At 39.8% G+C, this 144,179-nt stretch overlaps 2 protein-coding genes across 7 annotated transcripts; both read right to left on the bottom strand.

Moving 5' to 3' along the window:
• Positions 1 to 37,433: 37,433 nt before the first annotated feature.
• On the bottom strand, positions 37,434 to 47,234 carry PLEKHO1 (pleckstrin homology domain containing O1). Its single transcript, XM_081225549.1, has 6 exons — positions 46,811 to 47,234; positions 45,980 to 46,126; positions 41,288 to 41,428; positions 40,457 to 40,561; positions 39,972 to 40,073; positions 37,434 to 38,249 (listed from the first exon to the last, which is right to left on the bottom strand). Exons 1-6 carry the CDS (start codon positions 46,838 to 46,840, stop codon positions 37,545 to 37,547), a joined length of 1,230 nt encoding a protein of 409 aa, XP_081081675.1. The 5' UTR covers positions 46,841 to 47,234; the 3' UTR covers positions 37,434 to 37,544.
• On the bottom strand, positions 45,986 to 121,593 carry VPS45 (vacuolar protein sorting 45 homolog). 6 transcript variants are annotated; one of them, XM_081225540.1, is made up of 16 exons: positions 120,792 to 121,593; positions 120,018 to 120,152; positions 111,536 to 111,596; positions 107,593 to 107,672; positions 106,208 to 106,276; positions 105,950 to 106,087; positions 105,398 to 105,508; positions 102,982 to 103,116; positions 102,414 to 102,527; positions 101,834 to 102,001; positions 93,010 to 93,168; positions 92,696 to 92,803; positions 91,768 to 91,889; positions 78,636 to 78,767; positions 47,300 to 47,421; positions 45,986 to 46,126 (listed from the first exon to the last, which is right to left on the bottom strand). In XM_081225540.1, exons 1-16 carry the CDS (start codon positions 120,882 to 120,884, stop codon positions 46,089 to 46,091), a joined length of 1,785 nt encoding a protein of 594 aa, XP_081081666.1. In that variant the 5' UTR covers positions 120,885 to 121,593; the 3' UTR covers positions 45,986 to 46,088. The 6 variants fall into 6 exon arrangements, with proteins under 6 accessions (XP_081081666.1, XP_081081668.1, XP_081081671.1 ...); XM_081225542.1 differs by lacking the exons at positions 45,986 to 46,126; positions 47,300 to 47,421 and adding an exon at positions 52,874 to 53,514; XM_081225545.1 differs by lacking the exons at positions 45,986 to 46,126; positions 47,300 to 47,421 and adding an exon at positions 52,874 to 53,536.
• Positions 121,594 to 144,179: the final 22,586 nt, after the last annotated feature.

Here is a 144,179-nt window from a genome sequence, read left to right on the forward strand (position 1 = left end):
ACCTTACGTTTGGTAGTGTATACACGTCCATGCCTCTCTTTCGCCTTGTCACAGCCCACCCTTCCCCCTCCCCATATCCTCAAGTCCATTCTCAAGTAGGTCTGCGTCTTCATTCCCGTTTTGCCCCTAGGTTCTTCATGACATTTTTTTTTTAAATTCCGTATATATGTGTTAGCATATGGTATTTGTCTTTCTCTTTCTGACTAACTTCACTCTGTATGACAGACTCTAGGTCTATCCACCTCATTACAAATAGCTCAGTTTCGTTTCTTTTTATGGCTGAGTAATATTCCATTGTATATATGTGCCACATCTTCTTGATCCATTCATCCGATGATGGACACTTAGGTTGTTTCCAGCTCCGGGCTATTGTGAATAGAGCTGCAATGAACATTTTGGTACATGTCTCTTTTGGAATTATGGTTTTCTCAGGGTATATGCCCAGTAGTGGGATTGCTGGGTCATATGGTAGTTCTATTTGTAGTTTTTTAAGGAACCTCCATACCGTTCTCCATAGTGGCTGTACCAATTCACATTCCCACCAGCAGTGCAAGAGTGTTCCCTTTTCTCCACACCCTCTCCAGCATTTATTGTTTCTAGATTTCTCTTTTTTTTTTTTTTTAATTAGTTTCTGCTTTATAACAAAGTGAATCAGTCATACATATACATCTGTTCCCACATCCCTTCCCTCATGCATCTCCCTCCCTCCCACCCTTCCCATCCCACCCCTCCAGGCGGTCACAAAGCACCGAGCTGATCTCCCTGTGCTCTGCGGCTGCTTCCCACTATCTATCTACCTTACGTTTGGTAGTGTATATATGTCCATGCCTCTCTTTCGCTTTGTCACAGCTTACCCTTCCCCCTCCCCATATCCTCAAGTCCATTCTCAAGTAGGTCTGTGTCTTTATTCTCGTTTTGCCCCTAGGTTCTTCATGACATTTTTTTTTTAAATTCCGTATATATGTGTTAGCATACGGTATTTGTCTTTCTCTTTCTGACTAACTTCACTCTGTATGACAGACTCTAGGTCTATCCACCTCATTACAAATAGCTCAGTTTCGTTTCTTTTTATGGCTGAGTAATATTCCATTGTATATATGTGCCACATCTTCTTTATCCATTCATCCGATGATGGACACTTAGGTTGTTTCCAGCTCCGGGCTATTGTGAATAGAGCTGCAATGAACATTTTGGTACATGTCTCTTTTGGAATTATGGTTTTCTCAGGGTATATGCCCAGTAGTGGGATTGCTGGGTCATATGGTAGTTCTATTTGTAGTTTTTTAAGGAACCTCCATACCGTTCTCCATAGTGGCTGTACCAATTCACATTCCCACCAGCAGTGCAAGAGTGTTCCCTTTTCTCCACACCCTCTCCAGCATTTATTGTTTCTAGATTCCTTGATGATGGCCATTCTGACTGGTGTGAGATGATATCTCATTGTAGTTTTGATTTGCATTTCTCTAATGATTAATGATGTTGAGCATTCTTTCATGTGTTTGTTGGCAGTCTGTATATCTTCTTTGGAGAAATGCCTATTTAAGTCTTCTGCCCATTTTTGGATTGGGTTGTCTGTTTTTTTGCTATTGAGCTGCATGAGCTGTTTATAAATTTTGGAGATTAATCCTTTGTCAGTTGCTTCATTTGCAAATATTTTCTCCCATTCTGAGGGTTGTCTTTTGGTCTTCTTTATGGTTTCCTTTGCTGTGCAAAAGCTTTGAAGTTTCATTAGGTCCCATTTGTTTATCTTTGTTTTTATTTCCATTTCTCTAGGAGGTGGGTCCAAAAGGATCTTGCTGTGATTTATGTCATAGAGTGTTCTACCTATGTTTTCCTCTAAGAGTTTGATAGTTTCTGGCCTTACATTTAAGTCTTTAATCCATTTTGAGCTTATTTTTGTGTATGGTGCTAGGGAATGATCTAATCTCAAACTTTTACATGTCCCTGTCCAGTTTTCCCAGCACCACTTATTGAAGAGGCTGTCCTTTCTCCACTGTACATTCCTGCCTCCTTTATCAAAGATAAGTTGGCCATATGTGCGTGGGTTTATCTCTGGGCTTTCTATCCTGATCCACTGATCTATCTTTCTGTTTTTATGCCAGTACCAGACTGTCTTAATTACTGTAGCTTTGTAGTATAGTCTGAAGTCAGGGAGCCTGATTCCTCCAGCTCCGTTTTTCGTTCTCAAGATTGCTTTAGCTATTCGGGGCCTTTTGTTTTTCCAAACAAATTTTGAAATTTTTTGTTCTAGTTCTGTGAAAAATGCCATTGGTAGTTTGATAGGGATTGCATTGAATCTGTAGATTGCTTTCGGTAGTAGAGTCATTTTCACAATATTGATTCTTCCAATCCAGGAGCATGGTATATCTCTCCATCTATTTGTATCATCTTTAATTTCTTTCATCAGTGTCTTATAGTTTTCTGCATACAGGTCTTTTGTCTCCTTAGGTAGGTTTATTCCTAGATATTTTATTCTTTTTGTTGCGATGGTAAATGGGAGTGTTTTCTTGATTTCATTTTCAGATTTTTCATCATTAGTGTATAGGAATGCCAGAGATTTCTGTACATTAATTTTATATCCTGCTACTTTACCAAATTCATTGATTAGCTCTAGTAGTTTTTCGGTAGCATCTTTAGGATTCTCTATGTATAGTATCATGTCATCTGCAAACAGTGACAGCTTTACTTCTTCTTTTCCAATTTGGATTCCTTTTATTTCCTTTTCTTCTCTGATTGCTGTGGCTAAAACTTCCAAAACTATGTTGAATAAGAGTGGTGAGAGTGGGCAGCCTTGTCTTGTTCCTGATCTTAGTGGAAATGGTTTCAGTTTTTCACCATTGAGGACAATGTTGGCTGTGGGTTTGTCATATATGGCCTTTATTATGTTGAGGAAAGATCCCTCTATACCTACTTTCTGCAGGGTTTTTATCATAAATGGGTGTTGAATTTTGTCGAAAGCTTTCTCTGCATCTATTGAGATGATCATATGGTTTTTCTCCTTCAACTTGTTAATATGGTGTATTACATTGATTGATTTGCGTATATTGAAGAATCCTTGCATTCCTGGGATAAACCCCACTTGATCATGGTGTATGATCCTTTTAATGTGCTCTTGGATTCTGTTTGCTAGTATTTTGTTGAGGATTTTTGCATCTATGTTCATCAGTGATATTGGCCTGTAGTTTTCTTTCTTTGTGACATCCTTGCCTGGTTTTGGTATCAAGGTGATGTCGGCCTCGTAGAATGAGTTTGGGAGTGTTCCTCCCTCTGCTATATTTTGGAAGAGTTTGAGAAGGATAGGTGTTAGCTCTTCTCTAAATGTTTGGTAGAATTCACCTGTGAAGCCATCTGGTCCTGGGCTTTTGTTTGATGGAAGATTTTTAATCACAGTTTCAATTTCAGTGCTTGTGATTGGTCTATTCATATTTTCTATTTCTTCCTGAGTCAGTCTTGGCAGGTTGTGCATTTCTAAGAATGTGTCCATTTCTTCCAGGTTGTCCATTTTATTGGAATAGAGTTGCTTATAGTAATCTCTCATAATCTTTTGTATTTCTGCAGTGTCAGTTGTTACTTCTCCTTTTTCATTTCTAATTCTATTGATTTGAGTCTTCTCCCTTTTTTTCTTGATGAGTCTGGCTAATGGTTTGTCAATTTTGTTTATCTTCTCAAAGAACCAGCTTTTAGTTTGGTTGATCTTTGCTATCGTTTCCTTCATTTCTTTTTCATTTATTTCTGATCTGATCTTTATGATTTCTTTCCTTCTGCTAGCTTTGGGGTATTTTTGTTCTTCTTTCTCTAATTGCTTTAGGTGCAGGGTCAGGTTGTTTACTCGAAATGCTTCCTGTTTCTTAAGGTGGGATTGTATTGCTATAAACTTCCCCCTTAGAACTGCTTTTGCTGCATCCCATAGGTTTTGGGTCGTCGTGTCTCCATTGTCATTTGTTTCTAGGTATTTTTTAATTTCCTCTTTGATTTCTTCAGTGATCACTTCGTTATTGAGTAGTGTATTGTTTAGCCTCCATGTGTTTGTATTTTTTACACATCTTTTCCTGTAATTGATGTCTAGTCTCATAGCATTGTGGTCGGAGAAGATACTTGATACAATTTCAATTTTCTTAAAATTACCGAGGCTTGATTTGTGACCCAAGATATGATCTATCCTGGAGAATGTTCCATGAGCACTTGAGAAAAATGTGTATTCTGTTGTTTTTGGATGGAATGTCCTATAAATATCAACTAAGTCCATCTCGTTTAATGTATCATTTAAAGCTTGTGTTTCCTTATTTATTTTCATTTTGGATGATCTGTCCATTGGTGAAAGTGGGGTGTTAAAGTCCCCTACTATGAGTGTGTTACTGTCGATTTCCCCTTTTATGGCTGTTAGTATTTGCCTTATGTATTGAGGTGCTCCTATGTTGGGTGCATAAATATTTACAATTGTTATATCTTCTTCTTGGATCGATCCCTTTATCGTTATGTAGTGTCCTTCCTTGTCTCTTCTAATAGTCTTTATTTTAAAGTCTATTTTGTCTGATATAAGAATTGCTACTCCAGCTTTCTTTTGATTTCCATTTGCATGGAATATCTTTTTCCATCCCTTTACTTTCAATCTGTATGTGTCTCTAGGTCTGAAGTGGGTCTCTTGTAGACAGCATATATATGGGTCTTGTTTTTGTATCCATTCAGCCACTCTGTGTCTTTTGGTGGGAGCATTTAGTCCATTTACATTTAAGGTAATTATTGATATGTATGTTCCTATTCCCATTTCCTTAATTGCTTTGGGTTCGTTATTGTAGGTATATTCCTTCTGTTGTGTTTCTTGCCTAGAGAAGTTCCTTTAGCATTTGTTGTAAAGCTGGTTTGGTGGTGCTGAACTCTCTCAGCTTTTGCTTGTCTGTAAAGGTTTTAATTTCTCCATCAAATCTGAATGAGATCCTTGCTGGGTAGAGTAATCTAGGTTGCAGGTTTCTCTCCTTCATCACTTTAATTATGTCCTGCCACTCCCTTCTGGCTTGTAGGGTTTCTGCTGAGAGATCAGCTGTTAACCTTATGGGGATTCCCTTGTGTGTTATTTGTTGTTTTTGCCTTGCTGCTTTTAATATGATTTCTTTGTGTTTAATTTTTGACAGTTTGATTAATATGTGTCTTGGTGTATTTCTCCTTGGATTTATTCTGTATGGGACTCTCTGTGCCTCCTGGACTTGATTAACTATTTCCTTTCCCAAATTAGGGAAGTTTTCAACTATAATCTCTTCAAATATTTTCTCAGTCCCTTTCTTTTTCTCTTCTTCTTCTGGAACCCCTATAATTCGAATGTTGGTGCGTTTAATGTTGTCCCAGAGGTCTCTGAGACTGTCCTCTGTTCTTTTCATTCTTTTTTCTTTATTTTGCTCTGCATCAGTTATTTCCACTATTTTATCTTCCACCTCACTTATCCGTTCTTCTGCCTCAGTTATTCTGCTATTGATCCCATCTAGAGTATTTTTCATTTCATTTATTGTGTTTTTAATCGATGCTTGATTCATCTTTAGTTCTTCTAGGTCCTTGTTAACTGTTTCTTGCATGTTGTCTATTCTATTTCCAAGATTATGGATCATGGAAATAGAATCTTGGATCAGCTTTACTATCATTATTCTGAATTCTTTTTCAGGTAGACTGCCTATTACCTCTTCATTTGTTAGGTCTGGTAGGTGTTTATCTTGCTCCTTCACCTGCTGTGTGTTTTTCTGCCTTCTCATTTTGCTTATGTTACTGTGTTTGGGGTCTCCTTTTTGCCGGCTGCAGATTCGTAGTTCCCGTTGTTTTTGGTGTCTGACCCCAGTGGCTAAGGTTGTTTCAGTAGGTTGGGTAGGCTTCCTGGTGGGGGGGACTAATTCCTGTGCTCTGGTGGTTGAGGCTCGATCTTGTCTTTCTGGTGGACAGGTCCACGTCTGGTGGTGTGTTTTGGGGTGCCTATGGCCTTATTATGTTTTTAGGTAGCCTCTCTGCTAATGAGTGGGGTTGTGTTCCTGCCTTGCTAGTTGCTTGGCATAGGGTGACCTGCACTGTAGCTTGCTGGTCGTTGACTGAAGCTGGGTGCTGGTGTTGGGATGGAGATCTCTGGGAGATTTTCGCTGCTTGATATTATGTGGAGCTGGGAGGTCTGTTGTGGACCCGTGTCCTGAAGTTGGCTCTCCCACTTCAGAGGCACAGCACTGGCTCCTGGCTGCAGCACCAAGAGCCTTTCATCCACCCGGCTCAGAGTAACAGGGAGAAAAAGTAGAAAGAAAGAATTAGTAGAAGAAAGAAAGAGAGAGGGAAAGAAAGGAAGAAGGGAAGAAAGGAAGGAAGGAAGGAAGGAAGAAAGAAAGGAGGGAGGGAGGGAGGGAGGAAGGATGGAAAGAAAGGAGGGAGGGAGGGAGAAAGGAAAGGAAGAAAGACAGGAGGGAGGGAGGAAGGAAAGAAAAAGAAAGTGGAAAGAAGAAGGGTGGGAGGGAGGAAAGAAAAAGAAAGAAGGAAAGGAGGAGCGGAGGGAGGGAGGGAGGAAGGGAGAGTAGGAAAAAAAGAAAGAGCAGGTAAAGTAAAATAGAATAAAGTATGAAATATAGTAGCGTTATTAAAATTAGAAAGTAATTATTGAAAAAAAAAAAAAAACCGGACCGATAGAACCCTGAGACATATGGTGGAAGCAAAGCTATACAGAGAGAATCTTACACAGAAGATTACACATACACATTCACAAAAAGAGAGCAGGGGGAAAAATCAAAAATCTTGCTCTCCAAGTCCACCTCCTCAATTTGGGATAATTCGTTGTAAAAAGAGGAAAAGGGCGAGAAGTCTGAAATCTTGCTCTCTAAGTCCACCTCCTTAATTTGGAATAATTCGTTGTAAAAAGAGGAAAAGGGGGGAAAGTCTTAAATCTTGTCCTCAAAGTCCACTTCCTCAATTTGGGATGATTCGCTGTCCATTCATGCACTCCACAGACGCAGGGCACATCAAATGGACCGTGGAGCTTTAATCCGCTGCCTCCGAGGCTGCACAGAATTTCCCTGCCTCTGCTCTCACAGCTCCCGGGTCTCAGCCTTGGACCTGGCCCCGCCTCTGCGCGTAGGTCGCCGGAGGGCGTCCGTTCTTCGCTCAGACAGGACGGGTTTAAAGGAGCCGCTGATTCGGGGGCTCTGGCTCACTCAGGCAGAGGGGAGGGAGGGGCGCGCAGTGTGGGGCGGGCCTGCGGCGGCAGAGGCCGGCGTGACGTTGCAGCAGCCCGTGGCGCTCCGTGCGCTTTCCCGGGAAAGCCGTCCCCGGGTCTCGGGGACCCCAGCAGTGGCGGGGTGCACAGGCCCCCCGGAAGGCGGGGCGGACAGTGACCCGCGCTCGCACACAGGCCCCGCGGCGGCGGCGGCGGCGGCGGCGGCGGCGGCGGCCCACGCCCGTCTCCGAGGTCCGTGCCTTACCCGCGGCTCGTGCCTGTCACCGGCGCTTCCCCAAGCAGCCCTCTTAATGCCCTCTCCTCGCGCACCAGGAAACAAAAGGGAAAAAAGTCTCTTGCCTCTTCAGCAGCTCCAGACCCTTTCCCCGGACTCCCTCCGGGCTAGCCGTGGTGCACTAACTCCTTCAGGCTCTCTTCCTGCCGCCAGCCCCAGTCCTCTCCCTGCGCTCCGACTGAAAGCCGATACCCGAGCCTCAGCTCCCAGCCCCGCCCGCCACGGCGGCCGAGCAGACAAGCCTCTCGGGCTGGTGTGTGCCTGAGGGCACCGGTCCTCTGTGCCAGAATCTCTCCGCTTTGCCCTCCGCACCCCTGTTGCTGTGCTCTCCTCCGCTACTCCGAAGCTTTCCCCCTCCGCCACCTGCAGTCTCCGCCCGCGAAGGGGCTTGTAGTGTGTAGAAACCTTCCCCCCTTCACGGCTCCCTCCCACTGGTGCAGGTCCCGTCCCTATCCTATTGTCTCTGTTTATTCTTTTTTTCTTTTGCCCTACCCAGGTATGTGGGGAGCTTCTTGCCTTTTGGGGGGTCTGAGGTCTTCTGTCAGCGTTCAGTAGGTGTTCTGTAGGAGTTGTTCCACGTGTAGATGAATTTCTGATGTATCTGTGGGGAGGAAGGTGATCTCCGCGTCTTACTCTTCCGCCATCTTCCTCCGGGGTCCTGAAGCATGTCCTTGCCTCCTATCACACTGGAATCCCATCAAGCCTTCAGGCTTCCTACCAGCTTACAGGATGGAATCTGCTGGCGTCTCCCCGCTTTTCCCCTCCATTAATGGCAGGGTCCCAATGTGTACTTGCGACCCATGCTTTTCTCAAACCAGCGCTTCTCCCGTTTAGCCCAAAGGACACTTTGATGCCCAAAGTGATGCCAGGTGAAAATAAAGAAAATGTTCTGTAATGAATTAATTTACTCTGTAGACACTATTTTAAAAGTTTAAATCACCAGATGATATTGAAACCTGACAGGAGGAGATGAAGCAAGAGAATTTCTGAAGCTTACTTTCTTAAACAACAAGTGCTAAGCTAAAATAATTTCTTCCACTTCAAATAAGGAATACACCTTCTGGCCAATTTAGGAAACAGCGTCTGGATTAAAAATTCTTGTTTTTCATAAGTACTTTGGAAAAGATGAGAAAATAATCTGTATACAGAGTTTTCTTCATAAAGTTTCAAGAGTCAAAATCATAAGCAGTAATGAACATTGTTTGGAATTGTATCTTTGCCAAATTTGTCAGTGGGTTGGCAAAGGTAGGAAAGTTGTTTTCTTCTGGGAGTATATGCCATTGTTTAGTTATTTGAAGGTATTGTAACCCTTAAAGATTGTAATTATAATTCCTTAAAGAATGTCTGAATAATACTTCTCCATGAAAAGGAAGAGTTTATGGATGCTTGCCATCAAAAGGATTATTGGGAAACTATATCAGAATGAGGCACCACAGGTGCTGTGTAATGAGCCTTCACAGTGACAGCTTTCACTGTTAAAATACTAGTGAAATGAGATGAGAATAAAATTTCAGCCAGTTCTCTCTACCTACATGAAAGGGATAGGCCTATTTTTCATAATATATCAAGCTCAGTTCTCTCCTACAATGACTAAACTTGTTTATAACAACTGCTACAAAGGTTAGCTTTCTGCTAAAGGGTCACATCAAAGTAGCATTTTTAACTTTGCCATTTTTGTCTTTTGAAGTCAGATTCTATTTTATGAATCAAATTTCAACTTGTTTAACAGCCAGTATAGTTGGGCTACTGGACTTTTTTTGTCTCTTGAGATTTGATAGGTAGCTGTTGCCACATATTTAAATGCATGTTTCAAATTTGTCTTGCAGTGCTAGAGTAGATTCTCCTCATTGTATGTGTACTAGTGTCCAGGTTTTAGTCTTGAGATTCATGTTATTAAAGGTAAATAGCAAGTATGTTTAATAAAATGTGATAGTTATTAGCAACCAGAGAAAGAGAGCACCTGTACCTTTAAAAATTATAGACATGGTAATAATATGAGAGGTAATTACTCAAATGCTGAAATTCTGAATTAACAGGATATTAAAAGTACTAAAAGAGTAATGAAATGTTCCTGTATTAGTTTCTTAGTGCTGCTGCAACAAATTACCACAAACTTAGTCACTTTAAATAATACAAATTACTTTTTGTATACTTCTGGAGGTCAGAAGCCTGAAATGGGTATTATGGGAATAAAATCAAGGTGTCGGCAGAGCTGTGTTCCTTCTAGAGGCTTTAGTGGGGAATTCATTCCTTGCCTTTTCCAGCTTCTAGACATGGCCCACATTCCTCAGCACGTAGCCTCTTCATCTTCAAAGCCAGCTATTGCATCACTGAGACCTCCACTTCCATCATTATATCTCCTCTGACTTTCCTGTCTCCCTCTTTCACTTACAAGGACCTTGTGATTGCATTTGGCTCGGCCATAGGATATGCTTCCCATCTCAAAATTGTTCATGTAATCATACCAGCAAAATCCCTTTTGCCATGTAAGGTAGCATATTCACAGGTTCTGGGGATTAGGACATGGACTTCGGAGGAGAGGTGGGGCGATTATTCTGCCCACAGTGCACAGGCTTCTAATTGTGGTGGCTTCTCTTGTTGCAGAGCACCGGCTCTAGGTATGCACGCTTCAGTAGTTGTGGCACGCAGGCTCAGTAGTTTGGTGCACGGGCTTAGTTGCTCCACGGCATGTGGGATCTTCCCGGACCAGGGCTCGAACCCATGTTCCCTGCATTGGCAGGCAGATTCTTAACCACTGTGCCAGCAGGGAAATCCCTTCCTTTAGCTTTTTATTTTGATCCATGTCATGTAACTTTTCTATGTTATTGTTTTTAACTTTTCTATGTACATTGTATTTAAGCAATATACATTCTAAATCATTTGGTTGTCCTTTAAAAGATCAGAGCCTAAAACCTTTTTGTCCCTGGCTTTATTATATGACTAGAAGACTTTCTAACTGAATTTAATTAGAGAGGATAGAATGAAACCAATATGAACATTCAGCAAAGCAACAGCCTCTAAGAAGAGGTCAGGAGTGATCACAGCTAAAATAGATATCCATTCCAAGGTTCTGCTAATAAGAGCTTGACAATTGTAGAGCTTTAATACTTTCAATTTCACTAAGCAATAAATAAAATATCAGATCTGAATGTGTTAATAAAAATGATATGTTTTTAATTATATAAGTGAATTAAAATTGTTTATTGATTCTTATTTCTTGTTTATTTCTCCAGTAAAACCAATTGGGCCAGTGAGAAATTTGATGAGAGGAGGAAGTTTCATTCAATGTCAGTCCAAACTATTTTTTATTTTTAAAATATCTAGTCCTCAGTCATTTGTAGGCTTTAAAATTCATAGAATCAGGACGTACACACATAAAGCACTTACATGAGGAAAAAGTCATTCATAGCAGATCTGAATAAACCCTCCTAATTAAACTTAGCTAAGTCCAGATTTGAAACGTTCTCTGGTATTTTATAAGAATTTTCATATTATGTTTATGATCAATACAGATTCTCTGTTGCCTGACCCTCTAAATTTTGCTAGAACACAGTACAGACACTCATACCTCCCCCCACCCTTTCCCGATCATGTTTCCTATCTTCAGCTAGAAGTGCAAGCTTTATTTTCTAAGCACTTTGAAAGGAAGTGAATAGATCTAAGAAGTGAAGCTGCAACGTAACAGAGTAAAGAGTTTCCCACCAGCCAAGATTTTGGGGGTGGGGAGAAGAGCTGAAAATCTTAATTCTCTATTTTTTTTTTTTTTTTCATGCAGAGATGAAAGTTTCTTTTATTTCACTCAAATGTATGAATCTAGAGAGACTTTTTTTGCTTATAATTTTCAGGACTAATATGAATGTTTTGGACAGCCTTTAGCAGTTCTCAACCAGGGACGATTTTGCTCCCCAAGGGACATTTAGCAATGCCTGGAGACATTTTTGTTTGCCACAATTGAGGTAGCGGTGCTACTGCATCTGGTGGGTAGAGAGGCTGAGGATGCTGTTCAACATCCAACATTGCACAGGGCTGCCCCCACAGCAAAGACTTATTGGCCTCAAATGTCAATAGTGTGAAGTTGAAAAATTTTTGGTCAAGAGGACGCTATCTAATTTTTGACAGACTTTGATATGTCAGTATTTAAAAATTTTATTCTAAAAATGTAAGCACTAGAGGGCAGTACCTGCCCAACAGTTGTGACTGATATTACTTTACTTTGGGGGTCTTTGAAGTTAAAAAGGAGCTCGTGATTTAGGTTACTTGAAGATAAGTGACTTTAGGAGACCCTTAAAGAACTACTTAAGTAATTCTAGACCAAAAGGCAGTTTTAATGACTACTCTTTCTGAAATCAGTAAAAGCAGAGCAAGCGTTTTTCTCTTCTTCTTTCTATAAATGATGCCCTGTGAACTTTTGCCAGAGAAAGGGGAAAATTCACGCTAGGTTTTTCACACACAGAAACACTAACATCATTGCCACCTACACTTCTGTTTGCTCTGTCAAAGCAGGTGATGGAAAGTCGCTATTCCTAGGGCATGTGGATCATTGTAATGCTGTGGAGGATGTGTCTGGAACAGGGGGACTAAGAGCAGAAAGGCAGAGCTGATTGAACCCATTAAATGAGGTAGAGAGAATCTGACTCAGCTCTTTGAGTGTCCAAAGCAGATAAATAATAACCAGTTTGTTTGAAGGTATTTACATTAGTTAACTATGCAAGAATGCAATACCATTTTCTGTTTTTTTCCTAAGGATCAGACCACTTTTTCAGAATGAAACAATATTTTCTCTTTTCAGTGTGAGACATCCAGGCTGAAGCCTAAGATTTTGGGTATTTTAATAGAAATTGAACCTCCCTCCCCTATACAGGACAAACCATTTGCTAAACTCACATTAAACCTATACATTCCTTTTTATTTATTATTAAACATTCAAGGTATACAACACAGTATAAAGAATGGACATTTATGAACCAGTCCAATTGAAACCCTCTGTGCACCCTTCTCCAACTGCATCCTTCTCTTCCTGTCTCTCACCCTGCCATCATGCTCAGGTGCCCAGGTAAATGACTTTGATGTTAAACAATCCCATCTATTTCTTCATAGTTTTATTATATATGCTAAATATGCACAGTAATATATAGTTTTTGCATATTTAAAAACTTTCTATAAATGGCATGTAACTAAACTGTAATTTGTGTTTCCCTTTCAACATTATGTTCATAAGATTTATCCATGTTGATACAAGTATCTCCAGTTATACCAATATTATTTGTCATCCTCCTATTATAGTTATTTAGGTTATTTCCAATTATTTGCTAATCCAAATAATGATGTTATGTATGTTCTCATATGTAGCTGTTTTTGTGCATGTGTGAGAGTTCTCTAAGGCAGGAGTCAGCAAACTATGACCTGGTCCATAGGGCTTTCCACCGGTGCTTGTATGACCCAGAAGCCAAGAATGGTTTTTACATTATTGAGTGGCTTTTAAAAGTTTAAAAAGAAACACTGATATTTTATGACACATGAAAATTACATGAAAATTCAAGTTTCAGTGTCCATAAATAAAATTTTATTGGAACAGCCATGCTCATTTGTTTATATATTGTCTATGGCTGTTTTCAGGCCCAGTGAGTAGTTGCAACAGAGATTGGATGGCCTGCAAAGACTGAAATATTTACTATCTGACCCATTATAGAAAAAGTTTGCTGCTTTCTGCTCTAGTGTATACACATAGGATGGAATTGCTAGGTGGCACGTATTTATATTTTGCTCTCTTATCAATTAAATCTAAGTTTAAATCCTATAATCTGTTGCATCAGATTGTATATTTTCTCAAACTCTGAAACAGATATGAAAAGAATTCTCTGAATCTTACGCTTTCATTTGGTTTAAGTAATGAGCTTAAACACATCTTTGTTGTAGCTTCTTTCCCCTTAGCTCTGGGTAGGTACTAATTGGTGCAGTGTTACAGAATACTAATTAGGTTTATCATTCTTTTGAAAGGGTGCTGGGAATGGGCAAAAGACTAGGAAAATTTTTATAATTTTTTTTTTTGTTTTTTTTTGTTTGTTTGTTTTTTGCGGTACGCGGGCTTCTCACTGCCGTGGCCTCTCCCGTTGCAGAGCACAGGCTCCGGACGCGCAGGCTCAGAGGCCATGGCTCACGGGCCCAGCCGCTCCGCGGCATGTGGGATCTTCCCAGACCAGGGCTCGAACCCGTGTCCCCTGCATCAGCAGGCGGACTCTCAACCACTGCGCCACCAGGGAAGCCAAATTTTTATAATTTTTGAGCTTACTTTTTTTTTTTTAAAGAAGATCTTGGGGGTAGGAGTTTATTAATTAATTTGTTTATTTTTGCTGTGTTGGGTCTTCGTTACTGTGTGAGGGCTTTCTCTAGTTGCGGCAAGCAGGGGCCACTCTTCATCTCTGTGCTCAGGCCTCTCACTATTGTGGCCTCTCTTGTTGCGGAGCACAGGCTCCAGACGCACAGGCTCAGTAGTTATGGCTCATGGGCCTAGTTGCTCCGCGGCATGTGGGATCCTCCCAGACCAGGGCTCGAACCTGTGTCACCTGCATTAGCAGGCAGATTCTCAACCACTGCGGTGCGTGGGCTCCTCACTGCAGTGGCTTCTCCTGCTGCTGAGCACAGGCTTTAGGCAAGTGGGCCTCAGTAGTTGTGGCTTGTGGGCTCAGTAGTTGTGGTGCACGGGCCTAGTTTCTCCGTGGCATGTGGGACCTTCCCGGACCATGGCTTGAACCCGTGTCCCCTGCATTGACAGGCTGATTCTTAACCACTGCGCCACCAGGGAAGTACCTTAAGGCCTCTTTTAAATATCCAAGAATATGTGATCTTAAAAATACCCAAGTAGTTCAGATTGACTTTATTGGTCATTGGCTTTACTGCCCTCTACTAGAATGTAAACCCCATGAAGACAGCAATTTTTGTCTATTTTTGTTTATACTTGTAAAAATGCCTAGCACATAGTAGATGTTCAAGGAATACTTAGTAGTTGAATGAATGGATATATAGAACATAATCCATCTGAATTAAAGCTTGAAATTCATTGAACTACCTGGATATTTATAAAAATCCCTTAATATTAAGCAACACTATATTTGGAATTATACAAGATATTTCCTGTTTTCATCTAGGTATTTTAAACAGTAAGGGCATAGTTTGTGACTTTGCTCTCCTTGGTGAATAATAATGATGATGAAAATAGCTAACACTAGTCTGTAAGTGCTAGGCACAGTTCTAAGTGCATTACATGTGTACAGTCATTTAATCCATATGTTGATAAGAGCTCTAGGAGCTAGGTACTATCATTATCATCATCTCCATTTTTACCAATGAGGAAACTAAACACAGAGAGTTTAAATAACTGCCTAGGGTTATAAAGCTAGTAAGTGGTAAAACAGAGATTTGAAGCCAAACAAATTTTGGAAGAATATATATATATATATTTTTTGCCAAGTCACATGGCTTGAGGATCTTAGTTCCCCCACCATGGATTGAACCCGTGCCCTCCGCAGTGAAAGCGTGGAGTCCTAACCACTGGACCGCCAGGGAATTCCCTGGAAGACTGTTTAAATCCAGGAGGAGGGGTCTTTGAAGTCCTGTAGTCCCTCAGGGCAAGCTGTATAATAGGAATATAACGTGAGCCAATTTTTTAAAAATTAATTAATTAATTTAGTTTTGGCTACGTTGGGTCTTCATTGCTGTGTGCGGGCTTTCTCTAGTTGAGGAGAGCGGGTGCTACTCTTCATTGTGGTGTGAGGACTTCTCATTGCAGTGGCTTCTCTTGTTGCGGGGCACGGTCTCTAGGCGCACAGGCTTCAGTAGTTGTAGTACACGGGCTCAGTAGTTGTGGCTCGCAGGCTCTAGAGCACAGGCTCAGTAGTTGTGGTGCACAGGCTTAGTTGCCCTGCGGTATGTGGGATCTTCTTGGACCAGGGCTTGAACCCGTGTCCCCTGCATTGGCAGACGTATTCTTAACCACTGCTCCACCAGGGAAGCCCCTGAGTCACGTTATTTACTTTAAAATTTTCTAGTAGCCACGTTTAAAAAGTTTTTAAAAAATTGGTGAAATTAATTTTAATAATATATCTTATTTAACCTAATTAACAAAATATTATCATTTAAATATATAATCAATATAAAGACGGTTAAGATATGTTACATTATTTTTTCATACCAAGTCTATAAAATGTGATATGTGTTTTACACTTACAGCATATCTGAGTTTGCAGGAGGCACATTTCAAGTGCTCGATAGCCACATGTAGCTAATAGCTACTTTAAGTGAACAGTGTAGCTCTAAGTTATAAAAGAGGGAATGTAAACCTTGAAAGCACATAAGTTGTCCACAGTCATGCAATTAGTTGGGTGACTCACAGGTAAAGGTAAAAATTTTATGATTTTGGAGGTTGTGGGAGCAGTGCCAGGGATGATGGCCAACGAGAGTTTCTAAAACTCTAAGAAATGGACTGGGACCAGGGCAGACCTGTAGAAATACAGGGATAATGTGAAGTCCTGTAGAACCACTAAGTAGGTCTCAAATGGATTGATTTTAATGGCCAAGAGGTTATTTGTTCACATTCTGAAATGAGGTTCATTTAGTCATCTGGCATTTATTTGTCTGCCTAATATGGCGCGAGTAGTATTAATATACTGCATTTTTAGTAATTACCTGTCAATTATAGTAACTGGTCTCAATTATATTTGATCATTTTGCTAGCTGAACTCTACTTACTAGCTCTTTACCAATTAGAAAAACAAACAGTCATCATCACGAAGTTCTGATTATATGCAGAAGAGCTGGGGAGTGGGGTGGTAGGTTCACTACGTAAAAACCATATGATCTTGGCTCTCATTAAGCTTGAAATCAAGTGGGAAAGCAATATTAGTATAGAGATTTTGTTAAATTTTAAACTATAGTCCTAAAGTGCTAAACTCCCAAAGTACTAAATTCATGGTTCCAGAAATGCAGAAGGAGAGAGAGTTCATCATGGATTCTGAGTTTAAATGAAATAACTAGTTATTTCAAAAACAACTTCATATTCATCCTAGCAGTCACACTGGCATTATTTACACATCATAGAGACAGTATGTTTTAAAGTTAAGCTTAATCTGTTTTGTTCCATTATGAAAAGTACCCTTTGAAAATTTTGAAAATATTAAAAAAAGAAAAACATTAATCCATAAAGACAACTATTTCTGTATATTTCCTTCCAAGTCTTTTAAAAACATTAAAAATACTTGTGATCATGAAATAGAATTGCTTATTTTGGCTTTTTCCTTAAAATTATATCACAAGCATTAAAAATGTTCATATATATCATTTAAAATACCTACTTGACAATAGTGAGATGTGTCATCATTTGTTCAGCCATGCCCATTTGATGCTTCAGTGACCATCTTTGTAAACAAACTCTTTTTTGTATTTAGGTTTTTTTTCTTAGGTCCAATTCCTGGAAGTTGAGCTGCCGAGCTAAAGAGTATACTTTTTTTTTTTTTTTTGGCGGTACGCAGGCCTCCCACCGCTGCGGCCTCTCCCGCCGCGGAGCACAGGCCCCGGACGCGCAGGCCCAGCGGCCATGGCCCACGGGCCCAGCTGCTCCGCGGCATGTGGGATCCTCCCAGACCGGGGTACGAACCCGGGTCCCCTGCATCGGCAGGCGGACTCTCAACCACTGAGCCACCAGGGAAGCCCAAGAGTATACTGCTTTTGAGGTTCCTGATATATTTTGACACATTGCTTACTGGAAGTATTGTCCCCATCAGTGTGAGGCTCATTTCACGGCAGTCAGCAGCACTGAAGTAGTCTCATTTGTTTTTCATTTGCTAAGTTGGGAGACAAAAAATGTTATTTTATTGTTTTAATATCAATTATTTGATGACTACTATTAAGTACGTACAAGTCCTCATATTTATGGTTATTTCTTATTTATTTATATTATTATATACTTTGTAATTTTCTCAGGTTTTATCAGTTTGTTTGAGTTCTTGAGGTGTTAAGACATTGCTAGTTTTTTTTTTTAATGGATAGTGTTGATAGTTCTTTTAAAATAATATTCCTTTAAACACCAGTTTTCAACATGTAGGGTCTTTGGGTTTTAAAAAATATATTATTTGGGGAAGACATTTAGTTTCCATTCTTTTTAGGCACTCTTTGAACTGCTTTCTTATGCTGTCAATGGATGTGGGCTCAAGTGGTGTAAACTACTTATACTAAGCAATTACTTTAAGAAAAATAAAATTACAAAGATACATTTTCTGTAAAACATACATTGGGTATACCGAAGTGTGGTAAAAAAATGTTTTTGGGAAAAAAAATGCTTTGGGAAATATTTACTACTTTGAATTATCTGCACTATTTTCCTATGGTAGTGCCAATAGAGTAGATTGTATGTGAAAAGATTTTTTGAGTTTATTTATTTATTTATTTTTTAAAGTTTATCTTTTGAGATAAAATTCACATGTGAAAAGATTTTTACCTTCAAATTTTGGAAGGCTATACTGTTTGATTTAGAAAGGAGGCATGGACTGTATACCTCTTCTTATGTACCCCAAAACCTGAAGTATGCCTTATTGTTAATTCCTAGTGCTCAGGACTGACTTTTGTTTTGTTTTGTTTTAAATTAGTGCTTGTTTCTATGGGCTGCAAACTTTTCCCAATAGCTGAAGCAGAGACTTCTGGGCACTGTTTTATTTCTTCTTTCTTCACAGTTTTAAAAGAGCCCCTTGCCTCCTCTGTTTGTCATTACGTGTACTGAAGTACAGAATAGAAAATGCAAAACAAGACAGCTGTACAGGAGGTTTTTCTTTTTAAAGAAGTTGATAGACAAATGGCACAGGGTTCACTGTTCTCGCCAGCTGAGAGTTTAGCTTCCAGAAACCGCTACTTTAGGGGAACAAGTGAAGTAGTGTGGAAGGCCTGAAAGGCTTCATTGACACAGCAGCCGGGAGACTCTTGTACTACTTTGTCTGGTATGCAGTGCCCTTCGGAAACCAGCTCTTCAGAACTCTACACCCCCGACATCCCCCAAAGCTTAAAATATTAGGCTTTTTTATTTTTGGTGGGTTTTTTTTTTTGCCACTATACTTGGTTTTCTAAGTGAAATTACTGAAAAGGAGTTTGTTTTTGTTTATCTTTTGCCTTTGAGTGTCAGTCAATGATTCACACAATCTCTTGGCTTGCTTAGTGGTAACACTGGGGGTCTGGGCAGTAGGGCCAAAGAGTTGTCCCTAACAAATTAGTGGCCGCCTAGCATTAGTATTTGCTTTCTGAACTAGAATCTAAGTGCTGCAGCAAAAAGGAGTCCTTGGGTGGGGGAAATAAGACAAATTTGAAGCTGATGATTCTCAGCTGTCTTGAAGGTTGATCTGGAGAGATTTAAGTTTATGCTAAGGAATAACTTTCCAGTAGAACAAGGTATTAAAAGTTGTTAGATTTGTATCAGTGAAGTTGTAGACTCACTTGTAGACTCTGAGAGAGTGCTTCAAGGAAGACACAATCATCTGTGGCATGTTGGTTTGGTATAGAAGGGCTGAGGCCAGGCAACCGTTTCATCAATGGTGTTCATTCAAGTATTAATAGAGTTCCTGTTTATGTGTCTAGCCCTGAGAAAGGATGTGGCCTGTGCTCCCAAACTTTGAGGCGCTCAGAGTCATTGACCCATAGACCGTGGAAGATCCTTAGAGATAAGTGGTTCAGCCTTATTCTGCAGGGAGCATTGAGGCCCAGAAAGTTGACTTGCTCAAGATTACATGGAGTTAGTGGCAGATTTTTGTCTGGAAGCTAGATCATTTTACTCCCAGTTTGGTATTTTTCCATTCGACTATTGTTGAAAGTGCCTATTGTTGTCAGAGAACAATTCAAGACAAGATATGCTGAAGTGTAAATTGAATAATCAATTGCCATTGCACATGGGAAGAGTTCATTGTTACCTGGTGTTATCTGGAAGTGTGACAGATTTTGAAGAATGGGTATGGTGTGGACATTGCAAAAGAACCAGAAAAATCTGGTCTCTGTTCTGTGTTGTTGGGGGATATTTACATCCTTCAGTTCAAGTATGAGCCTTTAAATGTTCTCTCTGTTGGAGCACGTGCACACAGGAAGTTCCCTTATTAAACATCAAAATGGAAGCTGGGTGAGGGTTGGGAGGTGGGAGGTTGGAGGTGGGAGGGGAAGTGGAGTCCAAGTGATTCACAGATTTCTAAGTAAACTTGACCATCACACATTGGAGGATGAACTTTGAATTCATTGCTAGAACTTTGAGTCTATGACGAGAGGGGCCCTTGTGGAGGTCTTGTGGAGGTCTCGGTGTAAAGAACTTGAGCCACCCCTGTGGAACTTCTGCCGGCTGCTAGGAATTAGTTCTTGGCCTTACTATTTGATCTGTTCTCACTCTATGCCTATGCCTATAGGTTTCCTTTCCCATTTAAGAGCATTGCTAAGAGCAAAAGTAACAATATTAACCATCTGCTGCTTGAACAAGAGGAGATTTATTACTTTTAATCGAAAGGATACTTGTTCCAACAGGAGAAGTGTATGCTTCAGAGAGGAAAGGCTGTGGCAGCACATATATTTTCGTCACTGCTCTGCAGTCAAGTTGTGTGTGTGGGGGGGGTGCTCCCCAAAGTGCAAGCAGCAGATACAAGAGTTTAAGGCCAGAGAGAGCACTGCTGGTTCAGGGAACAGAAAGTTTAGTGCACATGCACTATGGCTGGAGTATAGAGCAGGGGGCGGGGCCCTGAGGCATCTAGCAAAGGGAGTGGGGAGAGGGAGATTGAGGCTGAAGAATCCAGATCTGGAGGGCCTTGTAAAACGTGTTAAAGAAAGTAGACTTTAACTCAAGGGCAATGGGGATATGACTGTGAGATTTATAGTTTAGATCAGTCTGATTGCTGTATTGGGTTGGATTATAGGAGAGGGAGAATGAGAAACAGTAGAATCAGTGAGACTAATTAGAAGAATGTTGCATTAGTTGAAGAGAGAAGGGTTGATGGCCTGAACCTGCAGGAACAGAACTGTGAAAAGCAATTTTGGCCCTCAAGGCAAACAGCTAAAAATTGACCTTCAAACAATTCTGTAACTCAGGATATGTCTTGTAAGTGGGTGTGACTGTGATGTGCCTTCCAATAGCTTTCAATTTAACTAAATATTGTGGATAACCAGGTGCTATTCTTTTTTTTTTTGGCAGTACGCGGGCCTCTCACTGTCGTGGCCTCTCCCGTTGCGGAGCACAGGCTCCGGACGCGCAGGCTCAGCGGCCATGGCTCACGGGCCCAGCCGCTCCGCGGCATGTGGGATCCTCCTGGACCGGGGCACAAACCCGTGTCCCCTGCATTGGCAGGCGGACTCTCAACCACTGTGCCACCAGGGAAGCCCCAGGTGCTATTCTTTTAAAATAATTGTGTAAAAAAAAAAAAAACCCAAACAAAAAAACTTCCCTCTCTGCATTTTTGTCTCCAAGGGAAAAGCACCGTCAATCCCTAGCAGTTAGTCTGGGGCGGAGGCAGGGGGAGGGAGGGAGGTGATCAGATTTAGGAGATAGTTGAGAAGTAGGCTGGACAAGGAAATCTTTTGAGGGAAAAATTTTTGAGTTCATTTTTAAAGTTGTTTTTTAATTGAAAGAGTAATACATGCCACGGCAAAATTCAAACCGTACTAAAGCTGCACAATGAAAAGTATGTCTCCTTAACCAGAGTCAACCACTGTTACTAGTTCTTGTGTATTCTTCTAGAAGTTTTCTGTACCACTGTAAGCTTAAATTTTTAGTATTTTCATTAAAAATATTTCTTTTTGTTAAAACATTTAATATTTTTCTTTTTATAAAAATGGGAGCATACCATACACCCTGCTCTTCCCTTTACTAATTCACTTAACATTATATTGTGGCAGTCTTGCCACATCTGCTTCATTCTTTTTAATGACTGTTTAATAGTCCATTGAATGGGGACTCCCCTGGTTGCTCAGTGGTTAAGAATCCACCTGCCAGTGCAGGGGACATGGGTTTGGGCCCTGGTCCGGGAAGATCTCACATGCCGTGGAGCAACTAAGCCCGTGCGCCACAACTACTGAGCCTGCGCTCTAGATCCCACAAGCCACAACTACTGAGCCTGTGTGCCACAACTACTGAGCCCACGTGCCACAACTACTGAAGCCTGTGAGCCTAGAGCCCGTGCTCCGCAACAAGAGAAGCTACCGCAAAGAGAAGCTCACGCGCCACAACAAAGAGTAGCCCCCACTCGCCGCAACTAGAGAAAGCCCGCGCGCAGCAACGAAGACCCAACGCAGCCAAAAATAAATAAAAAGTAAAATAAATTTATTAAAAAAAGAATGATGCATTAAAAAAAATAGTCCACTGAACGAATGTGTTATCATAATTTATTTAAATTGGTCTCCAAACTGATGGACATTGGGGCTATTTCCAATTTTTGGTATTTGACTTAGATTTTTACATAAGAGAAGAGACATGAATTAATAAAGAAAGAATTTTAGGTCATGAAAAAAGGTTTTTATATAAACAGGGACCCCTGGCATTTTTGTGACTGAGGAACTGCTCTTGACTTGCCTAAGCCTTAGGGTGAATGTAGTTATGAGGGTGGAGGTGGGGGAGTAGTGAGTATTTATGCAGACCTTTGAGTCCATGTGACTTAAGAACTGGGCATGTCTAACAGGGATGGATTGAAGCTGGCATAGACACTTCTTCACCAATTAAAGATCTTTCAGGGGAGGAGGCTGCCACAGCTGTGAACACTGACCATATTGCCTCCAGTAGAAATGCCCTCTTGTCCACCCATGGCTGTCAGTCACTGTATTGTATCCTAAATTTACCTGCTGTCACAGTTGTTTATCTGGGTCCCCTAGCCATCGTGAGAAACAGGAAGTATTTGTAAAAGACAGAGAGTAGGTCTGATAGCTTGGGAGGAATGAGAAATGGGCCATTCTGTAAGGCTACCGCCCACTTGTTCTTCCCTTTGGTTTAAGCACACTTTGTCCTCTCCCACTGATGTTGGAAGAGTTAGTTTCAGATGCAACCATTTACCAGTTGCATGATCTTGGGACAGTATCAATATCTCCAAACTTCAGTTCTCCCATCAGCAAAATGGGTATAATAATTCCTGGTTGGCACAGTGTTGGTAAGAGTTAATAAGCCAATGGATGTGAAAGGGCCTGTATTTCATTTTACTTTCTTCCAAGACCTTGCCAGAATGGAGTTTGTAAAGCAGTATGTAATCCAACCCAAGACAGTGAAGCATATTCTATTCTTTCCTGGGATGTGCCTCCCAGTGTAAGCCTCCCATACCCTCGGCTTTTATGCTTTATTGAAGCTATCCCTGAAAGTTCATCACCTTTAGGAAAATATTACCAGATTTCTTTGCATTTCTATAGCACTTTATGGCTGGCAAAGAGACCTTAGCAACAATGATCTAATTTGAGCCTCCCATCAAACCATCCGGGGTAAATAGGGCATGTTTTATTCCCATGTAAAAGATGGCATAACTGAGGCTCAGAGAAATTGATATAAAGAAACTGAGACTCACAGAAGACACATTGGTAATCAATAGAGAGCAGGAAGAGGTCCCTCTAGACTACTACAGGACTGATGAGGTGAGAGGTAGCTTCCCTGCTCTCAGTCTGCTTAGGCTTGGAATTCTTGAGTCTGTTTCCCCAATCATATTTTACATCCTAGTAAAATACATGTCACTGTAAATATTTGTTTATTTATTTGGCTGCGCCGGATCTTAGTTGCGGCATGTGGGATCTGGTTCCCCCACAAGAGATCGAACCCAGACCCCCTGCATTGGGAGTGCGAAGCCTTAACCACTGGACCACCAGGGAAGTCCCCATGTCACTTTATTTATTTATTTATTTATTAAAAAATTTTTTTGTGATGTGGACCATTGTTAAAGTCTTTATTGAATTTGTTACAGTACTGCTTCTGTTTTATGTTTTGGTTTTTTGGCCACAAGGCATATGGGATCTCAGCTCCCCAGCCAGGGATCGAACCAGCACCCCCTACATTGGAAGGTGAAGTATTAACCACTGGGCCACCAGGGAAGTCTCCCCATGTCACTTTAAAAATAATTTCTAACTGGAAAAAACATGTTGTATTAGTAAGATATTTCACAGTTTGCAAAATACCTTAAAATCCACGTATGCATTTGATTCTTACAATAACCCTATGAAGTAAGTAGAGTAAATGTGAGTAATTCCATTTTGCAGATGCGGAAATAGATTTAGGAATTGAGACCTGCCCAAGGTCAAACAATCAATAAGGAGAAGAGCCAGAATGGGAACCTGGCCTTCTGGCCAGCAATTTCAATGCCTTTTTTTAAAAAAATAAATTTATTTATTTAATTTATTTTTATTCTTGGCTGCATTGGGTCTTCGTTGCTGCATGTGGGCTTTCTCTAGCTGCGGCGAGCAGGGGCTACTCTTTTTTTTTTTTAAATTAGTTTCTGCTTTATAACAAAGTGAATCAGTCATACATATATATCTGTTCCCACATCCCTTCCCTCCTGCGTCTCCCTCCCTCCCACCCTCCCCATCCCACCCCTCCAGGCGGTCACAAAGCACCGAGCCGATCTCCCTGTGCTATGCGGCTGCTTCCCACTATCTATCTACCTTACGTTTGGTACTGTATATATGTCCATGCCTCTCTTTCGCTTTGTCACAGCTTACCCTAGGGGCTACTCTTTATTGTGGTGTGTGGGCTTCTCATTGCGGTGGCTTCTCTTGTCGTGGAGCACGGGCTCTAGGCACGCGAGCTCAGTAGTTTTGGCTCGTGGGCTCTAGAGCGCAGACTCAGTAGTTGTGGCGCACGGGCTTAGTTGCTCCGCGGCATGTGGGGTCTTCTCGGACCAGGGCTCGAACCCGTGTCTCCTGCATTGGCAGGCAGATTCTTAGCCACCGCACCACCAGGGAAGTCCCTTAAAAAATATTTATTGAGTACCTTTGTGAACTGCTCACCATCTAGTTGGGAGAATGGAAAATAAACAAATGGTTACAATCAAAGACAAAACATACTTTGCAGTTTGGAGACTTGATAAGTGGTTTTTAATGACAGCATGATGACACCTTTTTCTCAAAAGTTAATGATCACTATTGACTTTGTAAAGAGTGGGAGAAAGAAGCCACACATACACATACCCATAACGAGCCCCCACTCCCTGACATCAGTGAAAATCATCTGAATTTTACATTCCAATAAGTAACTGGCATTTTCTTGGCATGTTAATCTGTAGGGAATTACAGGCTGCAGGGTAGTAGTATATCATCAGAGAATGTCAACTAGATTACAGTATTATGTTACTTTGATGTCACTGCCCAGCATTGTTTTAGTCTTTTCCTTACTAACAGCTACATTTGCTAGATCTTAGTTCAGCAACATCATGTATAATGAAGAATTAACTTTACCCAAAGAGAGGCCTGTCCTTTGCCCTCAGCTACTGGGAGGTAATATCTAGGCCCCTAAAATGTCCTACCTGATAGGAGTGTCTTTGTCTGCCTGGGGGGTTTGGCCACTGACCAGTCTAACAATGTGATTTATGAAATATGCTGTATCAGTTCTGACCTCCAGAGGAACAGGAGACTACAGGTCAGAGGTGTGGGCAGTGTGTGACTGAGCCTCAATAAAAACTCTGGACACCAGAGACTTGGGTAAGCATCTCTGCTTGGCAACACTCTTGAATGTCGGCACACGGTGTAACCGGGAGGAGGTAATGCTATCCAGGACTCCATGAGAGATGACCCAAAGCTTCATGTTTGGGTCTCGCCCACATTTCACCCCATCTGTCTCTTCTTTCAGCTCATCCTGATTTGTATCCTTTTGTACTAATACTTTAATAGTAAGTACAATGCTTTCCTGAGTTCTGTGAGTAGTTCTAGCAAACTCTCAAACTTGATGGAGTAGTGGGACTCCTGCTCTTGTGACTGGTATCTGAAGTGAGGGCAGCCTTGTGGGGGACTGGGCCCAGAACCTGTGAAGTTTGGCCTAAACCTGGTACTTGGTGCTGGACATCACTGCGTTTTCCCAAAACCTGATTTTAGATTTAGATTTTGGCACTTTCTAGCTTGGTTACTTCTCTCAGCTTCAAGTTTTTTTTTTTTATCCTTAATTTGGTGTCATCTCTGCCCTACTTTCCTCACAGGGTTAATTCTTAAGATCAAAATAAGTAATGTATGTAAAAGCTATTAATAGCAAACAAGAATATGCTATTTAAAAACTGTAATGGGGGGATTCCCTGGTGGCGCAGTGGTTGAGAGTCCGCCTGCCGATGCAGGGGACACGGGTTCATGCCCCGGTCTGGGAGGATCCCACGTGCCGCGGAGCGGCTGGGCCTGTAAGCCGTGGCCGCTGAGCCTGCACGTCCAGAGCCTGTGCTCCGCAACAGGAGAGGCCACAACAGTGAGAGGCCCACGTACCGCAAAAACAAACAAACAAACAAAAAAACTGTAATGGGTCATCAAAATATATTAATATTATTACAATGGAACTAAATGGTTGCGATGAATTTGGCAGATGTGTGCATGGGTTAGGCACCATTTTATTCAGTCATTCGTTACGCAGACAATTTTTGCATTTATATTGTGTGCAGAGTGCTAGGGAGATAACAGTGAACAAGTCAAGGCCCTGCCCCTATGGGGCTTATATTCTACTCAGGGAGAGAGATAATAACACAGTAAATGAGGCAAATAATGAGACTGTGCTAATTGTTGTGAAAGAAGAAAATAGAGGGACATGATAGGGAGCAGTTCCATTGGAAGGGGTGCTTCTTGAGACAGAGTGGCCAGTAAAGAGCTCTCAGAGGAGCTGACATTTGAAAAAAGATTTTAAGGAAGAGAACTAGTGTTGTTTTAGGCAGAAGGACTAGGAAGGGCAAAGGTCTTGAGGTAGGCAAGAGGTTGGTGTGTTTGAAGAACAGAAACGAAGTCTGTGTGGCTGCTTCTGGGCAACATAAAGTGGGAGATGTGCATGGGTCAGATGATGAAGGGGAAGAAGTTTGGATTTTTATTTTGAGAGTGACGAGAAGCTTGGATGGCTTTATGTGTGTGTGCGTGTGTGTGTGTGTGTGTGTGTGTGTATGTGTGTAAAAATTTTTTATTTATTTGGCTGTGCCGGGTCTTAGTTGCAATACGTGGGATCTTCATTGCCGCATGCAGGATCTAGCTCCCTGACTAGGGATTGAACCCACACCCCCTGCGTTGGCAGCTCAGAGTCTTAACCACTGGATCACCAGGGAAGTCCCTTGGATGGTTTTAAGTAGGCAAGTAACATGAAGTGCTCTAAGAATTCCAGCTGCTGACTGGGGAAGAGGAGAAGCAGGGGGAGCTCTCCAGGGTCCTAAGGGACTTTGAAAAGGGAGGTCTGTGGGACAACCACTGGCTGTTGCTGTGGTTGGTCTTGGGGCTACAGCTGGTAACTTATTGTCTTCCTGCTCCGTTATCTACTCTAAATTCCACTCTCCTTCTCTTCTGGAGATGAGTCCACTGTCACCTCTGCTGGTCTTGATGGCTTACTGGGTGGTGTAACCCACACCCTTATTCTTGAGGAGGTCTGAGCCCTGATACCCTCACCCTTCACAGGCTGGGCTGTGCTTGTCATTCATGTCACAGTTAGGCCACAGAGTGCCAAAAGGTGCCCAAGTGGATACCTGAGTTCCACACATATTCCTGTCCCACATAGTAGCAGTTCTACCTCCTTCTGCTGATGAGGCTCAATATCCCTGAGGCCCCACTCAAAGCTGCAGCCTTGGGGAGTGACATGCATGATATAACTTATATATGTATGTATTATGTATATGTATTTTATTTTATTTTATTTTTTAATATATATATATATTTTTGCAGTACGCGGGCCTCTCACTGTCGTGGCCTCTCCCATTGCGGAGCACAGGCTCCGGACGCGCAGGCTCAGCGGCCACGGCTCACGGGCCCAGCCACTCCGCGGCATGTGGGATCTTCCCGGACCGGGGCACAAACCCGTGTCCCCTGCATCGGCAGGCGGACTCTCAACCACTGCGCCACCAGGGAAGCCCTGGGGTATTGTTTTTTATTTACCATCTTGTCTGGGGAGCAGAGGAGTGGGGAGAGGTGCACAGTTCTGGAGGTTTCCATTTGTTCTTCTCCACTGTGAAAGCTCTTATCACATAAACCAATAACCCAATGTGGCGGCTTTGCCAACTGCCAAATATAGCAATCCCAGCTACACGTTCAGGGACTGGGGCAACGACCACTAGGTGGGGCCATGGACCAGTGGACCCCCTTTAAGCTGACTTCAGCCAGGATTCCATTTTGACCTGGCCCATGTCCCATCACTCTAATGGGGGTCCACAATGACATTTTAGGTCTCTGAGTATCAGTATCATTTCAGAGCCTGTGTCCTGCCGGATGTTCCCCCCCAACCTCCTAGTTTACAGTCACCCAAGTAAAATGGCTGTGAGTCCCTTTGCAAGAAGGACTGTTAGAATTATTACAGTGTATACTTGCTGTGACATTGCAGGCTCCTTTCTCCTGGGGACTTGGACACTTTTTCATTCAATAGATTTCAAGTCTGAAAGCAGTTTCAGGTCTTTGAACTGGACAACGGATTATGACTTTTTTATAAAGTGTTTTTTAAAAAATATATTTAGCTGTGGTAAAAAACATAAAATTTATCATCTTAACCATTTTTAACTGTACAGTTGAGTAGTGTTAAGCATATTCACAATGTCGTGCAACCCAGCTCCAGAAATTTTTCATTTTGAAATATTGAAACTGCATCCATTAAAAAACAACCCAGGAGACTTCCCTGGTGGTCCAGTGGTTAAGAATCCGCCTTCCAATGCAGGGGACACAGGTTCGATCCCTGGTTGGGGAACTAAGATCCCACATGCCGGGCCTGCGTGCCGCAACTACTGAGCCCATGCACTCTGGAGCCCTCGTGCCATAACTAGAGAGAAGCCCTCACGCTGCACCGAAGAGCCCGCGCATCACAAGGAAAGATTCCTTCCTAACAAAAGATTCCGTATGCCACAACGAAGATCCCGCATGCCGCAACTAAGACCCGACAAAGCCAAATAAATAAATAATTGTTAAAAAAAAACAAAAACAAAACAACCCATTTCCCCCTCCCTGCAGCCCCTGGAAACCACCATTCTACTTCCTATTTATATGATTTTGACTATTTTAGATACATCATATAAGTGGGAGCATACAGTATTTGTCTTTTTGTGACTGGCTTTCTTAGCAGTCCTCAAGGTTCATCCATGGTGCAGTATAGGACAGGATTTCCTTCCTTTTTTAAGGTTGAATAATATTCCATTGTATGTATATACCACATTTTGTTTACCCATTCATCCTTTGGTGAACACTTGAGTTACTTCCATCTCTGGCCCACTGTTAATAATGCTGCTGTGAACATGGATGTGCAAATATCTCTTTAAGATCCTGCTTTCATCTTTTGGATATATACCAGGAGTGGGATTGCTGGCTCATATGGTAATTCTATTTTTATTTTTTTGAGAAACTACCATATTGTTTTCTATAGTGGCTGCACCATTTTACACTCCCACAAACAGTGCACAAGGGTTCCAATTTCTCCACATCAGGGATCATGATTTTTTTTTATTGGGGCAACAGTGTTCAGCTCCCTGTTCATCTAGTCTTGCATTCTTTTAATATATTAAACAATTGCCCATCTATTTTGTCCCTAGGGATATCGTGTTCTATTAACCAACTCAAATCTCTGTGGGTTAAGCCCCCTTGGTTGGCCCTTCAATCTTGCTGTTCATTAAGATAATTGTGACCCCCTGGCTCCTACTGTTGCCACTTGGCCTCAACTGATGGAGATGGGGAGGGGGGTTTGATTATCTCCATTGCTATCAATGATCCCAGCTCTGTGATTGCCTCTCCTGCTTCGCAGAGACGAGCCACCACTGAACTTAGTGATGCTGGTGCCCCTCTAATGGCTGTGGTGAATGGTTTGTCTTCTGGACCTTCCATGAAATATAATCCTTTGGTGGGTCTTCAGGCCTCAAATAATAGATCCATTCCACTATGTCCACTCCCTAAGCTTTTTTTTTGCGGTACGCGGGCCTCTCACTGTTGTGGCCTCTCCCATTGTGGAGCACAGGCTCCGGACGCGCAGGCTCAGCAGCCATGGCTCACGGGCCCAGCCGCTCCGCGGCATGTGGGACCTTCCCGGACCGGGGCACGAACCCGTGTGCCCTGCATCGGCAGGCGGACTCTCAACCACTGCGCCACCAGGGAAGCCCCTCCCTAAGCTTTTAAAGCCTTTCCTCCACTGTCTGATGTGGCAATTCCGGCATTCCAACTTTGCTCAGTGTGGGACATCACTTTTTCCAGGCTTCTAGGAGCACTCTAAGAACACATTGGAACCACCTCTGGTGTCCTTGCTGGAATGTAAACCCTATATCCCAAGAGAGTGCCCCTAAATTAATAAACTCTTTCTTATCCAGTTTTATATTCTGGTACCCTTGATCAAGCACACTCAAAATCTAATCTATGGCATCCTCTCCTGCTCCTGCTGTTACATGCTGGGTGTTGGTTCCTTTTCTTCCTTCTGAGGTCCAACATGTTCTCAGATGAATTGTGCTGTGACTTAGCACCAGTTATCATCCTGGCAGCCAGAAAAGGAGATGGGGTCAGATCCTGACCTCTGCCACCTTCTAGGGAGGGGCCTTTACTGGGGACAGGTGGTGCTAGCTATTAATGGGGAGGGGTGGATCACTTTTGTATGCGAAACCAAAATCTTCAGGGACATCTACCATCCGAGGATACCAGATATCCCCACTCCATGTGTCAGGGTTCCAGTACAGGTTTTCTCAACTAGGGCCCTGGTGCTGGCACAACAGATCTACCCTGTCCGAAGGTTCTAGTTTCCTGCCTCAGGTGAAAGTTTGTCTTTGAAGTTCTGCATCTCTACTAGTTTCTGAGTTGGGTCTTCATTCTTTACTGCTCTCTTAACCGCAGGAGAGAAGAACCTCTTGAGAGAAGAACCTCTTTGTAAGCTACCAAAGAAGCCTCAGGCTTTCACACTTAATTTCAATTGGTTGGTAATTGCTTTTCCTTGTCTCCCCGTAAGATGCCAAAGCAGTTTAGTAACAGTCAGCCAATTTTCATGTCCTTGTATGAATCATTTCCCTATACTTTTCAAATACCTGAATCATTTCACTGGCCAGGAGGGTCTCCTCCATCAGATCATCCTCCTGAATTACCACTGGTGAAAGTTTTTCTGGCTGGAGACTGTTACTGTCTATTATTTTTCCAATAAATTTTGCTTGCAAACTGAATGGTTCCTTCTTTGGTTCCTTTCTCTTGCAGTACCTTATCATTTACAGCTAAGAAAAGCTTACTGGTACTTTCAACATTCTGTCTGGAAATCTCCTTAGCTACCGCCAATAAGCTCATTAGGTACATTTTCTATCTTCCAAAGTACCATAGGTGACAGTTTCATAAATTATTCCACCACTGTTTAACACAAGGTAACCCTTTCTCCAGCGTCCAATGGTAATTTTCTCCCCAATCATCCAGCCTCTACTAATAGTCTCTTGGCTGCCCTTCTAGCCTTTGTTTACTGCCTGGTCCCAATGCCAATGTCCTGTGTTTTGGGTTTTAAGTATGGCAGTTTCCCACTTCAGTGTTTCAGTTTCTACTGCTGAATAACAAACCACCCTCAAACTTAGTGGCTTAAGACAACAATAATTTATTAATTTCTTACAATTCTGTGGGCTGACTGGATGGTTGGTCTTTGGTCTTGAATGTTGTGCTGCATTTAGCTTGTGTTTGCCCAGAGGCTCGGATGTTTGGGATGGTTTCGCACGGTTTCAATGCCTCTTTCTCCACATGGTCTCATATCCCAGAGATGCTCGACCAGGTTTCTTACTTGCAGCTAAATCTTAAGAGGGCCAGAAAGGACACTGTGAGACCTCTTAGGGCCTAAATTCTGGAACTTACACAATTGCACGTTCTACTGGTCAAAGCAAGTCACAAGGCAAACCCAGATTCAGAGAGCACTTGGAGAAATAGCAGTGCCTCTTGAGTGGGAAGAGAAGTAAACTCACAATGCAAGAGCATGGATGGAGGTTGATTCATTGAGGGCCATTATTTAAGGATCTACCACACTTAAATTTAAGGTGCCTGTTAAAATGGAATACTATTCAGCCATAAAAAAGAATAAAATTTTGCCATTTGCAGCAACATGGATGGACTTGGAGGGCATTATGCTAAGTGAAATAAGTCAGACAGAGAAAGACAAATACTGTATGATATCACTTATATGTGGAATCTAAAAAAATATAGGGAATATAACAAAAAAAGCAGCAGACTCACAGATATAGAGAACAAAGTAGTGGTTACCAGTGGAGGGGGGGATATAGGAGTGGGCGAGTGGGAGGTACAAACTATTGGGTGTGAGATAGGCTCAAGGATGTATTGTACAACATGGGAAATATAGCCAATATTTTGTTATAACTGTGAATGGAGTGTAACCTTTAAAATTGTATTAAAAGAAGTTAATAGATCCTAAGAGTTCTCATCACAAGAAAAAAAAAAGATGGCTGTTAGACACCCAAGTAAGGATGCCAAATAGGTACTTAGCTGTAAGTGCCTTGATCCCAGAGCCGGGGGGTTAGGCCAGGGAAGGAAATTGGGAATCATCAACATACAGACATGATGCTATGTGAATCATCCTGCCCTGCAGGTTGCTGCGGCAGTGGACTGTGGAGGAGTCAGGGTGCTAGCAGGGTGCAGCGCTCTGAACGAGGCTGGGTAAAGGCTGGGGGAAGAAGAACATTCTGCTCTTGCAGTGGCTCCAAGTCCACTTCCCCACTCGGGTGTAGAGGATTCCACTAGCCCTCTCCTCCTTCCACCTCCCACCTTGATAGAGCCACAGGCGTTAGGGATGAGGTTAGGACAACTGGTCTGCACGCAGAGGATATAGGACAGGCAACCATCCCACTGCCTTGTTTTTATTTATTTATTTTTTTTGCGGTACGCGGGCCTCGCACTGCTGCGGCCTCTCCCGTTGCAGAGCACAGGCTCCGGACGCGCAGGCCCAGCGGCCATGGCTCACGGGCCCAGCTGCTCCGCGGCAAGTGGGATCCTCCCAGACCGGGGCACGAACCCGCGTCCTCTGCGTCGGCAGGCGGACTCTCAACCACTGCGCCACCAGGGAAGCCCCCCCCCCCCCCCCCACGCTGCCTTCTTTTGCCACCTAAAGAAAGGAACCCAGTAAAACGGGGAACGAGCCACATCGCTCTGCTCAATCTTCCTTTTGTTGAGCTGCATTTGCTCCCAGGTAGCACAAATTTGCAAAAAAACCTGCATTCCCATTGTTACCACTTGTGGCCATTTCCTCTCATTCTTCATCTAGAAGACAGTTCAGGCATCATCCCCAAATGTCCGACAACACTTTGTTAACCCAAAACTGATTACCCTTATTTTAGATTTTTCTGTGTTTCTTAGGAGGAAGGGGCTGTTTGCTGTCATGGTTTTACTATATGGAAGAGAAAAGCAAGAATGAGGTTGAGTCTAGTATTTTTGAAAGAAAGAGGTGATTTCAGAGCTATTCCAAACCAGCAGGAAAGACAGGGGAGATAAATCCAACTTGTCCAAAGGAGAAAGCAAAGAGGAGGAGGGAATAAGTCGGAGGCTGTGATGCAGATCAAGAGTTCTATGTTACCTGCTCTTCTCTAAGTTACTCTTCTCCGTATTGTCGTTACGAAAATGAAAACTGCCTATGTCCCTCCTTTTCTGTAGCTGCATCAGCCAGCCTCTCCCTCCTGATAACTTAGGAAGAGCAGGGAACCTGTATTCTCCAATTCTCCCCAACCTTAACGCAGTTCTCTCCATACTTGTTAACTCTCCAAGATCTTATTTTTAAGCTGGTTTTGCTAATTTTTGCATTCTCCTCAAGCCTGCTTTCAAGCCCAGGCTGGGGTTGGGGCCGGAGCCGGGGTGAGGCAAGTACAAGAGTTTCTGGCTCCATCTCTCATTTCCTGAGCTGAGCTGGGCTGTACTAATTGACCTCGAGGGTCTCAGCTGTGCTAAGTTGTGTGTTTGTTAGATCTCGTTAGGATTGTAATTAGTGCAGAGAATCTAGGTCAGAGGCAACTGGTTGGATTGATGGTCTCAGGGGGCATGAATAAAGGCTGGGAATAGCAAACAGGTTCCTCGTTCTTGGGTGGGGTGAGAAAGGGGCAGGGAATGGTGGGACTTGTGTCAAACACACAGGCAAATAGACACAGGGTCACGTGCAGAGAGGCGCTCAAAAACTGTTAGCGTGTGTGTTAGGCTGTGTGTGTGTGTGTGTGTGTGTGTGTGTGTGTGGTGTGTTCGCTCCCACATTTACTCGGGTTTCTTTTCAACCTCTCCATATATGGTGTGGCTCTAGAGCAGCCTGGGGATTGGCTGCTGTTGTTGGGAGACTCAGAGGTAGGAAGAAAGCAGAAAAAAGAACGAACCCAGCAAGGGGAGGGAGTGTCAAGGGGAGGGGCTGTAGTTGAGCTTTGAGGGTTGCAGAATGGGGCTGGGTCCCCTTGCCTGTAAGGTTTAGAAAGGGGAGAGATTCTTCGGGACTGCTTTTTGTGTGTAATGAGGTAGACCTTACTGTTGGCAGAGGGTCTGGGAGAGGGCAGGGAAGGAGGCAAAGCTATTTCCTTAGGGTCGGCACGGCATGGTTTGTGAAGGCTGGAGCAGGAGTTAGAAAAACTTGTTTTTTTTTCCTTTTCTTTTCACCCTAAACAACCTACAGCTATGCTGTGGAAATAGCATGCAAATTAATTCATCAGCTTTCCAGGTCAACACCTCAGATATTCTTCCTAATGGAGGCCAGTCAGGACTGTACCACACTCCGTTCCCCAAACCTCTACAAGTTAATGGGGGAAGAACAGGAAAAGTTGAGGAAAATGTCATTGAAATAGGAAATGGCATTTAGTCCTTTACCTGTCTCTACCCCTCACTCCATTTCAACTCTGTGTGTACTGGATTTCCTCATCTCCCTTGCCTGGGGCCTCCCAAAAGATTCTCTCTTTTCCAGTTCATTTGTGTAAGAAAAGAATATAGCAAAGATGTTGGAAGACAGGAAAGGAGGAAGAAAAATACACATCCTGAAAAACGTCTATCGGCAACTGTGTAGTAAAGCAGGTTGCCCCACACCGCTACTCAATCCACCCATTTGCCCCAGAACACGTGACTGGGAGGAAGTAAGGGAAATATTTCAGGTAAAGAAACTGGAGTGATGCAGTGAGGGAGGAGGGATCTGGGAGGAGGGAAAAGCTAGAGTTCCAGCATCGTTATCCTCCAGCCACAGTGCCTGTGCTCATGCTTCCTTAACAGAGATCACGCTAGCAGCCCACCACCAGCGTACGCTCTAAGCTGTTTTTCTAGTGGGGAGCCTGGCTTTGTGCTAAGCTCTGAAATTCTCGAAGACAGAAGATCAAGCTTTCCCCCTTCTTTCTATCTCTGGCCTTTAGCCCAGTACCTGGTATTCTCTCTCCTTGAAGAAAGGCTTATGGGCACAGTCCGTGGACTGGATCAGCTTGTGTACCAGAACACAGTGACAGTAACCCCATCCCCTAAGCCTCATTCAAACTGTACTCCTACCACCTGAGCTACTGTTAATAGCCCACTGAGTCAAACTAATAATAGCAGCAGCTGCCACAGTAGCTACTTACCAGCTGGCAGGCATTTTCCATACATTGTCTTTACACTTCCACTTTGCAGATGAGAAAACTGACACTTGGAAAGCTTGTACCTTGCCCAGGGTCTCATAACTAAAAAGTCAGAATTTGAACCCAGATCTGTCTGGTTCCAGAGCTGGCCTCATTTTACCACCCTGTGGCCTGGTTTTGGTGCCTTAAGACTGCAGGAGCCCAGTGCCCAACTCTTAGTCTCCCAGGGTCCCTGATCTTTCTTTTCTGCTTCCCCTCACCTTTCTCCTCTCCGGTGTCTCCCTCCATCCTCTAGCTCCCCTGTGAGCCACAGATAATTGGCATGTTGGGATATACATTGTCATTCTTGCTTTTGTCTTTTTCTTCATTGTGTGGGAGCGACAAGGAAGAGAAAGAGAGAAAAGGGAAAATGCTGGTGAAATAAATTAATACAAAAATGCAGACTTACATATAGAAAGTAAGTATCATTTTAACCTAGACTTTCAATATTTGTGACAACGGGTAGCTCTGCTGACCATGCTTAGAGTTTAGGGGGGCGAAACTTGTTTGGAGGTCAGGAAGTCTGGAGACCCAGGCTCCCTCCCCTCCTACCCCAGGAGACTCTGGGAATGACATGTAGGTGGCACTCTGGTGTACTCTCCTCACTCAAGGATACATGTGATTTAGTTAACTACAGGATAAATCTAGGGAAAATCTTCATGACTGTGAGTGGTGGGGACCGAAAGAGCATGAGAATCTCTTCCCTACAGATGTTCAACTTGGACAGATTTCCCCCATCTTGCTTACGGGGGTTATGGAGTAACGTCAGAGCAGAAGAGTGGCAATTGAGGGTCTGTGTTTTGCCCAAAGGATTTTCCTTGTTTCCCTCCTACCCCACCTTCCTGAATGTCACACGAGGGCAGCTTCGTGGCCAGGATGTACACACAGTTTATCCCCATTTTCTCCTCTTCTCCCCTCTCACTCTTAGGTGAACTCTAGGTTTTGGGTCTTGGAGGTGAGAGGGGATCTAGGGAACAGGATCAAGAAGCAAGGGGTCTACAATTGACCCTTGAACAACATAAGTTTGAACTGCGCAGATCCACTTACATGCAGATATTTTTCAATAAACACTACAGTACTACACAGTCTGCGGTTGGTTGAGCCCTCAGATGCAGAGGAACCATGGATATGGAGGGCTGTTAATTTACAGGTGGATTAACCCTCCCACTTTTCAAGGGTCAAGTGTACTTCAAAGTGTTTTTTTTAACCCTTCATTACTCGATTCATGGGGCTGTCCCCTTCTTTCCAAAAATCATTCATCTGTCGCCTTCTTCTCTGGACACTATCACTGTTATCAAACCTGATGTTAGAAACTTCAGAGGGAAGAAGCAATCACAGTGAGTTGTGTAGTCTCCACCACAGACAAGAATGTCGGGGAGTCTGGCAGCTCCAGAGGTGGTCAGTAGGGTGGTGGTGTGAGCATAAACATGTTTTTCTAAAGCTGGGGCTTGATTAGTGTTGGAAGCAAGGTTCGAGGAAGGAGAGGGAGAGGCTACAGGAAACCCTAGCTTGGCCGAAAGAGGAACCTGGGCATATATTTGGTTTTCCCCTTCATCCTACCCAGCTTGCATCACAAATCAGTTTCCTTTTTAGTTTGGTTCTTCCGTGGGGTTGACTGTCCCCGGTTCCCCTGTGCTAGGCGCCCCTAACCAAATGACCAAATCCATCCCATCCGTCCAGGGCTGTATCTCTGAATCAGTGTTGGGAAGGGTGTGAGATGAAGGAAAGAAACACCTCATACAAGAAAGCCAGGCAGCTTGATCTCAATCAGAGGCTGCTAGGCGTGAGAAGCCAGTGCCTGGCGGTGGGGCTGGGGGTGTTTTAATTGCACAAACCCTCCTCGGGGCTGGGATAAATTTCACTTCTGTGTGCGTGGACAGGTGGCACTGGCTCCCACATCTCTCGAGCTAGGGCTGAGTGGCTGAAATTTCACCCTCAGATTGAAAACTTGGAATGGGACACAAGAGACGCCCCACACCTCCCCCTCTAAACCTAGGAGCCCAGATACATCCTTGGGAGCAGCAGTATATTCCTCACCACACCTCAAGAGGGGTGGTGCGTGTAACATGGTCAGGCTGTGCCTTCGTTACCCTCTCTCTCTTCATCCAGGTGAAAGCTTCTTAATACTGCTGTAGGGGTCACCTCCTCCCCAGATCTGAGGCAATTTAGGTCTCAGAGAGACAGATGGGGGGAAAGGAGTTTGGGAAATAAGGGCTGTAGGAGGGTCGGGCAGCAGCAAGAGCAACGAATTTGATTGTGTTTTTGTTTTCTTTTTTGACTGAGGTAAATAAAAAAGCTGTATCCTGCAACACTTGAAGATAAGAGTCTGTCCACCCCCACATGTTCCAGACTCTGTCACCTTCCTCTACATCAGGCTCTTCCGGTACTGGCTATGCTGGCTGGGCTGTCTGAGGTGGGAGTCGGGGGTCTGCAGGTCCATCTGTCTGTACAGGTCCCTCAGCTCCCTGACTTCCTGCAGCACCCTCTTCGCCTGGCTCCAATTTGATGACGCCTCTCCCAGCAGCCGCTCCGTCTCCAGCAGCAGCTGTTCTGACTCAGAATCGGGAGGAGACCGAGGGGGGTCCTTGGCCTTTCGCTTCCCGTCTCCCAGTCCCTGAACCTCTGCCAGCAGCTCCTGAGTCTTCTCCAGTTTCCTTGCTACCAGGTCCTGGATCCGGGACAGCTGCCCCGGGTGGGGTGGGATGGGGGTCGGGGGGTCCTGGGCCCGCAGTTGGAGGGTGCGGGCTGCGGCAGTGTCCCGCTGAGACAGGATCTCCTCCAGGGAGGCACAGCGGCCTTTTTCTGCGGGGCTCAACTTCTTGGGTGCCTGGGGGGTGTAGGTGGCTCCTCTGTCTGGCTTTTCCCAAAGTCGGGGAAGGCCGCTTGCCCGGTCCGAGGAGGGCTGGATGCGGTCTGAGTCTGCTCTCCGCCGGCTGCCTGCCAGCTGGGCCACAGACTTGTCCAGGTCGACTCGAAAGCTCTCAGCACAGGAGGTTGGTTCCTCAGGGGAAGGGTCTTCCTCCTGGATCAGGTCCAAGGTCAGCATGCCATCCGAGGTAGAGGTTGAAGCCTGGAGAGGGAGAAGGAGGGAGTGAAGGGGGTAGATTGTCGTCAGTGAGCATTTCAGGACTGACTGCCTGAAAGAGAAGCAAGCTGTGGTCATCTCCCTCCTCAACGTGCCTTCCCTGAATGAGAAGCCCCCACTCCTGACACAGCCCTCTGACTTTGTTTGCTATTTCTTATTCCTTTGATAGTGACTTAAACTTCTTTCTTTTATTTTTCTGTGATTTAAAGTAATTTCTCCTGGGGGACTTCCCTGGTGGTCCAGTGTGTAAGACTCCACACTCCCAATGTAGGGGGTCTGGGTTTGATCCCTGGTCAGGGAACTAGATCCTGCATGCATGCCATAACTAAGAGACAGCATGCCACAACTAAGAGGCAGCATGCCGCAACTAAAGACCCTGCGTGCCACAACTAAGACCCAGCACAGCCAAAGTAAGTTAGCAAATAAATATTAAAAAAAATTACCAATTTATTAAAAAAATAATTTCTCCTGCTTGTTTCCCATATTTTCTACTTTACTACGAGCTTCCTGAAGAGTGTCTTTTTCCTCTGTATTGTGGACTCTAAGCATCAGTTGGGTTTGACACATACAGGATGCCTGGTATGGCAGGGTAACTGTCCTTTTCCATCTGTATCCTCTGAGCCACACACCTCAACCCCCTCTGCTATTTGGACCTCAGAACCTCTTGCCTTAAAATAAAACTTGTTCTATTTCCAGAATACTGTAATTTAAAAAAAAGTGGTAAGGGTATTCAGCACCTTATATGTATTGATACATATGTTATTTCAATCATTCCTCACAGCAACCGTTCAAGTGGGCATGATTACTGCCCCACTTTACAGTTGGAGGTGGGCAGCTTCAGAGTATACTGCAAAGCTAGGTTCCAACCCAGTTCTGTCTGATTCCAAAGCCCATGTTCTTTCTTTTTCTAAAAAATTAATTTATTTTATTTTATTTATTTTATTTTTGGCTGTGTTGGGTCTTTGTTGCTGTGTGCGGGCTTTCTCTAGTTGCAGTGAGCGGGGCCTACTCTTCGTTGTGGTGCACGGGTTTCTACTGTGGTGGCTTCTCTTGTTGGAAGCATGGGCTCTAGGTGCACAGGCTTCAGTAGTTGTGGCATGCGGCTCAGTAGTTGTGGCTCACGGGCTCTAGAGCGCAGGCTCAGTAGTTGTGGCGCATGGGCTTAGCTGCTCCGCGGCATGTGGGATCTTCCCGGACCAGGGCTCAGACCCGTGTCCCCTGCATTGGCTGGCGGATTCTTAACCACTGCGCCACCAGGGAGGCCCCCATGCTCTTTCTACTATACCTGACTGCCTCTTTCCCTAGACACTTAGCACTCAGACAAATGAAAGAAAATCCTTGCTCCTCTAAGTGCCTGTGATACATAATGCTGTTATCCGTCAGGATAGCTAGCCACCAGACAGTAGCTTATGTTGCCTTGTACTGTATTCATCTCTTCTACTTTTCACTTCCCTTGTGGGTATATCTCATTTTCCCCAAAGGATGATACATTTATGAGGGCAGGACTTTCAAATTCACAGTAGGTGCTGACTAAATATTTTTGGTTTGGAGGAATCAAGAAAGGGAACAGGGTGGAGGGACTTCCCTAGCCTCTGACCTTGGTACACAAATGCCTCTGGTGGGCTGTCTGAGATACAGTCCTGTCTGAGATGAACTGACATGGAGTTGGCCCATCAGCAATTTTTACTTTCTTATAGTCTTACATACCACAGCCATTAGGTGTCCCCGAGTTGGGGGGCGGCGGGAGTGCTGGATTTTTGCCCTGTCTCGAGTTGGGTGTGCGAGATAGCTGTCCTCCTCAACGGTGACCTGAAGAGATGCACTGTGAGTCATGGGTGTTATTTGGAGACTCTGTCCCAACCCAGCTTCCCCTGAGGCCTGAACATGCCTGGACTGGGAAATAATCCCACCTCATGAACCGTTTCTGAGCAAATCCAAGGGCAAGGGATGTACTGGACATAAAGGGGCTCCTTAAGCTGGCCCAGGGCTGGCCCATGCATCAGAAAGCGGGGAAAGAGGAGTTGGCAGAAAAGACTTAGAAGTTAGAAGGAGAATAGGGTTTCAAAAGGGAAATAAAGAAGCAGAGCGGGTGGGGAGCTAGTAAACGGGGCCCACACCATCATCTTCCCTCTTCAGTGAGTCATTCTGCTCCCTCGCCTCAGCGTCCCCTTCCCCACAATAAACCTCCTGACCTCATCCAAGATGCGGTTCTTGGCTCGGGTGATGGCGGAGTTGAGGGCGTTGATCCATGATTCCTTCTCTTCTGGACTCACTGCCAGGAAGATCAAGTTGGGTGCCTGTGAGGAGAAGATTCTTGTTTCAGTCAGGGTTTTACAGTTGGCCTCACCTTGACAGGGAAGAAATAAGAAATTATCTCATTCTCTTAGACCCAGCTCTTGGAAGGAGAGAGATTCTACTTCTGGAGTCATCCGTAACTTAAGGAAATCAGCCTCTCTTCCTGCAAAATGCCATTGCTTGGAGGCTGTTTTAGAAACGACCAGTGAGGAGCTTAGATGGGTACCAGATATTAATATGGCATTGGAGATCATTAGAGGAGGTTTGGTAAAGGACAGGTACTAAAATAAAGATCTTTAAATGTTTGAAGAAATAGAATGTGACAGGAATGGCTTCCCTGGGTTTCCTCAGACAAGAGAAATTAGATTCAGAATTTCAACCACCTATCACAGTACAGGGAAAAGTGGCTGTCTCCCAAGAGCAGTGTGTTTGTGTGTGTGTGTGTGTGTGTGTGTGTGTGTGTGTGTGTGTTTGACAGAGAGAGAGACAGAGAGAGGGAGAGAGATATGATCTTTGTGGCTGGACAGTTTAAAGGCTGCCTTGCCTGGAAGGAAGGAAATGGCCATGACATTCTCAGGTTAAATAATAAAAGTTGGCAGGAGAGCAATAATTCAGGGCCTCTGAGCCACGAGAGCTGAGAGATCCTGAAGGGGCAGGTGTTCTCCTCTGCTCCCCACACCCCTGACCTGGTCAGTGTTCCAGTGGCCAAGGCGGCAGGCGGAGCATACCGTGTTCCCAGGCTGTTTGGAGTGGGCAAGAGTGAACTTGCTATGATTCTTCTTGCTCCTGCTCTTGGATTTCCGGAGCTCTTCACACTTCTCATAGTCACTCAGGTCAAACACCTCTTGAATATTTTTCTCATCTTTTACCTAGGGGAGGGTTGGAGGTGAGTGCTGAGGATAAAATTACTTAGTCCCTTCTCCCAAATTGTTAGTTATTGACCAGTCTTGGGAACCCAAAGAAGCCTGAGAGGGGAGGGATGACAGGTTAGGAAAAGGCTGTCCTACCCAAGGCCCACAGAGGCCTGACAGTGGGGGGCAGCCCCCATGTCCTGATTCCTCAGGTGGGTTTCCATTTAAACCCCTTGTCCCCACTCCCCTCAGCCAAGCTACCGTTTCCAGAGCCCCAGTAGGTCTCTCTTCACTGTGACTCCCACTTTGTCCTTCAAAGGACATGGTTACAGGGCTAACAGTTTAATCCTATCATCCTGAAGTAAGCAAGACCCGGATGGCCCTTGATTGTCCAGAGGGAGGAGGTAAAGGCAGGGCCAATATCAGGGGATGTCTGGAGGGAACAAGGGCTGCCCCCGCCCTTCCCTGTCTTATGTTTATGCTGTTGCCTTCTTATCCATCCCATTATCCCCTGGTTCCTTCCTTAAATATATACTATTATGAAGAGACTGATCTATCTCCTTCTTTTCAGAAGCTTCAGCACCATAGGAACAGCAGCCCCTGTGTTCAGTTTGTTGAGTTTGTTCAGACAGGGTGAAAAATACACCTGTAGTTCCTACCCCTCCTTCTTCCTTCCAAGGTACCATGACAACCCAACCTAGCTCCTGTGGGCTTGAGAAGCCACTTAAATCATCCACTGCTCTCTAGGCAAAGATGCATTTATACTCTCCCTGGAGGACTACTTGGAAAAAAGTGTTCTGCTACCTGTTTCCACGATTCCAGTTTGAGCCCTTACTTCCAGGAAGTTCTTCCTTGTGTCTAAACTGAGCCCTTCATGCTTGTAGAATCTATCTTGCACCCGGTTCCACTCTCAGCATTTCTATCCATCATTTGGCTCTTAACTCTCTTGTTGAAAGTCTAATCAGAGACCACAGTTCCGTCTACATCCTCCAACCCCAACCAGCCTTTCATGAGTGCCACAAAGCAAATTCTACTAACATTTCTGCCAAGGTCCGTTTTAAACTTCTCAGGGTTTTTTCTCCTCTCCCCTAAGGTATTCCCATAGCCCTAATCCTCTGAAGCTGTGATTTGGCTTGCAAGAGGAAAGAAGTCTTCATCACTGGCCTGGACAGAGCAGCCTGTGATTAGAAAACCCTTTCACCCTCTGCTACTTGCGCCTGGGATTGGAAGACCCTGTGGAATGAGCTGTTCAGGTTTTCCTGGGATGAGAGATGAAAACCACCAGCACTTGTCTTGTTAAAACTAAACAGTCAAAAGTAGCCTCATATGTTCCTTGGAAGACATCTACCCTCCCTGACTGGAAGTATTTCACAAGAGTCCCCACGTCTCAAGCTCTGAAATAGGAATTGTGTGCCTGGAGGTGACTTCATCTATCCGCCTGGTTCTCTAGTCCATCCCCCAGCCGATCTCTGCTCTTGTATCTGCCTGTCCTTCTGACTTGGCGCTCGACCCAGGGGGCTGACACAGGCTCATTTAGGTGAATGGCTGCTCATACACCCACCTTTCTTTGTTTCCACGTGGCCTGGCTCCTCCAGGGCTCTCCTCTATCCTGGGCTCCCGGGTTTTGGACTAGGAAGTGACCAGAAGCCTTGAAGGCTTGTAGGTGAAAGTGGACAAGATGCTGGCAAGGGGTGTCCCAGAACAATTCCCAGAAACATGGAAGCAGGGATGCAGGGTGATGCATCACTCCTCTTCCCCTCCTTCCTCAGAGCTGAGACTATCAGCAGAGGCCAGAAATCTTGGAGAGGAAAGTGCTGGGTGTGAGTATGTAGCCAGGGGAAAAGAGTTACTTGTTCTGTTTTCCTTAGGGGAGGGGAGGGGAACGGAAGGGGAGGGGAACGGAGGGGAAGGGAAGGGAAAGGGAGATATTCTGGCTTGGACACGACTGATAAGGAGCTCTGGGGAGCAGAAGACATTGACAGAGGTTAGCCCTTCATAAGGCAGGGGTAGGAGATGGGGTAAAGCAAGCAGTGAAACAAGCATACTCCAGTGCCCAGGGAAGATGGACAACTCCAAGACCCTAGTTCTCCACTGTATTGTTTTTGCCCATCTAATTCCCACAGTCTCATTTATAATTACCACCCACAAAAGTCAACCCTTTCCCCTGATTCTTTCTCCTTAGCCCACAGAAAGGAATTTTTCCCATGCTTGCCAAAAAAAGATGCCCTGAACTCAATTTCCTCTACCATGAGGTCTCCCTAAGGTCTAGTTTCTGTTCTTATACATCAGCTCCATGATCATAAGGTGCCCTTTGACTAAGAATGAAGAAAACGATTATTAACAACAAATACAGAAGGATTTCTTTGGTGGGGGCAATTGCAAAAAAAGACTGGTGCAAATTCTAGGGGAGAGGGTTAGGGATTTCCTGCATTAACATGTAAATTACTGGGATTTCCCTGGTGGTCCAGAGGGTAAGACTCCGAGCTTCCCAATGCAGGCGCTGGGGTTCAATCCCTGGTCAGGGAACTAGATCCTGCGTGCATGCTGCAACTAAGAGTCCGCATGCCACAACTAAAGATCCCACAGGACGCAACAAAGATCCTGCGCGCCACAACTAAGACCCAGTGCAGCCAAAATAATAAATAAATAAAATTTTAAAAGCCCATGTAAATTACAAACATCATACTATACTAAAAAAAATCTTGACTCTGTTGGCTCTGGAGCTTTTGGGAAGTGGACAGAATAAAGCCTATAGTCCTTGATCAGTTTCACCTTTAACCTAGGCCTTTGTAGCGTGGAAACTGGCCCCAAAGAAGAGTACTACCAATAGGCTTGTTCCCTCTTTTCCTATGCCTTTCAAAGCAGTGGGCAGTTGGCCCCATGATCGGTCAGATGCTCCTGACTCACAGGACATCAGACATCCTAAGCTGAGGTCATTCCATCCTTTCCCCTGTCTCAGTACCCCTTCCTCCACAAACAAGGGTCAACTACGCTCTTTTGCCCCCGACTCTGTTCTTTGAACAAATACAAACAAGAAAAAGATGTCTTGTTTCTTCTACCCTTTCCCTGATCACATGTTTTCCCCACTGACGTGTGGGAAGTTCTCCCTGATTGCTCACTAGAGTTTCCTGCCATTATGGAGTTCAGGGAAGACAGGAGATACACTTTGACACTTGCCTAAGAAGAAAAAAAAAAAAGCCAAAAAAACCCCCTGGAAAGCCCACAAATTGTGGAAAAACCTTGGGTAGGATTTGGGGTTGGGTAGAGGTGACCCTTAAAAATAAATTCTCCTGTCAGTGTTTTCTCACCTCGCTCCATCACCAAGTTCTCAGCTTAGTGTAAACAGCAAGGTTTAAATACCCTTATGAGGGATCTCTTTGGCCCTGGCACAGCTTAGTTCTTTCTTAGCTGCCTCAGTAGATGTCCTGTTCAGATGAATACTTTCTCTAGGACTGCGCATGTGTCTATTTCAATACCATAAAAGGATTTATTTACCTAAATATAGTCTATGCAGAAAGCAGGAGGTTAGAACTCAGGGAGGACTTCCCAGTTAGCCCTGGGTGAGGAAATACAGAATGGGGGCGGGTGGAGGGTCATCCTACCAGGGGAACTCAGGACAGTCTCCTAGGCGATGCTGACATAGTCGCAGAGGTAGGGACTGGAATGACTTCTAACCCACGGAGGGGCAATTTCAGTTTCTCAATATTACTATGTGTCATTTGTCCCAAGAATTAGAGATAACAGAGAGAATAATCTGGATTCAATATGTGGGCTCAGGTTCTGACCCAATGTGGACTGTGGTTTTCATTTTAACTATAGCCCCAAAGAACCACAGACACACAGGGGTTCATAACTCCATTCTCCCTTCTGATATAACTGGTGGGGGGCAGCTGGGCAGGTAGGAATGGAGAATGAGTTCCTTGCTTCTTTTTTTTTCAGTGGAGTGGGGATGGGGAACAGAGAACATGTTGGTTAGGGACACTGGCTTCAACAGAAATAAATGCCACTTACAAATACTCTACCTGAGGTCATGTGAGACTGACCCTGGGTTGTATGTGTGTTTTCTGTGATTCAGGGCAGCTGTACTACTGATATGACTTGCATATGTCCCTGTGAGAGACAGGAAAGGGGAGGCTAGCTGGGTTGGGGTGGGGAGGGCAGGAAGGAGTGGAGAATAAGTTGAACAGTGTTTCAGCAGCAACAGCAAAGAAAAAATAATCCTACGGTCAGCTAGAGGCCAGGATAGGGTAGGGGCCAGCAGGGGACACTTAAAACTTTTGGGACATTCTTGGGAGGGAGTTATCATGGTTGTCAGCAAGGTATTTCCAAAGAAAAATTTTTAAATAAGATGCAAACTCAACTTCTAATTCTAACTCCAGTCTCCTCATTAAAGGGTGACCTTTCTCTGTAGATAAGATGGGGGTAGAGACCAACCGGACCGCTGAACTAGCTTTTGGAACAAAATGAGGGATGAGGTAAGGGGGAGATGAGAAGTAGATAAGACCCTTGAGGAGAGACAAAGTGGGGACTATGAGAAAACAGGGATAGTTAGCGGCAAAGGGCACCTACCTCTTTTTCGGAGATGTAGAGCTGGTCCCCTTTCAGCACCACGTAGCGGTTTTTCCAAATCTCCCTGAAAATCCCTTTCCCGCAGAATTTCCGGACCCAGCCGACCTTCTCAGGCGGTGCAGACTGATGATTTCCATCCTGAGGCCCCTGCCCCCCGAGCCAGATGAGAACCACACGATTAGGTGATTACAGCTTTTTCCTCCTCCCGTTCCGTCCCCGGCGCCCTCCTCAGTCCCCGGTCCCCTCCTTCCCGCGTCCGCCCCGCCGCAGCTGGAGTCTGGGAGACCCGCGTTCTATCCCCACTTCTTCAAAGCCTTTCACTCCAAGGAACTCGCTTCCCCATCGCTCCCCTCCCCCTTCTCCCAAATAAACAACTGGAACTGCCAGTGGAAGGGGTGAGGGCCGGGCTGGAGCCGAGGGGTGGCCTTCGGGTCTCCGCCGGGCCCCCCGCCCCCTCCCCCAGCCTCCCTCCTCGCCGCGCCGGGATTAACGGCATTTTATTTTATTTCTCATTGTCTTCTCGCCGCTGCAGAGCGCGATGCCGGCGGCCGCCCGCCGCCCGAGGAAGGGGAGGCCGGGGGTCGGGCAGAAACTCAGCCAAGTTAACCCCCAGCCCAAGTAAACAAACAAAAGCCCCCGCCGGTGCCTCGTCGTGGGGCCCAGCGCGCCGAGGCCGAGGCTAAGGGGACCGGCGACCGGGCCACGGGGCGGAAGGAGGGGGCTGGCGCGGGGCGTCCCCGGCCCCCAACCCGGCCGCCCGCGGCCCCGACGGGGCTGGGGTCCTCGGGGCACAAAGTCAGCGGCGGGCACGGGGCGGGCGGGTGCACTCACCCGCTTGGTGGAATTGTTCTTCTTCATCATTCCGGGCGGGCGGGCGGGCGCGGGCGCCGAGGGGCGGCCCCGCGTCGGGGGCCGAGGCCGCTTTGAGGGGGCTCCTGCCCAGGGGGAGGGTGCGGAGAGGACCCCGGCGCCGCCGCCGCCGCTCCTCCCTCCCTCCCTCTCCCCTTCTTTGTAGCTCCGGTTACACTAAAGGCCGGCCTCCCTCGCGCTCGCACACACACGCACGCCCGCTCCCCGCCCCTCGGCGCCCTCCATCCCGGCGCCCACGCGGCCCGGGCCCCCGAAAGCTCCTCCGCCGCCCGCCCGCCCGGCCCGGCCCGGCCCGGCCGCTCCCCCGGCCCGGCGCGCTGTGGGCGGCCCAGCCCGCGCCCCGCAGCTCCATCCACCCGCCCGCTGACGTTGCGAGTTCAGAATAAAGGGCGAATCGCCGAGCCGGAGAGAGTGCGCTCCCTCCACCCCCCTCCTTTGTTTCTGACTCACTGAGGGTGAAGAAGACAGACCTAAACCCCGCCGGAGAACGGCGTCTGAAGGGGCAGGGAGTCCGAGACTCGCACAGACCGCCGGAGCGAGAGGTGGAGCCAGAAAAGACAGCCCGGGCCGACCTGACGAGAGAGACGGCAGGGGCGGATGGAGCGGATGATAGAGAGACAGGGAGGTTTATGAAGACCGGCGATAACCTAGATCGGGATCCTCTCCCCCTCAAAGCCAAAACAAAAACAAGAACGTGAGCTGGGAGGGCGCGTTACCCAGGACTGGCAACTGGAATTCACACTCCCTAGGTGGTACAGATAGTGGTCTGGGCAGGTCAACCGTTGGGGAAAAGTTTTATGCTTCGGAGGGTACCGATGTGTAGGGCGACTCCGTGGAAGAGAAGTTAATATTAATACACATTTCTTCTAGCTTACAAAGCCTCAGGCCTTAACTGAGCCTCAGGAGAATAACCCTAAGTACGAGGTACATATTATGATCTCCATTGCACAGAGAGAAAAGTGAGATTCAGAATGGCTGAGGGATTTGCAGACACACTGTACGTGCTGGCAGGAATAGAACTGTCTGTCTCCAGAGCCCTGGTCTGTTAGACCAAGTGGCTTTACAGACAAGCTCCAGGTGAGGCTTAAACTTCCTACTGCCTGGTATCTCTCCCTGATGCACTGACATGTAAAAATTCCATCCTGTCTACCGCAATGCCCAGAGGATGCCCTAGCTGGAGAAGGCTCTGCTGATCACCCCTAAGCCATATCTGCCTCAGAGCCCACACACCAGCATCTTGGTAACTTCATTTTTTTCCCCAGTACCCATTTAATGGGAAGAGGAAAGTCAGGAAACCTAGGTTTGGGTACTAGTTTCATCACTGCCCCGTGGCCTTTGGTCAAGTCACTGAATTTCTTTGGGCCTCAGTTCCTCTACATATTAAGTAGTGACTGCCAATTCCATCAACAAGGAAAGATAGGGGAATATATGAGATAACCCATGAAAGTCCTTTAAAAATACAGTATTGCCCTCTAGGGCTAATTACTAAATAATAATGAGCTAACGAACACATTGCCTGGCATATGGTAGGCAGACAGTAACTTCAAAATGAATACAAATCCCTGGCACAGAGAAGCAGGAAAAAGAAAGGACCCCTTTTTTTTAGAGATGTCTCAAGATAAAAGAAAATGTTGGCCAAATTAAGGAGTGGAGTGGTCTTGACTTTTTCTGGTATCTGTCAAATAAAGGAGTGAGCTTCTCTCTTTTCCGAGCCCCCCTTTTCCCCTAACCCAATAATATTCCTCTTAACCTCTTTTCATTTACCATACTAATTAATTCCTGTATTTTAGACTCATATAGAAATGTATCCTTTCAAAATGCTCTCATACATCATTTCTTTAAATCTCTAGTGCCACCTTGTGAGGTATATATCAATAGAATAAATATTATTCCCACTTGGAAAATGAGGAAACAGGGCATGGCAAATCAACGGACTTGCCCAAGTTTACACAGCAAGTTACTGGCTAAATAGATTAGAATCTAGGTTTTCTGACTCCACTCTGTTTAGGTTTCATACACACACACACACACACACACACACACACACACACACACTCCCCTTCCCACCATCTCTATTTCCCACCCTCTCTATTTAAAAAGTGATTTAAAAAGAATGAGAAAATCCAGGGTATCTTTATAAGTAAGGAAGCAAAATGTCCCATCATACTGGTGAGAACACTACCCTGTTGGATCTTTTGAGGGCTTGCTTGCCAGGTAGATAGGAGTGGTTTGGACTTTTAGTTTAAATAGATTCCGGTTTATGGGGAAAAAAGTAATTCATGACTTGCCCCATCTTCCTTTAGTCAGCAAATATTTGAGCACGTCCTGTATACAAGGTACTAGGGTCCTATGTGCTATATCAGGCAGGAGCTGGAGCTTTGTGGAACATCAGGCAGAGGGACTCCTAAAAAATCAAAACCCTCCAAAGTAATTTTCAGATTCCAGACCAGATGCATGTGGGCTGGAGAACCTTCCTTGCCTATTTGCTCCTGGAGATGTTACATAAATCTCTGGTTTTCTCTCTCATTAACCTGCACCACTGCACTGCCTCATCTTATCATCCTGCCCCTACCTTCCCTTACTTTGTCTCCCTTTGTCTTGCTACTCATCCCTCTTCCCATAAGCCATACTCCTCCCCTGGCCTGTTCCTCAAGCTTTACTTCTCTCCACCAGGTGAACCTTGTGGCACCTGACTTGGGATCTATGAACTGAGACTATTTCTGAAGACCAACTCATAAGTGAGAAATCTCAGAGTAACAACTTATGGGCTCCTTTTCTCATTTTCACAGCACTGTCTCCTCAGTGAGCTTGACATTACCGCACACACAAACCACAAAAATAACTCAGATAACTCAATGTCCTTCTTTGGTGGAGATAAGATACTGGGGGAGGGCTTCGCGGGGGGGCTTCCCTGGGGGGCTTCCCTGGTGGCGCAGTGGTTGAGAGTCCGCCTGCCGATGCAGGGGACACGGGTTCGTGCCCCGGTCCGGGAAGGTCCCACATGCCGCGGAGCGGCTGGGCCCGTGAGCCATGGCCGCTGAGCCTGCGCGTCCGGAGCCTGTGCTTTGCAACGGGAGAGGCCACAACAGTGAGAGGCCCGTGTACCGCATAAAACAAAACAAAACAATCAAAAAAAACCACTGGGAGTACTCATGGTGGGGTTACCTCCCTAACTGCATCACCATGGATAAGACACAACTGTCAGTAGCTTTATTCTTAAATTGACTATTTTATAAGTAACTCCACTTAAGCGACGAAGTGAGCCATCAGAGATAAGGATTTTGAATTGCTGCCTGCATATTTACTGGGCAAAAACTGTTATCCAAACAGTTGTTTACCTAAAAACAAGCACCTTGGCTTTTGTAGAGTAAATGGGACATAGAGGTTTTGACTAGGCATTTCAATCTCTGGAAGAGAGGTCATTAAAAGCATGAGACCTGGGCTTCCCTGGTGGAGCAGTGGTTGAGAGTCCGGCTGCCGATGCAGGGGACACGGGTTCGTGCCCCAGTCCGGGAAGATCCCACATGCCGCGGAGCGGCTGGGCCCGTGAGCCATGGCCGCTGAGCCTGCGCGTCTGGAGCCTGTGCTCCGCAACGGGAGAGGCCACAACAGTGAGAGGCCCGCATACCGAAAAAAAAAAAAAAAAAAAAAAAAAACCCATGAGACCTTAATTAAAATGACTTTTTTAGGGACTTCCCTAGCGGTCCAGTGGTTAAGAGTCCACGCTTCCACTGCAGGGGGCCCTGGTCAGGGAACTAAGATCCCGCATGCCGCGTGGTGCGGCCAAAAGATTGAAAAACAAATGATGTTTTTAAAGGGAAAAAATAAAGGACTGGTAATAATGTAATCAGCTCTGTAAATCTTTTTTTTTTTTTTTTATTGCGGTACGCGGGCCTCTCCCTGTTGTGGCCTCTCCCGTTGCGGAGCACAGGCTCCGGACGCGCAGGCTCAGGCCATGGCTCACGGGCCTAGCTGCTCCGCGGCATGTGGGATCTTCCCGGACTGGGGCACGAACCCGTGTCCCCTGCATCGGCAGGCGGACTCTCAACCACTGCGCCACCAGGGAAGCCCTCAGCTCTGTAAATCTTAAATAAAAATATGAATCTTTGATCCTTAAGAAAGAAATGCCAACTTCTGGCATAAAACATCCTGAAGGTAAGGCTCATTTCTTAGACTTAAAAAAAATTTTTTTTTGGCTGCACTGCACAGCATGCGGGATCTTAGTTCCCTGACCAGGGCCCCCTGCAGTGGAAGCAAGGAGTCATAACCACTGGATAGCCAGGGAAGTCCCTAGACTTCTTGATATTGTTAGCTGAGTAGGCACAATGGAAGCAGGTGAATAATGAGGAGAATGCTATTAGAAAAGTCTCTGTTCTTATTCTTATTTCAGAGTTATCTTGCCAAGAGAAAGGCAAGCACAGGTAATCCTGCTTGGAGGAAGGAGGTTTCTGTTTATTTGAAAAGACTATGTAACTTGTAAAACGCTTCATTTAAAACTTGTCTCCCCTAGCCTTAAAAGTAAGGCTGCCTTACTTTTATTATTATTTTAAAAAAAAACCAACCAAAACAGAACAGAACTTATTAGATCTTAGCTCTTAGCTGTAATATAGACAAAAGGCTTAGGGCTTCGCATGAGTGTAAGGAGAAGAAACAGTGGTCGAGAGCTGAGAGGAATGGGGAAAAGGGAGATGGATCAGATGACCCTTCACCTCTTCCCTCTACTTCTTGAACTGCTGATTAATGTAGTGGGAGGATGACAGGAATCCAACCATTTTGTGTAGTGATTTTGTATCTCCAACTTGGGGACAGCAGTCAATCTTATTTACTATCATTAGTCAAATTTCCTTGGGTGGTTTACTATATACCAAAGTTCTAAGTGTTTTAAATGTATTCTCTCATTTCATCTAGTCCTTATGCTCCTATGAGGAGGTACTTTATTACTCTCCTTTTTTTTTTTTTTTTTTTGCGGTACGCGGGCCTCTCACTGTTGTGGTCTCTCCCGTTGCAGAGCACAGGCTCCGGACGCGCAGGCTCAGCGGCCACGGCTCACGGGCCCAGCCGCTCCGTGGCATGTGGGATCTTCCCACACCGGGGCACGAACCCGTGTCCCCTGCATCAGCAGGCGGACTCTCAACCACTGCGCCACCAGGGAAGCCCTACTCTCTTTTTATAGATGAGGAACCTGAGCCACAGAGACTTAATAACATTCCCAAAGCCACATAACTTGACACAGATTTGAGCCTAGGCTATCTGATGCTAGAGAATGTTAATCAACATAAAAGAAAGGTTTAAAAATTTTATTACAGCACGCCAAAGAGGGACTGTGATATGATTTGAGCACACGCTAATTTCCTGGTATTAATGACATTATCAGTTTCCACTGCTTTCAAGAGAAGTGAAATTGATATCAGTGGTTAAGAGTCCACGCTTCCACTGCAGGGGGCCCTGGTCAGGGAACTAAGATCCCACATGCCGCGTGGTGCGGCCAAAAGATTGAAAAAAAAAATGATGACTCATTTTAAAATGAGTCATTTAAAACAAATAAACAAACAAACAAACAAATAAATTTATTTATTTATGGCTGCATTAGCTCTTCGTTGCTGCACGCAGGCTTTCTCCAGTTGCGGTGAGCGGGGGTGACTCTTCGTTGCAGTGTGTGGGCTTCTCATTGCAGTGGCTTCTCTTGTTGCAGAGCACGGGCTCTAGATGCATGGGCTTCAGAAGTTGTGGCATGTGGGCTCTAGAGCACAGGCTCAGTAGTTGTGGTGCACGGGCTTAGTTGCTCCGCAGCATGTGGGATCATCCCAGCCCAGGGATTGAACCTGAGTCCCCTGCATCAGCAGGTGGATTCTTAACCACTGTGCCACTAGGGAAGTCCCATTGACACCAGAATTTATTATTTGTCTCGACATACTTTACATATCCTTTGGGTAGAGGCAATGCCTTCTCTAAGTTTGGTGTAAAGCCAGCTCATGCCTCATCACATAAATAGTTATTAACCCCAAAGAAACAAAAACAAATCACTTGTGTCTTTTCAGAAAATGGATTTTTATTGTAGCCATACATGGTTTCTCAGTACCACAGAAAATTGCAATTTAGGAACAATTTTTGGATGGCTCTTACAGAAATATGATGGGTTTTCAGAAATGACTTGTTCAGGAATGTGGTTAATGAAAAATAAAAGGGGTCAAGAGAAGAGTCTATAGTATGTGCATCTAATTTTTACTTTTTAAAACTCCTTTAAGCTCTGATAACCCTTTTCTCAAGTAAGATCCCAACAAAATTTGCCAGAAACTAAAGTGATTGTGCTATCAAATACAAGGAATACATTTATTTATTTGATAAAGAAAACATGAGAAAAGTGGGTTGGAATGGGCTCAGACTTATTCTCAACTCACCACTGGAATCTTGGTGTCTGTGCCAACAGTTCAGGATTCAGCAGGCTACCTGGAGATGGGTTATAACAAGAAGCACAAAACCCAAGGCTCTTCTCCAACACCCCTCTGGTCAGTGGAGAAAGCCTGCAGCGAGGCAAGAGGGGAAGTTGCGCCATTCTTCTCACCTCTCCATCACCATTTCATCTTCTGCTTGCTAACCTTGATGTAACTTGAGAGCTGTCCCTGCTTCGGCTGTGCAGTCCAGAAGCCAGAACTTCCTCTAGGAAACTGACCAGTAGACTTGAGGTTACTCAAGGGGAAAAAAAAAGCATCTCCAAAACAGAATGTCTTGCTCATGACATTTAACTAGATGAAAGGATATCATGAATAGAATGGAAGAAGCACTGATCTAATATTTGGGTGCAGAACAGAAGCACCAGTTGAGCACTAAAACATCCAGACTAGAAGGAGAACCCCTTTGTGCGCTTCCCCAGGGTTCTCACTGTGTCTTTTAGCGTTAAACTTGTAAGATCTGTTAAGACTAATATTTCAAGTTTGAAATTTCTAGTCAGGAACCCAGAATTTTTAAGGGCAAGGCTATTGTACATCAACTCAGAACCATGTTATATCAGCACCTCTTATCTAAACTCCTGAAACTGCCTCAGAACTTGTATTGTGCCTCTAGTCTTTTCTTTATCCAGTCTACTCTCCAAAGTGGCACCACTTTTCTAAGATACAGATTATATCCTGTTGCATACTCTCCCCTCTTCTGCTTTAAAACCTTTATTTTGCTTACAGAATAATATACAGATTAAAATTCAAGGCCCTTCATAATGTGGCCTCATAATAATACTTGTATTTCTTTTGTTCTGAGAACTGGTTTGAGCTGTGTGTAGTATAAACATAGTATATGTATATATGCTATTATCCTCATTTAAAAAATGAAGAAACCAAGCTATAGAGAAGTTAAGTGACTTGCCAAGGTCACAAAAGCTAGTTAGTGTCTTAGCTGGGATTCAAACCCAGATCTAGAATCCGTGCCCTTGAGTACCACATAATACTCTCACTTGTCTGGTTCTATCTCCCACCAACCATGCAGCCTATGTGCCTTCCATGCCCAACCATTCACTGTTCCCTAAACATGTCCTGAGCTTCCATACCTTTAAGCTTTTGCTCTTATTATGTCCTATGTCTGAAATGATAGACTACCCCTTCTTTGTCTGATGAAATCCCTTTTATCCTTTAAGGCTGAGGATTAAAAGCCACTTTTTCTGTGAAGCCTTCCCAAACTCTCCTCCATGCTGAACTAATCACCCCCATCATTATTATCACTTTGTCCTAGTGCTATTTTAGCACCATATTATTATTAATTAGGTACTCTATACATTATTGATGCCAAAATAGACTGTGAGTTACTTAGGGTGGGACTAACACTTATTCATCTTGGATCTCCAGGGTTTACCACAGAGGCTGACACCTAGTAGGTACCCCATAAAGGTATATGGAATAAATGAAGTAATTAAAATAGCTACCCATTGGCAAGAAAACCTTCTCTATAACACAGGAGTTTGGGGGGCATTACTTATAAGTATGCTGGACTCGTTCTCAGGATACAGATCTATAGCAGATTGAGGGTTGGAGAAATGACCAGGTACCTTATTATTACCACAGCTGTGCAGTCTTAGACCTGGAAGATTCTAGGCTTAGAAAATTTAAATTCCAAACTCCTTTGCAAAAGAAGAAAATGGTGAAGTAGAGGGAAAGGAGCAGAAGCTAAATTCATCTATTCCTCTACTGAACACCTCTGTTAATACTGGCACCTCTGTCTAGCCTGGCTCTTTGGCCAGTTGGACAGGAGACACTTTGAGGCCAGAAAACAAGTGTCAGGAAATGAGGCAGCATTGCCTTTTTTTTTTGAAAGATAACACAAGAAGTTATTGATTAGGGACTTTTAGTAAGAATGAAACAAATATGCTGGGAAACCCTATAGGAATTTATGAGGTGATCTTTGCTTCACATGAGACTCCTACCTGTGCAAAGGAAAGGAGTAACTTTCCTGAAATTATACTTAAAGATCCTCCTCTGTGTATCAACAAGACCCTACATTCTTTTTTTTTTAACTTTAGGTGTTTTAGGTATCTATTCTTTTTTTTTAAATTAATTTCATTTATTTATTCATTATTTTTGGCTGCGTTGGGTCTTCATTGCTGCGCACAGGCTTTCTCTAGTTGCAGCGAGCAGGGCTACTCTTTGTTGCAGTGTATGGGCTTCTCACTGGGGTGGCTTCCTTGTTGCGGAGCACGGGCTCTAGGCGCACAGGCTTCAGTAGTTGTGGCTGGCGGGCTCTAGAGCGCAGGCTCAGTAGTTGTGGTGCACGGGCTTAGCTGTTCCGCAGAGTGTGGGATCTTCCTGGACCAGGGCTTGAACCCGTGTCCCCTGCATTGGCAGGCGGATTCTTAACCACGGCGCCACCAGGGAAGCCCAAGACCCCACATTCTTGACTGCAAAGAGAAAACACTATTTATATTTGCCAGGCCTAATTTTGTTCCCCAGGGCCACTGTGGCTTTTTAAAAAGTATCTATTTGGGGACTCTGATGAGTCATTGCAGAATGCTTTAAAAATTATAGGTGATGAATATATTGGTATCTGTATCCCAAACTTTAGACTATGTTTAAAAACAACAAAAAAGAATGATTTTTCTTTTCTAGATTTGCTTTAAATCAGTCTTACTTAAAAAGCAAACTCAAAAATCCCCTTCCCCTGTGGTACTATAATCCAATTCAATTCAGCTCAGTTCAATTAAATTTAACCAGTATTTACTGAGCATGCATTATGCGGTAGGCACTGAACTAGGTGTACATATGAACACTCGTTATGACTCCTAACTTTAAGGGGCTCTCAGAGAGATACACAATCACAGTGCAACATGAGAGATGGTATAAACAGTGATGGTACCAGGAGCTAATCTAGTGGATTAGCACTATTGCTTGCCTTGGTTTGTGCTGTCATCAAGGGTGCTTTCCCAGCTCTATGTAGAGAAGGAAGGTGGGCAAAAAAAATCCCTGATTTTAAAAAGTCAACCTCAAAAAAGTCTTGCATCACACATTGAAAAATAAGTTTCTTCACTTTTAAGTCTTTGGTAAGGGACTAGACACTAACATTTATAGGATTTAAAATTTTAATTACTAAAATAATTGAGCTGAACAACTGTGTTCCTAAACAAAGCTACATATTATAACAAAACTATCTATCTATCTATCTATCTACCTACCTATCTCCTTTTTTTTTTTTTACTATACTCCACAGATAGAAATTATATGTGAGTTTCTTATTATAACAAAGACATTGCAGGAATTTAGAATCAAATCTGAAGAGTGGTATGATGAAAAAAATGAATGGACATTCTGGGGAGCAGGAAAATAGACAAAGACTTACAGGAAAATAATGAGAAAAAAACCCAAGATATTTGCCTTAATGGAGTAATAAGCTTCTAATTATAGCCAAATACTTAGCTGGAACATAAGAATTAGTGAGAGAGAAGGATAAGATGTAACTGTTATTTTTTTAAAGACATTATTATTTATTTTATTTTTGGCCGCGTCGGGTCTTAGTTGCGGCACACGGGATCTTTTGTTGCAGCACACGGGATCTTTCGTTGCAGTGTGTGGGCTTCTCTCTAGCTGTGGCGTGTGGGTTTTCTCTTCTCTAGTTGTGGCCCACGGGTTCCAGAGCACTTAGGCTCTAGCTGGGGCGTGCGAGCTCAGTAGTTGTGGTGTGTGGGCTTAGTTGCCCCGCAGCATGTGGGATCTTAGTTCCCTGACCAGGGATGGAACCCATGTCCCCTGAATTGTAAGGCAGATTCTTTACTACTGGACCACCAGGGAAGTCCCAAGATGGAACTTTTTTTAACATCTTTATTGGAGTATAATTGCTTTACAATGTTGTGTTAGTTTCTGCTGTATAACAAAGTGAATCAGCTGTATGTATACATATATCCCCATATCCCCTCCCTCTTGCGTCTCCCTCCCACCCTCCCTATCCCACCCCTCTAGGTGGTCACAAAACACGGAGCTGATCTCCCTGTGCTATGCAGCTTCTTCCCACTAGCTACCTATTTTATATTTGGTAGTGTATATATGTCCATGCCACTCTCTCACTTCGTCCCAGCTTACCCTTCCCCCTCCCCATGTCCTCAAATCCATTCTTTACATCTGTGTCTTTATTCCTGTCCTGCCCCTAGGTTCATTGGAAGCTTTTTTTTCTTTTTTTTTTTTTTAGATTGCATATATATATGTTAGCATACGGTATTTGTTTTTCTCTTTCTGACTGACTTCACTTTGTATGACAGACTCTAGGTCCATCCACCTCACTACAAATAACTCAATTTTGTTTCTTTTTATGGCTGAGTAATACTCCATTGTATATATGTGCCACATCTTCTTTATCCATTCACCAAGATGGAACTTTTAATACCTCAAAATACTGATTACAGTTGTCAGAGCTACCACTGTGTTTTATACCTCTTTGCTTTTTGCACATACTATTCTCTCTGTCTAGAAAGCTGTCTCATCCCTCTCGCATTTTATCTAGTGGAACGATGCATCTTTTAAAACCCAACTTGCTGTCACAATATTCCTCCAGGAATTTATTTGTTTACATGTCTATTTTCCATGTAAGCCTATGAGTTTTTTGAGGGCACAAGTAATACATGAATACATTCTTTTTGTAAAAGTTTTAAATAGTATACATAAAGCTCAAGTCTTCCTTGACTCTTCTTCTCCCCATTAGTCTTTCTAGAGATAACAATTTGATCAACAGACATTTATTAAGCACCTATGTGCCAGGCACTGTTCCAGAAGCTGTGACTATAGCAGTAAGTGAAGTAAAAAAATTCTGCTCTCATGGAATTTATATTCCACTGGGGGAGGAGGGAAGATAAGCAAAATTGATAAGTAAAATATAATAATAATGGTGAAAACATATCACTTACTATATACGAGGTACTATTCTAATGAGATAGAAACTATCCTACTTTACAAAGAAATTGAGGCACAGGAATCAAGTTTTATATCTTGAAAGTGACCAGGTTGTGAGGCAAACCCAGACAATCTTGTTCTCTTATTCAAGAGAACTCTCTCTATTATGTTAGATGACTCTCTCTAGTATGTTAGATGAAGAAAATGCTATGGAGAAAAATAAAGCAGGTTTGAAGGAGGCTTGGAGGTGATAGTGGTGGTATGAGATTTTAAATCTAGTGGTCAAGGAAGACCTCACTGAGGAACTGACATTTCAGCCAAGACTTGAATAAGGCAATGGAAGACATATCTGGGGGAGGAGCAAGCGCAAGGGGTCCAAGGCCTGGTATGTTCAGGGAACAGAAAGGAGGCTGGTGTGGCTCGAGTGAAGTTGGGTAGTAAGAGATGAGATTAGAGAGATTAAGGGAAGGGGATGGAGGGGAGTGTGAAGATGAGATCATATAAGGCCTGGTAAGGATTGTAAGGATTTTGATTTTTACTTTAAGTAAGATGGGAAACATCTGGAGGGTTTTGTGCAGAGATGTGACATGCCCTGAATTACATATTTTCTCAGGATCACTCTACTGCTGTATTGAGAACAGATTATAGGGGTTAAGGGTAAGGCAGTTGTAATGATCCCGATGGGAAGTGATGGTGGCATGAACCAGGGTGGTAGTGGTGAGGGGGCAACAGATTCTGGACACACTTTGAAGGGAAGGATCACAAGATTTACTGGTAAATCAGGATGTAGGTGAGAGAAAGAGGGGAGTCACGAAGACAACAAGGTTTTTGGCCTAAGAAACTAGAAGAATGGATAAGTCTGAGGGGTATTATATTTAAGAAGAAATATCAGAAGCTTGGTTTGATCATTGTTAAATATGGATGTTTATTAGACATTCAAGGAGAAGTGTCAAATAGTTAGATATATAAATCTGGAGTCTGGGGGAGAAGCTCAGACTAAAAATAGAGGTTCTCAATGGGGAAGGGTGTGATTTTATGCCCAGAGGACATGTGGCAATGTCTGGAAACATTTTTGGTTTCCATAACTGCTGGAGTGCTACTGGCATCTGGTGTGTAGAGGCCAGGGATGTTGCTGACCATCCTATAATGCACAGGACAGTTCCCCACAACAAAGAATTGTCTGTCCTCAAATACTAACAGTGCTGAAGTTGAAAAACTCTAGACTAGAGATGTAAATCTGGGAGTCATTACAGGATAAAATTTAAAGCCATGAGACTACGTGGGAGTGAGGTGCAGACAAAAAGAGAGGTAGTCCAAGGACAGAGTTCCAGGGATTCCAAAAACAGGAGAAATGAACAAAAGAGACAGAGAAGGAATGGCAAGTGAGGGAGGAGGACTAGGAGAGTACAGTCTCGGGAAGCTAAGTGACAAAAGTCTTTCAAAGTGAAGGAACTGATCAACTGTGTCAAATGCTGCTGATATGTCAAGTAAAATGAGTACTAAAAGTTGACTCTGACTTTAGCCGTGTGGAGATCCCTGGAACCACAACAGAAGAAATTTTGGGGATTGATGGGCATGAGAGCCTGAATGGAGTGGCTTAAGAGAAGAGGTAAGGTTTAAAAGAAGATGGAGGTTTAAGAGAATATATAAGGAGAGGAATCAGAGGCAGTGAGTAAAAACAACTCTTGAAGAATTTTGCTATAAAAGAGAACAGAGAAATAGTATAGAACGTGGAAAGAGACAGGAGGTTAATAGGAGGTTTTTAAAGATGGGGAAAAATCCTAGCATGTTTCTACACTTCTGTGAATGATCCAATAGAGTGGGAAAAACCCATTCAGGAATGAGAGAGGAGAAGGTTTGGAGTGATGCCCTGGGGTAGGTGAGGGGATGGAATCTGGCGCCCCAGTAGGAGTGCTGGGCTTAGACAGGAGCATTCTCCACTGGGATGTGAAGGCAGAGGATAGCAGCAGTAGTGGGAGCTGTGGAAGTTCTCTTCTAATGACTTCTCTTACCAGTTAATGTACACCTCGAGTAATATCTTCTTGATGTGTGTATCCTTAGTATAAAGTAGATGTTGAACTAAGTATTTGCTGAAGGAATACATTAGTCAGATTCATATTTTTTAAAGAAGTTAAGACCTCAGCTTAAATGTCACCTACGTGTTATACTTTTGCTACATATTCAACAGCAATTTTGTCAGGAGTAAGGAAAAAGTCTGGCATTCAACATTTATGTCGGAAAATATTAGGAATCTCACACACACACATCATTTTGCTCCTCACTGGATGCATATACTTTACCCAGAAAGAACTCATTATTTCTCAAATGGGCTGTAACTTTCCCCACCACCTCCTGTCCTCAGTTATGCTGTTTTCTCAGTCCTGAATGCTCTTTCTTCCTATGGGAATCCAATTTACTCTTTAAGGTCTAGCACAAATGCTATCTCCACTGTGAAGCATTTCCTGATTACTCTGCCAGAGTTAATTATATCTATTTTGGATGCATTTTATTTAACTTACATACATTAACACTTCTCAAATTTCTGTTCCTAAGAACCCCTAACAACAGAAGACAATGAATTTATTAGTCCTGAGGGTACAGTCCAAATTGGTTTACCAGCTTACATCTTTCTTTGAGGTCTGGTATTTTGTTTTAAAAATACATAACAATTTTGTTATTTTTCATAAAAGGACCTTTTAAATTTCAATATAAACATATTTTTGACAAGGAATTTACCAGTTAAATTATTTAATTCTACCCCAGAACATCCCCTCCCCCTGGTAACAAAACAGACACTCCAAAAGATGTGTCATGTTTATTTGGTGCCTTTGTGTGTCCCTGGTACTAATCATATCCTAATTTGAGAAACACAGATTTGTTTAAGTCCCCTATCTGGACTTAAGATCATCAAAGATAGGGACATCTTATTTTCTTTGTATTTTAGGCCCTGCTTTGGAAGTGTACTTTATATAAAGCAGCTACTTAATAAATATCTTCCCTCTTGCTTCCAAAGAGTATAATCATAACATTCTGTCAATATCCTTGGCTCACATTTTTTTTCTTGCTGCCCTCTGACTGAAGAAATAGTAATAGCAATAGTAAACAAAACAAAACAAAAAACCAACACCTCAAATATCTATGGACAGGTGAATGGAGAAGCAAGCTGTGGTATGTTCACACAGTGGAATGGTACACAGCACCGACAAAGGAATGAACAAGTTTACATGGAACAATACAAATGAATCTTAGAAGCATGTTGAGTGAAAAAGTATGATACAATTTTTTATTAAGCTCAAAAATAAGTAAAACTAAACAACTCATTGTTTAGAATTAGTGATAAAAATACAACTCTCCCCATCAAAGCAAGGGAATTAAACACAAAATTTAGGATAGTGCTTACTTGTTGCAGGGAGATAAAGGATGTAATTTCAGCAGATCACACAGATCCATGTTATTGGCAATTTTCTAGTCCTTAGGTGAAGGATCCAAGGGTATTCATTATATTATTATATTTTCTAACTTATATTTATACATACTCTTTAATAAAAACATTATATTAAGATAGAATTAAGAAAAAAAGCTTCTATATCTATAGGGTTTCTATACTCTGGTTTCTCACAATCTTAAGCATGCTAATGTGAATATCTCTCCTTTCCAGGAGGATACAGTGATTTTTCCAAACTTAGCTGGCTAAGAATCTTTTTAAATGGAATATCTATCAATATCTCCCCAAACAAATTTTCTATAGAACAGACCTTGGGAAACACTGAATTAAGATATAAAATATTTCCTTGATTATAACCAATTCCATTGAGGTTACTTTACCCTATGATACTTTCTTACAAACAGTGTAACTGCCTATTAAAAAATGTAGCTACTCCTTCCCAGTTCCCACCTTAGTACTGGACACCTGATGTATGAAAAAACAAAAAGCAAAGCAAAGCAAAACAAATAAATAGGAGCCCTTGGTCCTACTTCCTCTCCCTCTGTGAAGAAACAGGACAAAAAAGCAACCAATGGGATTTTCCATGTATCCAGCACTGTGCATGTGTCATTCATTGGAGTATCATGCGAGAAGAAAGGATTATCTTCATAGTCCACAGGGCAAAAGATGGACTCCTCAAAGAGTGAACTGCCTGTCATATCAGTTACATAAAGATATGAAAGGAGGTTATCATCTGAGAATGAAGAGAGCTACAGATGTACTTTCTCACCACTGGGAACATTCAAGACCACGTCAATTTGTCAGAGCAACCACAACTAGAGGAGTAGAATGGTGACCGCCATACCAAAACAAACAAACAAACAAACCCCCCCAAACCCAACAGGAAACAAAGCTCCAAATTACCTATCTGTAGCACACATGGATGTTGAAGACTCTGTGCAAGTCTATTAATTATAGAGGTACTGAGTCTGGAGGCTTCAAAGGGGAAATTTGTGTGAGCACAAATGGAAATCAAGCTACTAAAGCTTTTTCTCCAAAGACTACAAAAGTCACCTGGCAATTGGACTACCGTCAGAGTAAATTTTACCACTGCCCCAGTATATTCCAACCTGGCATAATAATATAATTCTGCTCTTGAATTACGTTAAAGTAGTTTTCAAAACAAGTGATTTGGAAGTATGGGTGACAATAGAGGTGGTGACAATGAGTATCCAAAGTCTTTTTTTTTTTTTTTGCGGTACGCGGGCCTCTCACCGTTGTGTCCTCTCCCGTGTGGAGCACAGGCTCTGGACGCGCAGGCTCAGCAGCCATGGCTCAAGGGCCCAGCTGCTCCACGGCATGTGGGATCTTCCCGGACAGGGGCACGAACCCGCGTCCCCTGCATCGGCAGGCGGACTCTCAACCACTGCGCCACCAGGGAAGCCCTCAAAGTCTTTTTTACTTTATTTTCCCCAAATGTAATAGTAATAACAACAGCAGCAGCAAGCAACACATATTAAGTAAGTGCTTACCCTGCACCAGAGTCTCCTCTAATATTTTATATATATCACCCAATCATCATAACAATGATATAAGGAGCTATTATTACCTCCATTTTATAGTTGAGAAAACTGAGGCCCCAAAAAAGTTAAATAATTTGCCTAAGGTCATACAAATGGACATATGGCAAAACTAGGATTTAAAAAAGGTAGTCAGGGGCTTCCCTGGTGGTGCAGTGGTTGAGAGTCCGCCTGCCGATGCAGGGTACACGGGTTCGTGCCCCAGTCTGGGAAGATCCCACATGCCGCGGAGCGGCTGGGCCCGTGAGCCGTGGCTGCTGAGCCTGCATGTCCAGAGCTTGTGCTCCGCAACGGGAGAGACCACAACAGTGAGAGGCCCACGTACTGCAAAAAAATAAATAAATAAATAAATAAGGTAGTCAGTTTGTCACTAGAGGCCTTGCTCTTAATTGCTGTGCTACACTGCCTCTTAGACCAAAGAGTACAATAAGGTGATTTATAAATAACAGGTCTCATTCAAGCCCGGAAGTTCTAATGATAATCCTAGTGAAAGAACTTATGTCCTAAAGGATGCATCATTCAATTGGGGAAGGTAATACAGTTTTGCAGGACTGTGTAGAGGATAATCAACTACATACTTTACTACTCAATAATCCCAAGGGACATCAAATTGACCTTTAAAAATTTGTAGAACATCTTAATATTTTTCTCATCATTAAAAAACATTAAAATGTAGATAACATAGGAAATAAAGAAGTAAACGAGTCACTCATGTGTCACTACACGGGATTAGCATTTTTGAGCTTTTCCTTTCATTTAAAGTTTTTTATTGTCTAACCCAACAAATCCTGAAACAAATATGCAAACAATGGATAGGGTCTTACATACCACACAAAAAGGCACATCCTATAAACTTTTAAAAGATAATATCATTTTCCTAAACTGCAACCTTCTGGCTGCAAGAGACAGAAACCCATTCAAACTAGCTTAAGCAAAAGAAAAAGTGTACTCAACGACATGGGGGTGGGGGTCTATCACTGAACCAGTGTAAGATCAGTGCCTCATAAGGGGCTGGAATCTGGAACTGGAGGCTGCTTTGAAACCAGACAGTACATACCTCTCTGACTCTGTCTCTATTTCTGACTTTTTCGTTTATTGGTCTCTTCTTTTAGCTTTGCATTATTCATCTGCTGCTTTCTTCTTTCTTTTGAGTTGAAGTAAAATGTTTTTTAACTAATTTTCTCCATACAAATTGATGATTTTTTTTCTTTTCTTTAATCTATTTTAAAAAAATTATTAGTTTTATTTATTTTTTGGCTGCGTTGGGTCTTCGTTGTTGTGCGCAGGCTTGCGACTGGGGACCACTCTTCGTTGCAGTGCACAGGCTTCTCATTGCGGTGGCTTCTTTCATTGCAGAGCACGGGCTCTAGGTGCGTGGGCTTCCACAGTTGTGGCTCACAGGCTTTAGAGCACAGGCTCAGTGGTTGTGGCGCTCAGGCTTAGTTGCTCCAGGCTTAGTTGCTCCGTGGCATGTGGGATCTTCTTGGACCAGGGCTCAAACCTGTGTCCCCTGCATTGGCAGGCAGATTCTTAACCAGTGCACCACCAGGGAAGTCCCAAATTGATGATTTTTAAAATTTGTTTATTTTTAAGAATCAGGAGCAGTTAACTTCAGGGTTGGAAGGGCATGGTGTGAAGCTATAAACGTAAAATTTTTCTGGCTGAAAAATTCGTATTTAAGCATCTTAAAAATGTTAAATTCTCTGATGCAGTAATTTCATCTCAACATTGCTAGTAGTGCATTGAATCTAGGATCACAAAAATCTGAACCTGAATTCTAGCTTTGCACTTCCTTGCTATCTGACTTAAGGCAAACTACTTAATTGTCTTCTCTTAATGTTCCAGTTTCTTCACTTGAAAATTGGAACCACAAGAATATTACCTTTCGGATCATGAAGATTAAATGAGATAATATATGAAATGAAGTCAGCAGATTGTCTGGCATATAGTATATGCCCAATTACTATTATCCCAAGTGAACAAATGGACAAGTGTGTAAAGATCTATATAAAATCATGTTTGTTACAGCACTGTTTATAAGAGTAAAAAATTATAAACAATGAATATCAAAAATATTTGTTTTGTTTACTGCCATATATCTAGTCTCAAGATAGCTCTTGGAATACATAGGTGCTCAATAAGTACTTGTTGAGTGGAGTGAACAAAAAACTGAGGATTGGTTAAATAAGTTGTGGCACAATCGGACAATAGAATGCTATTCAGTTATTAAAAATGACATATATAAGTATTTTAATTGAAAGTACATGTATAGTATATTCCACTTTATTTAAACATACATGTGTACACATTAATAGGAAAAAACCTAAAAGGGCATACATCAAGATGGTTGATATTTCCAATGGTATGATGGTGGTAGTATGGATGTTTTTATTATCTTATTTTTGCTTAACTGTATTAAATATTTTTTCCTATAAGGATTACGTATTGATTTTGTAACAAAAAGCTATTTTTAATTAAAAAATATGTTTCAGTGTACAAATAGATTGGAATCAGGGGACACAGATTTGAATTTGGGGTTAAATTTAGTTTTTTAAAAAAGCATCTTGCTAGAGTTATTCATTTATATGCCTATTTCTATTAGACACTGAGATCTTTTTTTTTTTTTTTTTTTTTTTTTTTTTTTTGCTGTACGCGGGCCTCTCACTGCTGTGGCCTCTCCCGTTGCGGAGCACAGGCCCCGGACACACAGGCTCCGCGGCCATGGCTCGCGGGCCCAGCCGCTCCGCGGCATGTGGGATCTTCCGGGATAGGGGCACGAACCCGTGTCCCCTGCATCGGCAGGCGGACTCTCAACCACTGCGCCACCAGGGAAGCCCGACACTGAGATCTTTAACGACATAGAATATGTCTTCATCTTTCTAACACCTGCACAGAACTTTACACATAACAGCGCTCAATAAATGCTTGTCAGTGACAGGTGATACACTCCATCACAGCTCTTGGCAATGGTGTTTTAACACTTTGGTTACAGGAGAAAAGTAAACTCTCCCAAAAATCTCTACCAAGAGATGGTAGATGGTGATGGTTCCAACAGTTTCAAAACTGATTCTGAAATACTACAAGTGAAGAAGTGTCCTCTGAATTCCTCTTCCTTTGAAATGTAAATTCTGTCACAGGATCCTAATTTTTCAGTAAATAATTCAGAGATCAAACCAACTCGTGGTTATAGGAGAAGGTCCAAGTCTCTAGTGTTACTTGTTTAGGTAGAAATCTATAAAGAACCTGTTGATAATATGAATCGGCATCCTCCCAGCTTCAAATCTATCTACAGAAATTCAAAATGCCAACTGTTTTCTAAGCTCTAAACTGCACTCTCTACAAAAAAACACTAATGTCCTGACTTTGTCAGAATTATATTATCACCAAAGCTCAGGCATCATCTCGGGTAGTAATGAAACTAACAGCTGCCACTAGTTAATCAAGTTAGTCATTTTTATCCAAAGGGCAACACTGTCTTAAATCTCATTAATTACCTCTGGATGACAGAAATCTTTAAACAAAACTAAACGATTCCTTACTTTTATACTGTTATTTCCCTGCTTTGGTTTACAATATTTTTTAGTAGGCAGAAAGCTTCACATATTTTCCATTTGATAAAAACGTATTTTGCTATCTTGTGACATTTATAAGCAAGGGATTTAAAAAAATTATAGCTAGGGCTTCCCTGGTGGCACAGTGGTTGAGAGTCCACCTCCTGATGCAGGGGACACGCGTACGTGCCCCGGTCCAGGAAGATCCCGCATGCCGTGGAGCGGCTGGGCCTGTGAGCCATGGCCGCTGAGCCTGTGCGTCCGGAGCCTGTGCTCCGCAACGGGAGAGGCCACAACAGTGAGAGGCCTGCGTAACGCAAAAAAAAAAAAAAAAAAAAAAAAAAAAATTATAGCTAGATAAATCTTCCTAAAATATTATTTCAACTGAGTGCCCTGACTGGAAACAAACCGAGTTCAATTCCAGTTTTGCCACTTACTAGCTCTATGACTTTGGACAAAGTACTTAACTACTCTTAAGTCTCATCTGAAAAAGAAGGTTGATGATAATAATAAAAATACCTACCTCACTGGGTTGTTATGAGAATTAAATAAAAATTTAATGAATAAAGCAGCACTATCCAATAGAAATGCAAAGCAAGTCACAAATGTGAGTGGCTATGTAATTTTAAATGTTCTAGTAAGCACATTAAAAAGGTAAAAAGAAATAATTAACATCAATTTTAATAGCATATTTGTCTTAATCCATATATCTAAAACATTATCAACTTAAAAAATTATTAATGAGATATTTTACACTTTTTGTGTACTAAGTCTTTGAAATCCAATATGTATTTTATACTTGTGGCACACCTCAAACTAGACTAGCCACATTTCAAGTGTTCAATAGTTACAAAGGCTAGTGGCTACATTTTGGATAGCATGGGTATAAAGTATTAAAACAGTGTCTAACACATAGTATATGGTAAATAAATTTTACTTCTTAGTGTCATCATAATCCCCTCTTAGGAGTTGCTATGGATCAGTGTTTCTCAAATCATGTGCTCATAACACCAGCTAATATCTGGTGGTTCTAGGGCATGTCACTAAATAACACTGAAATACATAGTAAGAAAACTATTTCTTTTTATCTTTCTATCTTTCTAACCATATCAAGGGAAAAATGTCAGTTTGGTACTACAGTGCTTTGTTTTTTAAAATTTTAATTTTTTAATTGAGATATAATTCATAGGCAATAAAATGTACCACTTTTAAGGATATCATTTGATGATTCTGACAAATGTATACAGTCATGTAACCATCTCCTTGATCAAGATATAGAACACTTCCAACACCTGAGTTAGGGCTTCTAAAAAATCAAGAAACTAAAAAAACCCCTCAATAACAACAAGAGCCATGAAGTCAACCCCATGCCCTTGAATATATAACGTCAGATTGCTTTCCAGAAAAGTTATGGATTTACACTTCTACTAGCAATATTTGAGACTGCCTCACTGTACATTTAACTTGAGGAAATATTCAGAGATAGGACAAGGGTTTATCAATATACAAGATGTTTACTGCAGTATTTATATCAAGCAAAAAACTGTAAACAATCTAAATGTCAAATGGTAATGGTTAAACAGAGATACATCCTTAAAATTGAAACTATAGAGCCATTAGGATCATTTAAAGTAATTTTAATAACATGGTAAAATGTTCTCAGTATAATTAAAAGTGGGCAAAACAAGTATAAAACTTTATAGACAATGTAATGTGATCCTTATTATGTGAAAAACAAACATAACACACACAAAACTCAAAAACCTTCAGGTAAAGAAAAAAACACTAGGAGAAAATACACCAAAATATTAACAGTGGTTAACTCTGAGTTGTGTGGTAGTATGAATGATTTTGACTTTTATATTTAATTTTTTTTATTACAATGAGCATGAATTATTGGGGGGGAGCCTATTTTTCTTCATCTGTCTTTGCTAGTTAGAGAGAAAATAACTGAAAAATGAGACCATTAATTATTGTGCAGGCTTGTTAATGAGGGTTTATTTGAATCCAGTAGTGTTATAGAGAACCTACTATATGTAGTCATTATTATTGGTTTGAAAGAGAATCTGGCAGTAAGAGGACTGTTGATCTAGGGTTACTTTCCCTCCTTGTCAAAAGTCTTAAGAAAGTACTGAACTGACTGACAGCACTGGGGAAGACTAAAGAGCTCTCTTCATCCACAGTTCAGGCAGGGCTCAGGTAATGTTGGCAGCACTACTAATACATTCACCTCACCTTCCTTTTCTACTCCACTTCTATCCTGTTTCTGAGAAGACAGAGGGATTTCTTCTACTGGGAGAACAATTCCATCCGTACTGATCTGGTTCTTGGCCTCTCAGCTCACACAGCTAACCTAACATGTCAACTGCTGCCAGCAAGGACCAGAACTCTTTAACACTGATTGACTTGTGAAGCGATAAGGCAAGCCAGCTCAAAACCCAAACCAAGATGCTCATTTATTTGCAAGGTACGATCATGTGCTTCAGAAACACAACAAGAATAATGACTCAGTAGGTGAATACATAATGGGTATAGTTCATTTATATATGTCTAGGAAACCTGCATTTTTATAATAACCCATATTCATTCTGAATATTTTAAGATAAATAATACTTCTCAATTCATATTAACTTGATTGCCAGGGTGATCCTGCTAAAATATAAGTCAGATGCCATGGTTCTACTCAAAACTCTACAATACACACAAAAACTTGTACACAAATATATATAGCAGCATTATTCATAATAGCCAAAAGGTGGAAATGACTCAAATGTCCATCACTGACATATGGATAAACAAAATATGGTATTTCATTTCAAACCATGAAATATTATTCATCTGTAGAAAGGAAAGAAGTATTGATCTAGGCTACAACATGGATGAACCTTGAAAACATTATACTAAGTAAAAGAAGCCACTCACAAAAGACTATATATTGTATGATTCCAGTTATATGAAATGTCCAGAACAGGGAAATCTATAGAGACAGAAAGTAGATTAGTGCTTGCTTAAGGCTGGGGGATTCTTTCTGAGGTGATGAAAATGTTCTAAAATTGACTGTGGCGGTAGTTGCACATATCTGCGAATATACCAAAAACCAATGAATACTTTAAAGGGGTGAATTGTGGTATATGAATTTTACTTCAATAAAGCTGTTAAAAAACCCCCAATGTCCTACAATGCTCTCTAATTCATAGTGAAAACCAGTCCTCAAAAGAGTCTACAAGGCCCTCCACAATCAGGTGCCTGATACTTCCCTGACTGCAGCCCCAGACTCTTCAGTCTCCTTGAACACACTGCATGATCCTGCCTTAGGACACAGCGCTGCTGTGCCTGAGAGTCTCTTCCCCGTATCTGTTTTTGGCTCATTCCCTCACCTCCTCCAAGTCTTTGCTCAAACCTCTTCTTCATGAGGCCTGTCCTGATACCATACTGAGTAGTGTGACGGAACCCTACTGCCTCTATGCATTACTGATTTCCCTTCACCTTGCTCTGCTTTCTTCCCCCCATAGAATTTATCATCTTCTGATTTACTATAAAATATACTTATTTATTAAGTTATTGGTTATTTCTGTCTCTCTCTGCATTCAAATGTAAGCTTCTTGAGGATTAGGATCTTTGCTTTTATTCACAGAGGTATTCCAATATTCAGTAAATATTTGCTGAAAGAGTGAATGAACTATTGACTATGTTCTTCTCATTTGTTCAATAAATGTTTATGTATTCTAGAACTCATAACTAGGGCAATATTACTTCTGACTGTTTCACAAAGACTTTGGTGAAAATATTTGTGGTGAGTAGAACAACCCATGTCATATATAATTTCAGAAGTTGAAATTTGATGTATTCCCCGCTAACTGAGGATCTATTAGGCCAGTATGACTAATGAGACAAATGAAGAGGGAAGTAGTAAGGGCCAGGGGGGAGTATATCCATAAGATGTGCAAATACTGACACAGGAGATGACAGTCTGCACACTGCAAACCTGCATGGACCCCAGAGACTTAACAGACTAACTGCTTAGGGCAAGCACTTGCATGTGTTCAGGTCACTGCTGAATCTATTCACCTAGATCCTTTTTCAGGGCAGGTTCTCTGCTTTGAAAAAGGCATGAAAATTATGCCTGTAAAGAGGTCCCTGTGATCAGTTACTATATTTTATTTCTTTGATTTCATTATGTATAAAAGGAGAAGGGAAAGCAATACAAAATTCATATTAAACTTCATATGACTATGGAGAGAGAAGATAATATTGACTACCTCCCTTCATTCAGAAGGCAGTTTTATTAAGAATGTTGCTAAGGAGATAATTAGTTTCTGCAAAGTTCCTTGGTGTCTTAGCAGCAAACACACACCATCTATTTTAAATAGTGTTTAAAGCTAAACAAAGATAATTACAATTACACATCATCAGAGCAGGTCCTATAGAAACAACTCATCTAACTACAAAAGGCCTGTAGAACTCTGTTTCACTGTGATCAGTGCTTGAAGCACTGAACGGTATTGTCACAAAAGAACTATTTTAAAGAAATAAGGTACTTAAGAGAGAGCAGCTGAAGTTAGAACTCTAAATGGCAAGTTGAATTTCAGATTCAACTAATGTGTATTTCCTTTCAAAATCTAAGGGACGTTTTAAGTAGAACAAAAAACTTAAGAAATAAAAAATGTTAGAATTTTCAATCCTTTCACAGAGAATGGCAACCACATTTAACATGGAATAATAGTCCTTTATTTTTAAAAATAAAGCAGATATTTTATAATAAACAAAAAACCTCTAAGTGACATTTATCTTCAGGTGCCTTCTGGCTTAAAACTTAGCTTACTTATACACAGGCCCTATTCTCTCACCAAAAGCTACTTTCATTTCTGGAAATATGTCAGGGAGGGAAGGAAAGAATTGCTTTTTATTTTTTGGTTTTGTTTAAAACTAAGATTTTGTTTCAATTCACAGTGAAGGCAATCTCAATGTATTTTAGAAACAGAAGGTATCCCAGGATGAAAGCTGTTCAAATTGCTACATGTGAGGTTCATGTGATTTTCTAGGATGCAAGAGACAAGTTTTGACCCATCTACCCATTACATTAAGTATCTTGCTCCAAATCATAAACTAGTAAGTGGCAGTGCTGGGATCTGACTGCAAAATAAATCTGTCATAATCTCAGATTTTATTGAATACATCAGGGAAATCAAGTGTCACAGAAGTATCTTGCAATAGGCATTTCCCACTCTGGAAGGATAGTAGCTTCTATATCAGCATATAACACTCTGAGCTACAAGATATGATTTCTTTTTTCTTTTTCTTTTTTTTCAGTTGCACCGCAGGGCTTGCGGGATCTTAGTTCCCCAACCAGGGATTGAACCTGGGCCATGGCAGTGAAAGCGCGGAGTGCTAACCACTGGACCACCAGGGAATTCCCAAGATATGATTTCTTTTCTGCTTATTACAATGCTCACCAATCCAGATCTTTGTGGGGCATATCATATTTTACATAATTCCAAGTATAAAAAGAGGACACGGAGCTTCCCTGGTCATGTAGTGGTTAAGAATCCGCCTGCCAATGCAAGGGACACAGGTTCGAGCCCTGGTCCAGGAAGATCCCATATGACGTGGAGCAACTAAGCCCACGAGCCACAACTACTGAACCTGCATGCCACAACTACTGAAGCCCGCATGCCTAGAGACTGTGCTCTGCAACAAGAGAAGCCACCGCAACGAGAAGCCTGCGCACCGCAACGAAGAGTAGCCCCCACTCGCTGCAACTAGAGAAAGCCCGCGCACAGCAGCGAAGACCCAATGCAGCCAAAAATAAATAAATAAAATAAATTAAAAAAAAAAGAAAAGCTTAAAAAGAGGGCACTCATCGTGGCACATCTAAAAGTATACTCTGTTTCCTGGTTGCCATAGTCTCTCAAAATAATACTTCTGTACGGTAGAGTTTTGAGGTTAAGGCTGTATCTTTGTCACTTATTCCTTTGGACTTTTAAGAAATAATCCATGTATTACATAGGAAATTGCACAGACTCCCACAAAAATTAAACCCTAACAATTCACAGAAACAAATTGTTCAACTTCTCCCCCCCATATTTTATTGCTGCTCACAGCAGCCCTACTATATCCAGGTATAAAACTGAGTTTTAAAAAATATTAACCTTCCCATTTACTGAGAGTCTGGGATTTCAATATGTATTAAGAGTTGTGAACTCTTAATTACTTAACAGTCTAGTAATACCCAAGGTAATCCACATTCATCATGAAAATTGAGCCTTTCCTCTAAAAGCTGAAACTGTTGCTTTTCAATTACTTAAGCCTTTACAATAACTGGACTCTGAAATACAAATTGCACTATGTTCTTACTGATAGTGAAAAATTTCACTATTTACTTATTGCTGGAGGCTATATATTTATGAAAGTAAATTAAAAAAACCAGATTTTGGAACATTTATGTATCGCAAACATTAAATTTTTTCCAGGTTGGTAATTATCATAGCAACACCCTCTTCCTAAAAATTTCATTGATTGGGGACCACTGAACAATCTCATTCAAGATTTTATTGACCTTCTATTGCTTAAGGATATCTGCTCAAATGTAATTTAGTGTACTGCTTAGCATATTGTTAGGTCAGACAAAGAAATACTGAGCTGGCTAGCCGGAAGAATCTAGTATAAAGCTTTTACAAAGCTGCCTTACTTTTTTTTTTTTTTCTGCCTTTCCTAATTTTACATTAAAGATTATTTTCTCAGGACCTGGGACACTAATTTAAGGAAAAACCTAGATGTTTAGGTTCCCCCCCATTTTTAATAGTAAAATGCAGTTTTATTCACAGCACTATTAATTAGCCAAACACATGTGAAAATATATGCATTTTTATTTGTATGTAATATGACTAAATTACAAAGAAATATATTAAAATCTTTGCCAATCTATCTTTCCATCTAAATCCAAAGTATTTTCAAAATTGAGATACAGATGTTTAGCTTTAAACGTCTAGTGTTTCAAGTTAAAGAGAAAATGCTATGGGCCATGAGGCTACTAATACTCAATGGGAACTATTAACCCTCAGAAAGATCATTTAAAAGTCAATTAGTCTTTCTGAATTCTGATATTAAAGCCTATTTAAAAGCAGATAATTATATATACATTTATGAGAGAACTTATTTAGATTAAGAAAATAAAATCCATTATGGCTATCTAGTAATAAAACATTTTGAACACTAAATTATTAAATATTATTTAGAGAACAATAGAGTGTCAAGCATTCAAGTAATACTTATGAAGGAAATGCATAGTGATTAAAAGCATGGACTCTGGCTTTGAGTCTTGGCTCTATCTCTTAGCAGCCATGTTTACTTGGGCAAGTTATTTAATCTCTCTGCCTCAGTTTCCATATACAGAGTGGAGATAATAATGTACATACCTTATATGAGGATTAAATGACTTAATATATGTAAAGTACTTAGTGAAGTGCCTAGCACATAGTAGATGCTCAATAAATATTTATTATGATTATGATTATGATTTTTATTTATTTATTTATTTTTGCGGTATGCGGGCCTCTCACTGTTGTGGCCTCTCCCGTTGCAGAGCACAGGCTCCGGATGCGCAGGCTCAGCGGCCATGGCTCACGGGCCCAGCCGCTCCGCGGCATGTGGGATCTTCCCAGACCGGGGCACGAACCCGTGTCCCCTGCATCGGCAGGCGGACTCTCAACCACTGCGCCACCAGGGAAGCCCTATTATGATTATTTTTATTAGCAGCAGCAGGAACAAAGGGAGAAACTTGCATAAAATAGTTGTGATAGTATTGTGTCACTCTGTGCTCAAAATTATTCAATGGTATCCCACAGACTACTGAATTAGGTACAAAATCCTCAGTCTGACATTTTAGGATGCACGGTTAAGCTTCCAAATACTACCTAAGAGTTTTCAAATTAGAGTAAACTTCGCATAATGTCACTACCATTTTAAACTTTTCCAAGATCATAACCACACTTATACTTCGATTTCTGAAATCAAGGCCAACTAGATAAGGCGAAATTAAATAAAACACATAGAAATGCTGGATAAAAAATTACCTACATACTTTTAAATGAATAGCTTAACCTATTAAGAAATTCAGGGAAATCTCCAAGAGTCATCACAAAAAGGGAACCAAATTTTAGGTTGATAAGTATAAACCAATGCTTGTGACTACCCAATAGGTATATGCCAATGTTCATAATATGCCAATGTTCATAAACAAGGGCACTGTATTTTAACAGCCGCAGAGGGTCAGGAGACAGGGCTTAGGCCTCAGTAAGAAAGGGAATTAGAATTAAGACTCTCGTATAATGTAGAGGCCCTCACTGAAAAGAGAGAATAGAAAAACAAAAATCTTCTATCTGCACAGGAAGATCACAAGGAAACTTGAAAATAAACCAGTATAAGCTCTGCATGGTTCAGGAACCCTTCAGTACAGAAATTAACATTAAAAAAAATTCTCAACTGATAATACTCTTTGGGTACCTGGCCTAAATGAAAGACAGACTATGCAGAAGAGATATATCTTCAACTTAGGCTCCTCATGAGCCCTGTGAGTCTTCTTTAAGATAACTTGTAATACAAAATTACATGCAGAAATGAGCCATCAGGAGCTAATGTCAGCAGACACAACAGCAGAATTAGACCTCCAAGTACTTCAGATTATAGAATTAATGTGGTTAAAGAAAAATCTGAAAAGGCTTTGAAAATATGAGAAGAGAAGAAATTAATGAAAAATCAGGCAAATTTGAAAAAGAAGCAAATAGAAATTACAGGCATAAAAATATTACCTTTGAAATTAAAAACTGAATGTACAAATTAAACACAGATTATACATAGCTGAAGAGAGAATTACTGAACTGAAATAGTAATGTGAAAAAAATTACACAGAAGGCAGCACAGAGAGATAACAGGTGGATAATATAAATAAGAGGTTAAGAGACATGAAAAATAGATAAATGCCTAACATATAGCTCCCAGGAGTTCCAGAAGGAGAGAACAGAATAATTGGGGAAAAATGCAATATTCAAAGAAATAATTTCCAGAAATTATGCCAAACACGTATTTTCATACTAAGTAACATAAATAAAAATCAATCCACATTTAGGTACATAATACTGAAACAAGAACACCGAAGACAAAAAGATAATCTTAAAAAGAGCCAGAGGGCTCCCCTGGTGGCACAGTGGTTGGGAGTCCGCCTGCTGATGCAGGAGACATGGGTTCGTGCCCCGGTCTGGGAAGATCCCACATGCCGCGGAGCGGCTGGACCCGTGAGCCATGCCCGCTGAGCCTGCGCGTCCGGAGCCTGTGCTCCGCAATGGGAGAGGTCACGGACGGCAGCGAGAGGCCCGCGTACCGCAAAAAAAAAAAAAAAAAAAAAAAAGAGCCAGAGAAGAAAATATTGCCTACAGACGAAAAACAATTGTATCGAGAGTAGATTTCGTTAAGAAGTCTACTAAGAAGCAACAGTTGAAAATAGTATTATTCCCTTGTCTTCTTTTTTTGGGGGGCGGGGCCACACAGTACTGGCATTCGGGATCTTAGCTCCCCAAGGGTCGAACCCACGCCCCCTTGCAGTGGAAGCACGGAGTCTTAACCACTGGACTGCCAGGGAAGTACCAGTATTCCACTGTCTTCTGATTTCTAAGTGCTGAAAAAAGCTATCAACCTGAAATTCTAAACTTAGCTAAACTAAGATATTTTTAGACAAAAACGTCAAGTTGACCAGAACCTGAAAGAACTACTAAAAAGAGGTTCTTTAGTAAGAAGAATACTGGATCAGAAACAAGGGCCAGGATGAAGAGGGGGGAGAGGCAAATATGTAGGTAAATCTAAACAAATATTGACTATTGAAAATAATAATGATTCATTTGGGGATTATAAAAACAAAGTGGAACCAATATGCTGGACAATGATAGCTTGTAAGTTGGAAGGAAGGTGATTAGAGATTCTTCTAAGGATCTGTTTGTGAGAAAGGCAGAAATAGATTAATTTTAACCACTGTTTCTTCATTCATTCAACAATTATCTTTTATGGACAGGTAAAACTAATCTATAACAACAGAAGTCATAATAGTTATTATTTTGTGTGGAGTTGTGCAAAGGAGGGGACATGAGGAATAAGGGAGGCTTCTAGAGATACTGGTAACATTCTATTATTTGATCTGTGTGGTGGTTATATAGATGTATTCACTTTGTGCTATTTCATTGCTTATCATTTGTATACTTTTCTGTATGTAATGAAGTTATGTACATGTAATATTTCTGTAAAATTTATAAAAGGAAACTACTGCACAGTTTACACCAAAATAAAATTGTGATAGATTATAAATATAGAAGTTTAAATACAAGTCCTAAAAATAATGGAAAAAATAGAGGTTAGTATTTATATAATCTTGACTGGGAAAGAACTTTCTAAGCATGACATCAAAGGCAGAAATCACTGGTAACTTTGATTACATAAAAGTAAAAAAAGAAAAGTTTTATACAACAAAACACTGTGAATAATATAAAACAAAAATATCAAATAGAGGAAAATATATTTTGCAAATATATAATATTAGAAAATGATCAATATCCTTAATTATACAGATATAATTCTTGCAAAGAATATGAACTGGCAATTCACAAACAGAAATATATAAATGGCCAGTGAGCTCTGGAAATTGACAAAGAGGTTAACTAATCTGCCTAAATTCACAAAAATAGTAAGAGGGAAATATTCAAATCCAGCCAATCTTACCTTTCAATTAATATTTGTTTAATGAATGAATGATTATATATTTAAGACTATGTTTTTATCACAGACTACAAAATACAGGTTATAAAACAGAATGTACAATGAGGCAAATAATAATACAAAGTGAAAAAGTACACAAACACCTCTAATGCCTCCCTGTTTATCTATGTATACATGGCTCAGCATGGATCTCTCAGGGTCCCCAATCATTAAATTCAATTATCATGCCATCGGTCTCTAGTTTCCTCCTCATCCTCTGTCTTTCCTACTCTTAGTTTCCAAATTAATCTTCCTAAAATACTATGACCTTCTTGTAATTTTACTGCTTAAAACTTTCAATGATTCCTCATTTTCTACACAAGAAAGTAGAAAAAGATTCCTCAGCATGGAATTCAAGACCTTCTACAATTATGGCATTCAATCAACCTTTTCACTTATTACACACATTCCAGCTAACTGACTACTTGCTGTTCTTTTTCTATGTATGTTGCCTATAGCTTTCTGTAGCTTGTTCATGTGGTTAAATCCACCTAGAATGTACTCTCCCTCCATATGTCCATTTTTTATCCAAGGCTCAGGTTATACACTATCTTCTCCATGAAACATTTGCTAGTTTCTCTTAGCCACTCTGAGAATCCATGGCTCTTTTACATCTCTCTCCAGGCACTTATTTTCTTATTTTTTATGTTCTATCTTTCCTAATAGACAATGACTTACTTGAGGCAGGATTTTTATCTTCTTCATCTTTGTATTCTTCTTACTAAATATTTACTGAATGAATGTACTTAATCAGCAAAACAGAAAAACTCACAGAATTCAGTAGTATTATGTTTGGGTATCTTTAAAATGCCAGTCTGTTCCTTGAACATAGGAAACAAAACTGTTAACAGTGAAGGTTGGTCATTACTCTCCAGGTATTTGACTGAATTAAGTGATTTATGAACTTAATAGAGTATACATCCTTCATCTCACACAAACTCTAAATTATTCTATGAACTGATGCATTTTAGTCTACAGCAGTTTGGTCAGCACTGACCTTACTTTTCCTACATAAAGGGGATTTAAGCCTTCCTCTCTGGGAAAGGGGAAAGAGTTATAGGACTGAATGTTCTCCCTTACCTTTTCGTGTTATGCACAGTGGTTCCCCCCAGGACAATCCTCACTCCAGGAGTGGTACGGTTCAGGTTATAAACTGTTAGAGCCTCTTCATAGGTGGCTCCTCCAATTATAAACACAATGATATCCTGAGGTCTACAATAATGAAGGAAGTTAATATCATAGGATAAGGGGGAAAAAAGGCAAAATTTGCTGTTACTATCATATACAGTTTTAATTTCTGAATCTTTCTTTTTTGGTGAAGGAAGCAGAATTAAAGCAGAATAGAATAAAAGGTTTAAAAAAAGTTTTAATTATCTGAAATTGGCAGGAAACAGAGCAGGAAATGCTGAATAGTGATTTGCTTTCTGTTTATGAGCGGATGTCATAATTTCTGTGCTGTGGATTTCAGAATAGCACAATAGTGTTTGCTGGAACCAAATGTAGGAATATTCTTTTATATTCAAGAGACTGAAGAGTACTTCACTGTGATATGGTATCAATATAGCAGTAATTTATGCTTGTACTACACATCTCCTTTCACATATAAGCCCTTTGTCAAATACTTAGTACAGTGTCATTACAATGGCTTCTGTCCAAGGACCTCAAAGTATTTTGGAAAGTACTGGTATATTTGGATGTCCCCATAACACGGGAACAAGAAACATTTAGTATTTTGAGTGCAAAAAAAGAATGGGATACATAAATTAATGACGCTTCTAGAAATCCACCTCTTCTTAAAATCTTTGTTCCTCAATCCTTTGATAAACCAAGAAAAAGAAACCATGGAAACAAACAAAAAACCCGTGGGTGTAGTTTTGATACTGGACATGCTGACGCATCAGCTCAGTCACTAGACTCATTTAGGTTGCACTGTGTAGTTTTACGGTGTTTCAATCTTTATCAAAATAGCTTTATAACAAAAGTGAGTGGTCCTCCTATTAGATCCTTCTGAAGATATGAACAAGAAGGAGATGACATTATTTTCAAAACTGTTAAAGTCTGCCTTGTTTTTCTTTTCTCATGCCACCAAGAGAAGATAAAATTACTTAATCTTAGTAGGCAAATAATTTTGTTAAATCACTTACTGGCCATTATTTAAAATGACATCAAGCAGAAGCAACCATTTTGGAGGTTATAGCACAAAACTAAATAGAAATATCTTTAGTCAAAGGATGTACATGCTTATGTATAAATCATGGGAAAAAAACCAACAACCAACCCTACATTTCCTTTCTGTTTGTCTCTCTGTCTCTTTATAAAACACCTTGAAGGAATCACTAACTGAGAGAGTATTTGTTCTTGTGGGACTTCATGAAAACAGAATCAGATGTTGTGGCTATTTAAAAATGTTCTGGTGCAGCCACTATGGAAAACAGTACGGAGGTTCCTCAAAAAACTAAAAATAGAGTTGCCATATGATACAGCAACCCCATTCCTGGGCATATATCCAGACAAAACTATAATTCAAAAAGATACATGCACCGCTATGTTCACGGCAGCATTATTCACAATAGCCAAGACATGGAAACAACCTAAATGTCCACTGACAGATGAATGGATAAAGAAGATGTGGTACATATATACAATGGTATACTATTCAGCCATAAAAATGAATGAACTAATGCCACTTGCAGCAACATGGATAGACCTAGAGACTATCACTTACTAAGTGAAGTCAGAAAGAGAAAGACAAATACCATATATCACTTATATGTGGAATCTAAAATATGACACAAATGAACGTATCTGTGAAATAGAAACAGACTCACAGACACAGAGAACAGACTTGTGGTTGCCAAGGGGGGGAGGGGGGATGGGGAGGGATGGACTGGGAAGTTGGGATTAGTAGATGCAAACTATTACATATAGAATGGATAAACAACCAGGTGCACAAGGAACTATGTTCAGTATCCTGTGATAAACCATAATGGAAAAGAATGTATATATTTGTATAACTGAATCACTTTGCTGTACAGCAGAAATTAACACAACATTGAAAATCAACTATACTTCAATAAAAAAAACTTAAAAAAATAAATATAAGAATGTTCAGATAATCTCTGAATTGCAGAGATACCCAACAAAGGCTCCCAATAATGAAGGGGTGGTTATTTTGCAACTGATTTAGCAGAGTCAATTATGACATTTCTATGTGAACTTGGGACTTAAAATCATGCCTTTGAAATGCTACATTTTAAGACAAGGTAAGCTTCATTTTAATCTACCCACCTGAAACAATGTCATTAGCATCACGATGCTTTAAGTGTTCTATAGTGTTATATATTCTACAATCATTTTTTGTTACTTTAAAATATACTGTTTTGGGGAATTCCCTGGCAGTCTGGTGGGTGGGACTCTGTGCCTCCACTGCAGGGGACCCTGATTCCATCCCTGGTCAAGGAACTAAGATCTTGAAAGCCGCGCGGCACAGCCAAAAAAAAAAAAAAAAAGTTATAAAGTAAAATATCTGTTTTTGACTAGATAAATGTTTGCACATGGTATAGTATAAAAAAAGGGCATATTGTAAAAAAAAAAGTAAGTTTCCTTCTCACCTCAGTCCTCTTGCACCCCAGTTTCTCTCTAGAGGCAAACTCTATTACTCATCTCATGAATATCCTCTCAGAGATACTATCTATGTGTATATACATATATTTACAAATTTACATATTCATATTATAAGATACATGCATATGTATGTATATATTTAATATATATTTTATATACAGTCTATAAACTGCATTTTATATACAGTTGTGTGGACATACTGTGCATTTTAAATTTTGGTAGGTATCTCCAAGGTGTTCTACAGATGTCATTCTACCAGCAATTCAACAAAGTGCCTATTTTTCCACATCCTGTCAGTACTGTGTATTATCAAGGCTTTTGGTCCTTTTAAACTAAGTTGATCACTTGCTCCTCCTCAATACTTTCTTTACTTGGTTTCCAGGACATCACATTCTTTTGGTTTTCTTCTTACTTCATCAGTTGACATTTTTCAGTGTCTCTTGATGGTCTCATCTCATCTCCCTGATCTCTTTATTTCTTTTCTTTTCTTTTTTTTTTTTTTTCCGGCTGCATGGGGTCTTAGTTGCGGCACACAGGATCTTTCGTTGTGGCACACTGGCCCTTTGTTGTGGTGTGCACGCTTCTCTCTAGTTGCGGTGCATGGGATTCTCTCTAGTTGTGGCATGCGGGTTTTCTCTCCCTAGTTGTGGTGCAAGGGCTCCAGAGTATGGGATCTGTAGTTTGCGGTGCGTGAGCTCAGTAGTTGTGGCACGTGGGCTTAGTTGCCCCGTGGCGTGTGGGATCTTAGTTCCCTGACCAGGGATCAAACTCACATCCACTGCATTGGAAGGCAGATTCTTTACCACTGGACCACCAGGGGAGTCCCTCACTGAACCTCTTAATGGTAGAGTGTCCAGAATCCATTCATCGGCCCTCCTTTCTTCTTGATCTACACTTACTCCCTATATCTGTATAATGTAGTAGCTAGTAGCCACATATGGCTATTTAAATTTAAATTTAAATTAATTAAAATAAAATAAAAAATTCAGTTCCTCAGTGGAACTAGCCATATTTCAAGTGCTCAATAGTCACATGTACCTAGTAGCTACCTTATTAGATAGATGGATATAGTACATTTCCATCATTGTAGAAAGTTCTATTGAACTGCACTTCCCTAGATGATCTCACCCAGTTTTGTGGTTTTTAAATACATTTATCTGCTGATGACTCCCAAATCTCTATCTCCAGCCCAGACTGCTCTCCTAAATGCTAGACTTAAGCATCTGTCTATTCGACATTTCTACTTGGCTGTTTAGTTTATTTCTGAATTCGGCATGTCCAAATCCCTAATCCTTTCCCCCAGGCTTGTTCCACATATAGCTCTCCCCGTCTTAGTGGATGGCCAACCTATCTTTTCACTTGCTTAGGACAAAACTTTGGAGCCATTCTAACTTTTCCTTTATGGCTGCAGATATAGTGAGAGGAAGAGAGGGAGAATCTTGCATCTTATAGGCCATGGGGGGATCACCGAAGGGTTTTAACAGGTTACCATGATCAAACTTGCTTTTCTGAAGGATAATTTTGGCAGCTATGTGAGAATGAATTGGGGGTTGCTGGTGGGAAAACCTGGAGAACAAAAGTCTACTGTAAGACTTTTGGGAAGATATGATAAAAGTTGGAACTAAAGAAATACCAGAAGTGGTGGGGAAGGACTGGATATAGAAGACACAAAAAATGTAGACTCTTCATTCAGTAGTTGGTCAATGATTAAATGTGAAGGATGAGGTTAAAGGAAGAATCTGTGATAACTTTAAGTATTCTGGTTTTGGTGACTAGGTATAGTGGTTTAAGTTTGAGAACAAAGAAAGCAAGACTGACTGACTTAAAGGAAGACAAAAACATGCTGTTTTTGAGATACCTGTGGAACATCCCAATGGAGATGTCCACCAGACATCTGGACATTGAGACCTGATAATGTCCCTGAATACAGGTGGCAGCTGAAGCCGTGGGAATAGATGAGTTCTACCTAGGGGGATCATGAAGAATGAGAAGAGAACCAAAAGACAGAGTTTGGGAGGATTCTTTAACATCTACAGGATAGGCAAGAAGAGTAGCTAGCAAAGGCAATTGAGAAGGAAACTGTCAGAAAGGTAGGAGGAGAACCAGAGGGAGAGGCCAAGGGACAAGTGAGTTTGAAGAAGAACAGAATGGTTAAGTGTTAAATGCAGTAGTGAGGTAAATAAGTGAGGATTGAAAGAGACCACTGTGCACATTCCTGCAATGTGATTTTGCAAGAAGAGTTTCAGTGTATTATAGTGGAGCAAGAAGCCAGGGTACATGGATTGAAGAGGTGAGAAGTGAAGATAGCGACTTTATCCAAGAAGCTTGACTGAAGAGAAGACAGGTTAGAGGAGGACCCAGGCTCAAGGGCTTTAAATACATTACTTAACAGGGGAAACTTGAGTATGCGTGTAGTCTGTGGAAAAGTAATTAGAGGAAGACAAGCTGAAAATACAGAAGAAGGAAGGAGGGAGAGGAGAAGAAGGGGGAGACAAAGAGAGAGAGGAGAGAAAGTGCAAATAATTACAAATAATTACAGAAAGTGCAAGTAATTACAGAGAAAGGCTTCCTTCAATGATGGTAGGAGTCTAAAACAAGTGTTGGCAGAGAGGTTCGTTCTGAATTGGAAAAGAGGATGTATTTCCTTTAGAATGAAGGAAGGAGATTAGGTAGATATATGTAACTAAGTTTATAAACATGGGGGCTAGACACTGAGGGAGCTAATGTCTGACAGACTCAATTTTTTCCACTGTGAAGTAGGAAACACTGGTGTGGGTTAGGTGACTTAGACATTATGGAAAACATTCTAAACTGATGTAGTGAATGAGACAAAGAGAGAGAACTACTAAGTTTGAGCATCCCTGAAGGCCCAAGTGAAGTGAGAAACAGTGAATTTGTAGTGGCCCTAATCTATAATTTGTATGATTTCCTCTAGTAGCACAGAAAAGAGATATGAGCCTTAAACCTAAATTATTAATCCAATATTAATCTGGTGCTTTAGGCTGCAGGGAAAGAGGTTCTTTATAAACTTATAGGAAAGCATTACCACTGTTCACAAATGACTAAAATTTTCTATACTATCAAGGTTTTTTCCTTCAAGTATTTGCCTCCAGTTACTGGCCAGCTTTTTCTTGCTGAAAAAGGGCATTTGCTTAGGATGAGTTGTATAATTGTGATAGCAATATTTTTCTACCAAGTATGATAAACTCTATTTGGGGACTGAATATTCGGGCAAAATACAGGTTCTTGTCTTTTTCTACATTTAGTATGTGTTGTTTCAATTCTTACTAATATTTCTACAGAAGGGGAAGGGGAATATGAACATCTAAAACTCAAGTTCAGTTCTTGTCAGGATCTTTAGGGGTGTATTTCATAAGAAAGAGATCAAATAAACTACAATTGATTGTAATTTTAAAAACTGATATGAGTCCCTGTAACTTCTACCATAGTATTACCCTCAAGAATATACACTAAATTTCTAAGGATATATATATTTAAATCTTCCCACTATATTGGTTCTAGAGGTACCAATGATCTGAGATAATAATGGCTTCTGAAGTGCAGTCCCATCTGGTTTAATATTCATTAAAGGATGAGTTTTTTGGAAAAAAAATTCCAGTGTTATAAGAATGTGCCATCAAGGAGACAGAGGACACTCTACCAATAGTTCGGCCTGTGTTGTAACTATCTAGGGTCAGCCTAGGTGGAAAACAGGAGGAAAAAAAAAGTATGTAACAGTATTCAGAAACAATAAAATCCTCAAGACTGAAATGAGTTTTTTTGCCAGAAAAATGAGTATTTTTTACAGTAACATTCCATAAGCAGTGCTCTTGATGCTGAGGGACAAACCTAGCTTGAGACCCATTATGCAGCTTATCTTGAGTAAATACTCATGAATTACACAGAATACTCCATTAAGAAGAAAGGAAGCAGGTTTCTCCCTTACAGGGGTACAGTGACTGATGAGAAGAATTAGACAGTAACACTTTTGTTTTGAGCTCTTGATCTGGTAAGTAAATTTAAAAAGCAGCTGAGGGACTTCCCTGCTGGTCCAGTGGTAAAGAATCCTCCTTCCAATGCAGGGGACGCGGGTTTGACCCCTGGTCAGGGAACTAAGACCCCACATGCCACAGGGCAACTAAGCCCATGCACCACAATTACTGAGCTTGTGCGCCTCAACGAGAGAGCCCACGTGCCGCAACTAAGACCCAACGCAGCCAAAAATAAATAAAATAAAATAAATAATAAATAAATCTTAAAAAAAAAAAAAGAAAAGCAGCTGAGTGGAGTAATAAGGATCACCCTGGAAAATGATGTCGCTTTTCCATAGCTGCCCTCTGCCTATCACCTGCCTCTAGAGTATATATCTTTCTTATGGAAAAGAAAGGCAAGAACTGGGAAGGAATAAATTCAAGCAAGTTTCTAACATAGCCAGAGAACACTATTCTTTAGTCTGATAATTTCAGGGTGACACAGTATTTTCGTACTGATGGAGAGGGAAGAAGATGCCACGGGTGGTAACTGTGGTTGTAGGCTATATCAATGTAATGACAAAACTTACATGTAGGGATAGGCTCTTAGAGCTTGACTCAGTTGTGTACCTAACAAAGATGACTATGTCACATTTGGTTATGAAAACATTAATAAATGTTTTCCTGAGCCTCCTACTACTTAGTCAGGCTGGCTTAAGGAGGAACATTGGTGAGAAAAAAATTTTTAAAAAATCCCTGACATTTTTCCTTTTAATTCCTTCCCCTGGTGAATTTTAAAAGTAAATGTTCTGATGAGGCCAACAGTAAAACATACAGCAAATCATTTTTATATGATGGTTGAAGCTACGTGGAATACACAAGTTCAATTCTTTGTACACATCTTCCTGTGCTCTGTAATTCTCCATAGCAACCAAAAGCATTAATTAATGCAGATAGCAAACATTAGAAAACAGCAGTCTGTTCATGCTGTGTATATATATATATATATATATATATATATATATATACACATACATACAAGGACACCTTGAGAACCTAACCAATTTATATCTTATTGTATTAGAAAAATAAAAAAATTTTCACACATAGTGTTTCTGGAAATCATTACTTTAATCGTTAATCATTCAGTTAAGCAGAAAAACAAACTTTTAAGAGGCAGTATTTTATCTACTTTGTGGACTGTTACACTTATGGCTAAAATTCAAATTTTTGAATCTAGTACTTACAGGTAGTAAAGATCATATGAGCATTGATTATAGGAAAAAAAGGCCAATGAGAAAGGACTGCTGCTTTCATAGAAACAAAAACTACAAGATTCTACTAAATTTGTATAAATGTGAAAGAGTACTTCCTTTTTGAATTGACTAATTCTGGAATGCATGACCAGATAGCTCCCTTTTCTCACCAAATGTTTAAGTTGCTTGTTTTTATCAGGGGTAAGAAGCAATTCTGGAGAAAAAAAAAAATCTAGCCTGATAAATAGGATATGTGGGAGTCCCATCTTCCGAGAAAGAGCAAACCCAATTTGTGGATATAGCTATACTGCTAAACAGGTTAACCACTAACTTAAAGCTAAGGGCTAAAACATCCCTACAACTGTTCCTGGTTTTGCAGAGTTGTGTTCTTGCCAGATCTCCTTTGATATCTTCTAATATGACAATAACAACAAAACCAAGAAGTTCTATCATGATGAGACTTAAGTTAACCATAAAGATGACTAAAATCAATGACTCTTTTAAATGTGATAACCCAGTGTGAAGACGGTGCCTAGAGCTGAGGGTGGGTCTAAGTGAATACAGAGCCAAAATACTGTACAGGCAAACTGCAAAAGTCAAAATTGTCTGGTAACATCAACCAAATTTACTCTCTAGTTTATATTTCCCAACTGTAAATCTTGTCATATCAACTAATACAGATGCCTACATAAGAAATCTGACAATATCTATTGAACATCTATATGTAAAGCACTGTATTAAATATTGTGAAAAACCCAAATATTAATAAAACATAGTTCTTACTTCAAGATTACAATACTTAATACAATACCTAGTGGGAAGGATAGATATGTATACAACTAACCACTGTCTCAGTATCCAGAGGTAACCATTATGAACAATTTCTTATTTATTATTTCAGAAATATTTACTGTATACATAAACATATACATACTTGCACATATATATTATATATATGTATAGTCAAGCACATTTATATACACATATGTACACAATCACGTTTATGCTTATATAAAGCTTTTTTTTTACACAAAAGGGATATTATAGCATCTTAATTTTCTATCAAATATATCTTAGAAAGTTTTGATATTATCCCATGAAGAGTTATGCCATTTCTAAAGAAGAATGCACAGTAATGTATTGTAATCTAGGTAACCAGTTCTCTATTGACAAATATTTAGCTTTTTTGTTTTTTTACCATTACAAATAATGTTTTGGTAAATATCCTTGTGTACATGTCTTTGTGTACTTGTGCCCGTATATCTACATGGCAAACTAAGAAGTGAATTGTTTAGTAGGTCTTTTCAAGTCCTCTGTGGTCTTCTTTCTGTTAAACAGGGCCAGGAAGTGGCATAGGTATCCTCTGTGCCCCCTACTATGGTTTCATAACCATTTCTCTGCCTTCTTCAAAATTTCCACTATCTTAGAAGCTTATGATATAGTTGTACTGTTTTCTCCTGACCTCCTTTCCTGGTCACTTTCTTATTCCCTGAAGACTTCAGCTCTGGTTTACTGTCCTCCTTTTCATTCCTGCTCCTTTCAAGATTTTCAGTGACTTTAACACCAATGTGGATTACTCATCTCACATCCTGGTCTCCTCACCCACACTGATTCGTTCTTTCATCCCTCACAGCCACCAACATCCATGATTATAACATAAACTTCTGCATTACAAGTATCCACAATATGAAATCTTGAAGACCTCTTTCTCTAATAACCACCCCCTCAACTTTTAATTCACTTATGCTAATGCCTCTACTGTAATATTTCTTTGACCTCATCAATACCTCCAATTCATTCAACAATATTTTTTTCACTATCCAATACCTTCCTTCTTTTTTTGTTTCCTAAAATCCTGGTTGGACCCAGCTATCAGCCTTCTCCTCATTTAATCTAGTGCAGCTAAAAGTTGCTAGAGAAAACCACACAACTAGGTTCATGGGCTGTATTTTAAATTAATGACCACAGAACTCCAGTGGGCACTCAGTCATGCCTAGAAGTCCTACTACATTTCCCTAGTAAATCTGATTACAAGCCTACAAGATAATAATTTCACAATGTTTTCTCTTTTTATCCTGTACTTTACCTGATAACTTGACATCATATTTTACTGAGAAAACAGAAGTAATCAAACAAGATGGCTCCCATGTTCTCAACATCAAAGCTGTTACAGTGGGGCTTCCCTGGTAGCCCAGTGGTTAAGCATCCGCCTGCCAATGTAGGGGACGTGGGTTCGAACCCTGGTCCAGGAAGATCCCACATGCTGCGGAACAACTAAGCCTGTGCGCCACAACTACCGAGCCTATGCTCTAGAGCCCATCAGCTACAACTACTGAGCCCATATGCCACAACTACTGAAGCCCGTGCACCTAGAGCCTGTGCTCAGCAACAAGAGAAGCCACCGCAATTGAGAAGCCCGTGCACTGCAACAGAGAGTAGCCCCTGCTCGCCGCAACTAGAGAAAGCCCACGTGCAGTAGTGAAGACCCAATGCAGCCAAAAATAAATAAATTAACAACAAAAAAAGCTGTTACAGTGAAAGAAGTACCTCTGCTCCTATCAAAATCTTCTCTGCTTGTGTTCTAGATCTCCTAAAGACTTCACTTCTGCAACTCTTGCCCTTTCTCTTCTGCATTACCTATTTCTCCTTCTTTAGGATAATTCTCATCAGGTTATAAGTATGCTCTAGAATCTCTCATTCCCCCGAGCTTACAATCACTTCTAGCTACAATCCCAGTCTCTGACCGTTTCAAGCAAAACTTCTTAAAAAATGTTACATACTGTTTGTTATCTCCATTTTGTCTTATCTCTTGTAACCCTCTCTAATTTGGCTTCCAACTCATTGAACCTGGGGAATAGTCTGATGGATTTTTCACTGTCCTCACCTTTTTTATGTCTCAGAAGACTGGTCTCAGGTAACCACTCACTCCTTGATATTTATGACACCAAGTTTTTCTGGTTTTCCTCCTATCTTTCTGTCTCTTCTTCAGTCTCCCTTGCTGACTCCAATCCTCTATTCAGTGCTTAGTCCTGCATCCTCTTCTTTTCCCCTAAGTGATCTAGTTTAGTCCCACAGCTTTAAATCACCAAAATCTTGTTGACTCCCAATTTAGCATCGAACATTTCCATTTGATTATCTACCAGGCATCTGCAATTTAACAATAAAACTCTTGATTTCCCCCCAAAACCTGAGAGTTATTCTTGGTTTCTCCCTTACCCTTGTCCCATTACTCTACTCCATTAAGTCTATTGATTCTACCTTCTCTCCTAGGTTCCTTATCCAAAGCACTTTCATTTCTTACCTGGACTATTGCAGCCACCTCCTAAGTAGTCTTTCTGCTTCTAACTTTGTCTTCAATAATCCATTCTCCCCACAAGGTGATCTCTTAATACATAATTCAGTTTATGTCACTTGAATGATTAAAGCTCTTCGGTGGGTTCCTATGACATTTAAACATTTAAAAAACCTCTTTACCAGCACCTATAAGACCCTATGTGATCCAGCCCTACTTATCTTCTCAACTTCTTATTTTCTTACTTGTTATGCTCCAACCACACTGGACTTCTTTCTGTTCCACGAACTTGCCAAGTTGTCTTTCCTCAAGGACTTTGTTCTGGTGTTCCCTCTGTTTGTGATGTTTTTCCTCCTAATCATTATGAGATTGGTTCTTTCTTGTAATTCAAAGCTCATCTTAAATATCACTTCTTCAGAGAGGTTCTCTCCATCTAAAGTAGCCCTCCCCACCTCTACAAAGTTACTTTGTAGCTTATTACCCTATTTATTTCCTCAATAGCACTTATCTCATTCAAATTATATTCTTTATTTGTTTACTAGTTTACTGTCTGTCTCCTTCATGTAAGTTCCTTGAGGGCAGGTGCCTTGTCTTTCCTGTCACTTCTATTTCCCCAGCAGTTCTTGACATATTGAAGGCATTCAAATATTTGTTATATAAAAGGATGAAGTAACTGAATTATTAACTATATATATATTTAGGTAATAGTGACAAATGCCAACAGATGCTGACAACTGATAAATGTGTGTTTTGTTGGAAGAGCCTCATTTTGAACTTTGTTTGGAAATGAATTCCCCAAATTAGAAAGGTTTGCTGTCATGAACTAATCATTCACAATATTCTTCTGGTGGTCTATTATGTCCCTTTAGCAATAAGTGGCTAATTTCTTATTCAATAATTCTTATATGAAATTCATAAGAAAATTAATATTTTTACTTTTATCATGTTAATTAGAAGGCTATTTAATAGAGTTATACTGTTTTTCAAAAAGCCTTTCAGATAGGTGAATAGCTTTGGGCTGGTTTTCATTCTTACCACTTAGCTGACATTTCTAAATTTTGATGCCAAATGAGTATACTCTCTGAATTTAACCCCAGATGTTCTGCTTCTCAACCTTGGATCTTTAAAAAGATTTCTTTTTTTTTCTTTCTTTCTGTTCTGTTACCAAATTACAGAGTTTTTTTTTTTTTTAAAGGAAAAACGTGAAAAAATATATTTTATCATACAAGAGTTATTTATGTACCTCAAATATTTTTCTCCTTTCAGAAATTCATTACATTTATAAAACACTATTATTCCAAGGCCTTAGATTATGATTAGCTAAAATAATATAAGAATTATACCAACAGTAACAATTCTCACATTAATCTACCCAATAGGACTCAGCTACATATATTAGGCTCTTTATAATATGTGGTCCCAGTAAAAAATACACAAGAATATAATTTATAACTAGGTAGAATTTGTGTACATTTAAAATTTCAGGTTGGCCTATGTAAGTTGTTCTGGACAACTTTTGTTTTTATTAAAACTAACAAACCACTGGATTAAAATGACAATTAATTGTTTCCTTTAGTTAATACCCAAAAAGAAAGCCATCCTTTTCTCCTGTGTGACAAAAGGCCTTTGTCAATTAGGTCTCAGTTTATATACTGGCCACATTTGGCAAAGTCCAGTCCTCACCAAAAATAGTAACAACCTGCTCTGGATGGCAATCAAGCAGCAAATCTATTTTCAGCCTTAATGTTTGAAACTCCAAATGCTAGATACCATGGAACTGAACCTTAAATGGCATAAGTAAACTGGTCTGATACTAAACGACAGGACACAGTACTTGGGGCTCTCCAAAACATCTGTTTCTTTATTCCAAAAGAAACAATGTTTCAGGCTTAGTAGGGGAATTTAAATCTAACTTTGACACATGTAAAACCAAAACAATCTTAGAACTGAAACAACTGGGGAAGGGAGATTAGAATGATATAACCTTTGTTGTAGTCTCTTACATTACCCTAAATTTCCTATTTTCTTAGTGTCTCTGGTTTTTATTATTAATATCTTTGTTATCTTACCTGTCTCTGAGTGTGCTGGGGCCTAGATAAGGATACAGGTTTTCCTTGAGCTTTCCTTTGATGAGATGGTCCAGGGTCTCATGTAAGAAAGGCTGATGCTGAGTATATACATTTTCTACTCCCTAAGACAGGGGGAAATGGTTCTTATGTCATTTTTTTTGGAACTTGCAATATAACAGTTAATGATACTCATATCAGAAAAGGACATGCACTCAATAGAGATTTCATGGGACAAGAGTCAAGCAGGAATTTTAGGAGAATTTTATAGTTAATTATTTTCATCAATTAGAAATGTTCTAATCTTATGAAAAAACTCTGTAATTTAAGGTTAGCTATTATAAAGGAATTTTTTAAATGCAGTTGCTTAAATCCTTTATTATCTCTTCACTGACAACCTTCCTTTTGTGGAAATATTATATGATATGTAGAGCAAATAAAAGGACTATGTAGCAAAGGAGACTAGAAACACTCAGGAAAATGGAAACATTTCAGGGAACATAAGAAAGGCTAGCAGATTAAAACTAATTTTTGATCATTTTAAGAAAATAGGTTAGTATTTTTAAAAGATCTACAACTGTTTGCTTCATCTTTAATTTCTGTCAGAGAAAAAAAACCAACCTAACAAATCTTAAACAAATGGAGTAAAATAGCTATGACTAACAGAACTGTCTGCCTTTTTACTCTTGGGTATTTCCTGGAAATATCTCATTATTCCCTTCTCAGCTATTTGGGCCAATGATGATGCTGTTCCAATACAGAAAGTATTTAAAGAAAAAGCTTTCAAGAGGATGTCTGCTTTAATTTCATTTAACTGACATAGTACTAGATCAACAGCAATCCTGAAGTTACTTTGAAGATCATATTCATTCACTCTAAGCTTCAGGGGCTTCAACTGTTTCTCATTTAGGAAAGCATAGAGATATCATACCTTCAATCCTTTGAGGAACTGTTTGGTAATAGCCACAGCATCTTTGGGGCTGAAGAGGTCACTTCCTCTGATCCGTTTACCACCATATTCAACAACTGTAGACACAAGCTTTTTTAAAAAAAAAAAATAGATAAACAACCTCTTATTGCTTGTGGAACAGGAAGAAAATAACTTTATTAAGGAAATGAAAACATGAGAGGACAGAATTATACATTTCTGTGAATAAAAACAGTATGACATAATTTGTCAGAGTTAAGGCTATAATACTACAGTTTGGTTCCTGTTTGATGGGATTAATATATAAATCTGGTTACCTTTCGATACTTCTCAGAAACACCTTTATTCCTAAGGTCCATCATTAATCCTGGTAGGCTATTGCTGCTGTGTCGCTCATAATGCAGAGCATAAAGCATCACCAGGCGCGCAGCATCAAACTCTGTCACTTTGGGGTTCTGCAGGAGCCTCTTTACATTCTGAAAAAAGAGAGAACTAATATTTATCCTCCCTTCACTTGGGTGATGTATAATATCTTAGTTCTAATAATTACTGAATGGTAGTGATACATCTGACTAAAATACATATGACTAAGATCACTACTATGGCAATGTACAAGTCGTAGGTTTAGCAACTGTTTCAACTACAGAAAATCAAATGCCTTTTGCCTAAGATAAGAATTAAATAAGGACATAAATTCTCATTGTAATTGCTTTAAGACAAATATGAATTTAACTATGGTTATTTCCCCTTTTCTTTCCTTTGATTGAGATGGTCCAGGGTCTCATGTAGGAAAGGTTGCAATTTCCTCACTGAAATAAGGAACACATACTATTTCCACCACTATTTCTACCACTTCAATCAATACAGCACAGAAGAGAACTGACCAGTTGACTTGTAAAACTCTACTGCCTTTTCTTAGTGTCAGTGACCGACCAGTGAAATGGAGACAATTTGGTAGAATTTTACATAGGAGGACTGGGCTTAATCTCCAAGAAGCATCATTTATAACAATATGTCTCAACATGGCTTACAGAGATATGAATATGTAACAGCATATAATCTCTAAACTGAATACGTAAGATCTTAAGAGGGCAGGTACTGACAGCAAAGGAAGCTAGACAAAATCATGTTTAGGTTGTATCAGTCCTCACATTAAGGGACTTCCCAATACTATAGATTTATATTTATTATGCAGCAGAACAAATTAATTAGAGCCAACAAATACTTTTTGATCACTCTCTAAGCAAAAGGCACTATGCCAGGCACTGGAGGGGACACAGAGATGAGTTGGAGACAGTTTCTGGCCTCAGTGAGTTCACAGACAATGGGGTAAAGGGGGATAAAACAAGTATGTTCCATTCTGCTATAAAGTATGTTTCTTAATACACTTAGCTCTATGAGATTGGTAACTATGGGAATAACATAGAAGGCATATTGGTTTACATGTAAATTTTTCAGCAAGTTAATATTTAGAAAAGATCAGGCACAAGTTTCCTCTTTAAAGAGGAAGCTTTACCAATATGTTAAGGAAAAAAGATGAAAATCCTACAGAAGTGTTTTTTTTAGAAGTAACTGGTTTTGCAGCTTTAAGAACTGCTGTGCTTTCCACAATGTTAAGCTATGTGGGGAAAGGGCAAGTGCAAATGAAAAGGATGCAAAGATATTTCTGTGTTAAAAAGCAAAACAAAACAACACCCCCAAACTGACTGATATCCCCATATTGTATTTTTAATTTTGATGACACAAGTCTCTATGAGAAGCAAATATTTTTGAGACCTTATATGTCGAAGAATAAAACATGAGCCCCAGGAGTAACCACAAAGGATGGTCTGAGTGCACCTCTAGGTGCAATGCCAGCGAAATTTAACTGTGCTAGCATTTTAATTAGGATTATTATTTTATCAGGGCTCTGATTACAAAGTTATATAGATTTTTCTTTCTCTTTTTTAGTTATATAAATTTTAAGTGATCTGCTTATAACCCTATTTTCTCATAACCTTTGTTTATTTTTAGTGCATGATTTTGCAGAATGTGAGGCTTTTTCAGGAACACATACGTGGTATTATAACAGAAACATATGCATGCAAAAACCAAAAACTGAAAATCAGTGTAATGGGGGACAGGGGACACTAAGTGAAGAGAAGTTCATCTGGTTACTGAGGGATCAATTGTAAAAGGTCTTAAAAACTAAATTTTGGGATTAGTTTGAGACACTGAAAGAGATGCTATTAATAGGAATATGGAAATCAGAGAACGAAATGAGTTGGGCTGAAAGACTAGTAAGAGCATTGGAGCCTTGGAGGGCACTGGATTCTGAGGACATAACAAACAACTAACATCTGTATAGTATTCTGCAACTTACAAGATGCATTTACATACATTGTCTTTTTAGTACTTCACAACAACCAGGTCTAATGACTAAGAACTCTTTTTTTCACACTAAAGAGGGACTATGATGAAATGGGGAACCTCCCAGCTAGCTTTCAAGTAGAAAGTTCTGTGGGCAGCATTCTTATTGTTGCTTTTTAGGTGAACATTTCACTACCATCGTCCTTACAGGATCAAAAGGAAATAAATTTCTCTTGTACAGATTTAAACCCTGCAGTTATAAAATTTTCCTTACCTCTTTTTCCTTTTGTGGTAACATTTCCACACAGCAGTGACTAAATACAGACTATTTAGAATATTTGTTTAAATGTTCCACTAAGTTCTACTATAATATGGAGAAAGTTCAGGATACAAATTAATTATCAAGTAAAAATACACAATTTCATATGTATCTCAGTCAACCTGGCGTAAGTTTAAAACATCCATCTGGGATCTCTGTTGTCGCTTTTCTTATAGGCACAATGTTTCATTTTCTGCCCTTGCAGTCACACTCTTTTTACCTCAAATCTACTCAACTTCTGACTGACCTGTCCCTGTACTTCTAAGCAAATCTGAGATACTCAAGTAACTGTAAACCCACAAAAACTGGTATGGGGACAGTCAAAGACTATTTGCAGCAATCAGTTTATACCCTTCCTATTTGCTCCTTTCTAATTACCTTTCCTTGAATCTTGACTCTTGGCTCAGTTTCCCATTTAAAAAATCCACTTCTAATCCTTGAGATTTGGTGCTGGTATTTAGAGTCCCCGGCTTGACTCTTAGCTCTCCCTCAATGGGAGGCCTTCTGATCCGATAGCCCAGACCTGGTCCAAGACTACGCTGAGTAGAGTACTTTGCTTACTTTTGAGCCCTTAGGACCCAACCCATGGCTCAGGTCAGTTTCCAGTTAGACTTATCTATTCCCTCATGAAAAGAAACCTGTAGATACAAGCTGAATTCTTTCTTCTTTTTCAGCTATGTAAGTCCTTGAAGAAGCAGAGTCTTTTTGTCTGCCTGGATCCCATGTTATCCTTTGACTTAATTTTGAACTATTTCCCTCACGGCTACTTGACTCATCAACTTGACTGACAGTGACATATATTATATTGAGATTCCAGTGTACTAACCAGAGAAGAGGAGAAAAAGAATCTGAGAGACTTTAATTACATAGGAGGTATGTGTTACACAGTGGTATTTATATGTTGGAAATATGACTGAATTATATAATGAACTTTTTGGTATCTCTTTTCTTATTAAATTTCCCGTAAACCTTGAGATAATCAAGGGAGAAAAGTATACTGTTACATAATAACAATGGCTGAATAAAAAGTGAAACAGAAAACTATTGTCCACTTAAGAAGATGGGATTCAAAAATCTTCCACTGAATTCTAACATTAGTGTAGGCACAATGAAGAAATAGGAAAAGAAATGCAAAAACACTAACTTTGAAGGTCAAGTTTCAAAAAGGAGCTAATGTTCATTCAAAAGACATTGATTAAAAAACAATTCTTCTCTTCTGATATTTAGAGATTCTTCCATTATTTTGGGCTGACTACTTTTATACTTTTCTGTTTTTTTCTACCAAAACTATGATATAGCAGTACAAGAAAAAACTTTTGTAATGACATGCCTATACTTTAAGCCAGTGTACAAATTATAGTTGAAGTCTGCAATTAAGGATAGTCCCGGGGGCTTCCCTGGTGGCGCAGTGGTTGAGAGTCCGCCTGCCAATGCAGGGGACACGGGTTCGTGCCCCGGTCCAGGAAGGTCCCACATGCCGTGGAGCGGCTAGCTCCGTGAGCCATGGCTGCTGAGCCTGCACGTCTGGAGCCTGTGCTCCGCAACGGGAGAGGCCACAACAGTAAGAGGCCCGCGTACCGCCAAAAAAAAAAGATAGTCCCCATTTTTTTTTTGCTTTAATTTAAACTGAAGAACAGGATCTGTACCTTGTTATCAACTATCACAGTAATGTAGTAAAACACTCAATGAATAGCATTATAAGCCAACAGATTAGAACAGCAAGATGAAATTGGTGGAAGTCTTCAACGTGCTGATATGATTAAATAATGAGTCTAATCTAACAGTTTGAGAGAACAGTGTTATGGGACTATAAAGAGCTTATCTAGGAAAAATGACAGAAAGTAGGCAGGACCCAATTCCACTAACTGGTAAATACATGAATCAGTATTCTTTTACTTAATGACTAGTCAAATTTAGCTTTGGTGTAGGTCTTCTGCTGGTCAACACTGTTTCTGAAATACTAGTCAAATGATAGTTTAGAGAGAAATAGATCATTTTTACTCTTAGTTGGTAAAAGTAAAATTGTCAGCTCAATGTATCCAAAACAATTTTCTTACAATTTTAATGAGAAGCAAAAAAACCCTTCTAAAATCAGGGAGAGTTCCAAGATCATGAGTGAATTAAAAAACATGTCCTGGATGCCATAAAGAAAAGAGAATGTACCATCAAACAATAATACTGAAAATAGCGATAGTTAATATTCATTGAATGTTGTAAGTACCAGGTACCGTATTAAGTGCTTTACATGTATTAGCTCATTACACCCTCACAAAAATCTTTGAAGTAAGTACTGATATTTCCCCCTATTTTACAGACAAAGAGACTAAGACTTGGAGTGGTTAAGAATCATTTTCAAACCCAAGGCATCAAAGATTCAAGCTATTAGCCACTATTCTATACTGCTTCAAACAGAACTCTTTATCTTCATTTCTCTAATGAGTATTTATTGTCCTTACTACATGTTATTAATGGGATGATTTGAGATCTTTTACCCAAGGTGAGGAAAGAAGGATATAAAAAGACTAGATCCTCCTTCCAAATGAAAAGCTGTAATATGACAACAAAAGGGGGAGAAATTATTTACTTTCTGAAGATTTTTCTCTTTATGGTATGAAAAAAAATCTTCCTTACTAATCAAATGAGTCTTTTCCAAGGCTGTGCATATGTCTCAATGATAGTATATTGCAGTTTGGTTCTAGTGAAATTCTTCTGAATCAAATTTTTTGTTACCCTGTAGGGTAACTGGTTAGAAGTGGCAGCAATTTATAGGTTAATTTTTAGCAATGTATGAGCTTTTTTTGCTTCACCATGATACAGTTACTATTCAATAAAGCAAACCTCATCTTTACTCAAAAGTCAATTCATTGCTTATTATCACCTAAGGTCAAGCCAAGGAATGCTGTAACCCATCTAGGGATCAGGCCCCTGGCATCTACTCATTATTAAAAGTTCTCTTTGGGGGCTTCCCTGGTGGTACAGTGGTTGAGAGTCCGCTTGCCGATGCAGGGGACACAGGTTCGTACCCCGGTCCAGGAAGATCCCACATGCCGCGGAGCGGCTGGGCCCGTGAGCCATGGCCGCTGAGCCTGCGTGTCCGGAGCCTGTGCTCCGCAACGGGAGAGGCCACAACAGTGAGACGCCCGCGTACCACAAAAAGAAAGAGAAAAAAAAAAGTTCTCTTTATTGACTATTTAAATCATGTTGTCTAAGAAATCCTTTATGATGGGGGAGTCCAAATCAACTGCTCACTGTAAAACCCTAATACCCTGGGCAAGAAAACCTTCAAAAGATAATTTTTAAAAATATAAAGTGGATCACAAATGGAATTCATATTTTAAAGTATCTGTTTTTCTTTTAAAATGAAAAGAAAATAAGATTTCAGGCAAGGAATTACAGTAGCCTTTTCTAACTGTTTTCCACATGGTGAGATACAAATAAAGACACTAAAATTGGCTAGTGATTAAGTTTGGTTCTATTGTTTTAAAGGGAAAAATAAAATAATAAAGAAACATAAGGAAATTTAAATTTAGTTATAGGACACAATTCTGTTTTTACTTAATAAGAGAAAAAAATTCATTTTATTAAGAAAAATAAAAAGTTTTCATAGGAATACTTCTATTAGGCCCACAAACCAACTATAAACTGTTATTAATAGTGTTGTTTAAAGTAAGTTGGCCAAGTTAAATAGATTGTGATGCATCTTTACAAAGGAATACTATTTAGTGATTTAATAGAATGAGTGTTTAGGTTCTGGTCTGGAACAATCTCTGAGATACACAGTTAAGTGAAAAAGCAAAATGCAGAGCTATGTGTACAGTATGGTATCATCTGAATTTTAAAAAGAGAGAGAAGGAAATATACACACTCATAGAGGCCTGCACACACACAGAATAACTGTAAGGATGCAAGCGAAACTAACAGACTCAGTTTTTACTATGTATCTCTTTCATCAAGTACTTATATTATCTATTTAAGAATTAGAATTTATGATAAACCATAATGGTTTATCATAACAATGATATAAAGAATATAAAACAATGTTGATATATGTATAACTGAATCACTTTGCTGTACAGCAGAAATTAATACAACAGTGTAAATCAACTATACTTCAATAAAAAATAGATTTTAAAAATTAGCATTTAATACAACTAAAAATATAAAGTCAGCCTAAAAGTTCTTTGTGAAGATTTAAGAACACAGAGATAAAATTAAGTGTTGACAGAAGTACTTTTCATAAATATAAAGCCAATAGCATCTTTATGATTTTCAAAATGATGGTGTTTTCAGAGGAACTCTTGATAAACATTTTAAAAAATTAAAAACCAACAACTATCAACATAAATCACAGTGAAGACTTTGGTATAACTAGAGCAACCACAGGTGGGTGAATTTCTTTATTTTGATTGTACCATATCTTTAAAAAATTATGCTTAGAGGAAGGAAACTAACCTTTACAAAGTAACTACCATATAGGAAGCATTTTATATCTCATTAAATCCTGATAACAACCTAAAAGTTTGAAATCATTATCCCTGAGGCTTGGGCAAAATAAGTAACTTTCCCAGAGAAACTCTGATACATAGAGATAGGACATAAGCCAGGACAGTCTGGCTCCAAAGCCTGTGTTGTTTCCATTATACCATGCTGGCTTTATTTTATAAAGCAGAATTGCAGCAGGGAAAGAAAGAGACTAAGTTTTAGAATATAGGGTCCTATTAATAAGGAAATGTGCTTCTTATAATAAGTGGCTTAGAAACAGCTATTTCCCAAAGGACTCTCATTCCCAAGTTACTTACTTTCAGTGATACCACATTTTGCCACTTCTCAGGAATTTTGGAATTATCTCTGATTTGTTCTGTCTTGTTATCCTTATATCTAATCTGTCACTAAATAGTTATTTTCTCCCTTTGAAATGTCTTTCATATTTGCCCTTCTGTACATTTTTACTACTATCACTATGAGTCTTCTAGCCTCTCTGGCTTTAATTTTTTTCATCTCCAAAGCATCCTTACTGGATTAAATTTCCTAAAATACTGCTTTCATCATATCAACTTCTACGTAAGACTCTACACTGGATCTCTTTGCCTACCTCAGCAAGTACAAATCCCCCTTACAAGCGTCTTCGTAAACTAGTTCCTATTTACGAATTCAATTTTATCTCCTATGTCTCTTGCACACCCACTCTCAACAGGTCATGCTGTTTATTATTTTCTGCATAGTTCTGCATCTTTTCTTTGCTGAAATCCTCCTCCAGATTCTATTCATTCTTTATGGTCCATCTTAATATCACCTTCTCTAAGAAACCGTCCCTAATAACCTCAAATCTTTAATTATAGTCAGTACCACAATTTTGACTTAATTAAATATTAATTTGAAACACTGCCTAATTGTTACTCATGCTTTAGTTTTGTCTCTTCAACTTATACTGTAAATTTCATGAGGTTAGGGTTTGATTATGTCACTTTTTCCTAAAATCCTCTGATAGCTCTCATCATTTTAAGATTAAAGCCCAACCTCCTTTCAGTGGCCATAACCAGGCCTCAATCTGTCCTTCTGGCTTATCTAAGACCACTCCTCATCTTATATCCAGCACTGGCTACAGTGAATTAGTCTCTGTTCCCTTAAAAAAAAATGTTTTTTTTTTTTCACATCTCCATGCCTGCATTCCCTCTGCTGAGAATTTCCTTCCTTTTCTCTGGTTGGTGCACTTCTACTTAATTACTTGTCCAGAACCAAACCTAATGTCATTGTCTCTAAGAAGCTCTAAGAAGATTCATCCTTAGGGAAAACAGTTGTCCTTCCTCTGTATTTTCATATCCCTTTGTAATACCTCTAGTATAGCACTTATTGCATATATTATAATTCCTGGTTTAACTTTCTTTCTCCCCTACTAAAATGTGAACTTTTTGAGGAAAAGGATGGTATCTTATTCATTTTTGTACCACTAGATCCTCACAGCACCATGAACATGGAGCAGGCATTCACATGTTTGTGGAATAAACAGCAGATGTTCAATAATAAAAACCTAGATAATGCATTTTAATATATTATACCTTTAAGATCTTCCTAACAACGCTGTGAGATAAATTTCATTATACTTATTTAACAAATGAGGAAAATGGCTCAGAGATTAAGCCAACAGCTCCAGGTCACAAAGCCAGCAGTGGCAAATCAAACACTGAAATTCAGATCTTCTGATTTTAGTCTAGCATTCTTTCTAGTTGACTAGGCTGCCCTCCTAAACACTCAATTAATTGCCTGAACCCTTTGAGATTGCACATTTTTCTTCTACTGTCCCTCTTATCATACATCTATCTTAAATAATACTAATTTGTGTTCTGTCTCAACTCCCTGTTACACTGTAAATTCCATGTTGGTTAAGAAGGATTACTTGCCTTTGTATCTCTTGCTCTGCCTGGCACAGTGCCTTACACATAGTAGGTGCTCATCAAATTGGATTGAATAGATACCTGGAGAGCACTAGAATGGTCATTTTGACAGGCGAGTTCTTGCTCAACCTCCGAAACCTCCAGCAGATTCCGCTCACTGACCAACCGAGACAGCTCTCCAACCACTGTCACATGCTTTGATACAGTCCCAGACATCTTCTTGAATTGTGGGTAATTCTCAACAAAGGCCTGCCATGGGAAAAACATCAATTGGGGGTTCTGTTATTTCTTGATGAGGATAGGCATGTATGAAGAAGGAAAAAAAAAAAAAAAAAGGCAGGGATTATTCTTCTGCCCAGACTAAGGCATCTAATACTTTCAATCACATGGCATTTTGTTATGCTTAAGAGAAGAACTAGTATATGTCAGTAGACTGAGTCTTTAAATAGTCCAAATATGACTGATGAATGGAAAGAAGTACATGGCTTATTATGAAGTTTTCACTATATTTTTTCCTAAAGAGAAGTATTACAGAAAATAATCTCAAACCAAACAAAAGGAATCAAGGCAGAAATCAGACCCAGAATATTCCAGAAATGCTGCTTACATGAATAGTTCCAAAGTCTTGCATGTTAATCATCCATGTACATGTTCAATTTACCTTCATGTCTGCTATTGATTCTAGTTTTTGCTGTTCTTTTGGTTTCTTCTTCTGAAAGTCTTCCATGAGATTCTTTATGTTGCTACCAATCTCAGCAAAGTTCAGGTACATATTCTGTGAAAAAGGAAGTTGGAAACACAGTTCTATCAACAAGTCTGACTTTCAGACAATTTAAAAGAAGTAAAAAAGAACACTGAATACAGTGAGAACTGAAGGGCAAGAAAATTTCATTATCATTACCAAATCTGGATATTGGCCAGGACACTGGTGATGAATAACATTACCATTTTCACAAAGGGCTAAGGTAACAGGAGGGAAGTAAATAAATTGGTAAATAAATTTTAAATAAATTTTAAAAGTACAAAACTAAGTATGTGATTACTGTGAAAAAAATATTGTTAAAGGATCAGAAAAAAGTCTGCCTTCCCTTGAGATGCAGTTTATCTACAGGATGCCTCTATCATCCTTCTACATGAAATCCCAAACCTGCTCTCATTCTAACAAATCAATATTAACCTTCTTACATAAAAACAACTAAAAAAATTTAAAAGAATTTTAAACCACTTACATTAGCGTAGAATTCATCATTTTCAGCAGATAGGACCACCTCTCTCAAGTCTTTACTGATCCCTGGCACTCTGGAAAGATCAATCCGATTGTTGTTTATGCCCAGTAGTTCATGGACCATGGCCTGATATGTCCACTAAGTAAAGAATTATGACAAAAAAAAATTGGTAACTGACAAAACATGGAAATAGTAAACGTTCAGGAAAACAAATAAAAACTGATAACATTCTTAGTAACTAGTCTTGTTTACATGGAGGTTCTCTATTTAGCTCAAATTTTATTAATACTTTGCGCTATACTAAGCATTAAGATTGTCATTTTAATTGGTTAAACATCCGACAGTCAAAATACTTTTAGATTTCACACTTTTGGAAGAAGGGCAGCCAGATTAATATTCCTGATAGAAAGAAAACAAATTAGATCTATCATTAGCTCCAATTTTTGCCTGTGAATTAAGAGTATATTTTTGGCTTCATAGATAGGGCTATATTGGTACTGCAGTTACAAGCTGTGCCATTTCCTGTACACTTCTGTGGTTTTCTGCAGCATGAGAAGTGTGTTCTTGTAGATCTCAGTGGTGCTATATTTATCCTGGGAACACTAATATTACCAGAAAAAAACCTTGTGAGTTGATCAAAACACACATATTCAGAAGCTTGCCTCTGAATCCATTTTACTTTATATTTTTACTTAATATGCATTGTGAAGAAGGACCGGTTTCCATTCTTACTTATTTTGTAAAACTGGAAAGGAGAAACCTCCAAATTTGCCTTCTCACCTTTTATGGAGAACAGGTTACTTTTAGTCACAGGTCCATTAGAGAAAATTAAGTATTTTCCAGCAAATTACCCTCTAAATCTAGAGTCTAAATACTAGATTTGTTAAAATAACTTCAGAGGTTATAAAAGTAGGTGCTTTATTTCCTAAAATATTTGCCAATGAGTCCTTGAAAAAGCAAGTTTCATTACAGCATTTAAAATAAGTACAACAAAATGCTTTATGCTTCCATAGACAGCATCCTGTGCATGCTTTTGCCATTAGCACATACTTCATAATTAAAATGATGTTTACTTTCTCCTCATTGGATGATGAACTCTTTGAGAGCAGAGACTGTATCTTTTAACCTTTTATCTCTAGTACTTAATACAGTACCTGGCACATAATAGGTCCTCAGTGAAATCTGTTGAATGAATGATTGCTTTTCTTTGGGAAACTAAATTATAAGCAATTATTTTTCTTTCTACTTTTTTATATCATCAAAATTTCTTTAGTTATATTATTAAAATGTATATAAAATATGTAACATATAATATGTAATATATAGAATATATAAAGTTATATTACTTTGAATTTTAGGAATATAAGGCTATCATATCATAGAGAAGTTGCATTCCACAGCACAGATTTCCCCTAGCATTAACATTATTATTACCACACACACACACAAAAAAACAAAAACAAAAAACATTATTATTATAAGCTGGGATGGAACTGAAATATAGACTGTGCCTTTTCCTATAAATTTAAAGTCACTATTAATAAAGTATCTACAAAGTGTAAGGCACTGTGCTTGTATTCACAGAAGAACAAACATTAGTAAGACACAGTCTGCCTTGAAGGAATGTATAACCTAGGAGACTGTGAAAACAATCAAAGGTACAACATAGAAAGTGCAGCATGAGACATAAGATGTTTCAAAAACACTTAAAAATGTTTCAAGTGGTTTTAAAGGATAAGAATTTTGAGAGGTGAAGATGGGAAGAGAATGTATTCCAAACATGCCAGAGTTCAAAGAGAGGTTACAACATGAATAAAATGATGGCAGGAAATCATGAGGTATATCTACACAGTAGTGAGCTGCAGGTTTTCTATAACGTTGAGCCTACATTGTGAAGGCTCATGGATGCCAAGTTCAGGACTCTGTATTTTATCCAGTAGGCAAATGGGAAACAATTAAGATTTTTAAGCCAAGAGTAATAGGATCAGAACTGTGCTTTAGTAAAAGTAATTTAACAACATTGTGTCCGTGAGATATATTTGAGTGGAGAGAAATTAAAAGTGGGGAATCAAGAAGATGACTATTTGAGGATTCCTATAAGAGATTAGATACACCAAGATAATGGCAATATGAATGGAAAAGAACTGACACTGGAAAAGTAGAATCTACAGACCCAGAAGTTGCCTTAATTAGGGATGGTGGCAGAAAGGGACAGGAAGGATGAGGCAGAAGAAAGAGCTGAAGATGACTGTGGCTGGAAGAACACTGATACCAGAATGCTAGGAAACACAAGGCAAAAACAAGAATAGCTGAAAATAAGCAGGCAAGTAAATGGACCATGTTGTTCATTTCCACATCTGCATTTTGGCGAATACCACTTGAAATCATCCTTTCATTATGCTAACAAAGGGCTCTGCACCTGGTTTAGCAATGGGGTGATGGCATCATCGCAGCGATCTAAAATAAGTAGCAATGGAGGAACCTCAGTTCGCCGGAATTCAAACAGTTCATATTCTTTAGTTATCACTTGCTGTGGGTAAGAGAGAAAGACGGTTTGGTGAACCAATTAGTAGCAGACAGAGATGATATAAATAGAAAATTAATACACAAAAACCACATTTAACGATAGTTTCTTGCACTTTCATAGGCCTTCCATAAAAGGATTCAAAAGCTTGACAAAGTTTAGTAGCTTTCTGTTTAAGGGGTTAGGATTTGAAACTCTATTTTACAAGCGGTTTAAATTAAGGATCAAAAGAAGTTAAGTAGCTTGCAAATGTTTCTTGGGTTAAGCCTAAGAATCTTAGCTCTAATTTGTTGCTCTTGGTCTTGAATTACAAATGCCTACCTCTTTGCCAGTAAACCTAACACATCATCTCCTTAGTTTTAGATAAAATATTTCTTTAATTTCTGAAATATGAAAAAGAAATGAATGGTCTTGATGTTTTGGAACTGGAGATAGAGAATGCCATACCTTAACACATTCTGCAAGTCTCTTTGCTGCCTCTGATGAAAGCTGGTAACGAATCATGGGACATTTCTTCAGAGATAAAAGGAGAGCTGTCAGTCCTTGAGTTGCTCTGGATAGTTGGACTGGATCCCAATTTCGACCCTTTTTGTTAAAACATATATTCAGAGAAAATATTTGAATTTTATCTTACAAGTCCAATTACTTACTGAATTAACTCCTACCTGATAAATAAACTTAAAAAAAAATCCTTTCTTTCCATACCTGGCAGCAACCCAGAATATTGAGGGAAAACAAATGTGGATTCACAGCAATGTAATCACCATAAAATTCCTGTGAACAGAGCACCAAGATCAGTCAGTCATTCCATAAACCCCTAACTGTATCATGCAATAATATTTTTCATGTGTGATAAAATACTATGTGATACAATCAAATTTGAGGAAATGCAGGTATAAAAGAGAAAAACTGATCAATTAACAATTGAGTAACAATAGTCAGTGTGAGGGAATTAATAAGATAATCATAAAATAGTAGCAATCGGGCCTCCCTGGTGGCGCAGTGGTTGAGAGTCCGCCTGCCGATGCAGGGGATGCGGGTTCGTGCCCCGGTCCGGGAGGATCCCATATGCCGCAGAGCGGCTGGGCCCGTGAGCCATGGCCGCTGGGCCTGCGCGTCCGGAGCCTGTGCTCCGCAACGGGAGAGGCCACAACAGTGAGAGGCCCGCGTACCGCAAAAAATAAATAAATAAATAAATAAAAAATAAATAAAATAAAATAGTAGCAATAATAATAAATCTTTAACAAAAAAACCCAAAAAACAAAGTTGTTTAAATATACATATCATACTTAAGGAGACTTATCAATTAGTAAAAATAAAACACTGCTAAAGATATACAATGTTACACTCAGTTAGATGAATAAGAACTTTGCTGTCCAGTGTATTCTCATGAGGGAGAATATGATTTAAAATAGGTCATTCTTTTTTCATTCATTTATCACCTAGCACATCCTCCTGAAAATCCAAAACTTGTTTATTTGCTTCCCTGAGGACGATATTCTTCACTTAGGTGATAAATGTATTCAAACATCTGTGATAAATGTATTCAAGAACACTAAAGGGTTTAAGAAGGAAAAGGTAACATGAAATGTTCTAATGTGAAGTATTACTTAGCATGCAGAATAAACATTTAGGAGTTGCAAGTTTTAACCTAATGACAAATCTGCTTACTACGTCCCAAAGCAAGATAATCACAAACAGAACTTTAATAAACCTCATTCACATCCTTTACTTCCTATTCTCTCCCAATCAGACATAAACTATAACTGTGTAGATGAATAATCTTATAGTATAGCTCATAAAACTAGCATTAAGACATATCTGGCTCTGTCCCCAACCCTGTGAAACCATCCCTACCAATCCAGTCCCTTTCCAATCTCCTCATTCCCACTGCCTCCTTTAATTCTATTCCCACTCAATTTGATACCTCTTCCAAACTTTCTAAATATGAGTATAGTCTGGTGCAATGCATATTTATTGTGTCTGATCAATAGCTTCCTTTCTTATGAGACAACACCTTCCATATTTTTAGACTCAAATCTTTAGAAAGGGCCAATATAAGATATGTATTAGAGGACCAATATGTTTACCTGAACCTCAGCCACCACTTCCTGTTCATCAGCTTCAGCTAATGACTTCACATCACTCTTGCTGATCACATTACTGAAATCTGAAACAGGCATATAAGTTGTGGTTGGCTCAGAGGAGATCACCTCTGCTGCAATTAGACATAAATGGGCCTGACAGTTAAAGGCTAAAGACTAAGTGAAATTTAGAATACATTGTGGTATATGTCAAACACCTTCACATTGGAATGAACAGCACAAATATGTTTAAATCTGTAAATTCATAATACTTAAAAAAAAAAAAGAAGGGAACCATCATTGTAGGCATTGGAGGATGCTAGGGAACCAAATCATTATATTGAAAATAGCAAATACTGGGAAAGAAGTAAGCTTTTATCCTTTTATATGCAAACTGTACCACCAGATAACCAAACAGTAGATGAGGGGAAACTCCACTTTAAAGAAATTTTCCAGCTAAAAAAGCAAAGGAATGATAATGATAGAATTAAAACACCATCATTTTTTTCAACCCCTAATGAATCAATGGATGGAACTAGGCATTGGGCATTAACCTCTGCTAGTATCACAGTAAGAGACAATCAGTGGAAGCACACAACACTACCTATGAAATATTCTCGTCAAAAATAAATCAAATCTGAATCTAATTAAGCCTCTGTATCCAAGTACCAATTTACAAGAACTAGAGGACAGAGGGAACATTTTAAATTGCAAAGAACATGTTAAAGTACCCCATGCAGACGCAATCAGCAAGATCCAGGCTGTGGGAAACTTTAATAGAACAATGTAGTTTCTTCAATAAATAGACCGCATGGGGGTTGGGGTGGAGAGAGGACTTATAGAAGATTAAAGAAACTTAAACAACATATCAACCAATAGCAATGTGTGGACCTTACTATGATCTTGATTCAAACAAAGAGTGGTGGAAAAAAAAGGCATGAAAGAATTTGAAATTTGAACACTGAATATTTGAATAAATAGGAATTTTTTTCATTATTTGGATATAATAATGGTACTCTTTAAAACAAGTCCTTGGGGCTTCCCTGGTGGCACAGTGGTTGGGAGTCTGCCTGCCGATGCAGGGGACACGGGTTCAAGCCCTGGTCTGGGAAGATCCCACATGCCGCAGAGCAACTGGGCCCATGAGCCACAGCTGTTGAGCCTGCGCGTCTGGAGCTTGTGCTCCGCAACAGGAGAGGCCGCGATAGTGAGAGGCCCGTGCACCGCGATGAAGAGTGGCCCCCACTTGCCACAACTAGGGGAAGCCCTCGCACAGAAACGAAGACCCAACACAGCAAAAATAAATAAATTAATTAATAAACTCCTACCCCCAACATCTTCTTAAAAACAAAAAACAAAAAAAAAACAAGTCCTTATCATTTAGAGATGCACATGGAAATATTTATGGATGAAATCATGTGATGTCTTAGATTATCTACAATATAACATTGATGGGGGAGTAGATAGCAGTATAGCTAAAACAAGATTGGCCATGGTACGATAACTGTAGAAACTGGGTGATGGGTACATTGGGATTTATTAGGCTATTCTGTCTACTTTTTACATATTTGAAAACTTCCATAATAAAAAAGTTTTTTTAAATAGAGGAAGGGAGGAGCCTGTTATACAAGATGTTTAGTAGACATAAGAATATACAAAAATAAAATTAAAAGTGACATGAGCAGAAGGCCAGTTTTGTGCTAATTAATATAAATTGTGCTGAAAGTCTGTAAAGAATAACCTCACTACATATACTCATTTTAGTTTATTTCAATCAAATAAAATTGTGAAGTTGATTGCTCCACCCAAGACATTTCAACAGTCCATTTTTCCTAGGCTTTAGTGCTAACTACTTTAACATATATAATTTTTTTTCGACTTCATAGATTTATAGCCGAAATCAAACAAACTTTACAACCAGAAGAGTAAATGTGAGACTTATTTTTGGTTATTAATCTCAACCACTGCATCAAATAACTCTTTTCAGAGGAAAAGGGAGTCTTTCATCTCATGATCTATTCAATTTTTAGCTAAGAGACTCAGCAAAACAGTAATTCTTTTGGATGTCCAGATAAATTTGACAGCATGGGGAATCAATCTCTCTCTCTCTATAAATCTCTCTCTCTATATGTGTGTGTGTGTGTGTGTGTGTGTCTATGTGTGTCATTGAATACAAAAGTTTTTATACTTTCCTGTCCTCAGTACCTAGCTTGTAATCAGACTTAAAAAATACTGGAATGACTACACACCTATCAGGATGGCTAAAATGAAAAACAGGGACAACATTAAATGCTTGTGAGCATACAAAGAAATTAGATCACCTGTACACTGCTAATGGAAATGTAAAATGGCATAGTCATGTCAGAAAACATTTAGCAGTTTCTTAAAACACTAAGCATGCAACTACCATATGACCCAGCAATTGCTCCCTGGGTATTATTTATTACAGAGAAATAAAGACTTATGTTCACACAAAAACCTATACACAAATATTTATAACAACTTTATTTGTATTAGCCCAAACTAGAAATAACTCAGATGTCCTTCAACAAGTGAACAGTTAAACAAATTGTGGTACATCCATACCATGGAATACTACTCAGTAATTAAAAAAAAAAATAAATAAATAAAATGAGGACTTCCCTGGTGGCGCAGTGGTTAAGAATCTGCCTGCCAATGCAGGGGACACAGGTTTGAGCCCTGGTCCGGGAAGATCCCACATGTCGCAGAGCAACTAAGCCTGTGCACCACAACTACTGAGCCTGTGCTCTAGAGCCCGTGAGCCACAACTACTGAGCTCGCATGCCACAACTACTTAAGCCCACGCACCTAGAGCCCATGCTCTGCAACAAGAGAAGCCACCACAATGAAGCCTGCACACGGCAATGAAGAGTAGCTCCCACTTGCAGCAACTAGAGAAAGCCCATGCACAGCAACAAAGACCCAATGCAGCCAAAGATAAAATCAAATAAATTAAAGAAAAAAAAGAAAAAAAAAGAAAAAGAAAAAGCTTAATTGAAAAAGAAAACCCGTGATTATTAGCCAAAAATAAAACAAAAACAAAAGTAGGATGACAGAAGAGAATAAAATTGCCTGTTTTTACCTCCTGGGGTTGTTTTAAGGGCTGAATAAAATATGACAGAGTTCTTATAAACTACAGTGTCTTATCACAAATGTTAATTTTTTGTACCATTATTAAATTGTAGTATATGCGGAAGAAAGTATATATCTTAGACTATAGTTTAAACCCTAAAACTCCAAAGCCTTCAAGTAAACAATACAAATGCTATGAAGATCAATAAGGACATCTAGAGGAGAAAAGATGTAACTTCCAAAGCAGAATGTATTACATTAAAAGAATCCATATAAATTGTATAGTAACCACAAACCCAGTTTATTTCCAGGCCTCCACCCCTTTTCCCCTCCCCAAACGTTATGCAAATAGGAGATATCTACCTGATGACTTGTACTTTCAAGTATTACATAAAGTTGCAAAGAGAAGTAGACTGTTTTCATCTGGTATGTAAAGTAAATCTCTGCTTTTCCAACAAACTCAAGTATATCCTCCCTCCAAATAAATAAATCAGCTTCTATAGCTCAGTTCATAAAAGTGTAAAATAGAAATAAGTATACATACTTTTTTGGCAAAGGTGGAATGTGAAAGTTGACTACTTACAACTTTTGACTTACAAAGAAACTTGAAGGGCAAAGTAAAACTTAAAAAAAAAATTTGTTTTTAACCTAAGCAGTCTATGATGAGTGGAAATCACATTTAGCTCTCAGAAACAGAATGTTGGTCCAACACTTTTAATACTTTGAAATGACAAAAAAACTCACCAGACTCTTACAGTGATGGATTCAATTAACTTACTGATGATATGAAGTACCCAATAGAACATATTAGCTAGGATTTAGTTACATGATTGAACAGGTGAAATAACATACTTACAAATAAAATATATACTGTATTTGGGCCTTCGGAGCTCCTGAATCAGATAATCCACATTCTCCTAGAAAAGAAAAGAACAAACAAATAAAATATGAGAACTGCTTAAGTGAAAAAGTAATAAATACGTATCATCCACTGATTTATTTAAGTATTTACTGAGTGCCTACTATGTGCTGAGGTCTAGGTTAAGTGTGTGTATGTTGGGAGGGGTGAGGGCTGGGGATAAAAAAGAGCCACATTGAATATAATGATCAGGAATCATATGTAACATTAACTAGCTGCATTGCCTTGGCCAAATTAAGATTAAAAAATATAAAGGACATAGATGTTGAAATACAACATAAAATAGATAATAATTCTGAAAATTTGCCTCAGGCTGTTTGTTTATAAATTTTATTCATCTGATCAAAATTCTTATGTGGAACATCAAAATGTGTCTAGTCCTTTAAAAACCAACATTCAAGAGAAAATATAGTTAAATATATTCACTTGGGCTTTTAACTAATTGGGACCAGAGGCTGCAGAACTGCAATATTTGTGAAGTATTTGCAAACAGTAGGCTAAGACCTTTTGTATAATTACATTATTTAAAAATAAAACATGAAATTTAGAACTAAAAAACAGTTGATTTTCAAATGGTCAAAACATAATAATTCCAATTACATACAAACATAATGCAGGTCTTATCTACTTTTGATACTATAACATATGGTTAAATTTCAGTATAAAGTTGATCCCCAAATTATACATAATATAAAATATCATTTTTGAATGTTAAAAAACCATACATTTCCTTACAGAATTAAAAGTAATGTAAGTAATACATATTGCTTGTTAAATGGGAAAGAGACTTTAAAAACTGTCATTTAAATTTAAAAAACACATTAAAAATTAACTTTATAATGTAATCTTAAGGAAAAATTGTTTTTTTTTTTTTTTTTTTTTTTTTGCGGTATGCGGGCCTCTCACTGTTGTGGCCTCTCCCGTTGCGGAGCACAGGCTCCGGATGCGCAGGCCCAGCGGCCATGGCTCACGGGCCCAGCTGCTCCGCGGCATATGGGATCCTCCCAGACAGGGGCACGAACCCGTATCCCCTGCATCGGCAGGCGGACTCTCAACCACTGCGCCACCAGGGAGGCCCCGGAAAAATTGTTTTTAACAACACATTTTGAGTTTGAGAGAACATACATATGGCATTGAAAGAGCTTCTCTAATAAAAAATGTTAGGAAATGATGGACTGATAATCTCTAAGATCCCTCCCGGAGCCAAAATTTCATGACTAATATGAAACAATTGGAAACTACTGTATCAAAGAATTAATTGATGTATTAATTAATTCAGGAACTATTTACTGAGTATCCATTATGTGGTAGGCACTGGGGACATAACAGTGTGAAAATATGGACATTATCTCTGCTCTCCTGGAGCTTACTGCTGGTAGGTGAGACACATTAATTAATCACACAAACCATATAAGACTTCAACCAAGACAAGTAATAGGGAGAGGAAGATGGTGCTATAAGTGTTTATAAGAGGGGAGTTTGACCTGGTCAGCAAGGCCAGGAAAGATTTGCTTGAGGGAGTGAAAACGTTCCAGGCAAAGAGAAGAACCTGTGCAAAGGTCCTGCGGCATGACAGAATACAGTGGACTGAAAGATTAGTGTGGCTAAGAGCAAAAAGGGGAATGGTTTGAAATGAGGCTATAGAAATAGTAGGAACTAGACCATACAGGGCCTTGCAGGCCACACTTAATGGAGTTTTGTCTTTATCATAAAAACAATGAGCAATCATTCAAGGATTTCAAGTGTGGTGACACGGTCAGATTTGTATATTGGAAAGTAGATAATGTACAAGCACTGGAGTTAAGAAAGTGAATATAAAACAAGAGAACATAAAAAATAAGATTGAAATAGTAAAGGATTTTTAAAGGAGGACTCAAGTTAGATTTAGAAGATGATGGCTGAAAACTGACAGAAGGTTAAAGAATCTTTACTCTGGGGAAGAGAACAAACAGAGGACAGGAATGAGCATGTAAAGGGATCATAAAAAGACCTATCTGGCTGCAGTGGAGGAGCAGAGGTAGGACATATGAGGTTGAATACATAAGGGCAGACCAGACGAGCTAAAGGAGGGCTCTGAGGGCTGCGAAATATAAATTTAATCATGGAAGTAAAATTGAGCCATTAAATGTTCCTGAGCATAGATGTGAATAAAATGATAAAGACTCAAAACACTGATATCAGTATGTAAGATTAAATGGCAATGGTGGCCCTGAACCAAGATGGTGGAGTAGAAGGACGTGCTCTCACTCCCTCTTGTGAGAACACCAAAATCACAACTAGCTGCTGGACAATCATTGACAGGAAGACACTGGAACTCACCAAAAAAGATACCCCACAACTAAAGACAAAGGAGAAGCCACAATGAGATGGTAGGAGGGGCACAATCACAGTAAAATCAAATCCCATAACTGCTGGGTGGGTGACTCACTAACTGGAGAACAATTATACCACAGAAGTCCACCCACTGGAGTGAAGGTTCTGAGTTCCACATCAGGCTTCCCAACCTGGGGGTCCGGCGACGGGAGGAGGAATTCCTAGAGAATCAGACTTTGAAGCCTAGTGGAATTTGATTGCAGGACTTCAACAGGACTGGGGGAAACAGAGACTCCACTCTTGGAGGGCACACACAAAGTAGTGTGCGCATCAGGACCCAGGGGAAGGAGCAGTGACCCCAGGGGAGACTGAACCAGATCTACCTGCTAGTGTGGGAGGGTCTCCTGCAGAGGCAGAGGGTGGTTGTGGCTCACCATGGGGGCAAGGACACTGGCAGCAGAAGTTCTGGGAAGTACTCCTTAGCGTGAGCCCTCCCAGAGTCTGTCATTAGCCCCACCAAAGAGCCCAGGTAGGCTCCAGTGTTGGGTTGCCTCAGGCCAAACAACCAACAGGGAGGGAACCGAGCCCCACCCATCAGCAGTCAAGCAGATTAAAGTTTTACTGAACTCTGCCCACCAGAGCAACAGTCAGCTCTACCCACCACCAGTCCCCCCCATCAGGAAACTTGCACAAGCCTCTTAGATAGCCTAATCCACCAGAGGGCAGACAGCAGAAGCAAGAAGAACTACAATCCTGCAGCCTGTGGAACAAAAACCACATTCACAGAAAGACAGACAAGATGAAAAGGTAGAGGGCTATGTGCCAGATGAAGGAACAAGATAAAAGCCCAGAAAAACAACTAAATGAAGTGGAGATAGGCAACGTTCCAGAAAAAGAATTCAGAATAACGATCATGAAGATGATCCAGGACCTCGGAAAAGAGTGGAGGCAAAGATCGAGAAGATGCAAGAAATGTTTAAAAAAGACCTAGAAGAATTAAAGAAAAAACAAACAGAGATGAACAATACAATAACTGAAATGAAAACTATACTAGAAGGAATCAATAGCAGAATAATTGAGGCAGAAGAACGGGTAAGTGACCTGGAAGACAGAATGGTGGAATTCACTGCTGCACAACAGAATAAAGAAAAAACAATGAAAAGAAATGAAGACAGCCTAAGAGACCTCTGGGACAACATTAAACGCAACAACATTCGCATTATAGGGGTCCCAGAAGGAGAAGAGAGACAGAAAGGACCCAAGAAAATATTTGAAGAGATTATAGTCGAAATCTTCCCTAACACGGGAAAGGAAATAGCCACCCAAGTCCAGGAAGTGCAGTGAGTCCCATACAGGATAAACCCAAGGAGAAACACGCCGAGACACATAGTAATCAAATTGGCAAAAATTAAAGACAAAGAAAAATTACTGAAAGCAGCAAGGGAAAAATGACAAATAACATACAAGGGAACTCCCATAAGGTTGACAGCTGATTTCTCAGCAGAAACTCTACAAGCCAGAAGGGAATGGCATGATATACTTAAAGTGATGGAAGGGAAGAATCTACAACCAAGATTACTCTACCTGGCAAGGATCTAATTCAGATTCGATGGAGAAATCAAAAGCTTTACAGACAAGCAAAAGCTAAGAGAATTGAGCACCACCAAACCAGCTCTACAACAACCGCTAAAGGAAATTCTCTAAGTGGGAAACATAAGAGAAGAAAAGGACCTACAAAAACAAACCCATAACAATTAAGAAAATGGTCATAGGAACATACATATCAATAATTACCTTAAACGTGAATGGATTAAACGCTCCAACCAAAAGACACAGGTTTGCTGAATGGATACAAAAACAAGATCCATATATATGCTGTCTACAATAGACCCACTTCAGACCTAGGGACACATACAGATTGAAAGTGAGGGGATGAAAAATGATATTCCGTGCAAATGGAAATCAAAAGAAAGCTGGAGTAGCAATACTCATACCAGATAAAATAGACTTTAAAATAAAGAATGTTACAAGAGACAAGGAAGGACACTACATAATGATCAAGGGATCAATCCAAGAAGAAGATATACCAATTATAAATATATATGCACCCAACATAGGAGCACCTCAATACATAAGGCAACTGCTAACAGCTCTAAAAGAGGAAATTGACAGTAACACAATAACAGTGGGGGACTTTAACACCTCACTTACACCAATGGACAGACCATGCAAAATGAAAATAAATAAGGAAACACAAGATTTAACTGACACAATAGACCAGATAGATTTAATGGATATTTATAGGCTATTCCATCCAAAAACAGCAGATTACACTTTCTTCTCAAGTGCACACAGAACATTCTCCAGGATAGATCACATCTTGGGTCACAAATCAAGCCTCAGTAAACATAAGAAAACTGAAATCATATCAAGCATCTTTTCTGACCACAATGCTATGAGATTAGAAATGAATTACAGGGAAAAAGAAGTAAAAAAACACAAACACATGGAGGCTAAACAATATGTTACTAAATAACCAAGAGATCACTGAAGAAATCAAAGAGGAAATCAAAAAATACCTAGAGACAAATGACAATGAAAACACGATGATCCAAAACCTATGTGATGCAGCAAAAGCAGTTCTAAGAGGAAAGTTTATAGCTATACAAGCCTACCTCAAGAAACAAGAAAAATCTCAAATAAACATCTAAAGGAACTAGAGAAAGAAGAACAAACAAAACCCAAAGTTAGCAGAAGGAAAGAAATCATAACGATCAGAGCAGAAATAAATGAAATAGAAACAAAGAATAGCAAAGATCAATAAAACTAAAAGCTGGTTCTTTGAGAAGATAAACAAAATTGATAAACCATTAGCCAGACTCATCAAGAAAAAGAGGGAGAGGACTCAAATCAATAAACTTAGAAATGAAAAAGGAGAAGTTACAACAGACACCACAGAAATACAAAGTATCCTAAGAGACTACCACAAGCAACTCTATGCCAATAAAATGGACAACCTGGAAGAAATGGACCAATTCTTAGAAAGGTATAACCTTCCAAGACTGAACCAGGAAGAAATAGAAAATACGAAGAGACCAATCACAAGTAGGGAAATTGAAACTGTGATTAAAAATCTTCCAACAAACAAAAGTCCAGGACCAGATGATTTCACAGGTGAATTCTATCAAACATTTAGAGATGAGCTAACAACCATCCTTCTCAAACTCTTCCAAAAAACTGTAGAGGAAGGAACACTCCCAAACTCATTCTATGAGGCCACCATCACCCTGATACCAAAACCAGACAAAGATACTACAAAAAAAGAAAATTACAGATCAATATCACTGATGAATATAGATGTAAAAATCCTCAACAGAATACTAGCAAACAGAATCCAACAACACTTTAAAAGGATCATACACCATGATCAAGTGGGATTTATCCCAGGGATGCAAGGATTCTTCAATATATGCAAATCAATCAATGTGCTACACCATATTAACAAATTGAAGAATAAAAACCATATGATTATCTCAATAGAGGCAGAAAAAGCTTTTGACAAAATTCAACACCCATTTATGTTAAAAACTCTCCAGAAAGTGGGCATAGTGGGAACCTACCTCAACATAATAAAGGCCATATATGAGAAACCCACAGCAAACATCATTCTCAATGGTGAAAAACTGAAAGCATTTCCTCTAAGATCAGGAACAAACAAGGATGTCCACTCTCACCACTATTATTCAACATAGTTTTGGAAGTCCTAGCCATGGCAATCAGAGAAGAAAAAGAAATAAAAGGAATACAAATTGGAAAAGAAGAAATAAAACTGTCACTGTTTGCAGATGACATGATACTATACATAGAGAATCCTAAAGATGCCACCAGAAAACTACTAGAGCTAATCAATGAATTTGGTAAAGTTGCAGGATACAAAATTAATGCACAGAAATCTCTTGCATTCCCATACACTAATGATGCAAAATGTGAAAGAGAAATTAAGGAAACACTCCCATTTACCACTGCAACAAAACGAATAAAATACCTAGGAATAAACCTACCTAGGGAAACAAAAGACCTGTATGCAGAAAACTATAAGACACTGATGAAAGAAATTAAAGATGATACCAACAGATGGAGAGATATACCATGTTGTTGGATTGGAAGAATCAATATTGTGAAAATTACTATACTACCCAAAGCAATATACAGATTCAATCCCTATCAAATTACCAATGGCATTTTTTATGGAACTAGAACAAAAAATCTTAAAATTTGTATGGAGACACAAAAGACCCCGAATAGCCAAAGCAGTCTTGAGGGAAAAAAACGGAGCTGGAGGAATCACACTCCCTGACTTCAGACTATACTACAAAGCTACAGTAATCAAGACAATATGGTACTGGCACAAAAAAAGAAATACAGATCAATGGAACAAGATAGAAAGCCCAGAGATAAACCCATGCACATATGGTCAACTAATCTATGACAAAGGAGGCAAGGATATACAATGGAGAAAAGACAGTCTCTTCAATAAGTGGTGCTGGGAAAACTGGACAGCTACATGTAAAAGAATGAAATTAGCACACTCCCTAACACCATACACAAAAATAAACTCAAAATGGATTACAGACCTAAATGTAAGACAGGACACTATAAAACTCTTAGAGGAAAACATAGGAAGAACATTCTTTGACATAAATCACAGCAAGATCTTTTTTGATCCACCTCCTAGAGAAATGGAAATAAAAACAAAAATAAACAAATGGGACCTAATGAAACTTCAAAGCTTTTGCACAGCAAAGGAAACCATAAAGAAGACAAAAATACAACCATCAGAATGGGAGAAAATATTTGCAAACGACTCAATGGACAAAGGATTAATTTCCAAAATATACAAGCAGCTCATGCAGCTCAATATTAAAAAAACAAACAACCCAATCCAAAAATGGGCAGAAGACCTAAATAGACATTTCTCCAAAGAAGACATACAGAGGGCCAAGAAGCACATGAAAAGCTGCTCAACATCACTCATTATTAGAGAAATGCAAATCAAAACTACAATGAGGTATCACCTCACACCAGTTAGAATGGGCATCATCAGAAAATCTACAAACAACAAATGCTGGAGAGGGTGTGGAGAAAAGGGAACTCTCTTGCACTGTTGGTGGGAATGTAAACTGATACAGCCACTATGGAGAACAGTATGGAGGTTCCTTAAAAAACTAAAAATAGAATTACCATATGATCCAGCAATCCTGCTACTGGGCATATACCCTGAGAAAACCATAATTCAAAAAGACACTTGCACCCCAATGTTCATTGCAGTACTATTTACAATAGCCAGGTCACAGAAGCAACCTAAATGCCCATCGAAAGACGAATGGATAAAGAAGATGTGGTACATATACACAATGGCATATTACTCAGCCATAAAAAGGAATGATATTGGGTCATTTGTTGATACGTGGATGGATCTAGAGACTGTCATACAGAGTGAAGTAAGTCAGAAAGAGAAAAACAAATATCGTATATTAATGCATATATGTGGAACCTAGAAAAATGGTACAGATGAACCAGTTTGCAGGGCAGAAATAGAGACACAGATGTAGAGAACAAATGTATGGACACCAAGGGGGGAAAGCTGTGGGAGGTGGTGGTGGTGGTGTGATGAATTGGGTGATTGGGATTGACATGTATACACTGATGTGTATAAAACTGATGACTAATAAGAACCTGCTGTATAAAAAAATAAATAAAATAAAATTCAAAAATTTAAAAATAAATAAATAAATAAATAAATGGCAATGGTGTTCAGTGTGATAGGTATGGAGGTTAATCCAGGAATAAAGTGATGTGGGTCTCTGTTGGGATAGTTAGTGGCTTTGGAAGTAGCTGAGAACCTTAAAGACATCTTGAAGGAAAAACTGGCTGTAAGCAGTGACTGAGATGTGGAAAGGAGGAGAGTCATGGTTATAACTCTGATAAACCAGGATAATTATGATGCCACAAATGATGATAATATAAATTTATTTTGCCTTAATAATACTTCCAGATCATAGTGTGCTGTATTTGCCTAAGCAGACGGCAGCTGTTTACGTAGTACCTTTGTAGGTCGAAGAAAACAAATTGCTTTCAGGTGTTTCATGACCTCTCGATTTTGAGAATCAATGCGTTCAAAAAGGTACACTTCCTTCTGGAGAATTTCCGATTGTGTGTATACCATACTCACTATGCCGGTCTGTAAAGAAAAAGAATTAACTAATATTATGCTAGTCCAGAATAATAAAAACAAGCAGCCATACCTAAGCCTTAATTTTTTTTTCATTAATACTACTTAGTTGGATAACTTAAATACTAATATATGTAATAACATTTACTGTGCATCTAAAATAATAAGTAATGTACCAAAAATGAAACGTTCTCTCTGAACACGAACAACCCATAAATTTCCAAATAAAAAATTTCCCATCACCTTAAACAGTTCTTTTTTTAAATTTTGTGACCAATAAATAATAACCTGTCACCTCAGTTTGAGCCCTGACAGCTTTCCTTTAAAAACATAACGCTGAGTGGAAATAACAGGACCATCCCAAAGTCCTCCAAGTGAGCTGTCTTATATATTATTTCTTGGCAGAGGCATTTAGAAAAACGATTTCTGATTTCAATAAATTGTTCTGGGTACGAGAACCTCTGGCAGTGGTTAGAGCCATTCAGACTGAAAACCTTCTAGGCAAGCTTTATACAAGCTTTCAGTTCCACACTGAACTGACCCTCACTTATAAATCTTTAATTAAATACTAAATCCTACAGTGGAATGGGACCAGCTATTGTAAGGGTGGAGGAGTCCCTCACAAACACTGAGCAAAAGCAAACTCACCGTCTCTTTATCCATGAGAAGTACTTTCATGCCCGGTCCGCTGTCCTCTATCATTTTGGAAATGTACTGCTTCACAGCAAAAACCACGTTCATGGTAGCGAATTGACAGGTTAGCACTATAGCTCTTCCCGCCCCCCGTTTTTCTTGCTAAATTAACCCCCAGCCTCTTGTCCGGATCTCAGCAGCTTCCTCCCCGCCGGGCTTTGGTTTCCGGAAGTCCGGTCAGCTGTGGTCCTGGGAGTTGTAGTTCCGCTACGCGGTTCGGACCCCCAGCCTCCTGGCTGCATGGAAGAATTCGGCTGAGACACCCTAGGCCGCCACGCCCGGACTTGATTCTCGATCCACCTCCAGCCCGGAGGTGTTTGAGGCCCGGACGCTCAGATCTCTCCCGGCCCTTGGCCCGGGGTCCGGGCCGCGGCCTGACGCCCCTCCTGCTGGCTTGGGGAGAGGGTGGCGCCTCGCGGTGTGGAGGAACTTGGCATAATGCTGGCTCGGAGGCAAGAACAGCAGAGCTTGGCCGTGGTCGCTATTTGCCATTAACGCTTTCTTGGGTGGCAGTGAATGATGGAGGGAAGGGAGATGGCCTTGTGTTCCCGGCAGATGCTAGGGACTCGGAGGGACGGCATTTGGTAAATCTCACGCGGTATTTGCTAAATAGTGGCCGAGATTCGTCTTCCCCGGCATATTTGTGTCATTAACAAGGCGAGGACACAGTTCGGGCAAAGTGAGGCCCGAATTGCTTTTCCGAAGAATGAGGGGCATCGGAAATTGAACAAATACTTACTGAACGAATAAACAGGGAACGCCCTTTAGGAATGTTCTGGGAGAGGCCTCGGATCTCCCAGGAAGGCCTGGAGGTGGGGGTCTGCCGCCGGAACTCGCAGGCCGTGGGTCCAGCGGAGCCCGGAACCACCCAGTTTTCGGCTGCCTGGGCGTTTGGACTCCGTGGGCTTAAACTCTCCCGGGTTGCTGGGGACTTGCGATGCTGAAACGGCGGCAGGAGAAGAGTTAACAGAGTCAAAAATGGGTAGGGGGCATGTATTCGGTGGGGCTAAAGCAAAGTAGCGCGGGGATTTTAAGGAAAAACTCAAAATTTTAATTTAAGAAACGACAAAAACTTAGCAACAAAATGAATCTTAAAGCCATCAACTTCCACATGTCTGCATTTGTGTTTATACCCCGCAGGTCTTCTCTCCATCGTGCCATTTCTCGAAAAGGATGGTAAATGTTAGTTTTCTGCACCTTTGCGTTGGGGAATTGTAAAATCAGGAAGGCAACAAGAAACAACTGCAAGAAATCAGTGACTTTAATTGCTTGTAAATATTTCTACCCAAAAAATGACCAGTGTTTGTTGTGTTCACAGTTTAATCAATAGGTTCAGCATTACCAAATCAATTTTCTTTCATTACATTGTATGAAGTTTACAGTTAAAACTAGACCCAGAGCACGTCAACAGGAATCTGGCTGTTAAGATCACTTTATAAAACTTTGTATACAATTTTCAAATCCTTTAAGGGAGATCAGAAACCACTTGAAATACCATAGGTTTTTGTCACCTCTGAAATTGTGAAGATGTGTTTATTTTCTTTCCTTTTCAATTTTTCTACCACATAAATAAAACTTTCCTTTGGGCATTTTTTTCTATTTTTGAGATACATTTTGCAAGAAAAGTTATATTAAAATGAAAATGAATCTTTAAATGGATACAAATGAGAAAAATCTTATGTTACCTGAAAATTCTATTCTTATTCATTTAAAATGTTCTTAAAAATTTTAAATACATTAAATATTTTCTTCAAAGTATATTACAATTTAAAATATAGGAAACAGCAAACCAATGCTAATGAAAAATTAAGTAACTGCAAATCCTGTAAGTTATCAATATTTGAAAATTAATTTCCACTCTTATGTCATTTGGTTTTTGTTTTTTCTTACCTATAATTTGGATTTCAGTATAGTATAAGGTTGTTTTCCATTTTGTGCATTTTTTAGAGAGAACAAGGAGAGAGAGGCTTGTCTATGAACTTTGTGCTTTTTTTAGACAATTGTCAATCTGTAAGTAATACATGGAAACTGCATCCTTTTAAGTATTTATATTTGGACAATTATAACATTTTAGAGGAGTAAGAAAAATGCCTATTTTGACAAGACTTACAGACTCATTCCTTTGCCCATGAAATTCCACTGATGTCAGTGGCAGTGTTATTTTACACGTGGGTAAGATACAATGTTTAATAGAATGTAAACATTTTGTACAAAATATTTATTATGTATTTAATGGATTCTATGATGGTCCTGAAGTTTGGCAGCCCATTTCCTTTCTGAAGAAAACTAAAAAAGCCATTTTAAATGTCTCCAGATTAAGAACTTCTTTTGTATTCCCATACCTCTAAAAATAGGACTGAAACCAATGATCAAGTCCAAACTCTTGCTTTGTGACTCATCCAGGATAAACCCAGGTACTTGTTTTGTTGTAGGCAAGACAGCAAATCCAGAAGCCAATATGAAGCACCTTACTTATTTTTTAAAAAATCAAGGGTGTAAATAAACCATAATAATAAGAAATATTTTTAATAATAGAAACTTCAAATTTAAACAATAAATACTTCAAATATAAATGATTACATTAATTATAAACTTTCTAATGCAGTTACTTGAAAATTTTTTTACTAGGTTCAAGGAATCAGTGTTTTAAGGGTGGAAAACAGGAAGTTAAAAGTTATGGTGTTTATATCTGTACATTTTGTTTAGACTTGTAAAGATGTGTGTAAATGAAGTAATCAAGAATGATTACCTGAATAATGACATGTGCTTCAGCTTCTTACAAAGTGTGTACTATTTAGAGGTTTAACTGTCCATTTTATATTTAATCAAAATCATGTTTCTCCTCCATAAGAACTCAGAGTTTGATATAAAACAAAGGATATGTAAATAAGTTTAGTATAATTATAATAATATGGCCAACTCTTAATTATCTTAGATTATTAATTATTTACCATTCTCATTGTTGCTATGTGTTAACATAGCCCTGCATAGGAGGGAAGTGAAGATGAAAGTCAATGAAACCCAAATTAATTAGATTTTCTGCTTGTTAGCAATTGGAAAAATATTTAGAAAAAGAATGACAGTATTGCTTGTGTCAGACAACCCATCCTTATGCAGTGTTTTTAACCTTTCTAGCCATTTACTCATCTGAGAAGTGGTGGTAATATAATCTACCTTATGAAATTGTGAGAATTTAATGAAATAATGTGCAAGAAAAAAATGTGCCTGGTACATAGTAAAGGCTCAATAAATATCAGCTTTACTTATTTGAAATCAAAGGTACACATAACTTTTATTTTTTTACATATGGCATATTTCAGTTTCCTTTGTCAATAATATTTAAAAATAGAATGGATTTCAGAATTTGTAAACTATCTTCCAAATATAATTTCCATAATAACTGTATCTTGAATTACTATATGATAATAGAAATATTAATGGGAATATTTGGCCTGCTCCATCATAATTTCTTTAAAGCATACAGTTTTCACGAAGACGAAACTTAAGAAAAATGCTTCAAGTGATTTCAGAGACTTAGTGCCTACCCAGCCTCAAATCAAACAGAATTTGTTAAGTTTTTGTCACAGTTGGTAGTTTAATACCAAACTTTATGGTAGCAAAAACACTGAAGAGCTTTAAATCATTAAGTAAAAATTATTTGCATGGAGGGTTCTGTCTGTACATTCAGTAATTAAAGTGATTCCACCTTTCTGGTGGTGATGTTAACTTTGATCACTTTATTTAGGTTGTGTCTGCTGGGTTTCCCCACTGTAAATTTACTATTTTTCTCCTTATAATTAATAAATATCATATGGAGAGATGCCTTGATGAGTTGCAAATATCCTATTCTCGTCATGCACCTGTCAGTTTTAACTGGAATCTGTTGATGGTTCTTCCTTGCAACAGTTGGTGTTTACTGAATAGTAATTATTTTCCTCATTCCTTCTATAGTTATTATTTGGAATTCTTCTGTAAAAAAGTGATCCTTTTCCCCCATTTAGTTATACAATCATTTATGTCAGACTCATGGATATTTAAGAAAATTGTCACTTTTAAGTAATAGAAAGGTATAGATAGAGGTTGAGAGTGCAGACTCTGGAATCAAGCAGCCTGGATTTGATTCTGCTGTGTACTAGTTACAGGACATTGGTAAGTTACATAAGTGATTAGTGACTCAGTTTCCCCATTTGTAAATGGAGAAAATAGCACCTATATCAGGTTAATGTGAGATAATACATGTAGTCTTTAGCCTAGCTTTAACTATTTTTTCTTAGTGAATATTTTGTACTGTGCTTAGTTTTGCTATTTATGTTTCCCCACCTACAAACTGAATAAAAATTTTTTTGTTATGTGCTTGCCCCCCCCGAGAAATTATTAAAATTCACAAAATAAATTTTAAAGTGCTTTGTAATGTTAAGGAGATGCATAAGTTCTTATTTCTAAAAAGAAAAAAAAAGATTGAACTAGAAATTGCTAAGATCCCTTATATGATCATGATTCTGTTCTTGGGCTGCTTTTATGTTAGAAATGTAGCTGATCATGAAACGCAATGAAGTTATTTTCAACATTTTAGATATTTCAAGAGAATAGGCAAGGCGTATGAAATGAGTACCAGAAAATGCATGTTCTTATGAATCCTAAATTTCGGTAGTGGTAAAGGAGTCTTAACTATATTTTTTATACTGAAATAATTCCTTTAGAAATGCCTAATTATTGATTTAATCAAGCATTTGATCAGGATCACTTATTTTTCTTTGCTAGAAAGCATAATGTTGAAAAAGTGAGATATAAAATATTTTGTTTACGCATCTTTCCATTTGAAGCAAGTGAAATTTAATGTAGGATGCTGTTATTTAAGATTTCTCTTAATATTAATAAATAAAAACAACCACCTTTTACTGAGCTTTTACTATATGCTGAGTCCATTGCAAATATCTCAGTTAATTTGTGCAACTTTCCTTTGAGGTGAGTATTATCTCCATATTACAGATAAACTGAGGTTCAGAGAAGTTGAATAACTTTCCTGAGATAACACAGAAAGCAGCACTGAGAGAAGCATATCTTTTTCAGTGGACATCTTACCCTATATTTCTTTGTTCACATCCTTATTAAGAAAGTAGATTGCCATTTCTTTGAGGATAGAGAATTTTTTCCCCATCCTTTTCACCAAGTACAGTGTCACGTACACAGAGATGCCCAATAAATATTTAACATTGGTGATACTCATTACTGGGCAAACGGCTACAATGGCATGTTAAATAAAGTATAGAGTTTTACATGGACAAGACAAACAAAGAGATCAATATACTTATCTAGGTGATCTATGCCAACAATTTTATTGAACGATGTAGAATAAATTCTGGGGAAAATAGCATGGGTTTTCTTTCCAATTCCCAGGTAAATTATAGGGATGTAAGACCTAACCATTCTGGTACTCTTGTAACAATGACATTGTCTTTTCTGACAATACGTTAGCAGTGATTAAAGAGAAGTTTAATTTCATAGACTTGTTAAGAATTTACTTGAAAAGCATCAGCTTTAAAAAAGTAATTTAGCGTTGAACTTTTTCTGCATTCAGACAGAGGGCGCCCTTGGACCACTAAGAAGGTATCAATAATTTACAGGATCTTTTCTTCTTCCACTTACAATGGGGTTAACATCCCAATAAACCCCATTGTAAGTTGAAAATATCATAAGTTGAAAATGGATTGACTATACCTAACCTACCAAACTTCATAACTTAGCCTAGCCTACTTTAAAAGTACTCAGAACACTTACATTAGCCTACAGTGGGGCAAAATTATTGATCACAAAGCCTATTTTATAATAAAGTGTTGAATATCACACACACACACACACACACACACACACAAACTTACAAGATCTTTGTAACATTGGGTGCTGGTTCACCGAGTAATGGTTACACGAATGAGGGAAAAATGCATTTTTTGGCCAAAATAGATCACAAAATGCTTTAATGTTGAGTTTAATCTGTTTTGGTTTTAAATCTTATTGAACTGTTACATGAATTGACTGCTTTATAATTTTTTCATTTCTTGAGGAACTAGACAAAACTAATAGCTACCAGGTTCAAATCAACAGGCATTCAGTTTGGGAGATTATTTTAATAAATATAAAGTCTAAAATTTGAAGGGTGGGAATCTGATTATAACTTCTATTCATGTCTGACTGCAATTGACAGTAAATCTGTCAACATGAATATGTATGTTTTAGGCCATGTGCTGGGTACTTTCCATGCAACTAAATACAGCATGTGATCCTTTTTTTTTTTTTTTTTGCCATGTGGCTTGCAGGATCTTAGTTCCCCAACCAGGGATTGGACCTGGGCTCTTGGCAGTGAAAGTGCAGAGTCCTACCCACTGGATTGCCAGGGAATTCCCTGTTTACTTCTTTTTTAAAATGAGAAGATTGAAGCTTAGAGAGGTTAAGAAGATTTCTGCTAAAAAGTGACAGAACTGGGATATGAACCTGGGAGGTGTGAACACCAGAATTCATACCAGAAAATTTATACCAGAAAACTATACTGCAAATGACAGTTTCCTCTGTTCATGGCAGGAAATATGCAATTAATTGTGAAATTAGTTTTTTTCCAGTTATTGTTGAAAGACTACAGCAACATCCAGGCCCACCAAAACTTAATTTAGACATAATATTGGGAAATTAGGCTTTTAATTTCCTGGTGATGTAGTAATTTAAACTCAGATGCTATAGAACTCCTGGTCAAGGAACACTCAAGTTTAGAGGGTACCATGATAGAATGAATTGGGAGCCAAGTAATCTGATTTATAGTATGTTTCACTACTAATATTTAGATGAGTTTCAGAGATGATTCAAGCTCACTAGACCTCTGTCTTTCAAATGAAGGAAATGGACTAGAAAACCTCAGTTCATAAATCTTTGAGTTTTATATTTTGCATATGGAAATTGTTTTATATCTTCATATTATACATCTTTTTCAATTTCTGGGAGCAATATATTAATAGAAATCTAACAGTGTAATGCCTGCTTTAGCACTGGTGTGGAGCCAGCCCCCAGAATAGTTCTACATTGGCATCTAGTTCTCAGCACTGGTTACTAGAGGATTTGTGGAGGGTATTTATTCTATCAACAAGCATTGAACACCTACTATGTACTAGCCATGGAAATACAGTCATTTGTCTCTGACATTTCTTAGGACATGCTGTCATTTTCTTTCTTTGCATAGGTTCCTGGGGATAGCTTGTTCTTGCTTTCTTAAATGTTGGTTAAAGCATTTCCTGAAGTGTGGGAAGAAGAAGGATGTATCTCCCTTCTTAAACTCCTGGAGGGGGGTGTGGATTTTATCAACTTTTTGAGGAAAGACTGTGTAAATGTAAGGGCAGAGTATCTCTATTAATATTCTTTTGCTTTCTCCTGCAGAGTATTTAGGAACTGTTCCTTTCTGGAAGTAAAGTAATGGCATCCAGACTTAAGATAGGAAAGAGGTAAAGGGAATGGTGGTCTAATTTTTATGTGACTATTTAATGCTACTATTTTTTTTTTTTTTTTTTGCTGTACGCGGGCCTCTCACTGTTGTGGCCTCTCTCGCTGCGGAGCACAGGCTCCGGACGTGCAGGCTCAGCGGCCACGGCTCACGGGCCCAGCTGCTCCGCGGCATGTGGGATTTTCCTGGACCGGGGCACGAACCCATGTCCCCTGCATCGGCAGGCGGACTCTCAACCACTGCGCCACCAGGGAAGCCCTAATGCTGCTATTTTTAATTGAGTTAAAACACCTAAATTGAATGACACTTAACTTCCCCAAAGTCATTTTTCTGTGTGGTTCTTAGAGAAAATTGTCTGGGTTACCTATAAAAACATCTAGTTCTCAACTCTGGTTACTAGAGGATTTGTAGAGTGTATTCATTCTTTCAAAATGCATTTATTTAATACCTACTGTGTGCTAGCTGTGGATATAAGCATTGCAGGTCCAGTGGTTAGGACTTGGCACTTTCACTGCCGTGGACTGGGGTTCAATCCCTGGTCGGGGAACTAAGATCCTGCAAGCCATGCGGCTTGGCCAAAAAAAAAAAAAAAAAAAAGAAAGAAGCATTAAACAAAACAGACAAAAATTCCTAATCTCATGGAGTTTACAGTCTAGTGAGGACAGTCAGACAAAGAAAATAGGTAAAATTTATGGTAATTAGATGGTAATAAATTCTATAGAGAAAACCAAAACAGGTTTAAAGAAGGGAGATGGAGGAGTATTTATAAATTATAGATAAATCTATAAATTATAAAATATAAATTATAGATAAATCTATAATTTATCTATTTTAATACTGTGTCTCTTTTTTATAAAGTTCACAGTTATAGATAGGGTGGTCAGGGAATCATTCACTGAGAAGTGGACATTGAGCAAAAACCTCAAGGAGGTGAGAGGAGTAAGCCATGTGTTATCTAAATAAAGAAACTTCCAGGTATCAATCAACCATACTCCAAACAAAAAAAATTTTTTAAGATATTTTCACTGGGTATAGAATTCTAAAAAAAAAGAAAAGAAAGAAAGAAAGAAAAGAAACTTCCAGGTAAAAGGAAGAACAATTGCAAAACCCCTGAGGTGAGAGTCACCTGTTCATAAAGGAGCAAAGTGGCCTGTGTAGCTGGAATTGAGGCCGGGAGGGGGAAAGATAGATAATGGGAAACAGTTTGTGTAGGACCCTATTGTGAGAGTGTTGACTTTCATTTTGAATGAGATGAGAAGTCACTGGAGAGCTTTACGGAGTGGATCAATCCAGCTGCTGGGTTGAGAGTAAACTGCAGAGAGCAAAGGCAACAAGCAGGGAGACTAGTTAGCAGCATTTACAATAATTCAGGTGAGAGGTAGGAGGTCTTAACCAGGGAGATGGAGATGGTGAGGAAGTGGATAGATTCTGGAGACTGTGACAGAATTAGCTGGTGGTTTGGATGAAGGATATGTGAGACAGAGAGGAGTCCCCACAACATACCAGGTTTTTTTTTTAGCCTAAACAACTAGCAGGATGAAGCTGCCATGAACTGAGATGGAGAAGACTGCAGGAAAAGAGGTTTTGTGAGGGAAGACTGCCCTTCCCCCTTCAATTTCACTGTTACTACATCATTCACATGCTACACACCAGGAACTCTGCAACAACAGATTTTTAGCTTCTTCCTTTTCCAATCCACCCTGTATGCCATAGGAATTAAGATTAGTTTGTTTAGATTGGGGAAAAGCAAATGCTGGATCAATAGCTAATGCATTTATTTTGTTTCTATAACAAGGATTTGCCTTTGTATTTGTTTTTGAAGTTTTTAATTGTTCAATGAACGCTAAATAGAACTACAAGCAATATAATTATTGCCTCTGGTTTATTAGAGATGGTTTATAATCACGTTAATTATGTTTTAACTAAATAAGGCTTGCATCTCTTCTTTATAATTGATGTTTATACCTTCTGTAAGATAAATATAAAGCCTGTTCACATTTTAATATTCTTGAGGACTTGCTGTAAGATTGCAGGGAATTTAAAAGTTGGCAATGGAGTGGATTTGTATTATTAGTCTGATCTTAATGTTGTAACATACTGATCATGTAAAATATGATCAGTTTTTGTTATGTTATATGATATGTTTTTGTTATTTCACGTGCAGAACTGTAACAACACAAACTAGAGAAGATGACATAACGTACAAGAAAGCAAGTAAATTACTATCTAATTAAAACATTTAATTCTAATATTAACAGAGTTCTCTAGAAAATGTTATCTTTCTCAATGTTTTTTTGTCTCCTTTTCCCAAAAACTTCCCTCAACTCTGGAGGATGACAGTTGAGGAATATTTCTGACCTTAAGAGCTTAGCTTAGTTTAAAAACAAATAAAATGTTATCTTTTTTTCAACTAGAACTTGAAATCTGAATTAACACTTCTTGATACTATTATGATCCCCTTGGCACCGCTGGACAATATTCTGTTTAGGGACCTTGGCTACAACTACTACATAAACATAGTGATATATAATTTATCTATTTTAATACTAAGTGTCTCTTTTTTCTATTAAAGGCGCACAGTTGAAGAACCATTTTCACAGATTAATACATCTTGTCTCTGCTTTAAATTTTAAACTCATTTTTTCACCTTATATAGATGGAAGGAGTAGATGAATTATTGTGTAGATAAATTACAATATTGGCTTGTTATATATAGTTTTCTTTGCCGTATTTCCTTGACTTTCAGGTAAGCAATGAATGAGTTTATTTGTTCATTGCACACCTGATTTTGATAAGAGTTTTGTATTTTTAGCTCTTAGGTTGGGATTAGCCATCACATATCTATACACAGAAATATGATCTAAACTAAACCTTTAACAACTCTTAAATTTGAAAAAAACATAATTGTGTGAGATTTTATTCACTCAGACCAGTTTTTGTATACATTGTATTAAACCACCAAATGTATTTGAATGCTTGATTATGGAGAAATAGGCTTCCAGTATCGTCTGGAAGTGTTATAATGATTATAACTCTTACTGAGATCGTGAACCTAAAATTAGAGAATCTTAAGAATCCTAGGAGTTGGAAGGGAATGTAGAAATCATCTGGCCTGATGTAAAGTCTCTCTTCAACATCTCTGGTACAAAATCATCTGTGATCTGCTTGAATATGTCCAAATAGAAGTGAACTCACTAATTCACAAGAAGGCTATTCCATTTTTGAAGAGTTCAAACTGTTAGAAATCTGTCTACCTCTATTTTTTGCCCTTTGGACTTACCCTCTAAAAATTATATGGCATAAATTTAAAGTATCTTTCATATGAGTGCCATCTCCTTTGTTCTTCCTATCAAGCTTTTTTCTAGCTTTAAACATCCCAGGTTTCTTCAAAATTCTTTATGTGACATGGTTCCTAAGACCTTCCTACCTGGTTGACTTGCTCTGAACTTACTGAAGCTTATCAGGGTTTCATGTAAAGCAATAGTTGTTAAATTTCAGTGTGCTAGAATAGACTCATATGGGGTGCTTGTTAAAAATGTAGATTCCAGGCCTTCCCTGGTGATGCAGTGGTTAAGAATCCGCCTGCTAATGCAGGGGACACAGGTTCGAGCCCTGGTCCGGGAAGATCCCACATGCCGCGGAGCAACTAAGCCTGTGCACCACAACTACTGAGCCTGTGCTCTAGAGCCTGCGAGCTGCAACTACTGAGCCCATGTGCCACAACTACTGAAGCCCGTGCACCTAGAGCTGGTGCTCCGCAACAAGAGAGGACACCACAATGAGAAGCCCACGCACCCCAAGGAAGAGTAGCCCCCACTTGCTGCAACTAGAGAAAGCCTGCGCACAGCAATGAAGACCCAATGCAGCCAAAGTAAATAAATTTATTTATTTTAAAAAAATGTAGGGGCCTCCCTGGTGGCGCAGTGGTTGAGAGTCCGCCTGCCGATGCAGGGGATACGGGTTCGTGCCCCGGTCTGGGAGGATCCCATATGCCGCGGAGCGGCTGGGCCTGTGAGCCGTGGCCGCTGGGCCTGAGCGTCCGGAGCCTGTGCTCCGCAACGGGAGAGGCCACAACAGTGAGAGGCCCGCATACCACAAAAAGAAAAAAAAAAAAAAAAAAAAAAAAATGTAGATTCCTGGATCCTATTACCCAGAGATTCTGACTTAATAGATCTGAGATGGGGCTGTAGAAGCTCTGCTTTTAATTAGTACTGCCTGGTAATTCTGATGGGTGAGATCTCTGGGCCTCCTTTTGAGAAATATTGTTTCAAAATGTAGTACTAAGAGATCTCTGAATTCCTTACCATAAGGCCTCAGCTGGTGAGAAAGATGAATGTGTAAAATGACCCTTAGAAGGCAGAACAGGGTGAAATGAACGTTGGGGACCACAGGCTGGACAAAGCTTGCTGATCTTTAGCTAAATTGATGGCGCCAGTCTTGGGGGCAGTCTTCCCTGAAGTGGGTGCTGGTTCTCTGGGCAGATATATGGGAGGGGAGGGTGGGAGGAAAAAAATATATACTGCCAACAAGTAGCTAAAAAATAACTATCTGCTTGTAACATAAGAACTCTTGTAAATAACTTTTGGGTTGAAAAAAAGCAAAATTGAAATTGAAGACAATACTGAGAACATTACATAGCAAAACCTATAGCATACAGAAAGTAGTATTAAAAAGAAAATACATAGCTTTAGAAATGCACTTAGAAGGCTTCCCTGGTGGCACAGTGGTTAAGAATCTGCCTGCCAAGGCAGGGGACACAGGTTCGATCCCTAGTCCAGGAAGATCCCACATGCTGCAGAGCAACTAAGCCCAGGTACCACAACTACACAGCCTGCGCTCTGGAGCCCGTGAGCCACAACTGCTGAGCCCGCGTGCCACAACTACTGAAGCCTGTGCGCCTAGAGCTGGTATTCTGCAACAAGAGAAGCCACCACAATGAGAAGCCCGTGCACCCTAACAAAGAGTAGGCCCTGCTCGCTGCAACTAGAGAAAAGCCTGCATGCAGCAGCGAAGACCCAATGCAGCCAAAAATAAATAAATTAGAAAAAACACCAAAAAAACTCTATACTGTCCAGATTACACCCAGAGTATCGACTTTTTATAATTAGCAAATATTCATGTAATTTTTTTAACTAAAAAAAAGGAAAATATATGATAAGGCCTGAAATCTGTGAAATAAGATGTGAAGTCTGTTAAAGTAGATACTTATTACCCAACTTTCAAGATTTTGTTGCTGTCATCTTGTCTCTCATTCTATTTGTTCCAGAACGTATATGTTTTTATTGCCATTTTAGTGGGGTTTACACAAGGTAAACACTTGAATCCACTGTCTATAGTCTTTTTCTTCAGATTAAAAAATGAGCAATAAGATAAAAAAGATTTTATTTTAAAAGGGAGGTGGTAGTATTTTGTGCTACTTGTTGAACATTTTGAGATCTATTCTACCACGGACAGTTAGCATACATTCTTAGAAATTGATCTTCAGTATCACTTTCATTAGATAAAATTCTGAGTTGACTGGACCATATCTGACCTAATTTTTGCTAGCTCTTATTTTCTCATATATGCTTGAAAATATGCGTAACTAAAGAAAATACCTAATGTAAAAATTAACTATTGTCTTTTGTGTCTATAGGATGAATATGAGCAGTGGAAAAGCAGTTTACCATTACTTTTTAAAGGCCTGGACCACAGAGTATTTAGGTAGCTTTAGTATAAATCTACCTGATGAATAATTCAATTCTAGGAATGAATTAAGACATACATGAGCTCAAATGATTCAGTTTTATGGCTGTTGTTGTTAAATTGTTGTGGGGCAAATATTTGTTAAGTAAGATGAGTTATTTCAATCAATATGAAAATCACCCTAAAGCATATCTTAATTTCACAATATTTTTCTGGATTCATTCCCTTGTGGATTATTCCATTGAAATGATTTTTCTTATATTCACCATAGCTTTATTTATGATCATAAAACTTTCAGCAGTGGAAAAATGATTGATTACATAATGATGGCTGTCCTCCTTGGAATACTGAGCAGTCATAAAAGTTATGATGAAGAACACACTTACATGGTAAATTCTCACAAGAGAACAATGTGTGAGCAAGTAGCAGGCAAAGTTATTTCATGCAGGAGGCAGTGTGATGTCATGAAAAGACACTGACTTTGAACCCAAAGCAACCAAGGTTTCAATCTCAGCGTAACCCCCTCACAAGTTGTGTCCTTGGCTCCCTGGACCTGTGTCCCCGTCTATCCAATGGGATATTGTTAGCTACTCTGCAAGTTTATTGTGAAGATGAGAATTAAACTGCTACCTAGCACTGCCCTTGGCACACAGTGATAACATTATTTGAGCACCTACTACTACTGCAACCATAAAACAGACTTAAACCTAAGGGAGATAGTAGAAACATACAAATATGGTAACCCCAGTGCTAGGGATATGGTTGGTATGTTGCTTTTCTAGAAACTGGAACCCAGGCAGTTGACAGTTCTGTGTAAGAGGATATTAGATGTTCTAAATGTCACTGTATTTTGTAAGTGAAGGCACCCATGCCACACACACCTGCACCCTGTGTTCCTCTCTCTGAGGCTTTGGCCTCAGGGACTCAGGCTGCCTTTTTCTTCCCCAATGCAACACCACTGGGCTCAATCTCTTCCAAGCCTAGCTCTGGATTGGAAGACTGTATTTATCATTCCTCCCAGACTTTTTCACTTAAAAATTTTTATTACAAACCACTTTGGGGAGTCACAAAGAGCAAACACTGGGAAATTACAAAGCACATGAAGTTCTTGTAATAGTGGCATTGGGCTATGGCACCTGCTTCTCTTTGGGATGGTAACTCAAGGGCGGAGCTTACTATAGTAAGCTGAATAATGCCCTCCGCCTGAAAGATTTTCTTATTAGCATTAGGATACTTGGAACTTGTGAACATGTCATGTTAGATGGCAAAGGGGCATTAAGGTTGCAGATGGAATTAAGGTTGCTAATCAGTAGACCTTAGTTAGCAAGAGTATTGCTGACAATAGTAGTTGGTGACTACTATAGTAGTATAGTATATTGGTAGGTTAAACTATTTTCAAAAAATTTTTAGACAAAATGTACCCTTTTCCCCCTCTGTTGATATTACACTGATGGTGCAAAAGCAATTGTGGATAAAACTGTTAGTCCCTTAACACAAATTAAGCAAGGCACCAAACTATACTATTTGTAGTCATTATATTCTTCACTGCCAGGCAATTGCAGAAATAAAGAGGGGAGAGGGGAGGAGAGGAGAGAAGGAGCAAGGAAGAGAGGGTGGGAAAGAAAGGAAGGAGAGAAGGAAGGAAGGAAAGAAGAATAAGGAAGGAAGGAAAGAAAGAAGAAAAAAGAAAGAGGAAAGAAGGAAGAGAGAAAGCAAGGAAAGAAAGAAATGCCAGTTTCACTTAAGACTGCTGATGAAGCAGGAAATTTTATTTTATAAAACTTCGACCACTGAGTACATGTGTTTTTGATATGCTGAGTGATGAAATAGGTGAACATAAGCACTCCTGCTGTATACCATGGTATGAAGGTTGTTTTGTGGAAAAACATTTCTGCAATTGTTTGAATTGTGAGTTGAACTACCCAGTTTTTTTGTCATGGAACACCATTCTACTTGAAAGAATGTCTGACAGTCTATGGATATTGAGACATGGGTATATGGCAGGTATTTTCTCAAAAATGAGCAAAGTGAGCCCATCACTTCAAGGAAAACAACTGACCAAATTTGTTGCCAATGATAAAATCTGGGCTTTCAAACAAATACAGGAATCTGGGGAAAGTTGTATCTGCCATTGTAAACTTGACAGCTTCCCACACTTAAAGATTTTCTAATGAGATTATATTCATAAATGTAATATATTGATATTATACAATGAAGTGTGTTAACACTTGGAAGATCTGCATAATTCAGTGGCTCAGTATTTTTCAAATGACCAGTACAAAATAAGTGCAAGATAGAGTAATGGGTTTTAATGTAACAGACTGTGAAAAATTCATTGATATGCTTTCAGATTCCATATTGCAACTAGCCTTTTAGAGACTACTACTTGTTGAGTTTTGGTGTAGTATCAAAGAAAAATATCCACAATTATTTGAAGAAACCCTTGAAATATTCCTCGTTTTTATAACTATACATCTGTGTGAGGCTGGATTTTCTTCAACTATTTTAACTTTTTAAAATAACATATCCCAACAAATTGAATGGAAAAGAGATATGAGAGAGAATCCAGATGTCTTCTATTAAACCATATATTAAAGAGATTTGCAAAAATGTAAAACATTGCCATCCTCTTCTATTTTTTATTTTGAAAAATATAGTTATTTTTCTTAAAACATTGTCTATGTTAACATATAATGGGTTTATTTTAAAATGAATTAGTAAGTAGTTTTGACCAGATGGACAGTTGAGGTATCAGTATGGTAGCACTGTGTTCAGGAAACTCTTATTTGACTTAAAAATGGCCCCTAACTGCAAGAGTAGTGATGCTGGCAATTCAGATATGCCAAAGAGAAGCTGTAAAGTGCTTCCTTTAAGTGAAAAGTGAAAGTTCTCGACTTAATAAGAAGAGAAAAAAAAGTCGTATACTGAGGTTACCAAGATCTATGATCACGTGCAACAGAAATGACACACTTACAGAGAGTTGGCCTCATCCTCGAAGTTTCTGATGTTTTCTCCAGCATTTGCTAAATAGGTAAACATTTATAGAGCTCAAAACTTATTACAAGTTATTTTAAAGGTTTGGCGGATACAGATTTTGCACTTGAACTGGCAGTGTGACCTCCAGTTAACAAAGCATCTCAGCTCATGAATCTCTCCTGCCACTCATCCTGACAAGTTGGAGAAGAAGAGGCTGCCTACAGATGGTGTTTCAACCGTGTGGTTGACAGAGTCTTGGTGCTCCAGCTGGGTATCAGGCCTGAGCCTCTGAGGTGGGAGAGCAGAGTTCAGGACATTGCTCCACCAGAGACGTCCCAGCCCCAGGTAATATCAAACAGAGAAAGCTCTCCCAGAGGTCTCCATTTCAATGCTAAGACCCAGCTCCACTCAATGACCAGCAAGCTACAGTGCTGGACACCCCATGCCAAACAACGCAAGACAGGAACACAAGCCCACCCATTAGCAGAAAGGCTGCCTAAAATCATAACAAATTCACAGACACCCCAAAACACACCACCGGATGCGGTCCTGCCCACCAGAAAGACAAGATCCAGCCTCATCCACCAGAACACAGGCACCAGTCCCCTTCACCAGGAAGCCTACACAACCCACTGAACCAACCTTACCCAGTGGGGACAGACACCAAACACAACGGGAACTATGAACCTGCAACCTGTGAAAAGGAGACCCTAAACACAGTGAGTTAAGCAAAATGAGAAGACAGAGAAATACACAACAGATGAAGGAGCAAGGTAAAAACCCACCAGACCAAACAAATGAAGAGGAAATAGGCAGTCCACCTGAAAAAGAATTCAGAGTAATGATAGTAAAGATGATCCAAAATCTTGGAAAGAGAATGGAGAAAATACAAGAAACGTTTAACAAGGACCTAGAAGAACTAAAGAGCAAACAAACAATGATGAACAACACAATAAATGAAACTAAAAATTCTCTAGAAGGAATCAATAGCAGAATAACTGAGGCAGAAGAACGGATAAGTGACTTTGAAGATAAAATAGTGGAAATAACTACCGCAGAGCAGAATAAAGAAAAAAGAATGAAAAGAAGTGAGACAGTCTCAGAGATCTCTGGGACAACATTAAATGCACCAACATTTGAATTATAGGGGTCCCAGAAGAAGAAGAGAAAAAAAAGTGACTGAGAAAATATTTGAAAAGATTATAGTTGAAAACTTCCCTAATATGGGAAAAGAAATAGTCAATAAAGTACAGGAAGCTCAGGGAATCCCATACAGGATAAATCCAAGGAGAAACATGCCAAGACACATATGAATCAAACTATCAAAAATGAAATACAAAGAAAAAATATTAAAAGCAGCAAAGGAAAAGCAACAAATAACATACAAGGGAATACCCATAAGGTTTACAGCTGATTTTTCAGCAGAAATGCTGCAAGCCAGAAGGGAGTGGCAGAACATATTTAAAGTGATGAAAGGGAAAAACCTACAACCAAGATTACTCTGCCCAGCAAGGATCTTATTCAGGTTCGACAGAGAAATTAAAACATTTACAGACAAGCAAAAGCTAAGAGAATTCAGCACCACCAAACGAGCTTTACAACAAATGCTGAAGGAACTTCTCTCGGCAGGAAACACAAGAGTAGGATAAGATCTACAATAACAAACCCAAAACAATTAAGAAAATGGCAATAAGAGCATACATATCGATAACAACCTTAAATGTAAATGGATTAAATGCTCCAACCAGAAGACATAGACTGGCTGAATGGGTACAAAAACAAGACCCATATATATGCTGTCTACAAGAGACCCACTTCAGACCTAGGGACACATACAGACTGAAAGTGAGGGGATGGAAAAAGATATTCCATGCAAATGGAAATGAAAAGAAAGCTGGAGTAACAATTCATATCAGATAAAATAGACTTTAAAATAAAGACTATTACAAGAGACAAAGAAGGACACTACATAATGATCAAGGGATCAATCCAAGAAGAAGAAATAACAATTGTAAATATTTATGCACCCAACATAGGAGCACCTCAATACATAAGGCAAATACTAACAGCCATAAAAGGGGAAATCGACAGTAACACAAGCATAGTAAGGGACTTCAACAGCCCACTTTCACCAATGGACAGATCATCCAAAATGAAAGTAAATAAGGAAACACAAGCTTTAAATGATACATTAAACAATATGGACTTAATTCATATTTATAGAACATTCCATCCAAAAACAACAGAATACACTTTTTTCTCAAGTGCTCATGGAACATTCTCCAGGATAGATCATATCTTGGGTCACAAATCAAGCCCTGATAAATTAAAGAAAATTGAAATCATATGAAGTATCTTTTCCAACCACAACGCTATGAGACTAGATATCACAATTACAGGAAAAATCTGTAAAAAATATGAACACGTGGAGGCTAAAATATACACTACTAAATAACCAAGAGATCACTGAAGAAATCAAAGAGGAAATTAAAAAATACCTAGAAACAAATGACAATGAAAATATGATGACCCAAAACATATGGGATGCAGCAAAAGAAGTTCTAAGAGGGAAGTTTATAACAATACAATCCTACATCAAGAAACAAGAAAAAATCTCAAATAAACAACCTAACCTTATATCTAAAGCAATTAGAGAAAGAAGAAAAAAAAACCCCTAAAGTTAGCAGAAGGAAAGAAATCATAAAAATCAGATCAGAAATAAATGAAAAAGAAATGAAGGACACAATAGCAAAGATCAATAAAACTAAAAGCTGGGTCTTTGAGAAGACAAACAAAATTGATAAACCATTAGCCAGACTCACCAAGAAAAAAAGGGAATACACTCAAGTCAACAGAATTAGAAATGAAAAAGGAGAAGTAACAACCGATACTGCAGAAATACAAAGGATCATGAGCGATTACTACAGTAACTATATGCCAATAAAATGGACAACCTGGAAGAAATGGACAAATTCTTAAAAAAGTACAACCTTCCAAGGCTGAACCAGGAAGAAATAGAAAATATAAACAGACCAATCACAAGCACTGAAATTGAAACTGTGATTAAAAATCTTCCAGCAGGGCTTCCCTGGTGGTGCATTGGTTGAGAGTCCACCTGCCGATGCAGGGGACACAGGTTCGTGCCCTGGTCCGGGAAGATCCCACATGCTGCGGAGCGGCTGGGCCTGTGAGCCATGGCTGCTGAGCCTGCGCATCCGGAGCCTGTGCTCCGCAATGGGAGAGGCCACAGCAGTGAGAGGCCTGCGTATGGCAGGGAGAAAAAAAAAAAAAATCTTCCAGCAAACAAAAGCCCAGGACCAGACGTCATCACAGGTGAATTCTATCACACATTTAGAGACGAGCTAACACCTAACCTTCTCAAACTCTTCCAAAATATAGCAGAGGGAGGGACACTCCCAAACTCATTCTATAAGGCCACCATAACCCTGATACCAAAACCAGACAAAGACGTCACAAAAAAGAGAACTACAGGCCAATATCACAGATGAATATAGATGCAAAAATCCTCAACAAAATACTAGCAAACAGAATCCAACAGCACATTAAAAGGATCACACACCATGATGTAGTGGGGTTTATCCCAGGAATGCAAGGATTCTTCAATACAAACAAATCAATCAATGTGATACACCATATTAACAAATTGAAGGAGAAAAACCATATGATCATCTCAATAGATGCAGAAATAGCTTTTGACAAAACTCAACACCCATTTATGATAAAAACCCTCCAGAAAGTAAGCATAGAGAGAACTTACCTCAACAAAATAAAGGCCGTATATGACAAACTCACAACCAACATCATTCTCAATAGTGAAAAATTGAAACCATTTCCACTAAGATCAGGAACAAGACAAGGTTGCCCACCCTCACCACTATTATCCAACATAGTTTTGGAAGTTTTAGCCATAGCAATCAGAGAAGAAAAAGAAACAAAAGGAATCCAAATCAGAAAAGAAGAAGTAAAACTGTCACTGTTTGCAGATGACATTATACTATATATAGAGAATCCTAAAGATGCTACCAGGAAACTACTGGAGCTAATCAATGAATCTGGTAAAGTAGCAGGATACAAAATTAATGCACAGAAATCTCTTGCATTCCTATACACTGATGATGAAAAATCTGAAAGAGAAATTAAGGAAATGCTCCCATTTACCTCTGCAACAAAAAAGAATAAAATACCTAGGGATAAACCTACCTAAGGAGACAAAAGACATGTATGCAGAAAACTATAAGACACTGATGAAAGAAATTAAAGATGATACAAATAGATGGAGAGATATACCATGTTCTTGGATTGGAAGAATCAACATTGTGAAAATGACTCTACTACCCAAAACAATCTACAGATTCAATGCAATCCCTATCAAACTACCAATGGCATTTTTTACAGAACTAGAACAAAAAATTTCACTATTTATATGGACACACAAAAGACCCCAAATAACCAAAGCAATCTTGAGAAAGAAAAACGGAGCTTCAGGAATCAGGTTCCCAGACTTCAGACTATAATACAAAGCCACAGTAATCAAGAAAGTATGGTACTGGCACAAAAACAGAAATATAGATCAATGGAACAAGATAGAAAGTCCAGAGATAAATCCATGCACATATGGTCACCTTATCTTTGATAAAGGAGGCAAGAATATACAATGGGGAAAAGACAGCCTCTTCAGTAAGTGGTGCTGGGAAAATTAGAACACTCCCTAACACCATACACAAAAATAAACTCAAAATGGATTAAAGACCTAAATGTAAGGCCAGACACTATACAACTCTTAGAGGAAAACATGGGCCGAACACTCTTTGAGATAAATCACAGCAACATCTTTTATGAACCACCTCCTAGAGAAATAGAAATAAAAACAAAAATAAACAAATGTGACCTAATGAAACATAAAAGTTTTTGCACAGCAAAGGAAGCCATAAACAAGACAAAAAGACAACCCTCAGAATGGGAGAAAATATTTGCAGACGAAGCAACTGACAAAGGATTAATTTCCAAAATATACAAGCAGCTCATGCAGCTCAATATTAAAAAACCAAACAACCCAATCCAAAAATGGGCAGAAGACCTCAATAGACATTTCTCCAGAGAAGACATACAGATGGCCAAGAAACACATGAAAGGATGCTCAACAACACTAATCATTAGGGAAATGCAAATCAAACTGAAATGAAGTATCACCTCACATTGGTCAGAATGGCCATCATCAAAAAATCTACAAATGATAAATGCTGGAGGGGGTGTGGAGAAAAGGAACCCTCTTGCACTGTTGGTGGGAATGTAACTTGATACAGCCACTATGGAGAACAGTATGGAGATTCCTTAGAAAACTAAAAATTGAACTCCCATATGACCCAGCAATCCCACTACTGGGCATATACACTGAGAAAACCATAATTCAAAAAGAGACATGTACCACAATGTTCACTGCAGCTCTATATACAATAATCAGGACATGGAAACAATCTAAGTGTCCATCGACAGATGAATGGATAAAGAAGATGTGGCACTTATATACAATGGAATATTACTCAGCCATAAAAAGAAATGAAATTGAGTTATTTGTAGTGAGGTGGATGGACCTAGAGACTGTCATACAGAGTGAAGTAAGTTAGAAAGAGAAAAACAAATACCATATGCTAACACATATATATGTAATCTAAAAAAAAAAGAAAGTTCTGATGAACCTAGGGGCAGGACAGGAATAAAGATGCAGACATAGAGAATGGACTTGAGGACATAGGAAGCGGGAAGGGTAAGCTGAGATGAAGTGAGAGAGTGGCATGGACATATATACACTACCAAATGTAAAATAGATAGTTAGTGGGAAGCAGCTGCATAGCACAGGGAGATCAGCTCATTGATTTGTAACCACCTAGAGGGGTAGGATAGGGAGGGTGGGAGAGAGACGACAGAGGGAGGGGTTATGGGGATATATGTATATGTGTAGCTGATTCACTTTGTTATACAGCAGAAACTGACACACCATTGTAAAGCAACTCTACTCCAATAAAGATGTTAAAATAAATACATAAATAAATTAATTAATTTAAAAAAGTAAAAAAATAAGTAGTTTTGAAATATCTGTTTTAATTTTTAATATGGTAAATATCAGTAGCTATAACCCACATAGTAAAAAAACTGTTTGAAGTCCTCAATAATTTTTTAGCGTATAGTGTTCCTGAGACCAAAAAGATTGAGAGCACTGAAACAGAAGTTTAATATGACATTTTTTTTAAAGTTTTTTTATATGACATTTTATTGTGTGTTGATCTTATGATGAAAGCTGCTAAAATTAAGTATGCAATGAACCTTGTTATTACTCTAAGTCATACTGACATTTTTTAAAGGCCCCTAAGTAAATTAAAAAAATAAAATATGTTATTTTGTACAAGTCAAAGCTTGCATTTATATTTATATTTTTGGCCTAATCTAATGCCATAACAGCCCCCAAAAATTTATAGTAAAAACCTTAGGAACTTTTATACAAGCATTGGAAAACAGATTTCTATATTATTCTGACAGAGTCCTATTATGCTAAAAGCCAGAGGGCTGAGCTGCTTCAAATGTTTGCAGAAATGATTTCTTTTTTTAAAGTAGCTCTGTCAGCTGGAGAACAGAAAAAGAACAAACTTGCTGAATGAGGATGGTTTGGAGTAGGCCAGAACTCCTGTCATAATTCTGTAATTGGCATTCCTGCTGCCGCTAGGAGAAACCTAATTGTGTGGGAGATCTATAAGGCTGTCATCTACATCTAACTCAAAGTGCTGATGTGAGTAATTTTTAAGTTCTAATGCAAGTATAGAACTGGTTATGACCTTAATGGAGAGCAATGACCATGTGAGATGTTGTGTTTCTTGTTATCCTGCAACAGACGTCTGCAGTTACCTAATCTGTGAACTGATCACGAGGTCTCTTCATTACGTTCCACAGACTTATTATCATCAGCACCAAACTATATATGTGAAATCCTTTTGAGAAATTAAAAGCATTTAATGGAAGAGATTTATTTTTGATAACAATATTCTTAGAGACATTTTAGTATAGTGGTTTTGGAGTTAGACTAGCAAGGCTTGAATTCTGACTTTGCCACCGATAATCATGTAACTTGAAACGAGTTTCTTTAACCCGTGTGACCCTCAGTTTTATCTGTTATAATACTTAAAATA

This window comes from Mesoplodon bidens (assembly GCF_964165515.1).
Source record: "Mesoplodon bidens genome assembly, chromosome: 2".
Taxonomy (NCBI): domain Eukaryota; kingdom Metazoa; phylum Chordata; class Mammalia; order Artiodactyla; family Ziphiidae; genus Mesoplodon; species Mesoplodon bidens.

Excerpts from the sequence above, each read along its gene's own strand:
- PLEKHO1 (XM_081225549.1), bottom strand. The coding sequence starts at position 46,840 with ATGATGAAGAAGAACAATTCCACCAAGCGG. Across the intron at positions 46,127-46,810 it reads AGAACAATTCCACCAAGCGG|GGGCCTCAGGATGGAAATCA; the intron begins GTGAGTGCACCC and ends CTCGGGGGGCAG. Across the intron at positions 41,429-45,979 it reads TCTACATCTCCGAAAAAGAG|GTAAAAGATGAGAAAAATAT; the intron begins GTAGGTGCCCTT and ends ACCCTCCCCTAG.
- VPS45 (XM_081225540.1), bottom strand. The coding sequence starts at position 120,884 with ATGAACGTGGTTTTTGCTGTGAAGCAGTACATTTCCAAAATGATAGAG. Across the intron at positions 78,768-91,767 it reads CCCAGCACACTCAGAGACAG|ACCTCAGGATATCATTGTGT; the intron begins GTAAGATAACAA and ends TCATTATTGTAG. Across the intron at positions 47,422-78,635 it reads ACTGTGCATAACACGAAAAG|GTCGGCCCGGGCTGTCTTTT; the intron begins GTAAGGGAGAAC and ends CTCTCTCGTCAG.